This window comes from Centruroides vittatus, unplaced genomic scaffold (assembly GCF_030686945.1).
Source record: "Centruroides vittatus isolate TY-2023 unplaced genomic scaffold, ASM3068694v2 contig_620, whole genome shotgun sequence".
NCBI lineage: Eukaryota > Metazoa > Arthropoda > Arachnida > Scorpiones > Buthidae > Centruroides > Centruroides vittatus.
Window position 1 is genome coordinate 2302345 of NW_027122381.1, and position 117495 is coordinate 2419839.

At 35.8% G+C, this 117495-nt stretch overlaps 3 protein-coding genes across 4 annotated transcripts; all 3 read right to left on the reverse strand.

Moving 5' to 3' along the window:
* Positions 1–15856: 15856 nt before the first annotated feature.
* LOC136979388 (uncharacterized) lies at positions 15857–16829 on the reverse strand. The gene is made up of 2 exons (XM_067275330.1): positions 16650–16829; positions 15857–16325 (listed from the first exon to the last, which is right to left on the reverse strand). The coding sequence occupies exons 1-2, from the start codon at positions 16827–16829 to the stop codon at positions 15954–15956; spliced, it is 552 nt and encodes a 183-aa protein (XP_067131431.1). The 3' UTR covers positions 15857–15953.
* A 1470-nt stretch (positions 16830–18299) lies between these two features.
* On the reverse strand, positions 18300–19034 carry LOC136979389 (nucleolar protein 58-like). Its single transcript, XM_067275331.1, has one exon. It carries the CDS (start codon positions 19032–19034, stop codon positions 18300–18302), a length of 735 nt encoding a protein of 244 aa, XP_067131432.1.
* Positions 19035–24654: 5620 nt separating this feature from the next.
* Positions 24655–104664, reverse strand: LOC136979443 (protein transport protein Sec24C-like). 2 transcript variants are annotated; one of them, XM_067275446.1, is made up of 21 exons: positions 104464–104664; positions 89837–89907; positions 89001–89762; positions 86967–87075; positions 70640–70767; positions 70372–70510; positions 69008–69123; positions 65868–65992; positions 56278–56356; positions 51374–51486; positions 46842–46935; positions 44599–44715; positions 43094–43264; positions 41737–41833; positions 37725–38009; positions 36015–36209; positions 33052–33155; positions 29269–29353; positions 28598–28701; positions 27017–27106; positions 24655–25232 (listed from the first exon to the last, which is right to left on the reverse strand). In XM_067275446.1, exons 2-21 carry the CDS (start codon positions 89903–89905, stop codon positions 25089–25091), a joined length of 3126 nt encoding a protein of 1041 aa, XP_067131547.1. In that variant the 5' UTR covers positions 89906–89907; positions 104464–104664; the 3' UTR covers positions 24655–25088. The 2 variants fall into 2 exon arrangements, with proteins under 2 accessions (XP_067131547.1, XP_067131548.1); XM_067275447.1 differs by having other exon boundaries at positions 104509–104663.
* Between the last annotated feature and the right edge of the window lie 12831 nt (positions 104665–117495).

A 117495-nucleotide genomic window follows, 5' to 3' on the forward strand; every position in this document is an offset into this window, starting at 1 on the left:
AATACAATACAATAAAAGAGTTAGAAGTACGAAATTACCTTATCTTAATGTTTGTTCTTATTTTTTGCCCGGGAAACGCCGGGCTCACCTTCTAGTAAAATATAATATATTATACTAGCAGACGAGCAGCCGGCTTACTTTTTGCTTTGAGCAACCGTTACTTTTTGACCGAGCAGCTGGCGTTGCTCGGTCAAAAAGTAACGGTAGCAAAAATTCAGGTTATTAGATTATAGCCGATCTTACCCGTTTTCACCGGGTGCAGGAATTAAGTTCACTCCATTCCGAAGATATTTAGAGGATTTTTAGATGGGTCTAAAACTATGTTCGATTTTCCGCATAAATGCAAAAAAGGCATTTAAAATAGTACAATAGAAGCCGAGTTCTTCGCGGGTAATCCTTAACCCTCTCCCTCTCCCCCGCGGAGGATTTCGGAAAATTTCTTTTTAGTGTATGTTTTCATGACGTACCATAACTGTGTACCAAACTTCAACTTTCAATTCCTAACCGTTTGGGCTCTGTGATTATTATTATGTTGGGTTAAGTGAGATATACTCGGTTAACACCGGTGGCTGTGTACTATGCCGGACCAAAGTCAAGGCATAGTAACCAAAACAGAAATTAAAGAAGTGTATCAGTGTGTGTTTCTGTATTCAGGAATTTTCTCACAATATGACATCTATTCAATATAGTGGCCTTCTGTAGTGTGATGTATGTGTTTTTATTCAATTCTAATGTGCCCAGGCTTTTGTGTAGTGTGTGTGGTATGACACCTGTAGAGGAGAGAACAACAGGTACAATAAGCACCCTATCCATCCTCTACAGATGCCTTATTTCCTGGGCGAGTTCTGTGTACTTGCTAATTTTTTCAGTGCATGCGTTTTGTACATTGTGAGTGTTTGGAATGGATATGTCTATAATGTATTTGATTTTATTGTGTTTGGCAATGAGTGTGATATCTGATCTGTTGTGGTAAATTGTTTTATCTGTGATTATGGCTCTACCGTAGTACATTTGTACGTGTTGTTTTCCAATACTAGAGAGATTGAGGCCGACGTTTTTAACGCGAAAACGTGTACGTCGGACGTTCAGCGCCGCCTTTCTGTAAGCCTAGAAGTTTGACAATGGCGTTCGGAACATCAGTGGAATCATGCTCGACGTTCCAAACGCCATTGTCAAACTTCCAGGCTTACAGAAAGGCGGCGCTGATCGTCCGACGTACACGTTTTCGCGTTGAAAACGTCGACCGCAACCTCTCTACTGTCTGTGGAATATATTTGTGGTATGGTTCGTGGATGTCTAATAATTTGTGTTTCTTTTGCAAGCTCTTGGTATATTATATTTGCTACTTGATTGTGTCTATGTAAATAATAGCGAGGTTGCGGCCGACGTTTTCGCGATGAAAACGTCGGCCGCAACCTCTCTATTCTGTCTGTGTCAGGAACTTGCAACCAAAATTGATGAGTTGTATAGTTTCTGGCATAATGCGATATTTTCTGCATCTGTCATTTGTGTTATATCTTTGAGTATGTGTTTTCTGTAGTTTTTAGTATTTATGATATGAATCCTTCCGTCTCACGAAAGAGGATCCCCGATCTAATCAGCTGTTTGACGCAGTTTTGTCAACAAAATCCTGGGCTAGATCGTAGGGATGCCTGCCATGGAATGCCTTTTGAACCCACGACTTAATGGTCTCTATGCTTTTCATATGTTGTGTCATGTGTATACGTTGTGAGTATAAATTTTAATGGTGTGTTATTTGAGTCTGCTAGAGATACTGCTTTATGTAACTGTGTTGTTTCTTGTTTTTGTAGAAAAACTCTCGCAGTGTCTGTATTTGTTTGTAGTGACGGTTAACTATGTCAATCTGGTCACGTCCGCCATCTTTATGTGGAAAGGTTAGTCTTTCTATGGCGGATTTAGGATGATGTTGTTTACTCACCCTCTTCCATGAATTCAATAACGTCCACACTTTCAAGTGGAAAATCTTCTTTTCTCAGGATTCCTTTTTCTATGTGAAGTGTTTTGTATTTGTTTAGACCAAACTCAATTTGTATGTCCTTGGTGTATGAATGGTGTGTGATTAGTAGGAGTTTATGAAGTTGTTTTTGTGTGGATGCATAAAGTTTTATGTCGTCCATGTACATGAGATGTGACAATGTAAACTGTGTTGTTTTTCATGTCTGATATTGTAACCATATGTTGTGTTGTTTAACATGTTGGATAATGGGTTCAGGGCTAAGCAGAACCAGAGAGGACTCAAGGAATCTCCTTGAAAAATTCCTCGCCTGATGAATATTTGGTTTGTTTGTATGGAAGTGTTATGAATCCTGAGATGTAGTGTTGTTCTCCAGTGCCGCATAGTGTTTTGGAAGAATGCACTGAGTGATTGATGTATTTTGTACATGCGTAGAATATGTAGCAGCCAACTGTGTGGAACACTGTCGAATGCTTTTGTGTAGTCTACATATGCCATGTGTATGTTTCTGTGTTGTTTGTGTGCTTGCCGTAAAGTGACTGAATCCATGAGTAACTGTTCTTTCTATCCTCTGTGATTTTTAAATCAACGTTTTTTGTTGTTCCGTAAGAATTTTGTGTTCTTCAATATGTGTTTGTATATTTTGTTTGCGATACAGGATGTCAATAATTTGTAGAGTGTTGGAAGACATGTAATTGGTCTGTATTGTGTGGGGTCGTGGTATTGTTGTTTTTGGGTTTCATGTAGGTGATGCCCTGAGGTCCGGTGAGACCTCTGCAATCCAAGAAACGAGAGAGGTACTATGCTGTCCAATTGGGAAACGCACCCTAATTTTCTCCAGAAATGTTTCCTTGGAATATAACCCGGCAACCCGGCTGTTCTGCTCATAAATGGCATCTAAGAGCTGGTCCCTCTCAATAGATTTAGGTACCGAGATAATCTTGATCAGTGGGCGTCTCTTTTTCGGAATAACTGAACGTAAACCGGAAATCTCAGAAACAGCATTACATAAAATTCCCACATCTGCTCTACATCCCAAATCAACAGCAATCCCGCCTTTTTGAATATGGCGTATTTTCTAAACACCTATTTTTAAGCTATGCGGATTGATTCCAGAAGTTAGGACCTTTCTGGTAAGCTCAGAGTCGTTAGACTCAGGGTTACTGTACACCAGTACAGTGTGACAAGATTTGGAAGGCACTGAAACTGAATCCAAGGGTAGAGCAGGAAGCTTAACAGCGTCACTATAAAGCCCGGGTGCCCTGGATACCACCGGCCCTGAAGCCGGCACAACCTGCTGCACTCCACGAACGGTCTCCAGCACCTCAGAGATAACTGCGTCCGTTCTCTCTGCATGTGCAGCAAATGCATCAGTGAGATCACCAACTGCTGACCCCGACGCTGGAACAACCCGCTGCAATCCACGAACGGCCTCTAAGACCTCAGAGAAAACCGCCCCAGTTCTCTCAGCATGTGCAGTAAACGCGCCATCAAGATCACCCTTGGTGATAAGCGAATCCAACCGAGTATCAATGGAATCAAGAACAGAACAAGTTGACACTGTGGAACTCGCTAGATCAATCAATCGCTGGAACTGAACAGTTATAAACCGCGAATGGGCTCCTGAGCCCAACTTCCTATTTCTATTTCTAGCAAGATAACCCTTAAGCTCATCGAGGAGCTTGAGCGCCTCGTCAAGAAACTTCGATGAGCTGCCTGTCGCCATCAAACACTCACAAAAGTACTAAGCTACGCAAGCTATCCTGATTCCAATCAGGACTGTAGTCTTGCGACGAAAGCACGACAACACAAATGAAAACTTAACTAATAAGTTACAAAAATGTACCCTTAAGTGCAAAACTAGCTTAACTTAACTAAATAATTAAAAAAAAGAAAGAAAGAAAGAAAAATCGAAGGAAAGATAAATACGGCAATGAGAATAAAAACGTTAGAAAATCGTTAAGATTTAAAGCGGACCGTTAGAAAGAACGTTAAACGGCTCTAACGATCGTTTTAGATTTGAAAATTTCCCATAAAAGCTTATATAAAAGTCTAAAAATCGCCATAACTCGATATATAATTAATCTATCCTAATCCAACCTTAGGGGCTACTAAAGGAAGCATAGCCGAGAAACCCCCCCCCGGTGCCATCTCCCCAAAAAAAAATTCTTCCCACAACTTAGAAACTATCGAAAACCAAGAACTTAGAAATTAATCTACTTCCCCTAATTAAGATATTGAGACAAAAAGTATATTGAACGAACCGGGTTGACGTACTGGACGCGATGGTAATCCACAAGTCCATGGTAATCCAAAATAATCTGGCGGAACTAACGATTAAAACGAGAGCTTGCACAGACACAACCTTACTTCCAGGAAGCCATCTTGAGTAAAAACGTTAACGGATAGGTCAGAAATCAGATACTTGGTAGCCAAACAACCCAAGATTATCCTGGGTGATGCTGTCACTAGTGCCTTCATTGAAGACATCCAGAAGACTGCAGTAAATACTACCCACACACTTTTTCAAGACTATTGCAGTTTGCAGTGTTCTAATCAAAATAAACCGCAACACGACAGACACAACATCTAAATTACACGTTGCCCTTAAGGTAATTCCTAGTATCAGGAACACGCTAATTCAACAGTTTGTTAGTATGCAATGGGTAACGATAGCTGTAGACGATTTCATCCCTTTCACATGGTGCTACAAATGCTGTGGCTATGGCCATCTAGCTGAGAAATGTACAGAAAATCACTATACTCAGGGCACCTTATACCAGGTTGTCACCAGGCTTACAAATACAATCACTAACTCTTACGTTATTGCCTCCAAGGTCAAACATTGTAAACACAAAAAGGTTTCTTGGTAGGCCACTGAGCTAGAAAACAAGAAAAAATATGATTCTCAAACACAAATTGTGCTACTATTTAAACACTTGGCGTTTTTTCATCTTTATTTAGTTTAGTTTTATGTTTATATAGTAGCACAATTTGTGTTTGAGAATCATAAGAAATTAGAAAACAGGGTTTCAGAAAATTGAGAAAGAAAAAAATAGGAGATTAAGGAGGCAACTTAGAAATGAACAGGACCTGGACATTAAAATCACACTTAGAGATCAGTACAGGCACGAACACAACGTTTACAAAACTCATAAATAAATCAAGGGCAAACACTTGTAAAAATTTCTGTACACTTGCGGTCGCAAATCCCTGGTCAGAACCATACTATTTAGCTTGTAAGGAAAACAACCAGCTCCAAACCCCCTCCACTATCCAGCTACCCGATAGTCACTACGCTAACAACACAAAGAAAACGCACATTCTCACTAGTCTATCCTTCGGATAACCTGCAGCAGAATGACAGTACACAAGTGGTCATCAGAAGTTTTACACTCACTCCGCCTAACACAGACAATGACCACAACTTCACCTACATTGAGGTTGCGAATGCCATCCTATTGCTGACCAATAACAAAGCCCCAGGCCTTGATGGCATAACCACTAGGGTGATTAAACACGTGTTTGAGGCCAATCCTACAGCGTTTGTTATTCTCTTTAATATCTGCTTGAACATTGGCCTTTTTCCTACTTGGTGGAAAAAGGATAGTGTTAAATTGATTCCAAAACCCACCAGCGCTAACACTTACAAAAAATACAGGCCGATCTGCTTTCTCCCAACTTTGGGAAAAGTGTTAGATGGTCTATTGATTAATAGCATCACTTGGCATCTATGCAAGCCCTGCATCAGAATCAGTTCAGCTTCTCTAAAAACAGAGATACTGTAGATGCCATCCACCAGGTTGTTAATTGCATTCACCAGGCTAAGCTTAATAATCAGCATACGGCAATAATCACTATGGACTTTAAGAGGCACCTTTGATCATGTCTGGTGGCCTTATATCTTGCACACAGTACACGACCATCACTGCCTTCAAAATCTTTACAAGCTTCTTCAATCCTACCTTACCGACAGGAGGTTGTCCTCAGGAATCACTCGAGGCTGTCATCAGGAATCCAGGTCTGGTTCTGGTCTTTGGAACATAGCCTATAACTCTGTCTTGCACTTAAACGACACCCTACCTCCTGGCTGCTGCATACAGAACTACGTGGACGACACAATTATCCTAGCTTCACGCAGGAACAGTGAATGCTTATAGGACATATGCAACAACATTCTCAATAACATTCACCAGTGGAGTATTAATTAAACATAGGCAACCCATTAACACAGACAAATGCAAAAGCATGATAGTTAGTAGGAAAGCACCACTCGTCAGGAAGCTTAACCTTCGAATAGGTTCTCGCAGAATAAAGAAACAACGGAAATTAAATATTTAGGCGTTATTCTTAACGAGCAACTTAACTTCACACCCCACATCAAATATATCACAGACAAAGCTAAAAATACAGCGAACACCCTCATTAATATTGCTAGGAACACATGGGAAGCCTAGTAGATGTAAATAAGCCTAATAATTCTACTAGGCTTATTTACAGGGGTGCAATTCTGTCAGCACTCGTCTATGCTGTACAGATCTGGGGCCACGTGGCCGCGAATGTCCTTAACCATAAAAAATTGTTATCTATTCAAAGGATTTCAGCTTTCTGCATTTGTAAGGCTTATAGGACCGCACCCACTAGTGTCCTTTTGGTAATGTTAGGGTTGACCTCTATTGACTTAGAAATTAAACGCATTACTTGGCAGGAAAATCTCGTCGCCTTACCCTGGCGAGATTACAGCGACAAAATGATTAGAGTAGGAAAGATTCTGCCCAGTCTGACCTTGATCAATGATATCAAAAAATTTAGCATCGACAAAAATACTCTCCCGACTTACAATTACCACCACTCTCACCAGCTTGCCCCTAACGTTTACTTCGAAGATCCAGGTGATCATCCATGTTTAAAATTTACACTGACGGTTCCAAGATGGGTGACGAAGTGGGTGCCGCTTTTGTAGTTTACTCCGACTTAGGCCGCGTGCATCACAACGCTTGCTTTCGTCTAGATACACACTGCTCAATAACACAGGCAGAAACTTTAGCTATTTATGGGCTTAACTCACATTAGGCGTAGGAAGGACAAAAGACACACTATTGCATCTATTCTGGGTTTTTCATTTTCCGGTCTTTTGCTAGATCTGATTACTACCATGGTAAATATCTCCACAGAACGTGGGTGTGATCACTCTTAGTTTCATTTCTCCCCATAGACCTTACTGGCATGGTGTTTCTACTAGGAGCTTGTGCTCTAACCTGCATTGCCGTATGGATCAGTAAAATCACTGGGCATTGCCGTATGGATCAGTAAAATCAAGTGGTCACCACCACGTCCAGGTGGTGACCACGAAAGAGTTGTTATTATTATTATCATCATCAACCCATCGCGATTATATATAATACTAGCAAATGAGCCCGGCGTTGTCAGGCAAACGATTTGAATGATTTGGTAAATATTGTACGTTTGGAAATTAATTTATTAGTATCAAAAACAAAAAATCGCATCTAAAATAGCGTAGTTCTTCAGGAGAAGCCGTTCTTCAGGTTAAGCCTTAATTCTCTCCCTGTTCCCCCGTAGGGGGAATTTCCAAAAATCTCTCCTTAATGTGCATTTTCATGACGTACCCTAAATGTGTACCAAATTTCACCTTTGGGTTCAGCGGTTTGTTCTGGGTGATGATGAATCAGTCAGTCAGTCAGTCAGGACATGTAATTTTCTATATAGATTACATTGCATTTGTAGGCATTTTTATGAATGAAATACAACTAAAAAGATAAAAGAAGGGTTTGTTTAGGACCATGGTTTCCAATTAGTGGTAAGCGTACCCCTGGGGGTACGCGAAGTTACACGAAGGGGTACGCGCGGCAATCTAAAATCGATCGATTTAAAATTTAAATGCACGAGATGAAGCAATCAAAAAAATAATGGGTGAACCTTCAAAATTCGGCAATTTACAAAATGTGTCGAATGCACAAATTCGTTTATTTATAACTAAAAATATTTTCGAAATTTCATCAAAAAATGCATTTGTGACAATACCTAAATGAAATTCTTACGCTAGAAACAAAAATTGTACAATTAACACTATTTGTGTGCGCGAAATTACCGACTTCAACTCGAAGATGACTCGAGACTGAAGCTGACCAAAACGCAACCAGATTTTACACAAAGTTGTGCAAAGAAAATCGTACACATTTGTCACATTACAATTAAATAACCTTATGTTATTTTCATTATTATTAGAATCGTATTTTAAAGGTAATAAATGTAAAAAAACTTATTCTGTTTATCACTAGCTGTCTACCCACAGCTTCGTCCGCATTATATCGAATTTTCTCGTGGGAGTAAGATATTTTCTCGCAGTAAAATGTAGCCTATGTCCATCTCCAACATGTAAGCTATCTCTGTGCCAAATTTTATTAAAACCTGTTCAGCGGTTTAGACGTGAAAAGGTAACAGACAGACAGTTACCTTCGAATTTATAATATTAATATGGATTAATATGAATTTTTGCTATAAGGGGTACTCGAGTTTGAGCTCTTTCTTGAAGTGGTACGCAGGAAAACCTAACTGGGAACCACTGGATTAGGGAGTCAGGAAAGGATCAATCCATTTTATATTGTTTGTTGTGAGAAAATTTCTTTCGGCTTTCGAACACTTTTAGGAACGAATTATGTTGGAAAACCGAGGTTTTACTGTACTCTAACAGATAAATTCGTCGTCTACGTGACTAGGTGCCCGGCTCTGTTCTCGACCAGAGAGGGAAGCCGGACATTATCTTCCAGCACGGAGAATACTTAAAGGTCGGTAGTGGTTCCTCCCCCTGTAAACTTAACATTATTTTTACTAACAGGAAATAAAATCTTTAAGACCGCTTTTTATTAATAAAGAGGCATTCTACCTATTTAGTTTGTTGCGAAACAAAGACGGCCGAAGGGGCCCGCTCTAATCCCGCCCCGTACGAGCTCTGGAAGATCCTGTTCGCGCGACCGTTTTAATTCTGATAACTGCTCGATATATTTAATTATTTATTACTTCGATATTTTTCCTTACTCCGCGATTTCTTAGATTGTAAATTGTAATAATAATGGGCAAATTAAAGTAAATTTTCATTTTTCTTTCGACTGTTTGAATTGAGATTTTTTGAACAAATCCGATTATTTCCAAGCCTCGCTTTATTGGTAGTAAAGTTACCGATAATTTAACTTAACCTTTCACGAGTGCCAATGGGTTCGAATCTTCAATCGGTGTTAGAAATACAGTTTAAGGGTTTCGTTGCCGTCTTACAACCTACAATACCTGTTATTTTAATAACGAATTAAACGTCTGGTCGACACGTCTTAAACTGTCGCTCGGTTTTGTTCTTTCAATAAAGATTTGGAATTGCACGCTTGGATTTAAGAGATTGGGGAGAAATTTCGAGATTGCGTTGTTTAAGAAAATTTTTTCTAGGGAATTTTAAGAAATTGTCGGATAAGTTTAGAAATTTAAATAAATAATTAAAATCGCACGTATATAATTCGAACGAGAGAATTTAGAGGAGGCGTGAGTGAGGGTGGCGGTGCAAATGGTAGCAATAAGTTCGTTGCCGTCGAACGGCGAACCTATTCGTGAGAATGAGTTCGATCAATAACTTCGCTAATATAAAATGTTCTGTAATTTCCGAAGGAAACGAAACGTTAATGGACAAATGGGAGATTGTTTATCGGAGAATTATAAGAAAATTCCAAATTTTCTCTTTCGAACACCCTATCCGTTGACATTTGCTAAATTTCCAGTTCGATTTTTCTACACGTTATATCGAACTTTATTATTTGAAATTCTTATTACGTACCACGGTATTTGGTAATTTGTATTACAAAGCTACGCACCAACCAATGCCGATAATATTCCGCATTGGTTGGTGCGTAGCTTTATGATATACCGGGTTTAGCGATGAGGTTTGTTTATATATAATTTGTGTTACATTCGTATTCGGTTTACTAGCGGATTTCGTTGTTTTTCTAACAACAATAATGGAATTTGGGATGTTTCGTCTGTTTCTACAACGAAGTGTTCATTTATACGAGATATACAGTGGCCAACATAAGTTTTTGTAACAACGAATGTTTATTTTATATCTTTATCTTGAACTGGATTATTGTAAAACTAGCGGGTGGTACCGGCGTTGCTCGGGCAATATTAACGATAGCGAAGATTAAGATTACATTATAGTCAACCTTACCCGTTTTCGCAGAATGCGAGAATTGGGTTCCTGTGTTTCCAGACTAACTAGAGAATTTTTAGATGGGTCTAAAAATATGTTCGATTTTCCGCAAAAACGAAAAAACTGCATCCGCGTCTTGCGCGTCGCTTTCTCTTAACAATTCCATTGTTACGTAACACTTCCATCGTTGATGGAAGTGTTAAGCCTTATTCCTGTCCCTCTCTCCCGTGGGGAGGAATTTCGAAAAATCCCTTCTTAGTGTGCATTCTCGTGACGTACCCTAACTGTGTACCAAATTTCAACTTTCAACTCCTAACCGTTTGGGCTCTGCGCTGATTATTATTATTATCAACTCGTCTCGATTATATATATAGATATTTAAAAACAGCTGTGTAGCTATCATTAGGATCGAACACTCGAATAAATTGTTTAAAGTTTAAATATTATGCTCTAAACAAGAATTATTTAAATATCTTCTCAATGCAGTGAACTGTGGTACGAGACTAAAAAAAAAAAAAAAAAAAAAAAAAAAAAAAAAAAAAAAGTTTATATTGGCATTTATTCACTTTATTTCTATTTTTATTTATTTTATTCTGCATACTTTAAAGAATTCTATTCAAAAGTGTTCTCTCCTGATGATGGCTACACAGATACTCGAGAATAGATGCTGGAATAGGTTTCTGTCTTTAAATAATATTTATAAATGTGAGATCGTCGGACATATCTTATATCGAAGTTGTTCCGTTCGACGATTCGAACATCAAAACACTGGTTCAGTTTTTTAAACTCGCAATTTCTATTATTTTCGCGATAAAAAGATCAAATTATACTCGAAAAAGAAATGTAATTAAGGTCGAAAATGTTTCTACTTCCTTTAAAACATATAAATGAACAATTTTGCTATATTATAAAAAAATACTTTGTAATTAGTGAATAATTATTTAAACCGTCGAAAATATTTTACCTTTCCGATTGTCACTCGTCGATTCTTTTATATTAAATAAGCTTTGTAATTTTGACAAAATGTTTAAAAAAGCTCCGAGAAACGAAACATTCTTTTAAGAGTCGACCGTCCATTGATCCGTTTTATTTAAAGTCGACGTAACGCGACCCTGCATTGTTGTCGTTGTTGTATTGTAGAACGCATCGAATGAGTGACTGGAACCGGTTTCGCGTGTTTTAATATAACGACGACGTGTCGGATCGAAGGTAAATCGTGGTGTGCCTGCCGCCATCTTTTCCGAACCGTCGACGAAGGTGGTTTTATCTCGCTCGAACGAATTTTTCGTCTTCGAAACTCGGTTGTCTTCTTAAATACTACGTAATCCGTTGTTTTCATTTATTTTATTTTATTTTCTGCCATTTATGAATTGTGTTTTTGTATGCTTGTTCTTATCGAAACTTTTCTTCTTCGATACAATTCTTAGCGTAGATATCGCAGAGATGTATTTAAATGAAATGAGACGAAATGTCCGTGGTGTTGTATAATATCTAAAAGAAATATCCGGGATAAAGTAAAAGTAGAGTTTAATCGTTTTCTTTATGAAATGTACACGTTCTTAAAAATATATCGAACATTTTACCGCGTATGTAATTATACACATCGTTATAATTTGGCCACATATTTAATCCCGGACGAAAGCTTATTTTGTTAATTTCTCTTTATTTGTGTCCGTGTGAACTGTGACCTCCGCATAGTTTGAATCCGTCTTTCCACCCTTTCATCCAACCGTCCCAATAACTCCCGTGGCCAATACTACCGTGGTGTCCGTGACCTCCGTGATCGTGGTGTCCGTGCAACTCGTGACCGTGGCCGTGTCCGTGCAGCTCGTGGCCGTGACCGTGGTGCCCATGCAATCCGTGTCCGTGGTGTCCGTGCAGCTCGTGGCCGTGTCCGTGGTGTCCGTGCAGCTCGTGGCCGTGTCCGTGGTGTCCGTGCAACTCGTGGCCGTGCCCGTGTCCGTGCAACTCGTGGCCGTGGCCGTGGTGTCCGTGATGTCCGTGCAACTCGTGTCCGTGATGCCCGTGCAATCCGTGGCCGTGACCGTGTCCGTGCAACTCGTGTCCGTGATGCCGTGCAATCCGTGGCCGTGGCCGTGGCCGTGCCCGTGCAACTCGTGTCCGTGGTGCCCGTGCAATCCGTGGCCGTGGCCGTGCCCGTGATGTCCGTGGGAATGGCTTAAAAGATGGCTGTGATGACCCGTCTCCGCAGCTACTCTTTCCACCTTGGCATCGCTCTTAGAAAACTGCTTGACGGATGTATTCTCCGCGGCAACGATACAGCAAAGAGTAGTGTATATCCATGTTCTAATGTTCATCTGCAATGGAATTAAACGTTTCTCTATTAAACAATAATAAATGATTATTAATTATCGAAAACATTGGCGTAAAAGTAAATTCGTATCGATAAATTTTGGATGCGAAGAATTTTGTTCTTTCGTGAACCGTATCTAAATTACGAACGACTTTATCACCGTGTCGTTATAGGCACACGGTGTATATAAATCGGGATATTTGGATAGGTTAAAATATTTTGGATACTTTAAAGCATAAAATAACTTACTAAAGTCGATAGCAAACATAATCATTTATAAAAAAAATTGAAAACTAGTTAGTTCGTCTGGCTTACCGTTTGCTCGGAGAAGCGGCTTTAACAGAAGACGTTACTTAAAATTGTCGCAGTCCCTTTATATATCTTTGCATCTGTAAAACGATTCTTCCTCCCATTAACGTCTTTTTCTGACAGTTTTTTCATTATATTTTACAAATTCGGTCGTTCCAGGCATTGACGTTTTGTCAAATCGACGTTGGAATTTACGATGCGTGACGATCGGGTGCGTATTGGTTATACCCGGTTTCGGATTCTCCGACAACGTAACAAACAAATTTCTGTAATTTGAGGGCGTAAAAAATTGGTCGAACGAATGGGTTTGACCAAAAATGCCGCGAGGGTAGACGTCATTCTATTTGTTTTCTTTATAAAAAAAACCCGGACAATATAGTCGCGATGGATACGGTAGCCGATTGTTTGTCACAGATAATCACGTATAAGAGGAAAATTGTAATCATTTTTAGAGAAAATCGATTTTTCTCCAGAAAAATCCATAAAGGATAATGCTCGATTGATTACAGAAAGTAGAGAAACGTCTTGTCACGAATTCGTATTCGCATCGTTTCGCCAGCAAATTCAATCAACTAATCCGTTATTAATCGCCACGACAATTCCCTTCCGGGATCTAAATTAATTCGAATCTATTCTTATTCCATTTATTTACGTCCACCGACGATCGTCGGTCCGTCCGAGTATTTGTTTTACTCTCGGAATTTCGACCGACCGAGTACAAAAGGGCCGGAAGGTGATTTAAGTTTTATTAACTTCACTCGGTGTCGTCGTAATAAACGGTTTTGATTAGATTTCTGTTAACCAATTATTAAATATTATTTTTATTCGGATTTTATTTTGTACGAGATATTTCCCGTCATTTTAGTTAGTCTACGGAGAGACGGTCGGATCGCCCGGGCGATTACGGCATCGCCCGAATCTATAGAAAAGTTTTAATAAGAAAACGAAACTTGTCGTATATCCGTAGCGTAAAACGAAAATTGCCGTCTATATAAGATAACTCTAATTAATAATAATATCAAACCGTAATCGAGGTTCGGTGCGTGCCACACTATAACGTAATACTAGCGAACCGTAGACCGCATTTGTTACATCGTAACGTTGTTTTACCTTCATTTACGCAACGATAGCGCCGTTTTTTGTTTTTCCACGCACCCGTCGTTTAGGTTATCTTTACAAATAAGATATACGTTGGGTTTTCGTATTAGTCGTAAATGTTACTCTCGGGATCCTCGGTGGTTCGGGGGTGGAAGATGGAAAATACTTGGAAATTACGCAAACGAATTCGGGTGTTCCGGGGTGTGGCCTACGCGGTATTAGGCAGAAAGAAATACAGTAGATAGTCGTTAATCGGAACCCCGGTAATTCGAATCGCCGGTAATCGGAACGATTTTCAGTCGGACTGCGTCGTGCCGAATCGAACGTTTTTGATACTAGATTTACTTCTAAAGTATAATTTTCATGTTTTTTATATTCTTCAATATATTTATTTTGTTTGTACAAAATGCAGAAATAATTTTTAACGATACGATAGCCTCGATTATTATTCTAAAAATTTTCGTTAGGCTTAAAATCGACGAAAATTCGACGCGAAGCGACACGCAACGGACAAAAATTTGAACGTCGGACGGGTTAATATATTTTTTCGTACAAATCAGTTATCCGAACAACCCCAGTCCCCAATTGATTCCGATTTACGACTCTCTACTGTAATCGACGTTTTATTTACTCGTCGTCGTTTGTAAGACCCGTTAGACGGAGATTTATCTGTTTATTTTTCGGACGTTTTTCCTCCTCTGCCAGACCCGCTCTAATTTCTCCCGTTTAAAATGTAGTTTATGTCTCCGTTAAACGAAACGCGACCGACTGAAAAATGGGGATTTGATAGGAAACTTCTGCTTATCTCGTCCTAATATAATGACAAATTCGTTTGGAGACAATATCTTCGAACTCCGAGAATAATTAAAACGAACTCGAAAACATTAGCTTAATTATATTCGGAAAGCGATGGCCGGAGGTTTTTCGGTATTGTTTCGGACCTTCGCGTGGGGGAAGAGAGGGGGAAACGACGGTGGGCGTCACCGCTCGGAACTCCCCCGCCGCCCCATTCCTTTCCGCGTTTAACGGCCGGACCGGAATCCGTTAGGTCCCTTACTCCCCGGCGCGTTCCGAGTGCCGTTACGTTACGACCGAAGCCTAACCGTAACGTATTTCCGTCGTCCTTCGAATCTTCGTAACTCTATAACGAGGCGGTAGACGTTCGTAACGGTAAATACTGGTCAGACCCGGGCATTTACGCCGAAACGACTTTCTCTTTTCCGTCGGGACGATCGATTGGGAAATAAAACGTTCTCCTTTATAAAAAAGTAAAACGACCGTAAAATCAAACGGGCTTTTGCTTCGCCGAGCCCGGGAAAATTTAAATGTATATTTTCAAATTTTGTAATTTTAACGGTGGGTTTTTAAAGGTTTAACTCGGAAGTTACCGACGATTGTTTTATAAACCGCCGTGGCGACTTACGCGTTACGTCTTTATATCCTTTGCGGGGCGCTCCTCTCGTACGAGTAAAAAGTACTTCGATTACGAATAAAAGTTCGACGGCCAACGGATGCAGTTTCGGCGTCTCGATTTTCTACACACGTTTCCAAGTAAGTCGTGTCCGTAATAGGTATTGCGCGGGCCTTTGACCGTCCGCGTAATTTTACGGGATAATTCTAAAAGAGAAATTCCGCTCTCGTTCCTCATAAAAGCCGTGGGACGGCGCCTTAAAAATGCCAAGAGGGGAGACGGAATACGATCCGTTCTTTTGTATCGTTCCTTCGGGGCAAAAATCTCGGCTTCTCCGTCCTACTGTTTCGGACGTCGATGCCGGTTAACGTATTCTCGAATGGCTATTTGCGTAAATAAAAGTTTTAAAATGTATTGTTTTATCGAAGGCGAAAAAATGACCGACGGCGAATCGGCGGATACAATTATTTCGCGTTGTAAGATAATTTCGCCGGGAGCTACGAAAAGTTTTAAGACGAAATCGCAATAAACGGACAGAAAAAATGAAAAAATATTTTTATTGAATAAAATTAAATACGACGGAAGATAGGCGATAACATTCGTCGACTACGTAAATAGGGGAGGGACGGGAGTGGGGTCAGTGCCATTTTTTGCCCCAACTTTTGTAACTCTTGTGGGCTCCGTGCTCTTGTTTGACGTAGTGGTGGACGGGAGTGGCGTCGGCGTGCCCTATTTTTAAGGGGCCCGAATAGCCGTAACCGGAACCGCCTCCTCCGAACCCGTGTTTCTCGCTGCAGAGTTTGAGTCCGTCGAACCATCCTTTCATCCATCCGTCCCAGAAAGTGCCGTGTTTGTGCGACAGACCCCCGAAAGTGTGGGCGAAAGACGAACTCTCCTCCGTCAAGAAGTCGCCGTCCTGGGGGGTGGATTTGGAGTGGAAGTATTCGGCGGAAGAGGGGGGAAGCAGGGAGAGCTGGAAGAGCGTCACCAGGAGGGTAATTACTCCGATCTGAAATAAAAAGTTATAAGAAAAATATTTCTTTTTTACCATTTATCGGTAGACAATCGACCATTGTTTTCGAACTGACCCGAATCTCCAGCCATTAAAAGAGGCATTGGAACGTCTTAGCATTTTTCGCGCGGCGTTTCCTCTATCGCCGAGAATAGTCGCCGTGGCGTTTTTTATCCGCTTTAGACGTTTACTCGGAGTTTTTGGGTTCCGACTCGAATTTGGCCGATAAAGAATTTAATAATCAAATAGAAACGGCCGAGGGGGAGAAGAGTCGGCCGAGGAGGGAACCGACGGAGGCGAGAAAGGCAAAAGGATGCTTACCATCGTCGTCTGCGGATCCGGATGTCGACGGAGACGCTCCAGATCCGGCCACTTTATATGTCGACCGTCGCGGAAGGCGGAGTTAACGGTCGGAATTCGTAAATACGTCACGAAATCGACAAAGCCTTCTCCGCCTCTCCGACGGCAAAGATAAATTACACAAATGAACTTTCCGTTCATTTATGTAATTTATCGCTTAATTTTGCGGAGATTTTTAAACGACGGTCCCCGTTTACTCGGAAAAAGTTAACGGCGGATGCCGCGGAGTTTTATAGGCCAAGGTCCGATTAGCGTACGTATGAGCTCGTACACGTTTCCCGGATATTTTTCCTCTGGAAGTTAAACGGCAATAAATTATTTTCGGAAAATCTCCGTCCTTCGCCCGCAATTACGCATCCGCCTTTTGTCCGTTTCCGTCCGTTTACCTAAAGGGCCGGGTCGGTGTCTTCTTTCGGTTCGTACCGACTACCGGTCGACCGCCGACGTCCCCCGATAATCGGAGTAATTCCGTTTATTTATTTATTTTTCTCTACCTCGTCCGACGTCGGACGAAAAAGTACAAACTGTACAAGTGGATTTTATTGCCGTAAAAATTCTCCGAGATTCTCGTTTCCGCCACGAAAAATCCGTTTTTATAGGAGTTTTTCGTGGAAAGACCAATTACGTAAACCGTCCGGCATCTAAAAGTTTCTTGGAAATATTAATAATCGCGGCCGTAAATCGTAGCGATTTTTCGTTAAAAATAATTCCTATTAATTGGAATGGGTCTTTAATATTTGGGCCCGAGAAAAGAAACGGTCGGGCACCGCGGCGCGTAAAAAGGACGAAACTTTTCTCCGGCCGTAAATTTTGCCGAATTAGACTCGTCGACCGATTCTTTTTTCCTCTTGTCTTTCGAAATAGAGCAATTTTAAATAGATTAAAACCGTTATTTTTCGTTAACGAACGGGAACCGGCCTCGGGTTACGGTGCGTGGCTTTAATTAGGGACGATATTTAACATTGAAAATTGTTGGGGGACGACGGAACGGGTTGCGCAATACCCAGACCTAAATACGGCGCCGAATGTAGATCACTCGAATAAAGAGGAAATAAATCTCTAGATCAAGAAAGTAGGCTAAAAATACTCTTCTACACTACTTTAATTCTTAAGTTTTTGGCTTTACTTCGCTTCCTTAAAATATTCGGTGGGTAATTAGCGGAAAGAATCAAACGAATTTCGTTTGTGAAATTAATTAAAGCTTCTGCCGGTTAAAATAATTTTATTTCCTGCCGTTTCGTTACATTTAAGTCGGCGGATAATAAGTTTAATGCGGCTTCGTTCCCTTTCTACTCCGTTGTCAAAATGTACGACTCCGAAATTCCGCAAAGAAAGAAAGAAGGAATTACAACCACCTTCCGGATATTAAGTTATTTGTATTTTACTAACGACCTACAAAAGAATACCGACTAAAAATAACTCGTTTATAAAAAAAAGTTCTTCGCTCGGTTGATTCTTCTTTATCCCCCGGGTTTATAGTCCAATAATTCCTTCTGGAAAGTCGTAAGGATACGAAGATGGCCGGCCGCCTCCTCGGCCACCGAGGGATATCTCTACGAGTTTTACCGATGGAAAATGCCCTTTTCCTATTTCTACCGTCGAAAAAAAGTATCAGTCGCGATAATGTTCGGATTCTTGCCAAATGTCGCGTGGGAGGGGAGGATGCCACAACCATCCCACGCCACGACGGTCTCGGTGCCAGTGCCATCCCCGTCGACCGCCGCGCTTTCTCTCTCTTTTCTCCTTTTCTTCCTCGCTAGAGCCGTGTTTCTCGCCGCTTTCTGCCTCCGGACGACGACGTCTCTTTCTCCCCCGCTCTCTTTTGCCTTCCTCCTCTTCCGAACTTCTTTCTTCTTCCGACTCCCGAGATCCTTCCGGTTCTCTTCGCCCGGACTTTCTGAATTTCCTTTCCTCTTTGCCGCGGATTTCCCTCTTTTCCTGCCAACTTTCTTCGTCTTTCTCTTTTTCGGAGCTCTCCTCCTTTCGGTAAAAGTTCCTTTCCCGGCCATTCTCCTCTTTCAGCTTCCAAAATCGACGGTTTTTAAGGTAAACGATGCCAGGGAAGAACTCTTCTCGGCTTTTCGAGTTTTTCCCGTACTTCGGCCGGGCGTAGTATTCTTTGTTTTCGCCCTTTCCGGATAATTTCCACCGCCTTTTCCGGAGGTAATCGAGAAGTCGGGGGGATTCGGGTTCTCCGGATTTCCACAGGCACGTTCTCGTCCGGGAACAAGATTTCCAACTCCTAGTTTCTTGCGGTACGAGGGAAAAGTGGTTAGAGATTCCGTCGAGCGGGTGGGGCGCGGCTCCGCCCAAACCCGGCAGAAAGATCAAAAGTAGAAGCCGCATCTGTAAGAAAACGGAGAGATCGAAGGGAGTCGAGGAGGGCGATTCCGCCGGGACGAGGACTTACCCCGGACTTTACTTCCTTCTCTAACCTACTAACCGTCCCCATCGGTTTTTATAGAAGTGGCGGAGACCGGAAATGTATTTTTATCGCGGATTCATACATGGCCGTGTCCATTCTTCTTTTACAAAAAATCTTTATTACGGCAAATTATTCTTTTCTATCGAATTAAATTTGTATTCGATGTCGTTATTGTGTTGGAAGTAAATATTATCTTTAAAATATCCCGACCTCAAAACGAATAATAATAAAACGAAAATCGTCGGTTATATATAGGCCTATATATATAATAGTATAACGATGTATTATGTGTATTTTAGGTTTAATTACGAACTTCGGACCCGGGCTTCCCCGGAAGCTTCTTTACCTACGCAGGGTGGAGAAAAGTTCCGGTTGAAATTACGTTTCCGTAAGAAAGGATAATTACCGAATTTCGATGGTTACCGGAGAGAAGGCGACGGAAGGACAATTTCCGGCGAAACTCGAAGAAATGTTCGGGAGGGGTCCGGTCGTCGTTGGTCTTTACCTCCGCCGGAATTGTTTTTTGTGGAGCGACGGAAAAAATTACGTAAAATAATTCTCTCCGCGACGTGGGCAAACGGATAATCGCCGCTCGGTCGATTTACCCCTCCGCGGCAGATCTATCTACCGTTAACGAGAGGAATAAGTGAACAAACTGCTACTTTTTACGGACGGGAAATAAAATATTTTATTAATTTGGTAGACGGACGAGCGAGAAATTCTAAGCCGGGTGACGGAGGAGGGAAGAGTTTGGCGCCGCCGCCCGCGCTTATAACGAAACGACTTCTTAGACCGGACGGTGGGAAACGGTAGATTTTTCCGTTAAAAAATGGCCGAACGACGGAAAATATTCCTTTTGGCGGAAATTTCCCGAGACTCGACGAAGTAGAAGCGGAGAAGCCGGCATCCCGCCACACGGCCTTTGGTAAACAAACGTTTAACCTCGGCCGAATATTTCTTGCGGGTTGCACCTTCTTTCCCGCAATTACAAACTGCGAAATCGATCTTTTTCAATTTTGCGGAGTTCTCGGTGGCTAAAATGGCGTCGGGCGCGAAGGACACGAAGAAGAAAGAGAGTTTTTCCCGACGAAAAAATCGGACGGAATCGCGTTTGGGTTTCCCACGCCCAATCCTCCAAACGGAAGTTTATTTTATTTTATTTATTTTTAGTATAGACACTACGGCCAATTGGTCGTTATCGAGTGTCTCTATAACAAAAAAAGGAACAATAACAGAAAAAATAAGTAAATAGCGTAAAGTTTAATCGCGTTTTCCTTATTTACGGCTGGTCCTTCGAGTTCGACACCCCACAATTTGTAATTCGATCGTTTGTCGATTGGCAGTAACATTTACGGCCCGAATACTTCGATTTCGATAGTTTTGCTTCCGTCTTTCTATTTACTTACGAAAATTCGACCCGGAGGATTTTTTCTCGCTGCGTTTCGAACTTGTTTCCTGCATTTCTTTGTCCAGCCAATTTCGATATTTTATGGTCTGGAAGACTGCGGCGTCTGTCCTATAGAAGGTTTTGTAAAGACTTTTAAGTAATTATAGTTTCTTCCGTGGCTGTATTTCTCCATCATATCGAGAAAACAGTGGCCGGTTTCGATCTTTATAAGTTTGAAACTAAAAAGTAGAGTTTGTTTCGCTTACGTTGTTTATTTTTTCTCGGCGGTAATCGGTGGAGATTGTTTCGTAACGGCTCGTATAAGTCGATTTTGCCGTACTCGCGGTCCGTTTACAGTCGGTCGCGGGTCCCCGCGTAACGACACCGTATTGGATTTTCGGTTCGATACGAGTGCGATACAGACGTTTTACAGTATTAATATTTAAAAAGTTTCCGAGTTTCCTTATTATGCCCGTCGACTTAGCCGCAGTCTCGGTTAAACTTTGTATATTCCGAGATATCTTGTATTGTTTACTCTATCTTCTTCGAATTTGTTCCTTATTTTTATTTACAAAACAAAGGTATTTCGTTTTATTTGTATTTACTTTTAACGTATTAGAACTGGTGTAAACAGTTAATCCGGATCCGTTGCGCAATAATACGTAGTGTACTTCCCGGTTAACGTAGATTTTACTCCGTGGCCGTCTCGTGATCGGCACATCCCAAATACCAACGCCGACGTTATTCGCTTCCTTCGTCCTTTAAACGTCTTTAAAATTACCGTCGGAAAGAAACCGCCGTTAACCTAGCGCGCGGCTACGTAATCGGTGACGTAGGATAGTGCCACGGTTTCCTGCCGGAAGCCGGATCTAAGTAAAAAAGAATCGGCCGAGACTTGCCCGGCAACGTTTAAAACCATCCGTTGCCATATTTTATCGAGAAATCTTTTATATCCTTAATTATTACAAAATGGCCAAAAGCTTAATTTCCGGGGTACGGACCAGATTTATAAAAAAAATTTGCGGATGCTAATAACCGGTAAATTCGTTAAGTCCCATCCCTCCGCGGATACGAAACGCCATCCCGTCACCTTTGTCCACCCTCAAAATTTAACAGCGTGGATTTCCCTAATACCCCAATCTCCCGGCAAAATTTTCGAAATTTTCCGCCGGAAAACACGGGAATTGTTAAGCTTGCCAGCGGGTGAAGGAAATCGTGCCTCCCGGGAGTACGGAAAAACCTCCGAATTCTTCCGCATTTCTCGCCGTTTTCGGATTGTCCCAGTCCAAAAATGTGGTTTACGTAGTAAGCGTTATCAAATTAGTATCCGGATGGCGGGTGAATTTGCCATCACCCAGACTCAAAAGTTGTTTAGCAGAATTCTCTGCGGATTGTCTGCCGATAGACGGACCCGGATCTAACGGGACGACTTTTTAACGCCATTCCGCAGTGACCGTTCCTTTAAAATATTCGGCAGGAAACCAACAATTGGCATTTATCGTTCTCGCCAACAGATGGCGCTACACGTAAAGGACGCGGAATCTACGTACCACTCTAATATTTTTGGGTAATATATAGCTTAGGGTCGATTCCGGGGTGTAAGTAATACCCGCACGAACTTTGGTCCCGATGGGTTTAAGAATAAAGATTCGTATAAAGGACAAACCAGCGAGAATTGAGTAGTGTCGTTGCCTCGTTGTCCTTAATATTATACAACAAATATAACATATAATAAAAATATAATATTAATATCAACGAGAATTGACTTTATATATTTATACTAGTAGACGAGCCCGGCGTTGCTCGGACAAAAAGTAACCGTAGCGAAGATTAAGGTTATTAGATTATAGCCGATTTTACCCGTTTTTACCGAATGCAAGAATGAGGTCCCGTCTTCCGATAGTAATTGGAAAATTTTTAGATTCCGCTTACCACACCGGGATAATAAGTTTTCGTAACTCTTTCTGGGTTCTTCGGGTTTACTAAATTCGGAAAATAAACTGGATCTTCCCGAATCATTCGTAAATATAAATTCGAATAAAGCGAACTTATTCGCGGGCGTAGGTTGGCTTTATTCACTAAATATCGTCGAGAATTTTTAGAAAGGTCTAAAACTATGTTCGATTTTCCACATAAATGCAAAAGAAGGCATCTGAAATAGTACAGTAGAAGCCGAGTTCTTCACGGTAAGCCTTAACCCCCTCTCTCTCCCGCGGTAGGAATTTCGACAAAATCCTTCTTAGTGTTCTGTACGTTCTCGTGACGTACCCTGTGTACCAAATTTCAACTCCTAACCGTTTGGGCTCTGCGCTGATTATTATTATCATTATTATTATCAACCCATCTCGATTACAGTAGAGAGTCGTTAATCGGAACACTGGTAATCGGCACGATTTCCAGTCGGACTGTGTCGTGCCGAATCGAACGTTTTTGATACTAGATTTACTTCTAAAGTATAATTTTCGTGTTTTTATATTCTTCGATATATTTATTTTGTTTGTACAAAATGCAGAAATAATTTTTAACGATACGATAGCCTCGATTATTATTATAAAAATTTTCGTTAGGCTTAAAATCGACGAAAATTCGACACGAAGCGACACGCAACGGAGAAAAATTTGAACATCGGACAGGTTAATGTATTTTTTCGTACATAATGGGTAATCGGAACAACCCGTCCCCAATTGATTCCGATTTTCGACTCTCTACTGTATATTATAAGATATATAATGATAAATGGGCATTTAAGGTGCGAGATTTACGATAACGGTAAAAATAAAATTTCCACTCGAATGATTATTCGAGTGGAAATTTTATTTTTACCGTTTTGTATTTTCCCGGCAAGTGTCTGCGGCCTTCGACGCTTTGAACTAACGTTATAAAACTGTAAAAGTCAAACAACGGATAATAATAATGGTAAAATTTACCAGGCGGGATCTTCGAGGGCGTCCGTCTTTTACGAAATTTCAGAAAAGACGAACTTTCCCGGACAAAGAATGGCCGGCAATTAGCGGAATCCGCGGAAGAGAAGGCATCGGAAACGAGAGTTCCAAAAGACGATTTGTCAAGGCGCGGGGCAAAAAATTTTCGCAACCGGAAGCGAGAGTCCAACCACCGTAGAAAAATTTAAAAGGGGCGTCCCGATTTGCAAAATGAGGTAAAAGTCGGATAAGAGACGAAGAGAGCCCGACGATTGGCGCTCTTCCGTGGTCTCGAGTCGGGGATTAATCCGGACGCGTGGAAACCGGAGTGCGGCGGTCCGCCGTTAAGGAGGAGGAACCGAAGAAACGGGGGACGTTACGACGGAAATAGCCCACCCCACTAATCCGATATTTTCCGTCCTTATTAAAGATCCCGGCATCCGGCGGGAAAGGTGGCTGGCGGCCACGCGGACCGAACTAAAAACGGATGTGCCCGGCCGAATTACCAGAATCTGCCGACAAACTTATAAAGGTGGGAGGGAGAAGAGAGGCTGTTTATTCGGAGCCCGTGACCACGGAGGTAACTCCGTTCTTCTCTTTCTTTCGTCCACTCCCGAATTTCCTATCTAAACCGAAACATTCTCTAATTTTGGCTAACGGCGTTACCAAAAAATAAGGTATACTCTCTATTACTTGTTGGGATGCTAATTGAAAAAACTCGGCCACCTATAAATTCCCACCGTCGTCCGTCTTTCCTTAATCTCCCGAACGTTATTACGTAAACGAAAGCCATTGCCGGATATGGAAAACCCGATTAACTATATACGAACTTCCGATCTACGTCGGAAGTGGCGAGAGTAGTATACTTCCGGCGTGGTTTTTCCGATAGAAATAACGACGAAAGAAAAGAACCGACAGCGTTTTATTAATTTTAATACGGCATAATTTGCTATTCTATTTTCGGGAACATTTTTTCTGGCGTGAGAGTTTCTACTTAAAATATGGCAGTGGGGGTGTTTCGAATGCCATTTTATCGCGGAAGAAAGCGACGAAAGGAGAATTGCTCCACAAGCAGTTTATTGTAAATGTCAATATATTATGGTACAGTACATCAAATATGTTTGGAAGACATTTTATTTAAAAAAATAACACAAATTTTATTTAAATAAAATATATTCTCTCTGAAATAAAAAGAATTAACAAAATGCATTAATAATTCTCCAGTTCTCGATATCGTATTAAAATATTTTAATTCCGCTTTTTAATATACAAAATATTTATATGCATAGAGAATGTTTCAAAAATAATTCTGCCAGCTTTTACCCAACACTTTGTACACAATCCTTCCAAATGTACTTCGCGAGGGGGTCTACTGGATTTTTTGAATTTATTACAATCGATATCGCTTCCTCGAATAATATATAACGTTCGAGAAAGATTTTGTAATATCGATTATTATTATTTTAACGTGTTCGAAAATTGCACTTTTCGTCACGGATTATTTTTCTATTTCTAACGACTAGTTACGAAACATCCCACGTATATATTTGTATCAAAATATTTCGAATTGGAGGCGCCGCGGGCGGAGCCTGCGGCAAATATACAAAATAAGCTTAAAATTCGAGTGCTTTTCTCCCCGGCGTTGGCCCGGAAGTAAATTTGATTCTCTAAGACTTGCCGGAAGCTTGGCTCACCTCCCCCTGCAACTGGTTAAAATATTCCGGGTAGGACGTTCCTCGGTTCCCTCGGTCCTCCACCAGGTGTCTTCTGAAGACCGCGTCCAGCCGGTCTCCCTGGCGGACCACGAACAGCTGCAAAATGCAAAAGGTCGGCCGGTTTTTAATCGAACGAAATTATTACAAATTAATAGTTAATAATCTTAGTAGATTTGGATCATTTCATTCTAATATTTGTAAATGTTCTCTCTTATATTTAACTTCGATGTCTACGACGTTTTCGTTTAGGGTGCGAAAATAATTCCGTTTATAAATACTTGGGAATAATCGAAGAAGGTACTAATCGTCATTTGTTTATTCAAATGACACGGAATGCGGAACAGTTATTAGTGACGAACTGTATCTAAAAGACAATAATTACTTTGGTTCTAAAATGACTATTATAGATCGACATTAAAATCACGTTTAATTACTTTTTTAAAACTACTTCGTACGGGCTGATCCGGAAATTATTTAGCTCCGTCAGATTTAAATAGTTTGTTCTTTTTCTAATTATGTGCGTAAACGAGACTACGGGAAAGCTTTTCGTCTGCGTAGTTTTAAAGAGAAAATGTGCACCGTAGCCTCGACGCAGCGAGTAGATGTATTTGTAATGACGGGAGAGCGTCTACCGAGTAATAATGCTCGTAAATACGTTTTTTCCTTTTGGTCACAAAATATTGACGGTCGACGCGGACAATAAGCTGGATCCCCCCACTTGTAGATAATTGATGCTTACGGAGATCGTTTAATTTGCATTGTTTATGGCAATTGCACCGACTACGATGCAATGTATTTAAAATGTAGTATTGCGTTTTTTTTCCAACTTGGCTTAAGTCGTCGTATCCGATAACTCGACACATTTTCATTTCCCCTCGGGGTGTCGACTAATGCGGACTCGACTGTAATTTCCCCGGATGAATTCGGGCCCCGATGAACAAAATCATTTTTCATCTTTCGACACACAAAGAATAAATATTTCTAAAGTTTTCCCAGCAAAAACCGAAGTGCGCGATATATTCGTTTCTTTTACAGGTTATTACAAAAGAAATAATTTTTAAGTTTAATTACCCGTATTTTCCGGCGTATAAGACGACTTTTTAACCCAGAGGTCGCCTTATAGGGCGAGTATATCCCAAACTCTATACAGTCAAACCTGTTTTTATGCGGGGGATAGGGACCGCATTAAAAACGATAATCTCACGAAACTTCACGAATGGCTGTAAATAATAGTTTTCGCGACACAATTAAAAAATATTTTTATTATGCGGTCAACAGGGACCGCATAAAAAAAGTCTCACGTAGAAAATAACTCAAAACCGTACGAAATAGAATTTATTGACAACAGATGTCAGCACTTGACTGCATCGTCTGGTCTATCGTCTGTTTTACATATTTTTGTCCAGGTGGTGTTTTGTTGACTTAAAAAGTAAATTATTTCATTTTTCGCATATTCATGCAATAATATTACTATAATAAGTGCATTTATGCTATAATAAGCTTATAATAATGTGCATATATATAGCATTTATATATGCTATATAATAATTTAGCTATAATAAGTCAACGTAAGACATGACGAATCGCACGAGACTAGTCGCCAACTATACCGCACAAATTAAAAATTCGCATTAAAAAAATCGCACATAAAAAGAGCGCATAAAAACAGGTTTGACTGTATTTTAACTGTAAAAGTCGGGAGTCGTCTTATACGCCGGAAAATACGGTAGTATTGTCTCTTAAATTTGCAAAATTATGAACACAGAATGCGGGATGATATCTGAATATTGTATTACTATAATTTACGCAATCTCTTATCAGATTACTGTAATGATTTTTTTCAGTTTTACTAGATTATAATACGCTAATAAAATTCTTACCTGTAAATGTTTACCACTTTCTTTTCTTATTCTTTCAATCAGCGATCTAATACTCCGAGAAAGGGGATTGTTGTTCTCCGGAATAATTGGCTGAAAATAGACAAATTACAATATTGGAAGAGTTATTTATTAATATATTGCCACTAGCCAAAAACAAGTAGATGGCATAAAACAAAAGTTACAAAATATTAAACAATAAATTACAATTTTACAATATTCTGTGAGCCAGTTAATATAAATCTACTAAACTAAACTATTCTAATTAGACATAATTGGAAGAAACTGGCCTATTACTGCGTACAATGTATGATCATATACCGAGTTAATCTCGTCGATTAACCTATATTGGATTATAACACGATAAATGTAACTGCAAAATATCAACCTGATACGAAATGAATAAATGGGATGACTGCTCGGTCGAGGAAACCAAATGCTTTTAATACCGCGAGATACGATATTGGCGGATCAAACTTAATGGGAAAGAATACAAATTAGAATTGGATTTGTACACGTTTGAAGCCTTTATTTTACATTTAATTCTTTGAATTTGGCTGAATGTATGAGATTTTTCTTTCAAATTTACATTATAATGTTCTACAAAAATTAGCGAGTTAATTGTAACCGAGACGCGTTTAAGTAATTGTTCGTAATTTCGTGGTGCCGAACGTGAAAATGACATTGGTTTGTATTCGGAAGTTAGAGAGAAAAAGTAAAATTCCTGCTTAAAAAAATGGCAAATTGTGGTATTTTTGGAGTTTATACTACTTCTCTCCCCATATTCGTTACAATTTTTTACTGCATATCGGCATATATACAACTGTAATGGTATAATTCCCGGCATCTTATGTTAGATGTCGATCATCAATCGTCGAGTCGTATCTTTTTGTTCTTCTCGACGTAGTACGGGGGTCGCCAAAGTGGTCGATATAACATTATTAGGGGGTCGATTATCGAGCTTAGGCTAAGGATAAGGGGGAGCTAAGGATCGAGCTTATCTCTCTCACTGATTGTCAGTTACAAAAATTATTATTAACAAGTATACAATAAATTAAAAGAAATGTATTAAAATAGTAAGTGCTTTGTTTTGCTCGTAACACAAACTTTTTGATGGGGGTCGATGCGAGATTTCGAAAACTTGTAGGGGGTCGACGATCAAAAAAGTTTGGCGACCCTCGATGTAGTAAATCCGCGAATGTTCCAGTCCACCGGAGGACGGTAAAATTGCAAAAAGTTGTGGTAAGACCGATTCCAAAAACGGAAAATAAAACCACACGTGTATCGCGCGGACTATTCTGCCACGCCGTAGCTTTTTGAACCGCACGAATTACATTTTCTCGACGAACGCAAAACAGAATTTAGAACAAATATATTTCTCATCCACCGCCATTCTATACTTGTGGATAACTCGTTAACGTCAAACGTACCGACTGTATGTATGAAAACAAATTAAAATTTTATAAAAACTTTTCTACTTTCTAGTCATAAATCTAGATGATAATTTTAATTAGGAACAGAATATTTTCCATAAACAAGTATCTACCAGAGAAATATTTTAAATATATTCTTTTATTTACTTACTTCGGCAGGATTAATGTCTCCAATATACTGAACGCTAAAAACATCCTGGATCCAATTTGCATCGATAGCTTGTCCAACCCAAATAAATATACACGTGCCATTCTCTGAAACAATCAATTAAAGAATTTATTATTCTAAAAACGAACAAAGATTAATAAATATAATTTTATTCTCATTTTGCATTACATTTCTTTTTTTACTCTTCGTTCTGTTAATTAACAATCTTTTTATACTGTTTGTGTAAAGCGGGGATGTAGGGATATTTCCAGACTTAAAATTTTAAAGACAGACGAATGCTATCCGGTAATCCTAATGAGAACGAGGACGCATCGATTAAGCTACTGTAGTTAAGAGAAGAGTATTTTTAATAAATCTACTTTTGTACAAACTTTACTAAGTATTTGAATATTCAAATTCGAGAAAAGTGTTATTCGTCCATCTTTTCAAGATCAAATAAAATTAATAAAGTTCCTGGTATGCGCTACCAGTTAGAAGGTAATAATATTAATTGAATAATCTTACATTAATATATTAGGAATTATTCATTTATTTTATATCTAAATTTTAAAAAAATTTTTATACGGATAGAAAGGTTTGTATAAATTCCTAAGTCAGTCTTTGTGTCAAATATCTGACAGGATATTCGAGAATATTTAACAAAAATATCTTACCTAGTAAATAGGCTCCGTTTTCTTTAATATTAGATGCCGAACAACGTAGTAAAGGAATATCGGTTGGCTTTATATCCAAATTAGTCTAGGGAGAAAAATTATTGAAACATATTTTTAAAACTGCATAACATATTTCATTATCAATATTTGAACTTTGAAATTGTTTTATTCTATTATAGTCAACTAAGACCTACCTTATTAATAGGACATTTACACTGGTGCGATAGTTATTAGCAATAAATGAGTTCTTAATCAGAAAAATCACAATCTTTATTTTTCACGGGAACAACAGGTGAAAAATAGATTGTGGTTTTTCTGATTAAGAACTCATTTATTGCTAATAACTATCGCACCAGTGTAAATGTCCTATTAATAAGGTAGGTCTTAGTTGACTATAATAGAATAAAACAAGAGATAAGGACAAACAATTTCAAATTAATTTAGTTGCCTTTATTTATTTATTATACGTTATAAAATTATTTTAAAGGATTTTCCATAACTTAAAATTTCTTAGCAATAAAATACAATTTTAAAACTTACTGTAAATACATATTCCAATCCCAATTGGAATAAGTATTTACAGAAAGTTTTAAAATTGTATTTTATTGCTAAGAAATTTTAAGTTATACAGTAACTTATTTGTTTTGTTATTGTTACTTTTTAGTGTTTGGTAGTAATACTGCTGATGAGGGGCATGCTAGCCCGAAACACGTATAATATGTGTACAGAAATTATTACTACAGGTGATATAATAAAGAAATTTTGTTCTTTCCTGAACTAACTCTCATTACTGTGCCAATCTTTAAACACCAGTATAAAGTCCTATTAATAAGTAAAGTCCAAGTAGACAATTAACAATGATATTAGAATTTAAGAATAGTAAGGCTTCTACAATTACTCCTAGTAGCAGTATGAGAAATATTGGTGGGACGGTGGTACTTTCGGGAAATCGTGTACCCTAATGCGGCGGTTATCTATCTTTTTGAAGTCGGGGAATGCTAAACTTTCGAATCTTTTTCCGCAGAACGCTTACGATACGTAAGCTTTAAAGCGGGGGTGGGAAACCTTTTTGAAACCGAGCACATTCCATCTAGTAGATGATGACATTGGTGTTTGCTGATTATATTCCCATACAAAAATTATTTTACATTATATTAATTTTTCTTTTGCAACAACTTTTAATTGTATATTTCATTTTTTTGCAGAACGCTTGAAGTGGCTTCGCGGAGCACCCGTGTTCCGCGGACCGTGGCCTTAATGCATTGCTTTTCGCGACGGAGTCGAAGACGGTCATTTTTCCATCAAAATTATGCTCGGTCGCTCTCTCTTATTGCCGACTTTTCGGTCTGCCTTATCTCTACATTTATCATCCATTGAGCATTTGTGGAACTGAATGTCGTCTCAGTTTGACCATCTATCAATACAATTACAAGGGATTTAGATTGGCAGTTACAAAAAACATATGATGAGACAGATTGCATGTATCCAACCAAGAGGAGATCTTTTGCTAAAGGTTGTTTTTAAATTGTACTGTTGTTTTGTGAGAAATTGTCCAGAGAAAATGTAATGCTACAAGGATTAAGGCATCCACTTTTTATTAAAATTTAAATCTAACATGATATTATTCTATTATTTTGTTGATATTCATTTATGTATAATAGCCATCTTCTGTTATGTCAACAATCTGATAAACTTTTTGAGTGTTCTACAAGTTTGTGGACAACATTAATCAACACAACATACCACTCATTACAGGTAGATCAGAAACATCAAAAATCTGGCCACTTCTAGGACATTTCTAACCAATTGGAAGAAAGTGCCATCAAAACAGTGATTCAGAGATGCAGAATCTTACACACATTTCAAGTCCAACAATGTATTCAAATATACAGTAAGTAGCAGTTTTGTTCTTTTGCCTTGAGCCTATCTACACTTGCTACTTGCTGACAACCACTGACCTAAAAAAAAGAAAGGCTCATCTGGCTTTCTCAGTCATCTGAGTCAACATCATTTCGTGCTATTATTTGGCTCGGCTGGCTTGTCCAAGAACAAACCAGATGAGCCAAAAGTGATCGAGAATATCAGTTACAGAAATGAATTCCACCCAGTTGATTATAAAGAACCAAACAATTAAGATCGTCATACCGTATTCGATCTCGTCGGAAATGAAAAACCCAAGGACCTATTGGTCTAACTTGTAACAAGATTTCAACGATGCAGAACAACAAAGAGCCCATTTTTACATTGGTAACACATAACGAACACTAAAAAGTTACACAGAGCATAAGGAAGTCTTCGAGAAAGAAAAGTTGTTCGTGATCCTAGCAGAGAGGTTGATCCTCAACAAAAATACGTACCAGTTTGGAAAGATGCAGAGATGATAATACCCATTGCCAAAAATCTACCAATCAAAACAGCAAAAAAGCTTGTTAAGTCAGTCCTAAACAAAAAGAAAGAAAAATCTAATCTGGATTCATGGATATGGATAAATGGATAAATTGGAAATGATTTCAAAAATCTATTGTCACAGAACTCCCAAACAAATGTTCAAAATTTTCAAACAATCAAAAAACAAAACACAAATGTTAGCAACACATTCTAAAATTTTTGTGTGAATTCTAATGATGGAATGTGCAGTCTCAAAAAACATTTTAAGGAGTCCACTTTCATTCACATTTATCCTTTCTAACATTACATTTTCTCAAATCTTCTCACAAAGTCATCTAATTTGCATAAGAAACAGTAATTAAAATATTATAGCAAAAGGACAAATGCAAATGTAACAATGTCGGTAATAAGTAAAGCTTCATTCTATTCCAATGCTATCTACTCGGAGCATAACTTTTTTGGGTCGACAAATGTTGCTAGTATGTTTCGTTGTTATATTGTCCAACTTGTGTTTATACATACACTAGCTGTAAAAGTTAGGTTTAATGTTGTTTGTAATGACAATAGAAGAAATTTATTTTTTACTAGTTAATGCAGTGCACTTATGTTCTTTCTTCATGGTTTTCTTTGCTCTTTTAAAACCATTCTGAAAAAAGAATCATGCTTTTCCAGACTTACTTCAAATTTTAACATATGTAAAATAAAAAGTAATCATTTGTCATCAGTGGCTCAAAACTTTTTAATTAAAATTAATTTGTGTCTAAAGTACCTAATAGTTTATTGTTCTTCCATCATTTTTAATGAAATTTTAAATACAATTAGACATTCGTTTGATCAACTTTTAGCATAGCACCAATGCTTTTTTAAAAGCTGTGAAACATTTTGCAAATTTGCAGAGTTCCATCCCAGTCTTAAACTAAATTTTACAATGATGTATTTTTCATATTGCAAATTTTTCTAAAATTTACAACATATCTTTATCTTTAAGACATGTAGTATAGAGGTGAACATACTTATTAAAAATACATATATTCACCGGTAAAATTTTTCTACTTAGTGCACCGAATGGCACTTAGCCATTCGGTGCACTAAGTGATTGAAAAGTACGTATTCAAATTTTTATTCTGTAGCCGACCTACGAGGGGCATATGCCCAAACGTGTATCGTCACGTAAGATATTTTTGAATAAAGAGTGATGTTAAAGATGCCCAGTGTCTACCTATTCACCCAGTTGTGAATAACAGAATAATAAATCAAAGAAGAAATAGTTTTGGAATAAGTCAATATTTGATCATTTAAAAAAATATAGAAATGCACGAAGAACAATAATGATTTGTAACATTATTTGAATTAAATAAAACTACGTGCAAGTAAATTTAAATAACTATAACTTACCAGAGAGACGAGTCTCGGATACAAATAGCAAACGGTTCCGTAAAGATCGATGCCGTTTGCATTCGACATTGCCAGACTTCGTTCGTCGGCCGTCAAATCGGGGCCTAAACGAAAAGATTTAACATTTCAACATATGACCAAATTAATAATCATTTCTACTTCTTTGTGAATAAGTAAAAAAACGCTAAAAGATAGATAAATAGTTGTTAATATATCCATGCAAAATAATTTTTAAAATGTGGACAATAGAAATAGCAAAAAATCCTGATAAAACATCATCTATAATTGATAACCATCAACACTTAATTATGTAAATAATCTTAATAAACAATTTTTGTGGAATTCAATTTTTAATGTTAGTGTATAATGTAAAATTATAACTATTTGTTCATGAATTCATAAAGTAATAAGGTAGTAGGTCTAAATACTGTCCCCCAAGGGATTCTCCCTTACAGTGTTGTTATTATTTGCTTCACAAATATGCAAAACATGTTTTCCAGCATATTCATCTAAGTAGATGTGTGAAAGAAATTTCTCGATAGTGTATAAATGACAAGGAGGAAAAAAGGTAATCAAAATATGTTTGTTTTATTGGAAAAAAAGTCATTCTCAACACTGTGCTCCCTTGAACAATATTAGGAATGTAACTCACTCTAATGTTTTCAGGTCAGAAAATAAATATTGTAAAAAACAGGAAAGTCATAAGAAATGAGGTTGGGGTTGTTTAGCAGTTGTTGTACATAACTAATTATTTTGGACTAGATATAATATCATGACATTGTAGAAAATGAGCAGAACTCGTGTGGCTAATGTAATCTCTCAAAGTTGAGATATGATTATATTCTGTGCTGAGAGCATTAGCGAAATTGATTTTTTTCTTTGTAGCTAGAAAATCTTGAAGTAATAAAGGTTGCTTCTTTTTTATCACTTTCAAGTTAGTTAGTATCTAATTTTCTTTACTTTAGTTACATCACTAATGCATTAAAATTTAAATAAGTTTTGAAAGTTTTGTGGAAGATTACCGATACAACACTGACAATTTATTGTATCTGAGTGGGAGTCTCGCAGAGCGCATAACTCCGAAAATTGCCAAATGTTCTCAGCAGGCAATATGAAAATTTGTTTAGGCCGATTGCAGCCGGGGCCATGCAGGCGAGGGTTTTGGGCGTACGGTTCCTTCAGTTTGTCGATTGCGATAGTTGTACCGATGCCAGTTTGTTATAAAATTTGCACACACTTCCGAGCTGCTTTCTTTGATAACGGAGGCTGTGGCGGAAGGCAAGTTTCTGTTATCAAAGAAAGTAGCCTAATGGAGACTCCCAAGGTCACTGCAGGAGACAGTGCACTTTTACAGTAGTCTTCCCTGTAGTATTTCACAAATTTTTAAGGCAGTTTTTCTTAGAAAAAACAGAATTTTATGACCATCCCTCTTGTATCACTTCCATTTTCTCTAAGGCAAAATGCAAACTACATTTACTGCAAAGAGCAATTTGCCATACAAAGGCTCTTATAATGCTACCATTTGACAATATTATGTAGGAAGACTTACTCTTTTCAAAGCAGACCTATAAAAGTCACAGAGTAATACATTTAATAAATTTTTACAAATAAAACCAATTTCAGTCTTTACTGATCAACCCTTGTATAACATTAAATTTTTAAACTAAACATATAGAATAAATTCACCCATGTTGGGAAGCACAAGAGAAAGTTCACATAATATAAAAAGGATTATAATGATCAATAAAAATAACATTTGAACTTGGTATCATATTCAAAAAGGTAAAGGAAAAAATGCTTGATTCAGGAAACCAAATTAAGGTTTTTACTCAAACATTTTTGTTCTTTTATAAGATCATCATCAGCTGTGTTAGAACAAATACATTTGAAAGAGAGAATGTCTCTTTCAAATGTATTTGTTCATCCAAACTTTTTCAAATTTAAAAATTATAACCTAATTTATAATTATTTATTTAGTATACATAATTTAAAAATTAATGAATAAAGTAAGCCCGAAATAAATTAAAACAGGAAAATAAACAAACTGAATTAAATATATAACAGTGAAATGTTAAATGCAGACTTGCAGCCACCTACAATATGTGGCCTTTGACAAACACAACCCGCATATTGGTGCTTGTAGATAAAGCCGAAAGGACTTTTTGAATAAAAAGTTACAATCATACGAGTCTTAGATTGTCTAAAGTAACATTCCATCTACTAAGTTTGTCTTAAAACATAGCCCATTTCATTTAAAATGAACTGCTGGCAGTTTGCTTGTCCCACTATATTACGGCTGTCTTATTGGATGACGTGCCAAAAAGATCCACAAAATTTAATAGGTGGGTCGGCACACATCAAGTTCGATCGGTTTGACTTAAGGAGGAATGATGTCGAGATACACAAACTTTTGTTTTCCTTAAAGAGAACAAAAACACATTATATTATATAATGTGTTTGGCAGGACTGACAATCCAGTTTGATTTAAGAATTTCCCTCATATCAAACAACGAATGCAAATTTTTAGGTTTCTTGAGATATTTTGCAATGTTTGCACAGAGACCTCGATACAAACAACCAGACGTGTACTGCATGTACCGCAACGATTTTCTGCATCTAACAACATCGCAACTATCCTCTGCCGTCGGTAGACTTGGCTTTCGTCAGTTTATTCCTCTTCCTCGAAATGAAAATGTAGTTCAACAGAGATTTGAAGCAATCGAGATGGAGTTGCAAGTGGCATTAAACGGACAGACAAAGAAAGATTTCCGGAGCCGCTTTCGCCTACGGCAAAAACATTGGGATCGTTGGGTAACTTCACAACAAGATTCATCCTTGTTATCTCCTCAAAGTATAACAAAAATAATCATTACAGTTTGAAAATATTTAGATACAGACAGAAGTTATAAGATGCTATCTATTTTAATTATCAAATCATAGTAGGAAAAATATATTATACATACCACCACTAATTGCATCACTCTTCAAAAGGCAATTTACATAAAGTGGCAATAATTTCAAGTTTTCTGGCAAAAGTAGTTGACTGTAGGACAACTGAGACGTGCACGCCTTCTTGAATGCAGCCAGCATGCCGACCACAGAATGTCTGATACTTTCCTTAACCTGTTGCGGAGGTTCTTCTAACAAGAGTTTCAAAGCTACAAAATAATAAAACAGAATATAAACAACTTTAGTTTAAAAAAAACTCATTTATTATTACTTTCATAAAATACACTGTTAGCAAAAAACATAAGCTTTATACAATATCTAAAATAAAAAAACACACAAACTTTTATATAGAAGACATATGTATATGTAAAAATTAAAAATAAAGTTATTATCTTGTAAAAAATTTATTTACTACTGTTATTTCAAACCACATAAAATATGATTGTGTACTTTAATATAATTTTAATGAAAATCTGTATAATGAGTAAATAGTATGGGCAACCCTGTCATTCACATCATCAGTATTTGTGATTTTGCTTATTCACGACAGAAAAATTACAATCGACCACAAGACTATTCATAAATTGCTTTCACAACATTCTCATTACAGTACAGTTCTTGTAAAAAATGTACTGTTGTTTCCAATTTTTACATTTTTTATAAAAAGTACAACTGCTGTACACACATTACAGCAACAATGCTTTTTGTCAAATTATGCCTGACAAAATTTATGTAAATAGAGCATATACATTAATTAGTAGTCATCTTTTATACTATTATACAGAACTAATAGATAGTCACCAAGGGGCGAGAGCACATAGGCAGATGTCAAGAACATATTCTCTGTAGTAGATAGTTGCAGAACCGAACAGGACGGTTACAGAAAATTTGCACGACGGCAAAGAGGAAGACGACAAACAAAAAAAATTGACAGAGCGGTCGACGACAGTCTCGGAGCTTTTGGAAATATATGGCATTATTGAATCGATTCCTGCAACTCCTTGCACAAACTGACCTTATTTCTGGGCTCAATCTCAACTTTAAGTGGAAAGTGGCCAAGTGTCCCGTATGCCGAAGTCTTGGAAAATGCAAATAAAAGTCAGTCGGGCAACATTAACTTGGTTTTTCCAAAACGCCTTAAAATGTACAAATAACGTTTTTAATATAAACTTTAGTTGCTATTATTTGCTTATTGAAATCATTTGAAAGGGTTAAATATTCCCAAAACGTCAATGTGCTTTAGCTCTACCACGTTGGCTCGACCCGCAGAAACCTAACTCTTTTTTTTATATTTGGTATTTGTAAGATTTCTAAGGAACCTATAAATCGAAAATCCCAAGAGTTACCCAAACATCAACATTTTAAAACTCCGACAAAAGAAAATGTCGGTCACGACAATAAAATTACTACATTTTTAGAACTGGAACATCGAAAGGAATGAGACAGTTTAAAATTAACACACAGGCCCATATTATATGTAGATTACATTCTTAAAAAATTAAGTATCTTGGATGTGTTTTTCACTTTTTTAAATTTTGAATTTTACTGTCAAAATTAAAGATGTTCAAACATTTGAGAAATTTCTTTGGTTTTAAGGAAAATGACTTAAAGAACAGAAAAGTCTTTAAAAAAAAAAAAAAAAAAAAAAAAAAGAAGAAGGAAATATTATATATAATTCTAACTTACAATAGTTGTATTATAATAATGCTTTTTAATATACTCACCTCTTTTAATAAAGAAATGAATAATTGCATCTCCAGAAGCACCCCGAAATAGATCCATCATCTGGGAGCAGGTGTTCAAACTTAAGTTGTGTAAGCGAATTCGACGCTGTCCGCTACAGCTCGTGTATAGGGTGGCAACTTGAAGGTAAGTTCCGGCCTCCTCTTGCAGTTTGTCGTCATATTTAATTTCTGCGGTGATACTTTTTTTATCGTCTAGCGAAGCAATTTCTAAATCCGTAGTATTTGCCATGTAGAAGTCACCGTAAAAATTTGTGGCTCTAATACCTAAAAATAACAAACCTCAAATTATAATGAAATAAATATTATAATTAATATACAATTTTTGCTTCATAATTTTAGCAATATTACAGTATATTTCAATTTTGGCAAGTGCAGATTTTATGGAAAATGACCAACTTGTTATTTTCTAATTTCAAAGTCAAAACTCTTATTGTAAAAACTAAATAAATTAATGATTTGAATTTTTTTAGCATTGCAAAATCCACTATAAATCTTGCCATATCAATAAAAAATTTTTAATTCAAATTAAAAAATAAAATTATTACTATTATTTCAATACTAAGCTAATGTAATTATGATATAGCATGTGTATGTTCAAAGTCAAAAACTTCACAGCATTAGAAAAAAAATAAAAGTTAATTTCACTCTAAATTCAATTGTGTTATTGCTACCAAAGACAATAACCATAGGATTTATAGTTATTGTCTTATTTACCTTGTAGAATTTTTGGTTATAATGTTTGTGACACTTTAATGTTCCTTGAAGATGCAGATATGAGTAACAGAGTTACAAAAAAAAGGTAAAGATTTTGATCCTAAGAAAATGGAAAAACACAAATCCTCAATAAAAATACAAACGTAACATAAAATACCAAAGTAAAGAATACACAGCAGCAAAAGTATGACATAAAACTTCTTAAAATACAAGGGGAGTCCGATATTAAAGGTACAGGCCAAAATTACACTAACATTTATAATTAAAGGAAATATTTAATGCATTCCACAAAAACTACATACTTTTGTTTATTTCTTGACATAATTGCCGTAAACGTCGAGACATTTATCCTGGCGTGACAGTAGTTTGAACAGCCCTTCACGGTACTGTTGCTCGAAGTAGTCCAGAACTGTATCTTCCAGATCCTCCCGATCCACAAAGCGTTTCCCCACCAAAAATTTCTTTAAAGATCCAAATAAATGAAAATCCGACAGGGACTATATCTGGACTATACTCCAGGCATCAAATGAAACAAAACTGTGGTTGGCATGGCGGAATTGGAAAGTCTAAAATCCTCCATATAGCCTCCGTCAGATTTTCATTTATTTGGACCTTTAAAAAAATTTTTGGTGGGGAAACGCTTTGCGGATCAGGAAGAATTGGAAGACACCGTTCTGGACTACTTCGAGCAACTTGACAAGCAACAGTACCGTGAAGGGATGTTCAAACTAGTATCATAATGGGATAAATGTGTCAACGTTTACGGCAATTATGTCGAGAAACAAACGTATGTAGTTTTTGTGGAATGTCTTAAATATTTTCGTTAATTATAAATGTTAGTGTAATTTTGGCCAGTACCTTTAATATTGGACTCCACTTATATAGAATGATAAGAACAAAATGATAAAAAAGGAGTAAAAATTGTATATAAAGTGTAAAATTAAACTTGTGCTCACATATACCAGAAAATAAAATGTTAAATGTTGCATACAGATAAGTTTAAAATATCTAAAATTGGTAAAAAGTGAGTCTCCTAACTGACCTATTGACTAAACCAATATATAAAGAAAAATGAACATTGTAATGAAAGCTTAAGCGAGTTTTCTCTCAGAGGTAAAACAAGTTTTAATTAAATATTACATTACAGTACTCTAATATTAAAGGTATAGGGCTATGAAGACCATTAAAATATTTATAGTATAAAAAGTGATCAAAATACTTTACATGATCAAAAAAATTTCAAAGACCAAGATGAATATGGTCATATAGGTGCATATTTTCTCTTTAATATGTCAATGAACTTAAATAAGGTTTATTTTCTTCTTGATAAGGTGTGCACAACTTTATAAATTAGAATAGGAGAAGTGGCTGCCCAGAGATCCCCCAACTACGGGATCTTGGACTTTTTTCCGTGAAGGGCCATGGAGTTGTAACAGACAAATCCGAGGACCAGATACAAAAATATAGTCAAAGATTTAAAAAATTTTTTCTGTGTAACAATGAACATCATGCAATATGAAATTTGCAACTGCTTTTTCAAACATTTTAAAAATTGCAGATATGAGGCATGTTTTTTAAGTAAGTACCATTTTGATATTACAAAAACACAAGTGCAATTTTTTTAACAATTTTATTCTTACACGAAAGCCTGTACCTTAATCTACAAAATTTCCTTCAATATTAAGGCACTTATAATATTGTACAATCAGCTTCTGAAACCCATCCTCATAGAAACCTGGCGCCTGATTTGCCAACCACTGCAGCATGGCCGTTTTGACATTTTCATCATAGTGCTGACTGCTTAGATGCTTTTTCAAGTGGAGGAACAAGTGATAGTTACTAGGTGCTAGATCGAAGCTATACGGAGAGTGATCGAGTTGTTCCCAGCCACATGATGCGATAAGGCCTCGGATTTGTCCGGCCACGTGTGGACGAGCATCGTCACGAAGCAAAACAATCCCCTTACCTAGCTTGCCACGCCTTTTGTTTTGGATGACAAAATCATAAAGCGTCTGTTTTCTCGAACTTTTGCATCAACTTTTTGCACCAAGTCTTCGGTAATGACAGACGGTCGCCCACTACAGTCCTCGTCACGGACATTAATACGGCCATCTTTAAATGTACTAACCCATTTTCTTACCATTCCATTGATCGTAATGTTTTTTCCATACACCTCACTAATCTGCCGACGAATGTCGACCACTTTCACGTCTTTTGCATTAAGAAAACGAATCACCGTGTGTACCTCACAATCAGTGGAATATTCAATTGTCTGAGGCATTTTAAACACACAAACAAATGTAAAACAAACAAATGATTGTGTGATTGCGTCTGAGGCTAGAATACAGATGTAGGTACTTGGCACACATTCATGGAATACCAACCGCAGCAACGCAGCTGTTGGTGTTTTTAAAACAGTTCTTACTTAAAAAATGCCTCATAAATTTTTGGTGCCCAATTTTAAAATCTCCTTTAGATATTTGTGGGCCGGTATTGTTCAATATTTTGATTACATATATTTCATTTTTGAAAGGTTTATGCAAAGGTACAAAGAAGAAAAATATAAAAATATCTTCTGTGCATACTTCTTACAACATAAAACTCTCTTTTGGTAGAGATTTGTGAAAAATTAACAAACTCCCTTCTTTAAATTGCTCTTTCAAAAAGTCATTTGTGCAATGTCTATTAATTCTAGTTGATTTTTCAAAAATTTATATGCTTTGAACAAGCTTGAATGTCAATGATGAAAATGAGCCATGTTAGTCAGATAAATGTGCTTTGGACAGCATTCGGCAGTGGACCGTTGGTCGGAGACCCGTGCCGTAGTTACAGGTCTCCAACCAACAAACCAAAGAACGCCAAGACATCATGCAAATCCATTAATAACCTTAAAAATATTACAAAGGGCATTTAGGATCAAATATTATGCTAGAACATACATGGTTAATATTGCAACCACTTATTTTGAGGCAAGGCAAAGATGAATGCTGGATTGACAAAAAGCACATTGCCACGGTCTCATCATTTGTTGTCTGATTGTGCCTAAGAATCCATCAAAAAAGCAAATTAATGGTTACAAAATGTACTAATTGCTATTTATTATTTTATTTATATTAAAAACTACTAATAAAAGTAAATACTTTTTCATTACAAAATGAAAAGAAAATGCAACACAAAATGAAAGCATAATCATTTAAGTTAGTTTTACTTGAATTGCAACAATTTGTTGAAAATAGAGATTGTAAAAAATTAAATCTATTGAACAAATTATAATTACCTGCACTGGTCCTCACTCTCATCACGGCATCAAACACGGTCGACCGTCTAATGACATTTTTTACGTCATCTATTAGTCTTTCCCCGTCAACAGGAGCCTAAAACATAATTTTATGAACTCATAAAAATTCAAGTATAAATTTAAATTACTAATATTATGTATCAAGGATTATCTGATTATATCAAATAGGAAATATATCTGACGCTTCTTTAATTTTGCTTTTTACTAGAATTCCGTCGGCATTATTTTACTTTGGACAACATCAGTTATATCCCATCCAGCTCCAAGATTTTATCAACCAGCAACTGGCAAATTTTTTGCAAAACCAAAGTCAGAGATCAATTAAGAGTGTAAACCTCTCTCTATTCTATGTCTAAAACACCATCTATTTTACTGTTTTTATGTATTTTATTGTTTAAACTATTTTTGTAAAATAAACAAAATCATTAAAATGTAGAACTAATTTTTTATTTATTTGAAAAATATGAATTTTAAAACAAAATGAAATCTTTACAATTTGAAAAGAATATTTTTATTGTTTGTATTATGTTAGGGAATACTAAACTAAAGCAAGTGTCAATATCACGAACTGTCTACGAACTGGCAACACCTGCGCAAGACCGCTCGAAACAAGAAGAAACCTGTTTTCAGTTGCCTGCCAAGTTATGGATGAGTGAACAAGTGTAGTCTTAGATTAGAATAAAATTTAATTCTAAGTTAGAACAATAATGAGGCAGTCCTTTAACATATTATCTGATAAGAGAATAATTTTATGGTAATACAAATAAACTGGATCTAATTGTAATAAAAAATGTTCACAAAACCTCTGTACTGCCAGTTGAAAAATCTTTTATTAGCGACTAATGTTTTCCATCTTAAACAGATCTCAGATATTTTCATTCTAATTCAGTTGTGTATTCAGACCTGAAGATCTGTCTAAGATTGAAAACATTAGTCAGTAATAAAAAAATTTAAACTGGAGATAAAGGTTTTACAGACATTTTTTATTACTGATAGGAAAATGAATTAATATATAAAGTAACTACACTTCAGTGTTGTGGCATTACCAATAGCAACTTTTACAGTATAAAGGTGTTTGTAGCTTTATGCTATTGAAAGTGCTAGCAAACACCTTTATACTCTAAAAGTTGCTATTGGTAATGCCACAACACTCGAGTACAGTTACTTTATATATTTAAAAAGTTGGCATAAAATGTAGTTTACTTTTATTATGAAATGAATTAATTTTATTAATTATGCATTTTGTTATTTTAATGGCTTACGGATGATAGTGGTAAATCGACATTACTTTACCAAACTACGCTTTGCATTTTTAAAAAAATAATTTTTATTATACCTGAAAAAACGAATATTTACGAATCTGTCCTCCCGTCACGCGACACAATTCTCCAATGGTGGCGACATCCACGTACGAATTCGGAAATAAAAATAGATCGACGGAACAACCGGCGGCGACGCATTCTTCGCCCAACTTAGTATAATAAGGTATCTGTGGATTTGTAATCATCTGAAATTTGAAACATTGATAATTCGAATATTTAATATAATAAACTCAATTTATCTCAATTCAATATAAGTATAATATAAATTGCCTATTTTTGTGTAAAATTTTAAAAGTTAAGACTCTAATCTTAATAATTATTTTAAAATCTGGTAATTAATTTGGTTCATTTCTGCATTTTCAAGCTTATATTTGTTGTATACATTCAATATGTACTACACCAAGACAAAAGTTACAGCTGGCTTCACAAATATAGAAAACATTCAGTGTTTAAACCTATCTTATTTTAAATTTTAAACTAATGTATAAACAAACATTTCTTTAAAATTTAAATATTTTAATCGCTTGTTTTTAACATCAATCTATCACATAAAATGGTAAACAATGAATAATAATTCTACTTTTTAGCACTATGTACTCTGACTTCCAATAAAGTACTATAGATGTTTAATAAAAGTTAAATATAATCTCTCAAAATCATTTTAAAACATGAGAATTTTATATTAAAAAGAAAATAAATACTATTCTCTTTTCTACCCTCTGATATTGTTTCACATTGTAAATGAAACAATGTTGGCATCGTGATGAAATTTAAAACAAGAGCAAATTGCCCAGTTTACGAAACAAAATCATTCTATTGCCTCAAAACAGTTACGCTCGTCACAAAATATCGTCGAGAAGGAAAGATTTTACTATACGACGTGACCCCGACATCTACATCGTACAGTTTCTACTAATCGGATGTCTCAGAAATGCGAAACTGTCACACATATTTGGTAGAGTATGACAAATTTTTTAAATTGTTGTTTAATTAATGACTGCTGTCTGCTCTTATACTATTAATTTTTCTATAAAACTATTTGAAATGTATCTACACTAACAAATATAGGTGTCTGAAAATTGTTATAGAATTTCATTAATTTCGTTAATTTTTTAACAAACATTTATTTAAAATCAGTAAAAAAGTCACTTCTGTTTATTATTATTATGTTAGATCTGTAGGATATTTTATTTATTATCACTTGATTTTAATCTTTTGTACAGATACTAATTTATGTTAAATTGCAGATGTGCTAAATATAAAAAAATTGGTTGTTTATCAAAATTATTAAAGTTATATAAACGACAGAAAAGCAATATTTCATCAAATCTCACAACAAAGTATTAGTTTATTCCAAAATTTGGTTTAGACAATGTTTATTAACGTTGAGAATGCTGTTACGAGATTAATAAAAACATAATGTTTATAACAATATATTAGATGTTTAAAAATTATAAAAGTTTGTAATAGACTTAATTTAAAGTATGTTATAATATTTTTTTAATTTGAAAACCACCACCTTTTCTTTCTCGGTTCCCAGTAGTGCGCGATCTTCTCTATTTCTGAGTTTTCCCGGTGCTTCCGCAGTAGGCAGAGTAGAGTGGAAAACAAATAGTTTCCCACTACGGTCGGCTGCCTGAAATTTAGAAAACAATTTAAATATTACAAAAGTTAAATAAAACATTGTTATTATCACATCAAATGTATGTATGAAATACAAATCAAACAAATAATCTCAAATGATTGATCAATTTATTACAAATAAGAACCAAAGGATGATTTTCATAAAAACTCAAAAGATTAAATGGTTCCTTCACCATGAAATGATAATGTTGTCAATAAAAATTGTTACACCAAGGAATTACATTTACTAAGCCCTCTTTTCAATGTAAGTTGTTAAGATTATTATTACTATAGTACAATTTGGTGAATTTTGTGTATGCAAATGTATCCACATAAAAGCATCAAATGTACCTATGCCAAATACTGTTCGATTTCTTGAACTATAATTACGTACATTTTCAGATCTAACGTATAGTAATTTCTTACAAATAATCCACGATTCATCTGTTTTAAACAAGTTTGAAAGTGCACGAGTTATGCACTATTGCAAATTATCAGATGATTTTAAATTGTAATACAAACCCATCCTTCAGCTTTTCCTTTGTCTAAACTTACCAAGAGTGTCTTTAAAACATTGCACATATTCATTTTTATTTTTCCCAAAACCAGCAAAAACAGATGTACATATGCCTCATCTGTAGTTATCTCCTGTTTTTTCATATGTCACATTTATCATCATCATCATCAAAGTATTATTAGACTCTCCTGCTTAAATTTATCATCTCTAAGACCTATGTCTCTGTTAATTCCTTAATTTCTATATAATGCTTCTGAACAGCTTTTTGAGAGTCAAACCATCAAGTTTAGCATTTGCTAATTCTCTACAGTAAATAAAAGCGAGGCAATCGATTCCAAATTCACACAGATATCGTAAAGTCCACGTAAACTTTCTTATCTATTGTCGTCGTCATTAACAGATATTACTTTATTTACCACTTATTTACTTTACATCTAATATGGAAATCATTCCTGCCAAGAGCCTTACTAGCACACTGCCATCCTAACTCAACTTAATTCAAATATACTATAACATTATATACATTAAAATCTTTTTCTATTTAATTATTTTAGAACTTTATATATATTTATAGTTTGTCTAACAAAAAACGAACTTTTCAAAATAATTTTTTTTATCGGTGATCGGTCAGTCTCGTCAACAATTAAGACGTGCGACTCGATAATTATAATGTTAGGAGGCTAGCAATTCTTACTCATTACTGCTATAAAGTGAGTTTTGACAATTCTTATTACCTGCCTATTGCATGGCAATAATAATAAATTTTGAATCCTTTCAATTTTTCACTGCATTGCATTAAAAAGTATACAACATTAAATCAAGTAAATAAGCTTTGCAATTTGCATTTAGTTTTAAATTTGATTGAGTATTTTTATTAATAAAATTCTTAAATCCAACATTGTAATTTGACACTTGGTTTACATAATTTGATATTTTAATAAAAAAAATAAATTTTTGTTATCATAATTAATACTATGTGTTTTCACTTATATAAACAAGCTTTACAAATATATTAATTTAGGGAAATTAATAATAATGTTAAGAAAATATTCAAAGCTGACTTTTATCTAATTATTTTCTTGTCTTTAATATGTTGCTAAATTTGACAAGGTAATCCTAGGTATTTAATTTCTGTTTAGTCAATTTACAAGTCAAACAAAAACATCCGAACTGATTCATATGCCAATTACAAAAAAATGATAAAGTGTGAATGAAATGTCCACCATTCTGTTCAAAACCTAATTGGCCATAAAATTGTAAAAATGAAACTGAGAAGCTTTGTGCTACAACAGTATAACAACAATAAAAACATTTCTTAATTACGTAGGCAAAACAAATAACTGCATTTTAAACAAGAAGAGTGCTGCAAATGCATTGCTTATGAGGACTTTCCTGGAAGGTTATATACAAATAATACAAGTCGTAATTTAAATGACTGTTAAACTACATAGAACTAAAACTATTTAAATTTAAATAGTTCTAAATTATATTAGAATTTTGAAACATGCTTTATAACAAATAATTTATCCAATTTTAAAAAATAAAATTAAGACATTTTTATTTTAAAGACACTTTATAATTCTAAAGTTTGTAACTTTAAAATATCATTAATATTCACTTACTTTCAAGGCTTCTAAACCGGCTTGAATGGCGGGAGCCAAAACTATTTCGGTCTGTATCGAATCGGCAAAAATTATCGGAATCTGTTCCATTAAACTGAAATAACCAAATGAATATAATTTTATATTAATTTAATAAACAAATTTAATATTTATATACAATAATTTTCACAAATTTTAAATTCTTCATTAACAATTTAAATTTTCAAATTATTTTGGCAATATAATTCATTTATAAATTAAATTAATAAATATACAAAGAAAGATTCTTAACTGGTTTATTATCTTACAGTAGTTAAAACCACATTTTTATTGAAATTAAATTAAAAACAATACGAAAAACAAAACAAGCACCTGATCATTCGCTGAGAGATATTTATTCTTAACACAAACGTTTTCAATCCAATCAATGGATCATCATCAGGCGAAATTCGAACATTACAAAAATAGAACAACAAGTTCAAAATACAAAAATATATAACGGCTAACCAAAACGTAACTAACAGCACAATATCATTTCTAAATATCAACAAATTAATAAAAATGCTGCTAAAATTAAAAATAAAATATTAATATATAACAAACAAAAAGTGTATACAAAATATTAATACCTCTGCCTTAAAAAACAGATAAATAACACTAAATAATACCACTGCTTAATAAGCTGTACAGAGTTTTTCATTAAACTGAGTTTAATGAAAAACTCTGTACAGCTTATTAAGCAGTGGTATTATTTAGTGTTATTTATCTGTTTTTTAAGGCAGAGGTATTAATATTTTGTATACACTTTTTGTTTGTTATATATTAATATTTTATTTTTAATTTTAGCAGCATTTTTATTAATTTGTTGATATTTAGAAATGATATTGTGCTGTTAGTTACGTTTTGGTTAGCCGTTATATATTTTTGTATTTTGAACTTGTTGTTCTATTTTTGTAATGTTCGAATTTCGCCTGATGATGATCCATTGATTGGATTGAAAACGTTTGTGTTAAGAATAAATATCTCTCAGCGAATGATCAGGTGCTTGTTTTGTTTTTCGTATTATTTTCTGCTGAGCACACTGTATGTTGTTTATATTAAAAACAATATTTTTAATTTCTAGTACTTTTGGCCTTAAAAGACCATCTTCGGGTTATGCGCAAGGTCAAAAGAATTAGAAGTTAAAAATATTTTTGCTGGTCTGAAAGGTGGTTCTATGTACTGTAGAGTAATAAATATTAATGAAATTGAAAGGTTACATTATAAATTTTTATCAATGAATGATTAAAAATATATATATAATAATAATAAATATTCAAAGAGTTATGTTTCTTCAGTGTCTATTCTAAAAAAATATCAGGTTAAATTTTGTAACAATTATGATGGAAAAACCACAGACAATAGTTTATTTGCAGTTATATATAGACTTAGTGGAAAATACACATAGTATAACTTTACTTATACTTGTAATAACTGTTTAGTAATTATGTGGTCCAGACTGTAACAAGTAATACAAATAATACAAACAGAATTCATACCTTACTTGCTTTTCAAGCAGTTTGGAATGGATTTTTCCAAACATTTACAGCTTTGAGAAATTTTCTTTAGGTATCTTCTAGTTAGAATGTTGATGTTTTAATTTTTAAAATTTATTTCCAGATTCTATTTTAAGAATGTTCATGGAATGTTTTTTTAACTTTTTTTGGGGTGGCACTGGAGCACATGCACTAAGTCTCATTTTGCTGGAAAAACAAGTAAGTTGTGTGTTCTGTCTGTAGTAACTGTTACTTTTGAAGGAAAATTAGAGAAAAAGCAGTTTCAAGTTCAAAACAGAAAATAATAAAAAACAGAGATCAGCATATTTCAAAAAAGATCTATATGGTCATGCAGAGACAACTACAGTGAAAATGCAATTCTCCAAAGCAGTTCAAAAAACCAGAACATAGAGCATCGTACACACACAGAGACAAAATTCTCCATGTTACTAGAAATCATGACATCATTTATTGATCCTAATACCACAAAACTTGGTCACAAACATGCACAGTCAGTGTTTTGAAATTCCTGTTGCAAACTTATAGAACAAATTCTCTAAGAACAACTAAGATAAAAATGTTCAGTAACATTTTCCAATTAAAACCTTTATTAAGGAGTTATAGATTTTTTAAGGGGTCTATAACTCCTTAATAAAGAGTTTATTTAATAAGTTCAGTGATGTCACTTCTGGAACTTGATGCTTCTGAAAATAAAAAAATATAATAAACTTTAAAAAGTGTGTGTAAAATCATGATCTTTTAAACTTTTACTTTTGTTCTAATTTTTCCTTTGGGCCAAGCAAAGAGACCCCCCCCATAGAGTTGGAGAAAAATCTGCTTGTACAAATTATGGCTGCCCATAAGAAATTCAAAACACACCAGATACATTCATTGCCTTAAAAATTAGCACACCAAGAAGGAGTTGTCGTATTGCTGCAAAATGTGGCATGCAGATAAGTTTCAAGCAGATATGGAAATGATTAGAATTATAGCATGATGATTCATTGTGTAATGCCAGCAGAGGCCATTATAGTGCATTCCTTTGGCCTACTAAAAAGTGCACAAAGATGACCTGTCTGTATTATTAACAAAGTTCCAAGGATTAATTTTGTTGATTAAGTTAAATCAATATTATGACCATACAAATAATCAATAATTTAATTTAATCAACAAAATTAATCCTTGGAACTTTGTTAATAATGTATATATGCAAATTAAGAAGCTGTTTCAGAGTTCCACCAGAGGTCAGCAGATGGATATATTTACATCTGTTTTTTATCTAAGTGATATTGTGAAGAATTGTGATACTGTGTTTGCGGCGTCGAATCCTCTAAGAAAAGATCGGCATCAATTGTATTGTTTGTATTTTTTAATGTCTTTTGTCGGTTTAAGTTGTTACCGTCTGTCTCTAGTTGGACAATTAAAAAGGATAATTCTGCATAGACCCAAAATTATTTGTATAGTCAAAATATGACCTGTCTGTAGTTTACCTGTTGCAGAGGATCACTAGAAATTACGTCATAATCCAAGACAGTATGAACAACTAACAAAGTGAGAAGAAAATGATCATTGGGTGAGAGAAGCCGGATGTTTGTCTTACCAAATAGCCTGCCATCTAAGCCATTCTCACAACACTGTGGTGTTGGGAACAGTGGACGAGCGAGAGCTCACACACGATGCCCAGGCTCGAGAGGCCCTCGACATACCACTAGCCCGAGAGGAGCACTGCTCCTCCAACAAGCACTCGCACGGCCAACTGTTTCATTGTCTGCCACCCGGACACAAGTGGTACTATTAGTACAGGACCCCACGTCTGTCCATACCATTTCGAGGTGCCTAAGTGAGGAACATTTGATATTGCAGCAGCCATTACATGTGCTGCCATTGACACCACCCACCGTTGCCTCTGTTTGGAGTGGTGTCAATCCCAATGGGATTGGACTGCAACAGAACAGAACTGGATCATCTATAGCGACAAATCCAGATTCATTTTGGACACCAACAGAGGCTGTGTTCGTGTCTGGAGGCCCATGGTGAACACCTCAATCCTGCTTACACTTTGGAGTGGCACTCCACCCCCACAGCTAGTGTGACAGTCTGGGGTATCATCATATACGACAGCCCAATGGTATGTAAGTGACCTTATTGTATCATCTTATAGAGAAACTGCTACAATTTCAGCAGCCTGGAAAGTGTTGCTTGATAAAAACCTAAGAGTGAGCTAATTATGAGGATACTGCAGTATAAATAGTGTCAAGATTACATGTTAGTGATTAATTTGCTAGAGTAGAGATTATAAATACTGGAGTAAAGTTTGTAAAGTATGAATTAGAGTTTTTCTGCTTTGTTTATATCATGATAAAAACACAAAAACAATATATATACATGTAGTTTGGGTTTTTATTTTCTAGCATTTATCATGATATTCTATTCAATACACAAAAGTCCAATAAGTGTGCTTTCAAAATTTGTCTTGTTCCAAAAATGAAAACTTATTCTAAAATAGTTTACATTGTAAGTGGCAGCATTGTTCTTTTTAGAATGCAAAATTCAGATATCTTCTGAAGAAGTTCAATTAAGAAGACTGAAATATTAGAATAAGAAATGTTCACAGCATGACAAATGGTTGTGTACTATGGTTAATGCTGATGCAGTCACTTCTAAGAATTTACATTTAACTTTTGTTTTGAAAATAGCCAATTTTTTTCACATTGCTTTATAATTGTGTATTGTATATCTTACATAAGCATGAATTGATTTAGGTTCTATTTTTTTAAAAAATGCACCTATAAATGTATTAGCAATACTAGTTAGAAAAATTCTGAGATGCTTTTATAATTTTAAAAAATTGTATAAATTGTAACTATTCCAAAAAACTCATTTTTGAATGTGATAAACTGATCAAGTTTTAAAACAAATGACATATCGATTCCTTGATTCGTAAACATTAGACTAACCTCACTAGTTAATTATTTAAGCAAATATTAAATATATTACATTATGTACAAAAAATAATACCTATCTATTACTGATTCTGCTTCTTCTAGAGAAACAAAAAATCCATCTATAAGAGGAACAAACATATCTTCGATATCTGAAACAGTAAGCATTTGAGGTTGGGTCAATTTTTCCTATAAAAGAAAACAATTATTTTAGAATTCTTCTTTAAATATAGTAGAAATTGTAATTATAAATTTTGAATACAATAATAAAAGGCAAGTTTCCATCATAACTTTTCAAAATTTGATCAAATTTTTTATAATACTAACCTTTAAAATAAAAATTATGTAATGTAAATCAAATTTAATTACCAATAGGAAAAAAATTTACAGAAGTTATATAAAGTAATCCAGGAAAACTGCTTGAACTCTCTTGGGATAAAACGTGTGTTAAAGCAGTAACAAGTATGTTTATACTACTTTGTCAGTTCTCGTTAAAACTGTATCTATTACTTTTAGAAATACAGGCGTGTTCGATTAAAAATGGAACATCTGGGCTAATTGACACTCGACTCAATTTGGACTGCGTTATAAATAAACAACTACTAGCCCGTTATAGATAACGATCAACCAATGCCGAATTATCGGGCTAGCAAATGGCCGGTTGAGTGCCTTTACAAATTTACGGTTGAGTGCCTTTGGGAGGACGTGGGCAATTAATGTGTCCCCAGTCGGCATTGTAATGACCGCCGGTCGTGTGGTAATCTTATATCAACTGGAAGAGGAGAGCGGTCGGAGGTCCGGGTAGCGTAACTGGTAACGTGTCTGCACGGATAGCAGAAGTTGCGGGTTCGAGTCCCGCTTCGGGCCATTTCTTTTCTTCCAGTTAGGCCTAAATTTATTTAAATTATTTAATTAAAATTCTAATTATTAAATTTAGCAAGAGATGGCGCCTAACACCTAACTCTAGTACCAAATTATTTTAAATTATTATTACTACTATAGCCATTTGCTAGCCCGATAATTCGGCATTAATTGATCGTTTGGACTGCGTTACCAAAAATGACGAGTTTTATGGACTCCTGTGTTAACAGTAAGGTGAGAGAAATGGTGTTTGAAATCCTTGAGAGATACAGATTTGGATTCTTAGGTATAAAAACTTCTTTCCAGCTGAAACTTCCATATAAATTGATAATAGACTGTCCTTTTTGCACGTTTACTTCATATATACATCAGAATTGCTGGAAACGTTTTTGGCCTCTTTCGGGGGCCAGCATGGGAAATTTATAAAACCTCGCAATAGGGAAGGCGCACAAACTGTAAGGATGCTGAAGTGATTTCCAATGCATGGAAAGTGCTTGTAGACAATCCTATACAAGGAGACATGTTTTAGGAACATACATTCACAAACAGTTATAAAGTTAACAATATTTTAGATTTATTATGTACCAGCCATAATTAATAATTTTCTCTAATAATTTATTGAGAGGTGTGAAATTTGTTAAGTGCTTGGATGTTAATGATGTTGGTTAATGACATTATTGAAAAAATGGGCAGTTAATTAATTTAAATAGAACTTGTTCCAGAACCTTTTTTTGTCAAAAACTGTTCCAAATTGAAAAGATTGGCTAAAAACAAAAATTTTTGATAAAAAGCCCGAGTCTGGCCCCCGAAAAAAGGCAAAAACATTTGCTTCAAATATATATCAGAACTGCTAAAAATGTGCAAAAAAGGTCAGTCTAGTATCAATTCTTAGGTGAAAAATTCTAGACAAAACAAGTTTGAAGAAATATTATTAATCATTTTCTACATCATAATAAAAAAATATAAATCATGACATTTGACTGATTTGAAAAAAAGAATACTTTTTCGTTCTAAAAACTGGAGGCTATTCTGTTTAATTTGATGAAAAAAATCTGAAAGCTTTATATGCAAATCAAATAAAAACTGTTTTTTTTTTCAATATAAAGCTAAAATTAGCAATATTTGAAGCAGAGCGTTTGCGAAGCTTCTATTAGGCTTACAGTATTGTGTTCATTTTCAAAATCCATTCGATAAATTTTGATTAAACTTTGCCATTTTCCATTCGTTTCGATGCAAAATCCAAAAATGCAATTAAAAAATGTGGGTCTGTGACTTCGTTTGAGATGTAAGGTGGTTTCACGAGCCCACGCGACAAATCAATAGTATACAAATTGTATGACTTTGTCGTGCAAAGTTTCACGGTCGCTAGCATGTCTTGTATGGGCTTATAAAATTGAGTTTGTTCTCAAAATTTAATAGATCGAATTTGATAAAACTTTGCCATTTTCCTTTAATTGAGACAAGGAATACAGAAATGTAATGAGAGTCCATTTAAACGTAAAAAAATCAGGCAATGAATCGCTTTACTTTCCCAGCAACATTTAAAATTCTGGTGGTGCTATCTGTTATGATATTTCATTTAAAAAACCTGTTTACATTTTTAATTATTATATAATGTCAAAAAGCTTAATTTTGAGAGTAGGAATGGTTTTATAAAAAATTTTAAATACTAATAATAAGTAAAATTGTCATTAAGTCCAACTCTATGCAAGATATGACACATGACCACTCTATCTCCCCACCCTATCGACCTTAAACCGCCAAAATTTAATAGCACGAATCTTTCTAATACATAAACTTTCCTGCAAAATTTCTGAAATTTTCAAAAGCATAGGAGTTATTAATCTTTGAAGACAGTAAACAAAATTGTGCAACACACAAACACACATCCATCCATACATAAAAAAACTAAACGTTTTGCATTTCTTGATGTTTCAAGGTCCCAAATACAAAAGTAAAATCTTGGGGAGTCATTTTTTGACCGACTGCCATATTTTTGCTCTGTTATATATAAGAGAGCCAAGAAACAGGAGTCCATAACTTCATTTTCAATATACAAAGATATTATAATGACTGTGCTCTCTGCTACAAGTGCAGCTAATGGAAGGCCTAGCAGTCAAAAATAAAACAGTATTGTGTGCACCTAATGGAAAATAGGCATGAAAAACAAACAAAACACAAGAACAAAGCAATTGTCATCGATTGCTTTGTTTCCTTGAATTGTCTCTCCATACCTGGCCAATGCACAGATCATGTCTCCCAAGGGGGTGCAGGTAAGAGGATAGCTTCTTTTGTGGTGGCAAGTGTAAAGTTAACCTGTCCGTGTCCATCAGATATCATATGAAAATTGCCTCTTCTGTGCCTAACAGGTACAGGGATCACTTCTTTCCTTCTGGCTCTACTTCAATTGTATCGCGATACAAGAAAGTTGCACGATGTACTAGTTGTCAGATACAATCACCTATCTTGGTAACCACTAAAAAGGGTTTATAGACAAATAAACAAATATGTTATGTCCTTCTGTGATTTCGGGTGTGTGGTTACCAACATAAATATTTATTCCAATTAATTTGAATGTGTAGGTACAATTCATTTTGAAATGGATGTGAACTATGTTTACATTATAGAATCCTTACTTTGGATTAGATAGACAAAGGCATATATTTTATCGAAATTTTTTGTTATAAATAGTTTAGCCTATTGATAAAAATAGTAAAAAAACCATGGCCGACGGTTATTTACATTTAACATACAATAAAATATAAATATATTAAATGTAAATAACTGTCAGCCATGTTTTTTTTTACTATTTTTACTGAAATGTATTACAGTGGTACCTCGTATAATGTACTTAATCTGTTCCAGGTGCATGTCCGTTAAGCGAAACGTCCGTTATACTAAATGCATTTTCCCATAGAAATACATGTTAAAACATCTAATTCGTTCCGCAGCATAAAATAACCATACTGTATCATAAAAAAATAAACATGGGTGCGTTCTTTTATTCCTCCGCGTAACTCCACGCGAGCAACATCCGTTAAAAAATTCCCGCGGAACGCGTTCCTAAATTCCGGTGGGAGTGCGCGCCATCGAATGGCAAAAATGGCCGCTCGTAGCAGTAGTTTACGGTGGAGAGCAACATGGCGTCCTCCATGGCTAAGCTAGTTTCGTTTCCGGGTCCATTATGTGGTTTTATGAATGAGAATTTAGAAATTGTGAAAGCGTGAGTTAGCGCACGCGGTGATGTAAGTGTCTTTACGAATTTTTTTCGAGGCTATTTTGAATGCTCTTTCAACAAATAATCCATTTTATGGTTAAATTGGGACCCTTCTTTTACCTTTTAAAGCTCATAGTTTAGAATTATAGCTTCCTCCTTCATGATACTATCGATAGTGCAAGCGCCGCCATCTTTCTTTCTTTCACCATCGTTCCTAAATGCCTACAAACGGCAGCGCACTCCCGTAGTAGCGGAGACGCAGAGCGACCGCTATTAAAGAACGCACCCACGGAGCAGTCACCAATTATGCCGGAAAGTCCGTTGTTTGCAGCCAGTCCGTCACTCGAGTCACGTAACGGCCAAACAGAAAGTCGTCGTTCGCAGCGTCCGTTATACGAGGTACCACTGTATTATGATAGTGGCAGGAACACCAGAGGATGCTTTACCATATTTTACTGTGAAGGCAGTAGCCTCAAAAGAAAGGTCGTCTCCACATCTTTGTAAATTTTGATGGACTGCTGATGGAGAAAAACGATGGAAGAAGAACAAAAGCAAAGGTTTTACTTTGTGAAAAAGTTATATTTATATTTTATTGTATATTAAATAGTTTAGCCTATATTGGAAACAAGTAGGGAAAGCAGGAGGAGTTGGACCACTATAGGTGGTCAGGGACAAAGCTCTCCTAGTTTATTAATAAAAATATTAATCAAAGTATTTCATCTTTACACAATTTAACTCTGACATTTAAAATTTGGTTTTAACTAAACATAAAGTAAACTAAATGCAATATATATTTCATTAAGGTGGCAAATGAACACTTATTTATTCATTTAGATAAACAACTGAAATAAAGAAAATTAAATAGTTATGAAATTTACTTGGAAGTGAAAAATGTTACTAACCTTGATATTAAAAAAATGGACTGCATTACTGTAAGTCACAAAACCTACTTTAATTGCACTGACTTCGGCATCACCTTCCCTGAAAAAAAAATTCAATTTTCGTTGATATGTAATTTTAAAAATTTTAATTAAATAAAAAAAATTCAAGCTTATACAATAAATTTTATAATTATTTTAATTAAATTTATAAAACCAAAACTTTACACATTTTCTTCAAGACAAACTAATTTAATTTTATTCATTTAAATATGTAAATCTTTTTCTATAAATTCAAATTACCTTTAGTAAAATTATAGATATATCTCCAAAAACACCTGTACACCTTACAGGTACAGAAACTGCCATCAAGCATGCATAGGTCAGTTGTTTTCAAATTATCATTTTTGTACAGCAGTTTCTGTACCTGTAAGATTTACAGATATGTTTTTGAAGATATCACTGGTTTCTTCCATTTCTTGTGGTTCATAAACTGTTAAATACATTGTAGATAAGTGAATTAATGTATCTGTGGAAGGCAATAAGATGAAAAATGTTGCATATGGATTCTCCACAGTAAAAAAATAAATGAAAGATAAATTTGAAAATAATTTTTGAAATAAATTTCAAATTATTATTCAGAGCAAGTTGCAAGGGTTTAATTTTTTCAATACCTTTAAATGGTATCTGTGGAAAATGCTCTAATTTAGACAAATTACATATTTTCAACAAACAAGAATGCATTTATCTATGATTGTATCAAATTGTTTTGGGTTTGACACTAAATGCTAAGAAGACAGCGATTCCACAAACACTGCAGTTGACTCTACTTAATTGTTGCCATACTCTCGGAAAGTTCGGCGATGTCAATATTAATACGAGGTTGCAATTTTCGTAAACAATACTTTCGGTTCCAGATATTCTACCGTAATTTATAGAATCAGATATACGAATATGTTTTGTGTCGTAATAAGTGCAAATCCGATAATTACTATGCAGAATTTGTATGTGATTAATAGCGGTTCCAACAGGAAAAATAATTGCAGGATTTTTTGATATAATTTGGTGATTACATTGAATAACAAATACAATTTTGTAGAATATGCAAGTCGTGCAAATCCTCTAATTTTCCATTAAGGGCTGTTGTAATCCCCTCCCTCCCTTCCAGGGTGGACAGCCCACCATATAGTGGTTTTATCACTAACAGCCAGTTTGGTAAACAAATGAATTATTATTTAATAAACTGGAATAATGAAATCAATCTCATTAAATTTTTTCAAAATTTGAATACATATCCAATAAAAGACAAATATGCAGTGGTACCTTCTAATTTCAAACAATCCAGAGTTAGAGCTAGATAGTTCCAGTCAGAACCACTCTGGACTCGGAACTACTAGAAACAATTCCAGAGTGTCGAGACAGTTCCAGAACTACCAACACATTCTTCATTTTATACTTTTATAAATACATTTTTTAATGGAACAGTGAACTCTGGATTTGAACATAAAACTAATTGTTGTTGTTCCACGACTTTTAACCTACTGTTGTTATGGTTATCATAAAGTGACAAGTAGATCGAATTGGGATGAGAGTGGAACATTCAGATTTCATGTAAGTCTATGTTTTCTTCTAAATCCCAGCGAATAAGTATAAAAAATTTAGTACAGATCAGGCAAAAGATTTAGTAGTTAATAAAGGGGGATAAAATTGTCGTGGTTTTAATTTGGCTCTTTTATAATATGGAATAAAGTTGTACACATTGTTAGAGGCCTAGATCAATTGTGTATATACAAACCTGTCATATATACTGGGCTAATTCCAGATCAAAAATCAAGGAGTGGGATGTCCAGGTTTAATGGTAGTCTATATTTCCCTCAGAGTCTCAGAGAATATGCAAGAAAAATGTAATGAAGATCAGCAAAAAAGCTAAAAACAGAGATACAAATATTGCTTTTATCTATATATATAACCGATGAGAAACTGTCGAGTGCAACAGCAATTCTGACAGAACATAATGATTCCATAGAACAGTCTAGTCCAATAGACTAAGCAGTTCCAAAAACCTTTCCATTTAAATAATTTCACACTTAAATCAGTTCCAACAGTTCTAGTTCCAGAAGCAGAACTAGATTTTTTCCACTTCTAATTCAAAGTTCAAACATTAAATTACTATAGATTAGTATAATTTAAAAATAAGTTCAATATTCTGTTATTTAAAAATTTAAATTTTGTCAAAAAAAATTAGAATTAAAATGTACATAATGATAATGCCCCAAGAGGACATTTTGCAAAATGTAATGTTTTCGACTGAAGGAGAAAAGAATTTTTAAGTGTAATAAAATATATCAATAAAAATCAATATCTCAAGAATGAATGGCTGGAACTCAGTGAAATTTGATACAGAGATAAAAAATTCACAGACAACAACAATAATATTTTTTCCAGATGATTCATATATCTTTAGTTTTTTAATAAAATGCAAATCTGAATAGACAGAAAATGTTCTAATTCCAGTGTAATAAGATTTGCTTGTTGAATTGTTTGCTCACTTAACAGCTTGTTTCTACCAAGCCTTATGATATGAAAATATTATCTGTCTTCTTCATAAATTCACAATTTTACTAGGAAGCTTTGTTCCATGATCACTATGCATCCAAACCCCCCCAAGTCATTTACTCACTTCCCATCAGCTTCACACACTTATAAATTGTTCACAATACAAATTGCAATGGTAATAATTTTAATCAAATCCATCCAATGAACAAAGCGATAATAAATACAAATATGTTGTACTAACCTTGTATAGCTTTGCAGATGATACTATACTGCAGATGATGATAGCAAAAAAACCAACTTAAAGACCAAGTAAATAGGATTCCAGAAAAGAATCCACAACAAGATGCATCTCCCTACCATATAGCTATAACATATGAGCGCTGCGTGCAGTCCCTGTATCGAGAAATTGAGGTTTACACTAATGCAAAAATAGCTTACGGATGTAAGCAAGATACATTCGCCATGTTAAGAAACGAGAAGGATTGGTGGAAAATGAAAGAACACCGAGAGTATACAAAATTCCGCCAAGAGATATATGAGGTCTCTATCGAATCTGCTGTCAGATCTACAAAAAAAAAAAAAAAATCGCTCAAACAATGCCTCCGCAAGCACAAAACAGACATTGAAAAAAAGAAAAGCAATACAGTCTTAGCAATATACGTCAATGAAAACGGCATTACACGTAATCTACAACAAGCGGCAATGATCCAACAAACCCGGCATATAAACCAACTGCGAAGTCTGGAGGCGTTAGAAATTCTTAAAGCGGACTGCAAAGGCTTGTTGATCAATTTTAAAAAAGAAAAACAACAATCGAGAGCATGGTAGGCTATTTATGACGCTACAACATCAGGTACAGGCGCACATCTTTTGGAGTTTTAAATTTTCAAATTTAAAAAAATAAATTTTGAAGATAGAAGCATTGGAGACTGGAATGTCTAAAAATTGGAATCAAACTCTTATTGCACCAGAAAAATTTTATAGAACACCTGAAGAAGACCCTAGAAATGAGTTGAAAACATTAGTGCTATGTTCTAAGTATCATCTGCAAAGCTATACAAGGTTAGTATGACGTATCTATATATATATATATATATCGAGACGAGTTCACGATGAATGATGATGATAATTTCTCCCGGGGTCACCACCTGGTCGTGATGGGAGAGCCCAGTAATTTTACTGATCCATAGGGCAATGCAGGCTGGAGCACAAGCTCCTGGTAGGGACACCCATGCCAGTAAGGTCTATGGGGAGAAATGAAGCTAAGAGTGACCACACCCACATTCTGTGGAGATATTTATTATGGTAATAACTAGATCAAAGTGTGATACCGGCTCGGACGTCGCCCGGGTTAACAAGGTCTGCGTTCGTGGGTTAGGCAGAGGCTCACGTTTGAAAAATAGGCCACAGTCTCCCTTGGTTACCAGTGGCGAAAGCAGCACTGGCCCAAGCATGGCTACTGCAATGCCCTCAACAGATATGAGGAACCAACCCAGCCTTGGTGTTTCAGTGGCAATGCATCCACAGACCACAAAGGCTGGAAAACCACGCCAACGGATGAAATGGACAGTAGAAATGAACGAGTTTATCATCCGTACTTACTACACCATCACAAAACTCGAAACAAACATGACAGCATACAGACAACAACTACACCATAGATTCACACAACAGTATCCTCATCTCACTGTCACCGAACAAAGGGTTGTTGATCAAAAAAGAATAATTATACACAACAACCTTATTCCACAAACAACACTTGAACTTATCAAACAACAGGTTGCTGATCAAATACATCAACAGAGAGAAACATCTAACATTAATGAAGATCATGTAACCTGTCAGGATAATCCAGTAACAAGCATTGATAATAACACACATACAACAATTACCACTAATGATACTACAGACACTTCCTCATCCATCACTGATAACATAGACATAGATTTAGTTAATACGCTCTCACTTATATTTCAGGAAACACTCACTAAATATACAGGCACAGATCCCACACAACGACCACGAATACCAAAAATCAACACGTCAAAGGAAGTAGGAAAAACACTAAATTATGTAAACACTCACTTACTACCACACTACATTCATTCAATTTCTACACTCGCAGACATTCATACATTAGTTTATGCTGGGGCAGTCACAGTAGTGACACACCATGGACTGAAAGTACAATCACAGACAAATACACAGAAAACACAATTCTATCACAAGCCTGCCTGGCAGAGAAGAATAGAAACACAAATAAATGACATTAGACAGCAATTAGGCAGGCTAACACAATACACTAAAAACAACATAACACCCAAATTAAGGAAACAGCTCAAAAACATTTTCAAGAAAATAAAAACACACACAAAACACGAACATCACAACACACGCATTACAGAATACATTGATACACTAAAACAAAAACTTGCTGCCAAAGCACGTAGACTCAAACGATACAAAACATGTACACTACGAAAACAACAAAATAAATTATTTACAAACAATGAAAAACTCTTTTACAGACAAATTAATAACAAAGCAAACACTGATACACAGCACAGTGGCACACCAACAGAAGAAGAACTCACAACATATTGGTCTTCTCTTTGGTCCAGTGCTGTCACGCACAATGCTGAAGCAGGCTGGATCGAGGAGGAGAACAGAAACTTGCACAACATACCAACTATGCCCTGTGTTGAAATAAGCATACATGATTTCCAATACACTGTTAACAGAACACACAACTGGAAGACACCTGGTGTAGACAACATTCACAATTTCTGGTACAAAAAGTTCACATCACTGCACCAGGAACTAGCTAAACACCTAACACACATCATCATCAATCCACAAGACATGCCAAATTTTCTTACTCAGGGCATCACCTACATGAAACCTAAAAACAACAATACCACAGACCCCACACAATACAGACCAATTACATGTCTTCCAACACTCTACAAATTATTGACATCCTGTATTCGCAAACAAAATATACAAAACATATTGAAGAACACGACATTCTAACTGAACAACAAAAAGGTTGCTGTAGAAATCACAGGGGATGCAAAGAACAGTTACTCATAGATTCAGTCATTTTACGGCAAGCACACAAACAACACAGAAACATACACATGGCATATATAGACTACAGAAAAGCATTCGACAGTGTTCCACACAGTTGGCTGCTACATATTCTACACATGTACAAAATACATCCATCACTCATTGCATTCTTTCAAAACACTATGCAGCACTGGAGAACAACACTATATCTCAGGGTTAGTAACACTTCCATACAAACAAACCAAATTTTTATTAGGCGAGGAATTTTTCAAGGAGATTCCTTGAGTCCTCTCTGGTTCTGCCTAGCCTTAAACCCATTATCCAACATGTTAAACAACACACAATATGGCTACAATATCAGGCATGAAAAAACAACACAGTTTACACTGTCACATCTCATGTACATGGATGACATAAAACTTTATGCATCCACACAAAAACAACTTCATCAACTCCTACAAATCACACATTCATACACCAAGGACATACAAATGGAATTTGGCCTAGATAAATGCAAAACAGTTCACATAGAAAAAGGAATCCTGAAGAAAGAAGATTTTGCACTTGGAAATGGAGACATTATTGAATCCATGGAAGAGGGCGAGTTCTACAAGTATTTAGGATTCCAACAGGCCAAACTAACAGAACATACACAAATAAAGCAAAGATTAATTAAAGAATACCAAAGTAGGTTAAATGCTATTCTCAGAACACAGTTAAATGCAAAACACACAGTTAAAGCAATAAACACATATGTCATCCCAGTACTCACATATTCTTTTGGAGTTATACATTGGACTCACACAGATCTTGACCCAACTCCAAACGAAAACAAGAACAACACTTAATAAGCATAAACAACATCATCCTAAATCTGCCAGAGAAAGATTAACCCTTCCACGTAAAGATGGCGGACGTGGCCTGATTGACATAGTTAACCTTCACTACAAACAAATACAGTCACTGCGAGAGTTTTTCTACAAAAACAAGAAACATCACAATTACATAAAGCAGTAACTCTAGCAGACTCGAATAACACACCATTAAACTTACACTCACATCATATGGACACAACACAACATATAAAAAGCATAGACACCATTAAGCAATCGTGGGCTCGAAAGGCACTCCATGGCAGGCATCCTTATGATCTGGCCCAGGATTTTGTTGACAAAACTGCGTCAAACAGCTGGTTAGCTCGGGGATGCCTCTTTGGGGAGACGGAAGGATTCATGATTGCCATACAGGATCAGGTCATAAATACTAAAAACTACAGAAAACACATACTCAAAGATGCAACACTCACAAATGACACATGCAGAAAATGTCACATCATGCCAGAAACTATACAACACATCACCTCTTGTTGCAAGCTCTTGGCACAGACAGATTATTTACACAGACATAATCAAGTAGCAAACATAATACACCAAGAGCTTGCGAAGAAACACAAATTAGTAGACATCCACGAACCATACTACAAATACATTCCACAGACAGTATTGGAAAACATGTACAAAATGTACTACGACAGAGCCATAATCACAGATAAGACAATTTACCACAACAGATCAGATATCACACTCATTGCCAAACACAATAAAATCAAATACATTATAGACATATCCATTCCAAACACTCACAATGTACAAAACGCATGCACTGAAAAAATTATCAAGTACACAGAACTCGCCCAGGAAATAAGGCATCTGTGGAAGATGGATAGGGTGCTTATTTACCTGTTGTTCTCTCCTGTACAGGTGTCATACCACACACACTACACAAAAGCCTGGGCACATTACAATTGAATAGAAACACATACATCACACTACAGAAGGCCACTATATTGAATACATGTCATATTGTGAGAAAATTCCTGAATACAGACACACACACTGATACACTTCTTTAATTTCTGTTTTGTTTACTATGCCTTGACTTTGGTCCGGCATAGTACACAGCCACCGGTGATAACCAGTATATGTCACTTAACCCAACATAATAATAATCAGTGCAGAGCCCAAACGGTTAGGAGTTGAAAGTTGAAATTTGGTACACAGTTAGGGTACGTCACGAGAACGCACACTAAGAAGGGATTTTTCGAAATTCCTCTTGACAGGGGGAGAGGGACAGGATTAAGTCTTAACACTTCCATCAACAATGGAAGTGTTAAGTAACAATGTAAGTGTTAAGTAACAATGGAAGTGTTATGTAACAATGGAGAACAAGAGAAAGAGACGTGCAAGATTTACCAGCGCTGGAGAAAAAAAAGAAAGAAAGAAAAAGAGTAATATGTTAGAACATATTCAATTTTAAAATTTAAACACATTAGTTCGATTTTTCTCGACCTTTCTTTAGAACATTCGATGAAAATTGAACAATATAATCAGAACACGTCGTGAAAATCAAACAATATTAGAACATTCGATTTTCAAATTTGACCTTTCTTTAGAAATACTTAGTTTGTTGATGAAACTACACTTTTTCTTTTGTGACTATAAAGTAATAATCTTAATTATCGCTATCGTTACTTTTTGCCCGAGCAACGCCTGGCCTACCTGCCAGTTGGTAATAATTTTAATGGAAACAAAAAAAAACCTTTTCTATAAAACTTCTTTCTAACAGACATTTTTTATTTCACTTTTGTTATAGACCTTTGACCTACATCTTGATAGCACTAAGTACTGTATGATTCTCCATGACTAAAGAATGGCCTATCTATATTTATTCCAACATGAACTCTTGATGTTGTGATCTCTGTTCTTGTAATATTTTTATACTCCTCTTTCAAGCATTCTATAGATGTTTTTGCTGATGATAAATGCCTATAAATATCAAAGTCATCATTTAATCTATAATTTTGTTTCTTCCATTTTTATGTGAAGACATTAGTAAAATTTGATCCTCACTCTAAGTGAGGATTCCGTAATGTAACAAACAATTGTGTTTCAAGACAAAGATTTGATCAAGTTATTTATAAACAAACTTTTTGACCAAATAATATTCCAATTTATAGAATATTAATGGCATGTTTTAAATTATTTGAATGAAAAATTCACATATTTCAGTAATAATGATGAATAAGTAAGAAGACTATAAATAATGATATAAAGGCAATGTAAATTTTAATATTAGCAAAGCCATAAAGAGGAAACACTAAATACATTGTCTATGTTTCCATTAATATTTAACATTTATATACTTGATTCATTATTCAGAGTATAAACTAATTTGAAAATAGTGAGTATTCAATAGCTAATTCCAATATATGTGACAGGTGATAAAGGAGAAGAATTGATGTTAGATTATATAGTCAGCTGTAATAAATATAAATAACTCTACTCATACTCTAGTTACCAGTTACTCAAAATAAAATTCTGGGAAGTTTAGAAGCCATATCTACATTTAATTTTATAAAACGTTTTGGAAATAAAAAAATCCAATCCTTGGATCAAGACCAAAAGTCAATAGAGAGAAAGAAATTAAATGAAATTTACATTATATCATAATATTCCAGTGCCAGTTTATCAATATTCGTACTAATCTATAATATTACACAAGACAATTCTTCATTGTAATATTTTTTCATTTAATTTTAATTTCTTTACAATTCAAATTATTTATTTAAAGACGAAAACTTCTATAATATTGCAAGCACCATAAAAATTTTTGCATTTTAAAATTGCATTGTTTATATTCTAATGTTATAATGTTTTTTCCATATAAAAATGAAGCTGAAGTTTGATTCTAGTTCAAAAACATTTATTTTATAATTAAACTATTCATTACATACTTATGCCAATTTGTATGCCAATGTTACATTATTATTCTTTCTTTAAGTGATCACACAGAAAATTAAGCTTGTCATATCAAAATATTTTTCTTTGTACTTAATTTTAATACAAAAGATATTTTAACTTATCTATTTTTCTAGATTTTATTTATAATTACTCTAATTGTTGAAATTATAATCTTTTTATACTTACTTTGGCAATTCTTTTAGCAACAATTTCATATTTTGGCACAATAACTGGACAATTCCATTCTTTATATTGTTGTAAGATACATCAATTATAAATATAAAAGCAGGAGGATTTGGAAATTTTTCATTCTGTTGATTAAAATAAATTATAAATTCAAAATTGTTTTTACACACAACACACACACACACACACACACACACACACACACACATATATATATATAATTATGTTTACGTTACAGAAAATGCAATTTTCAAAATTAAAAAAGTTGCAAAATCAACTTTAACTTCATAAAACTTAACAGTTTTTGAAACTACTGCACATTTGTGCATCCTGCAGAAAATTGCTAGAACAAAAATAAAACCTTTGCAAAACATGCCCCATAATATACCCTGCAACTGTGAAGCAACCATTGCTTCACAGATACAAGCTCATACAGTAGAGCGTCGATAAGTGGAACGTCGGTAAGTGGAATGGCCGGAAAGTGGAACGATTTTCAGTCGGACTGTGTCGTGCCGAATCGAATGTTTTTGATACTAAATTTACTTCTAAAGTATAATTTTCATGTTTTTTATATTTTTTAATATATTTATTTTGTTTGTACAAAATGCAGAAATAATTTTTAACGATACGATAGCCTCGATGATTATTATAAAAATTTTCGTTAGGCTTAAAATCAACGAAAATTCAACACGAAGCGACACGCAATGGAGAAAAATTCAACAGGAAGCGATACGCAATGGAGAAAAATTCAACAGGAAGCGATATGCAACGGAGAAAAATTTGAACATCGGACAGGTTAATGTATTTTTTCGTACAAAGTCGGAATCTGGAACAAATCATTAATTGGAAGGACCCCAGTCCCCAATTGGTTCCACTTATCGACGCTCTACTGTAATTGCAATTTAAAAATTAGTATATATTCCCATTGCACAAGTTGCATCATCTTTTCAATTTCCTTTTTTAAACACACATGTAACTAATGGGTTATATGCAAGAAAACACAATATACATAACTTTATATTCCTTGAGCTTTTCAATATTAACTCAGTTTGCATCATTTTTAATATTAGTTCTTCATATTTTTTTGCCATTATTGCTTTGGTATCTTCCATTCCAATTTTTAAAACTGTATTTAAATGCTTTATATTTTTTAAATTCACACAAAAACCTTTGTTTGAAGTCAAACCAATTTAATTACTAACATTTTTGGCCCTTTTTAGACTCTTCGGGTAAAATCCAGAATCAAACAAAATGAAAGGATAGAATGCAACAAACATTTTCAAAAAGTGGATATCAGTTTATTTAAATTTAAAAAATAAAAATAAAATATAATATATACAAATATAAAGATATAAATAACAAAATTAAATGAAAAATTCATAATAAATATTACATAAGAAATATAAAAATACATAAAAGTGAGAATATAAAATAAACTAAATAGACAATCAAGTAAAAGGGAAAGGGATATTATCCCATGAATGAAAAGGAAAAAGGAATACATGGGTAAAAGATTGAAAAGAAGTGAATGTTTTGGGATATAAGCTATTCTACTCAGAGCATACATTGCATATAAAATAGTTTCCATGTACTGAAAATTAAGATCTTAAGATTTGCATATTGGATAACCTTGACACTCTTTTCTCTCTTTGTTCACAGGATATTCTCCCCCTTTTTACTTGCATTGTTTATTTAGTTTATTTTATATTTTCACTTATGTATTCTTTTTATTTAATTTTGTTATTTATTTCTTCATTTATATTTGTATTTATCATTATTTATCATATTTTATTTTTATTATTTTGTTTTAATTTCTTAAATTTAATTTAAGCACTTTGAAACAGCAAATGCTGGTTATGTTATTCTATTCTTTCATCAGTTGATCTTGTTTTTACTTATTTATCTTGTATTTTAATTCTTGTATTTGACTCTGTATTTTACTTGAATATGTTCAAGTAAAATACAGAATCAAATACATTCATAATTAAACTGTTTTTGCTGCAGACAAAGATGTTTGTGTGAATTTTGAATAACTACAGTTGCAGTTCATTCACTATTTTATATTTTTTACCATTCATTTTGGGAATTAATATAAGTTTAATAATAAACTGAGATTTAAAAAAAGTTGCTGTGTAAACAGTATATGCACAATTTTTTTATAGAATAAGTAATTAAGATTTTAATTATTTAAATTAAATGGTGGCTAAATATCAATAATTTATTACATTAGTTTAATAATAAAATAAATTAGCATTGCATATATTATAAAAACAAAAACTGTTTATAAATAATATTTTCTACTTTCCTAGTTATATAGAATATAATGGAAAATATGAAAATTGGTCAAATTTTGACACCCCTTTTTTCATTTCTCGACATTTTGATGCTCCAGGATGAAGGAAAAGAAATTCTCTGTGTATTTATGCATTTATATGCATCTATTTTGAATTATATATTAGAACTGGACAAACAAAAAATTTTGAAATTTGGCATGATTATTTCTAATATACTGCATATGGGGAATCAATGCTATTAAATTCTGATGGTTAAAAGGAGAGAATGGGTAGAGGGTGTCATATCTTACATAGAGTCTGACTCAATAAAAACTTCTCATTGTTGGCATTTAGAATTTTTTTAAAAATGCATCCCTACTATAAAAATTAAGCATTATGCTTTTTTTTTTATAATAAATAATATAAAAATTACTTTTGTAATAAAAATCACCATACACAATTTTATCTTTGCCCTAATCTGTCTCAGTGTTTTTAAACTTAAATATTCTTTTAAAGAGAATGATTTCTCACAATTTAACATGTTTATTCCTCTTAAGCATTTGTTATTTAAATTTTATATCATAATATAATTGAAAACTATTGGACCTCCTTCTTAGTCCCCTTAACCTGCTGTTTAAGTGCTGGAAAACGAAAACTTGAACAAGAGCTCTTGCCAGCTTTTCTATTTTGTTAATAATTGAAAAACAAAAACCAGATCAAAAACATTTATATTTACAATTAAATGATAATGATTTTAAAGTATTATCAGAAGAAAGTTTGGTTTTGTAAATGATATTTAAAATGCAGATAAGAAATATTAAAAATTTTATCTCTTGTCCTATAAAACTTTAATAAAATTAAACATACCTTGCAATAATCTGTGGTTGCAATAAATTCATAAGAACCTAAACATAGTTCTGGTCTTTGATATTTATCAGTACGTTGACCCATATTATCCAAATATGCAAAATATTCTTGAGGTACTGTAAATAAATAACTTGTAAAATTATTTTAGTTCTTTACTTAAAAAGATGAATTTAAATATTATGATTATTCAACTGTTACACTGTTATTGGTTATCTATACTAAATACTTCATCTTATATAAAAAATTATTTTAATTATTATTATTATACAAACATGTAATGCACTAGAATTTAAGGAAAATGGCAGTAATATTAATAAAATGTTTTATTATGATGCAATAAAATAAATATTTATTAATTTAAATAAAAAAACTGCAATTTCTTTAATAATTTAAAATTACCAAAACAGAACATTATTTATATTGTGTAAATGGAAAATATTACAATACTTAAATTTAACTGTATCTTAACAGTTTCCAATTTATAGGAATTTTATCATTATCAATTGAAAACTGAATGCATCTCCATTTGAATGGAGATGCAGACGTTCGTTTTGATAGAGCTCGCCTTCTACGTCGAAACTCGTTACCGTCACGTCTAAAATATCTCGAGATTATCGAGATATACACTGCTATCTCGAGAGGAACGCTATCGATAGCAGGGACGCGCCTCGTGCGTTGCATGCCCGGAGGGCAGTATTTGAATGCATTTAGCAACCGTGTTGACTTTTATAAGCACTTTGATTTTAGTACATTTATTGGTTTTTATTATTTTTTATTATCTATAGTTATTTAAATTTTTTTTGTATATGTTATTTTTCTTCTGTTTTCGTTTTTATTTATAATATATTACTACTCTCCCTGTGCATTCAAACTTCTTATGCAAGGAACATTTTTAAATACAGGGGCAATTCAAAAAGTCACAAAAATTTAAAAAAAAAAAAAGAAAATCAATAACTCACAAACTATTTAAAGTAAGATGATGCGATTTTCACAGAAATGCTTAGGAAAAAAACGGGATATTTTTAGGTGTAATAAAAATTTTAGTACCAAAATAGTTACATTACACACAAAAAAATCCCAATTCTTTCTAAGCATTTCTGTGAAAATTGCATCATCTTACTGTAAATAGTTTAAGAGTTATTGATTTTTTAAAATTTCTGTAACTTTTGAATCATCCTGTATATGTTGTTGTTTGATTTTTCTGTTCTACCAGTTGAACCTGAGGATGGCCTTTATGAAAGTTGAAAATGTTTTGTTTTTTAATAAATGTTTTTGTTCTTTTAACTGGATTATGATTTTGAAGTGTTCTTATAGAGTAAATGAGAACATAAAAACCGATTAGTTAAAATAAACAACAAAACTACCTTCCGTATAACCATCGCAAAAAGCACATTGAAATCGTCTTCCACCGTCTATAAATTTCATATATGGACACATGTAAGCTTTACATCGATTACATCTTGTAGGTCCAAAACCTCCCAAGTCAGAAATTGGAGGTGGAATCTATAAACAATATAATTTTATTTTAAAAATAAGAATACAAAATATATTTTAATTTTATAGAAATAAAGCAAATTAAATAACTGATATCATCAACATTTATTAATTAATGTAACAGAAAATTTCACTAACCTCTTGGTCGTGCAGTTTTGAAAATGGTGTAATAACTATTGCAAAAGGTAAGTATGACTGTTTCAGCAGCTCATATTGACATGGTACATTATAAATTGTAGAACAAAGAAACTTTGGGCTGCTATTACCTAAATTATGACAATTATAATTTCAATATTAAAACGTTTTTTATTATATTCTAAAATATAAATAAATACTATATGCATTGTTATCAATTAAAATTTAAATGTTACATTCAGAATTATCAATATATGTCAGATCTTTAACTTTTTCTTTCTAAAATCATAAAAATATAAAAACAAAAGTAATTATGAATGAAAATACATTCAATTACAGGTGCTCCCCTAGTTATGAACAGGTCAGGTTTCCAAGGTTTTGTTTTAAGTCGAAAACTAACCTAGAAAGTACTGTACATTTGAACACAGAATAATCAAGTATTGTTAGTGTTTGATCCTTCAATATACTTAATAGAATACATTATGTTCATTTAACTGCTTGCTACTGCTTATTACAGGTGTTTCAAATGCAGGTTTTTATACCCAATGCACTTAGTTTCATAATGTCAAGTTTAGTTTCCATGAAAGAAGTAAGAATCTGGTGTGAAAAATTAATTATCAGATAAAAGTTTCCATGATAATAAAGCCATAGTTCTCGCATTTATCTCCACTGCTAGATTTACTATTACATTTTGATCGCATTTTTGCAACCCTAATCATAAAACTTTATAAAAATTGCAAACATTAGCAAAAAACTCCATTACTCCAAAATTACCGATTTTGATACCAGCTCACGAACCGCATTGAAACATCAGAATTTGCACGAAAAGAAAAAAATGACAACACACAATAGAAATAAATCCACAATAAATTTTTAATAAAGAATTAGTATTTATTAATGCAGGGATACACAACCTGCAGCCCAGGGGCCACGTACGGCCCTCTTTCAATACGGTCTTTTGTGTGGGGATGGACGGTACGGGCCAAATCCCTTCTTTCGAAGTTTCTAAGTGTAGAACCTCTTCCCTTTCACAAAGTCATTAGCACCTAACTGTTTTATGACTTTCCCCGAGGTGAGAAATGAGAGGTTGAAGTTCTATTTCTAGCTAACACACTTTCTGGTTTAGATTTCGAATATTTTAAGTCAAATACATAGTATTATATGATTTTTAGAAGAATCAAATAGAATAAAATGATGTTAGAACGTCATTTCCAACACTATCGAGAAGTTTCTATTTTGGTAAGAAATTTTCAATTTTATGCTTCGGAAAATTTGCTTATTCGTCTAAATAATGTGAAATAACATAAAAATAAGTGAAAATAGTGCCGAAAACCACAAAAATAATGACTTTTTAGCATTTGTTTACATTATAGATTTTGATTGGTATAATCAAATTTGAGTCATCTTTTCTGAAAAGTTGCTTATTCATCAACCTAATGTCATTCAAACTAGAAAATACCAATCAGAGTTGTAAAAGGAATGTACAAAAGCTATAACAACCAATTATTTACAACAAAGTCTCTCCATAGACTAACAATAGAAAAAATTTTTAATTATTACGTCGGACCAAGAAAATTAATAGCCGGAATAGAGTCGTACGACTAAAAGGAAGCCGACTGCACTAAAAAGTTTTGGATTTAATAATTATTTCAAACCCCGTCGAGTCGTAAACTTCCCGCGATTATCGACACTGTCGGCGGCTAGAGTAATTAGACTCCTTGTGTCGACAAAGAGGGTTGTAAAATGGTCCGGCCCTCCCAGTCGGTAAACTTAATCCTAACCCGGCCCTTCTTCAGAAAAGGTTGTGCATCCCTGATTAATGGCTAAAGACTGACTTCAACACCACTCCACAATCAGTAAGAGAACTTCAGAATTCATGCAAAATTTAAATTTTAGACATAGTCAAATTGTAAGACTGACAGTTCATAAGTAGGGGGGCTCCTGTAATCAAATCGAGTAAATGTGTGTATTTTCATATATAAACATCCCTAAGCCTGATAATTATATGAAAGCTAAATAATTGCTGGATTAATCAGACAAAAATTACACTTAATAGTATATAATATTCATTATATTCATTTAACAAATCTGTTAATAATTCTGTTAATAGTTAAATTTAAAATCTATTAAAAATGTTGAGACAATTTTTCTTTTAAATGCCTTTTCTTGGTTAAAGGATTATAAATAATAAAATTCTTCAAATCAATCAATCATTAAAATGACATTTTCTTTATTTTCTTCCATTACTGATGATAAAATATCAATGTGCAAAATTTCAATGTGTTTTCAATTCATGACATGTTGGAGACTAAAATTAATTTGTATATTAGAATATAGAAGTCATATGTTTTCAACTGATATTAGATATATTGTTATTTTCTTCAGAATTATCACAGTAACTGGAGATAAACAGAAAGACAGTTGCAAAAAGTAGTGTTTTCTGTAAGCTTCATCTAGTTGTCAAAAACTCAATAATTATGCATTCTGTGACTGCTAGTTTCAAACAGAGATGGGATTAAAAAACCCTGAGTAGACTAGAAAAACATTGTGATAGTAGTAGAAAGCTGGTTTGGGTTGACTAGAAGTACAATTGGACAATAAAGATGTAAAGCCTAAAGTATGCCCTCAATACCAACGTTGACCAAAAGAAAAAGAATATCAATCAAACTATGAAAAGTATAATGCTTGACATCAAATATATGACGAAAAGGCAAAAGCCTTCACTAGAAACAAACCCAGGTCAAAAATAAAAGCAATGGCAGCAATCTCTGTCCAATCACTTCAAAAGATAACAGACAGGCTTCTTTCACACTTGATTTAATCATGGACAACTACTACCTACATGCAGTGGTGATATTCGAAATATTTAACAAGGGGTTCGCTAGCAGAAAATTTTTCCCTGACAATCACCGACAAACGAAATGGAAGTTTTGAATAGAAATATATACAATACCTTTTCTTGCAACCATATATCTAACAATCAGTGGGCAGGTACCGTTAACGTAACTGTGAGGACCGAATTGAGCCGGTCCGATTTTAAATTTTCATTATTTGAAATCCCCTCGGGAGATAACGATCGAGATTTGCGATAACGATCAAGTTTCGAAGGATGTACAGTCTTCCGCCGTCAAACCCGCTTCCCTCCTTCTCCGGATCCCACCTGAGTCATGGAACTCAAGTCACCACCCTCCATCGCGATTGGTGATCGTTACGGAAGGGACCGGGGGTATATAAAGGGGAAGATATCTAAGAAAGAGGTCGGAAGAAGGGGAACGACCCGCTGACCCGAGTCCTATACGAAGGCCATTCCAGACGCCGGAGCCTCCGCCTCGAAGCCGATCCTGCCGCTTACCGCCAGGGAAGACGCTAGAAGACCCTTCAGCCGACCCGAAGAACCTTCTCGATCATAAGCGATAACCGAGAGGTATGAATCCCCTAACAATTGTGAGCTCTCTCTCTCCCGCGATTAGGAACGGAATGCGTCACATCGACGTACTCGATCCTCTGTTCTAATAAATCTTATCTGTGTTGTCCTGCTACTACGGATATTGCCGTTTTTCTTATCGACGACCCCACACTTCCTCCACTCGACCTGACAATTAAATTACCGATCCCGATAAAACGGGATATTGCAATAAATTTAGCCATCCTTGACAGTGGGGTGGGTCTTGCCGACCTGTTCGCCGACAAAAAGGGGTACGACTTCGTCTTCCCCCCGGCGTTCCCACATAACGAGCCATGGGTGTAGGACAGATAACGTTAATATTTTAGGGCTGTCGACCCCCCTCTTTTTTTTTTAGGCAGGGGTAATCTTTACCGCGAAATGGCGCTTCTAAAAATACACGTGTCATCATCTCTCGAGATACATTATACTTTTTCTTTCGCTGTCCATAGCCCCGACACGTGTTCGACAGCCATCTTGTATTATCTCGCGCACATGGCATTCTGGGCTCTCTCTTATCACTGGATCTACTTTCAAGAACTCTCTTGAATCGATCGCGATTAAACCTCGATTGAAACGGTCAAGAGAGATTGCACCAAGACATACTCCCTGACCTTGCTCACAATCTAGATTGAAATGCTCGGTATGAACGGGATATAAGGCTCTAGTTTAGTAGTATTACAGAGTATAATACGCATATTTTAATATATTTTTTTAAAAAAACAAACCCACTGAGAAATGTTCCGTGTGTTTAACAAGGTTCAGGAAACTGAAAATTTTAACAACGGGTTCGGCCGAACCTGTGCGAACCCGCCGAATATCACCACTGCCTACATGGAGTATTAATAATCTTTCCCACCTCTTCATTCTTTCTACAACTAACTTTATAAACAAGAAGAAATATGAAAGGACAAGAAAAGATTGCACAATAAGGCAAAATTTGGAGAAAGTTTCTGGCCTGCCTGGTTTATACTTTGACCCAAAGGTCCATCAAAGGTATTTTGCAATGGAGTCAAAAGGAGCCATAAACTAAAACACTAACTGTATTTATTCAAATATAAAACACCATGGAGTCTAAGATGCACTTTAATTTCTTCATGCTTATCCATAATTTTTTTAAAAGAAATAGACAAGACAAATTTAAAAATTTTTAAGTTATATATCACTGTCTTCTTTGGCATCAAAGTTGGAAATATATTCACTTTTCATTCTTTTTCATCTTTCCACATGCAATCAACCTTAGGACATTTAAAACATCAGAAATATAACATTTCCTGGAAAGAGTGTCGAACAACATTTTCTACAATTTTTATCCACGTAGATACGACGTTACTGGGACAGATCAACAAGACAGTTAAATTGACCTCTAAAAACATTTCATATGGCAATATTAAATGAATAAAATCATTAAAATAATGCAATAAAATTAGTGTCAGAGAAATAAGACTATGTTGCTAATTATAACGTAATTCATCAAATCTAAGATGCACCATTTTTCAGAGATACTAAAACCTGAAAAAGGGGCAAATTGGAGTAAATATGTGTTATTAACTGAATGAATTGAGAAGAGCACTATACAAACAATGAAGGATATGTTTTTGGGCCAATCTGACCACTGCTCATTATTGCATATCAGACTTATGCAAAACTGAGCAACTCTATTTTTGCCTAAAAAAAATAACCTGCTAAATATACCCTAACTTCAACCAATTAAGCAATTTTGGACAAATAAAAGATCTAGGCCAATGGATGGCATATTAAAAAAAAAAACCAAACCAGGAATTGATACACAAGCTGATGAAAAGCTGGCTAATGTTCCAAACAGCAATTAGTCAAACTTCATGTTGGATATCACTCAAACCTCAAGTTCATTCTAGAGTCCACCATAATGCTAAACAAGAGCTCCTAAGTACTATTTAGTCTTGCAGATTTGTTACCAATATATTATGCAATACACACATTGTTATTTTTCATAAAGTTTTGAATAAATCATACTCTATAATAAATATGCATGTTTCTTTCCAAATACTTTATATTTATAACTAATAATTACAACTTTATGATGCAAGGATGTGTAATGCATTTTGCTATTTTTATAAATTTGTAAATAATTGTTACAAAATATGATCTAACATATACGGCCTATGTAACTGGTTGACAGATAACAACTAACACATACACAGTACATAAAAAGCATAATAGTAAAAATACAACAAATGTGTATTATTGCTCTTTTTTTCTACTATATGATTTCATAACTATATTCATATGAAATCATGCAATAGTTTCACTGACAATAAATTCAAATAATTGCATATCTTGGAATACTGGAAATCACCTTCAACACAAAAATAGCAAATTCTCAACAGCTAATCTGCTGAGAAAAACTATTTTTACCAGCAAATAAGGTATTAAGAATTTGCATAAATCATACATTTGAATCAGAAGTATAGATGATCATTACATCAAAAACAGATTTTTTGATTATTTTTGATAAATGGAAAGTTCCAGGAGTAACCTAATTTTCTTTTTTTGTTTCAGACAAAAAAAGAGATAAACATTCCAGTAGCATTACTGTAGACTCTGCAGTCATTTAATGTTATCAGAATTAGCATGTTCCAAAACTTGTAATTATAATAATTATTACTGTAACTGACAATTATAATAAAAACATTATAATTTTATAAATTTTCATTAATTATTATTAAGTTATACATCTCTTAAATTGCTTTAAACATGCCTTTTAATGTCAGACTTAATAAAACCAGAATTTTCACTAAATATAATATTGAATAAAATTAATAAGACTATCAGTTTTGTGAAGTCCCAAAAACGGGTTAACATTAATTATTTATATTAGAAGATTGTTAAAACGAATGTAGAAAATCGTCCATTGTTAAAAGGGACAAAAGCCGATCAAAGATCGTATTTGACGCGTTAGTCATTTGAAACCGCGACGCATGAAAAAAAAGGAGAAAGATGTCGAAAGACAAAAAGGCCTAATGTAAAATAAAACGCAATAATTGTAATGAGTAATGATTGTAGACGAATGTCCTCCAGTATAGATGGACCTTTGACAAGTCGCTCGTATACGAAATTTAGATCATTAAAATTAGGAAAAAGGGAAAAGTTAATTATAAAAAGGAACTTCATATCAAAGCATTGAATTTCAAAAATCTCTCAGACTAGACAACAATGGGGAAAATATGAGCGCAAGTTTCAAAGTTCCATCAATTCTTTCCATCCTGAGTAAACGGAGGGTGTCAAGTAGATTTGTCGAGGCGGTTCTTTCTCGTGACTCGAACAGGGGTCGTTTTTCGCTTGGAAACAAGCGAGGGACCAATCGAGAAGAGAGAAAGGAAGGACGTGGAGCCAATCAACATGAACAATACGAAAAAGAGAGATTGAAGTAATCGCCGAATTGGAAGGACAAGAGACTTTTCCGAGAGGTTTCAAGGGAGACAAGAGGTGTTCCAAGGTGTCCATCGAAAGGTCCGCCGACGCCAACCGACGAGTCGCTGCACCTGCCGCTGCCCCGGGGCCTTCTATCGAGCGACGATAGGAAACACATCGGCACAAAAACGTTCGAACGTTCACCTTTGTAACGATCTGTGTATAGTGTGAGTTGTTTTATATTTAAATAAACGGGTTTCTTTGTGAGACACTTATTGTCTGTGTCATCCTCCCTCACACCCACACGCGAACGACCCTAGACCATCCTGTCGCGGGATTAACGATCCCCCCCTAAAGGTCGGCGAACTTACACTGGTGTCAGAAGCTTGGGATATTTTAATCCCACCAAAATTTCCGTAAGTTACGCTGACAAGAGAAATTTTTTTTCAAAGTGGGTTGAAAAATGGAGGCAGACGCAAGTGTCCCCACGCGACCTCGGGACGGTGGCAATAGCGGTTCTCTTTCCTCCTTTTCCGCGTTCGGAGGAATGATCCCGACCTTCGCGGGTGAAACAGGACGTGTCACGGACTTTTTCGACACGCTAGAAGAGATCGCGAGTCTAGCAGGATGGACGCCTAGACAGTGCTTGAGTATTGCGAAATGCAAGCTCGCAGGCATAGCTCGAGATTTTGCGTGGCACGATCTCAATATGAAGTGCGTGACCGACTTCGGGCAGTTCAAACGCTCGATGATCACTCGATTTGATCAAGAGCCTTACTCGATTAGGGTCCAGAAATTTCATGCGTGCGCGCAGGGAAGAGACGAAAGGGTACAAGAATTCGCGGTCCGATTGCAAAGTCTGGCCAGCACAACAATGATAGAGCATGCAGGCGCAAATGAACAGGAAAACGCAGTTATCAAGCGCTGTCAGCAACAGGAACTGGATGAAAAATTGCGTGTCCAATTCCTGCATGGACTGTCCGATAAACTAAAGAGGAAGGTGATGACCCATGACCCTCCGACCTTTGCGGAAGCGCTGAGAGTAGCAATTCGCGAGGAAACAATAGATCAGCTAGTGGGAAAAACGCGAAATGTAGTCGCCAGCATAGACGATGCAGTAGAGAGTCACGACGCACAGACAGAAGATGTCAATTCGCGGAGAGAATCGGCTCTCGATGCAAAAATCGCGCAACTGTCGACGCAATTAGAAACCTTAGGAAAAAGACTCGATCAACCGTCAGCGCCCAAGCCTACAAATAAGTCCCCAAGAGAGGAACCCTCACGCGTTAACCGGACACAAGGAACTGAAAGGACAAATAATGAGACGAGAAATCCGCGTTATCCCCCGAGCCTCCCGCGCCGCGAAGCATATCGATTTCCCCCGCGATCACAGCCCGCTGCCCAGCAAGGACAACCCCGCGCGCGATATCCTTGCTACAGCTTCCCTTCTAATCGGAACTGGGGACAAAGTTTGATGTCCCCTTGGCGAGGAGGTGGGAGTAGATTTGTGAACTATCACTCAAGGAACCCTAGTTGGGCAAGACACGGGGAGTCCATGCCAACACCCCTCGAGTGGTACGGAGGAAAGGTTCCTCCTCAATATCACGGGAGGTGGAGAGAGAGTCGAGAAGCACCCGAATGGCAAAACCCCGTTAGAAATCTGCCGAACCCTTTTAGAATGAATCGGTCCGAACCGACACCCTTTTTCCCTACACAATTTAGACAATTTGCATACGAAAACAATGGACAAGGTGTTCCGTTACCCTTTTACCCCCCTTGTTATGGTCTGGGTTGGTCCGGAAGCAGCTTCGAGATGGAGCGCGCGCCGAATAACGTGGCTATCCCTCGATTTTTAGCGCTGCCCGCATCGGAAAATAGTCCAGTAGACAATAGGCAAACTCGAGACTCGGACAGAGTCACGTCGGTTACGTTTAGAGAACAAAATTTCGAAACAAATCAACCATCGGTAGGTCCGAATGCAACCCAATTAGTAGGAATCAATAAATCAAGGAGTACAGAATTGCCTCCTTGTACAATGGTTTGCAAGGTAGAAGGTAGAGAGCTTCAGCTGACCATAGACACAGGCGCAGCTGTCACTTTAATTTCTAGAGCCCTATTTCCCGATATAACACAATTACCGCGCGCTGAAAGTAGAGCAGTAGAGTTAATTAGCGTTACCGGTCATGTTATCGAGACATTCGGAAAGTTCAGGTTAAAGCTCCAAATCGGGCGTTTGATCTTCTTCCACGATTGTTATGTAGTGAACCCCGAGATTACTAAGCCTAATGATGGAATCTTAGGTAGAGATGTTCTCGAAAAATACGATGTTACAATCTCGGTTAAGAACGCGAAGCTTAGTTTCCCGTCAGGAGACACGGTGACCTTTTCGGGTTTAACCGAAATAAAAGAAACCGACGACAGTTCCAAACCAAAGGAAAGCGTTGAAGTTAATAGCGAGCAGGCTAACTCAAAGACACGAGCATCGTCAGAAAATGATGAAAATTTAGCTAGTAATAAAGACAATAAAATTAGAAAAAACGCGGAAATGAAAAAGAAAAACAAACGGGTGCAAAAGAATAAGCGAAATTTAAGACGGGAAAAACAAAAACAAACAGCAGTTAATAGCATAGAGCAGAGAGAGGACATCCCAAAGGAAGTGACGTTAACAGACGATTACGTCGTTCCTCCGCGATCAGAGGTTATTGTAGAGGGAAAAGTCCATCCACACGCGACAAATCAGATAGGAGTAGTTGAACCTACACCCTTTGAAAGAGAAGGAGTTTTTGTTGCGAGTACATTAGTAAATACCCGGAAGCAAGGTAGAATACCTGTTAGAATTTTAAATACAAAAACGCGGCCTGTAAAAATCAATAAGGGAAGTAAAGTAGGAACTTTTGTCTTAGCGGAACAAGAAACACAGCAAGAGGCCGAGCGAAATGAAATGATGCGATCAAATGAAAATGAATTAACTAGAGCTCAGTTTGCAAATCTGTTTAACCTTAACGAAATAGGAAAAGACAAACTAACCCCTTTATTGGACCTACTATACAAATATAAACACGTGTTTGCGAAAGATGATTTCGACTTGGGCTATTGTGATTTAATAGAACATAAAATAGATACAGGGAATAACCCTCCTATTTGTCGTGCCCCATACAGAATCCCTTACGCGCAAAGAGAAATAATGGACGATTTAGTAGAAAATATGATTAAAAGTGGGGTGGTTGAACCGTCTACCTCCCCTTGGTCAGCACCGGCCTTATTGGTCGCTAAGAGGCCGCAAGGCTATAGATTGGTTGTAGATTACCGTCAATTGAATAAAATTACAAAAATAGATCCTTATCCTTTGCCCCTTGTTCAAGAGTCATTAAGTTTACTAGGAAAGGCAAGATATTTTTCCACGATGGACACCCTAAGTGGATATTGGCAGTTACCATTAGACCCAGACTCAAAAGAAAAGACAGGATTCAGTACCCCGTCAGGGCATTACCAGTTTAACCGCATGGCTATGGGACTTTGCAATGCAGCTGCAACCTTCCAACGTCTTGCAGATTTGATACTAACGGGCTTAAAACACAAAATCTGTCTGGTTTATATGGATGACATCCTAGTGTTTAGTTCTGACGTCAAATCGCACTTAGAGCGCTTAGAATTGGTCTTTCAACGTCTGGCAAGTGCAGGGATAAAACTTAAACCCAAAAAATGCAGTTTCTTGAAACGACAGATAAAATTCTTGGGACACGAAGTGTCGGAAGAAGGCATCCGACCCGACCCAACGAAAATAGAGTGCGTTAAAAATTTTCCCCGACCACAAAGTGAGAAGGACGTTAGAGCATTTTTAGGATTGACAGGTTACTATAGGCGACATATTTCTCAATATGCAAGGATTTCGAAACCCCTTTCCGATTTACTGAAGAAGGATGAGAAATTCCATTGGACCGAGAACCATGAAGCAGTATTCGAAAGGTTAAAAGAAACATTAATATCAGCCCCATTACTACGATCACCAGACTTCGATAGCCCCTTCATATTGGCAACCGATGCATCTAACACTGCGATAGGTGCGGTGTTGTCGCAGGAAGATGCGCGTGGAGAACTTCCGGTGGCTTACGCAAGCAGGTTGCTCAAACCAGCCGAGAGGAATTATAGTACCACAGAGAAAGAATGTCTAGCTGTAATTTGGTCAATCAAACATTTTAGACCCTATTTGTATGGAAAAAAGTTTAAAATTATCACAGATCATAGACCCCTTAAATGGCTCATTAATGTTAGAGATGAAAGTTCTAGACTAAGTCGTTGGAACCTAGCGCTCCAGGAATATCAGTTTGAGATCATACACAAACCAGGCAAAGCGCATACGAATGCTGACGCGCTGAGCCGCTTGCCCATAACGAAAATAGACGAAATACAACCGATATACAGTAAAGCACAAATAAAAGAGCAGCAATTAAAGGACCCCTTTTGTGAACAGATTAGACAACAACTGAAGGGAGACCCGTTCTCCCAGGGAACAAATTCAGACATTAGGAATTATTATTTAGACGCGGATGATACGCTCTATCATAGGAAAGAAAATCTCGAGAGAAACGAAAAATGGGATAGATTGGTCATACCCAAAATCATGATCGACTATGTTTTAAAATTATTTCATGATATCCCAAGTGCGGGACATTTAGGCGCGAAAAAAATGAAAAAAAAATTGCAGACACAATTCTTTTGGCCTGAGATGAACAAAAACATTACGCATTACTGTGATAGTTGCCAGGAATGTGCAATGAGGAGAAGGCCCCAACATGGACATCAAGCCCCGCTGCAGACGTTCCCTCGAGTATCGAGACTCTTCGAACGCACTGCGCTGGATATCCAGGGTCCCCTTCCTAATACTTACAACGGCAACAAGTATCTATTAGTCTTCATTGATCATTTTTCTAGATGGGCAGAAGCCATCCCTTTGCCTGATATCACCGCAAAAACCGTGGCGAAAGCGTTCGTCACCCAAGTTATTCTTAGACATTCAGTCCCAAAGCAATTGCTCACAGATAGAGGATCAAATTTTGTCTCTAAAGTCATGAAGGAGGTCTGCGAATTACTACGCGTGGAAAGGCTTCTTACTACAGCTTATCACCCCCAATGTAACGGAATGGTCGAGCGATTGAACAAAACATTGATCGACATTCTAACGCACTATGTTGACGCGGATCAGAGAAATTGGGATGAGATGATCCCCTATGCTCTCTTTGCGTACAACACAACGGTACACTCGAGCACCAATGAAACACCCTTCTTCCTTTTATATGGACGCGATCCGACTTATCCTTTTGACATAGTGACAGAACCCAATAGACCCCGATATGATATAAGCGAAAATTATGCGAGCGAATTACAAGCGAGGATGACCTCAGCTCACAAGTTAGCTCAAGAGCAAGCGGAGAAAGCGGCGAATGATAGGAACACATATCATCAGCGCAAAAATAAGCCTTATAAATTTTCAATCGGAGATAGAGTTTTCGTGAACGAAGTAGTTGTTCCCTCCGGTTTAAAGCGGAAATTAGCCCCTAGGTGGCACGGTCCATACAGAATAATTGCAGAGACGAGTCCCGTAGATTTCATAGTACAACACATCCAATCTGGAAAGAAATTGCACACACATGCTAACAGATTGAAACCAGCGATCGCTAGGCTAGAATTTGCGCCACCAGAGGCGAGAGAAGACAAAACAAACGCGCAAGACATAAATTTGTCACCCCAAATCGTAGCCCAACCACAGATAGAACCAGTCGACCCCTGGGATGAGATTATCTTCGAATCATTGCAGCAGAGACAGACAAATATCGCGAGCTCCACCAGAGAAGCAGAGGCTGATCAGCCCCCGACCCTGTCGCCACCTGCACACCACTATGCACTCCGAAGTCAAGGACCAGTGAGTGATTATCCCTGGGTCCTCCCTAAATCATCGGGAATTGTTCAGCCGAAAGTGACGATGGTGCAAGACGCGGACGAGTCCGAAATGCCACAAACTGAAAGTCTCCCGCGTTTGCCACCTAACACTCCAATCGGATTATTCACCAGTTGTAAATGGTAGCTTCTCTTTCTTATGAAAGAGAGGATATCATCGTCCAGATGGAGTGAGGTCCAATGTAAAAACGCGTGCGCATTTAGACAAATTGTCGCGTAAACGGAACTTTAGTAATGTGAACCTTTTTGATAGATAATGGAGAAAAGACTGTAAAAATTTACTCGTTCTTGTTGATATGTGTCGCCAACGAAATTTTGAATTTTGTACCTTTGTCGAGAAAAGGAATTATGTTTTGTTGGAAAGAATGAGATGTGAAATCAAGATTCACACACGTGGATCAAAACCGAAAAAATTGAAACCGAATCTGAAACAAAACTTCAGCAGGAAAAACATTGTCGTGAAAAACAATCAAGCAAAATCCCTCAGGAAAATGTCCCCTCAGGACTACGTGACCTTGATTTGCGGTAATCTGCATCGGAAACCGATAGCAGAAACTGTCATGTATTCACCCGGAAAAAGCGCTGCCTGCAGAGGATGACCAGGTTGTTAGACACCCACCGTCCTTGCAGACATCCTTTCATTCCTTGTCTAGTACAAAATGGAGAACAGTCGCTCCAAAGTACTTGACGAGATTCTGTTGGAAACCGGAAACTTCCAAAGAAAAAAAAAGAAATGCACCTCGGAAGACACGTGACCATCGGACATGAAGTCAACACGTCCACGTGTCCCGGAAGTAGCAAAGAAACTTATTTTCTGAGTGACAGACCGACCAGACAAACCCCTTTTCGGCCTTCTGAAAGAAAATTGGAACCATAGGGATTGATATGGATTGCTCAAACGCCAAATGAAAAAAAAATATATAATAATTTTATGTTGTCAAAATAATCCGTACCTTGACAGAAGTCAAGAGATGTTACACGAACTCATCAATCAATTGAAATTTTGTACGATCAAATGAGAATGAGATGTTGAAAAAAAAAACACACACACACACACACACCCGATTTCAATGTAACGTGAGATCAGACACGTGCGAAAGGACAACAAAACTGTAGACCATTGTTGATGTTATGTCACTTCCGGAAAGACGGAAGCGTGGACTGACAGCTTCTAGAGCCGCCAGGAAAAATGTCGCTAGCCTCGAAGCCACATTTTTAAATGGCGGGGAGCCCTGTGAAGTCCCAAAAACGGGTTAACATTAATTATTTATATTAGAAGATTGTTAAAACGAATGTAGAAAATCGTCCATTGTTAAAAGGAACAAAAGCCGATCAAAGATCGTATTAGACGCGTTAGTCATTTGAAACCGCGACGCATGAAAAAAAAGGAGAAAGATGTCGAAAGACAAAAAGGCCTAATGTAAAATAAAACGCAATAATTGTAATGAGTAATGATTGTAGACGAATGTCCTCCAGTATAGATGGACCTTTGACAAATCGCTTGTATACGAAATTTAGATCATTAAAATTAGGAAAAAGGGAAAAGTTAATTATAAAAAGGAACTTCATATCAAAGCATTGAATTTCAAAAATCTCTCAGACTAGACAACAATGGGGAAAATATGAGCGCAAGTTTCAAAGTTCCATCAATTCTTTCCATCCTGAGTAAACGGAGGGTGTCAAGTAGATTTGTCGAGGTGGTTCTTTCTCGTGACTCGAACAGGGGTCGTTTTTTGCTTGGTAACAAGCGAGGAACCAATCGAGAAGAGAGAAAGGAAGGACGTGGAGCCAATCAACATGAACAATACGAAAAAGAGAGATTGAAGTAATCGCCGAATTGGAAGGACAAGAGACTTTTCCGAGAGGTTTCAAGGGAGACGAGGTGTTCCAAGGTGTCCATCGAAAGGTCCGCCGACGCCAACCGACGAGTCACTGCCCCGGGACCTTCTATCGAGCGACGATAGGAAACACATCGACACAAAAACGTTCGAACGTTCACCTTTGTAACGATCTGTGTATAGTGTGAGTTGTTTTATATTTAAATAAACGGGTTTCTTTGTGAGACACTTATTGTCTGTGTCATCCTCCCTCACACCCACACGCGAACGACCCTAGACCATCCTGTCGCGGGATTAACGATCCCACCCCCTAAAGGTCGGCGAACTTACAGTTTTTTACCAGAATAGGTGAGTACCAAAATGATTACAATAAAAAGATTCTATTGCATTTATACAATACATGTAATAAACTGTATTACATCGTTGCTTCATTGTTTCGTTTATGTATTTTTAGCGTACGGTGATCCCGTAGCATTTCACAAATACAGATCTCACGTGTAGAATATTTAAATTTAATATCGAAATCAAAACATTAACAAATTGAAAAGCAATAGCTAATAAAAACAAATCAAATAATCGACGAATGTAAAGAACAAAAATCTATATTTTAATTTGACAAGCCTCAAATACTATCCAGCTTTGTTTCAGAAAACAGCTGAGGCTACAAGCATGGTTCAGGTATCAAGTTAAAACTTATCCCATAGATGAGTCCATTGCAATCAGAAATGAAAAAGGTGGCTGTGGTGGAGAAGCAAAAATACAATGTTAAATTTACAGGACAAACATGTCTGGCACTTGCACTTCATACAGGAACTTAGATTTTTTAACTGTTATAAAAACCGTCGCTCGCCCCATTCCAAATTCCGGCTTTTTTGCTAATTACACATTAAAAAATAATACAAACAGTATTTTAATTAACATTAATAAATTTGAACACTTACACTATCAACAGTATTTAAATAATAAAATTAATAATCATTTTATTTTTGAATTAGACTAACTTGATTTTTAGAATCTAAGAAAAAGTATCTATTAGTAACAAACTCGTGTACTTTTCAATTCCAGAAAATGCAACACAATTTTATAAATAAATAAGTTTGTCAATATTTTAGTACTAATCTTTGTTTTTATTTTACTGTTATTCCAAGAAGAGACCAAGATATGATTCTAACTGTCCAATTTGTTACTTATTGCAGATTGATGGATTTCTCAAACAAACCTATCAACAAAAAGAAGAGCAAACTTGAACATTTGACTGTTTCTACGTTCGAGAGTTTTTATTTACCAAGCCCGGGATAAAGCGATTGCTACGAGGTGGACCACCACTACCGTCGCCATTAATCCCCAGTCCGACCGATTAAAGTCGGTCGGCCTTAATAATGCTAAATCGACACCACAGAATTAAAAGAAGCCACGTGATACCGAAGGACGGATAGATGTGAATCGTCTCCGGACGGACCCGGAAACCACTCGTCGTACCGACGATTTTTGCGTAAAATGCAAAATTTTGAGAGAGCTCGTAGATTGTATCGTAACTAAATAAAACCGTCGATTTTGACAAGTTCCTGCTAATAACTTATAATTTTCAATACATATGTTAGATAAAAAGAAAAATCCAAATAACGTTTCTTAAATGAGAACATACAATAGTAAAGAACATAAAAATTACAAAATTTCATTTTCAAAACTATTCGGTTATTACCTTCGTCACGAACAATAAAATCCGTCGTAACAAGAGGAGGAACTTGGCCTCTAACATTAGTATGAAACGGCATATTTCGAAGCTTTCGATCTTCTTCCATTATGACAATCTAATAAATATCGAATTCATTTATTTACTAATAACTTTGTAATTTATATATATTAATAAATATGGATTTAAAACAACATTTTAAGAGTCTAAATTATCAGAAATGCAAATCATTATGAATTTTAATTATGCTCATCATAATGAAAAAATATTTAATTTAATCTAATCCATTAATGACTTTTTAACATAAGCAAATGCTTTGGATAATTTCGTCGACATCTTCGGATTTCCGAAGAACAAATTTTAAATAAATAATCATTTAAATTTAGGTGATTAAAATTTCTTAGAAAAGATGATATCTAGACAATTAGCCAGAAGTATCCTTAATATAAAAAGTTATTTAAAAAGATTAGAACATACTGGTATGGGTCCATAATATGTACACGAATTGTACTTATATATATGAATTCATATACTTATTATGAAACTTTAACTGTCTTGAAGTGTACAACACATCAAGACCCTTAAAGTTTCATATAATAAAGATATTAATGAATTAAAAAGTATTATTCAATTTGTTTAGTTTTCAATGAATAAATGATTATGATATACAACACAGGAACTGACATTATACTTCAATGGTTTATTTAATATTAATAAGAGTTAGAGTAAACTTTTAATTTCTTGTATAAATCTTTAATTGGAGATTAATGTTTAACTATTTTTAGTGGCCATTATCAGATTACAATTTCAAAATTCTATAAATGTACAATTACAGAATTTGAATTTTTAACCTAATGACAGCTACTAAAAATAGCTGTAAATGTTTGTTTTTCTATAAAATATTTGGATTTTGGGAGATGAATTAAAGGTTTAGTCATTTTATATTCTGTTCAGTTTAATGCATGTTTATTATTAATTAAAATCAACATCAAAAAATAGGTTTTAGAAATGCTTAAAAAAAAAAATTACTTCAAATATAATTACCTGAATTCTTTTAAACAAAAAAAAATCAGTTATAAAAATTTTTAAAACTGTTCCTACAACTTTACATTTATCTCTATTATCTTTTTAACCTTTATATCATCTGATTTCATTATGTTTGCCATTGAAATTCAATACAAACACTGCTTTAAACTAAAGCAATCACTCCAAAACTTTTTTTTATTGTAAAACTGAAAGTAGTGGGTTAATGTTATTTTGCTCCATCCTTTAAATATTAATACACAGATATACATTTCTATAACACAGATTGCATAACATATAACCTATGCTGTACAATATCAAATGCATTCCTACTATACTTTCTTATTTCTCAATGTGTTAGAAATCAAAAGATGGTGTACTAAATAAATACTCGCCAATACGGTAGAGCGTTGTTTGTCCCGAATCAATCGGGGACCGGGTTGTTCGGATAACTTATTTTTCGGATAACCGATTACGTACGAAAAAATATATTAACCTATCCCGTGTCGAAATTTTTCTCCGCCGCGTGTCGCTCCGTGTCGAATTTCCGTCAATTTTAAGCCAAACAAAAATTTTAACAATAATAATCGTGGCTATTGTATCGTTAAAAATTATTTCTTTATTTTGTACAAACAAAATAAATATATTGAAAAATATAAAAACATAAAAATTATACTTTAGAAGTTAATCTAGTATCGAAAACGTTCGATTCGGCACGACACGGTCCGACCGGAAAGCTTTCGGTTAACGGACGTTTCGGTCGATCAACTTTTGGATAAACGACGCTCTACCGTACTTGCTACCGTCGCATTTTCTCAATAACTTTTAAATCTTATAGATAAATTTAAATCATCAATTTATAAAATTAAATACTTTGAAACCATACTTTAAGTTAACATTTTTCTCAAATGCAAGATCATCACTTACAGATTGAGAAATCCTAATATAGTTCATATTTTTATATTTAAAATTACAAAGCAGCACTAAAAATTATTATTTATAAAATAAAATTCAACTTACAGGATCAGGAATCAAATTGGCATTTAACATTCCCTGAGAAGTCTGGAAGCCAGGTGGACTTTGAAAAGGTTGTGAATTAGTTGGATGTGGCTGTCTTTGAGGCATTCCAGGAAAAGAAGTTTGTTGAGCCATGTAGGGAGGTACAGTATTAGAAGTACTTTTTGATACATTTCTCAAATTAAACTGTTCCAAATTAGAGGGATATGTACTACCATTAATATTTCCCATAGGAGATTGATAAACATTAGATGGTGAATTAAATGAAGTTGTATTTTGAAGTGGAGGAAAAGCATTAGAAGAATTAATTGGAGGTAACTGATTCATTGCCGGAGGATTAAAAGATGGAAACGGAGCAAGTGGTGTTGGCTGCATCGATTGATTTAATTTAGGAAATGCATTCTGATTTGAAGGCTGAATATATTCTGACTGTTTTTGATTAGTATTTGAAAATGATTGAACTGAATTAGGAATTTCATTAGGTGAAGAAACTAAATTCATATTTGAATTTTTACTGTACACAGGATTTGTACATGTTTGGCTTCTACAATTTGTAAATTGACTGTTTTGTCCAGGAGCATTCAAATCAGATTTCTGAAAATTTATACTAGGTCTATTAACGAGTTGATTAAAATTTAAATTATTAGTAACCGGTTGACTATATCTGTTAGGTACGTTATTAATCGTGTTTGGAAATCTTGGCATGTTCGTTTCCATCCGAGGTTTAGACGAGGCAATACTCATATTTTCAAATCTTTTCGTTACCTAAAAATAATTTTAAAAAATAAGAAATTGAGATGACCCAAATCAATTTTAAATTATAAATTAAAATTTCTTACTTGATTGGGGGAAGACACATTTTCAGGAAAAGAATGAACATTTCTGGCAGGATAATTTTGTCCATTCATTGCTGTTTAAAAAACAATATATTTTACTTTTGTCTATATTACAATTAACTACAAGTTTAAATTTTTAGTTATATTTTAAATGCTTCTTATATTATATTAAATCGATATCTACCTATATATGATAAGTATATTATTGATAATATAAATTTAATATCTTGAAATTTTTTCATCATATCATATATATATTTATTTTATAATAATTAACATTCAAAATTGCTTGGAGATACAGTTCACATTTCACAATACAGTAGAGAGTCGTTAATCTGAATCAATTGGGGACTGGGGTTGTTCGGATTAGCGATTTGTTCGAATAACGGATTACGTACGAAAAAATATATTAACCCGTCCGACGTTCGAATTTTTCTCTGTCGAGTGTCGCTTGTGTTGAATTTTCATCGATTTTAAGCCTAACGAAAATTTTTATAATAATAATCGAGGCTATTGTATGATTGAAAATTATTTCTTTATTTTGTACAAACAAAATAAATATATTGAAGAATATAAAAACATGAAAATTATACTTTAGAAGTAAATCTAGTATCAAAAATGTTCGATTCGGCACGACCCGGTCCGACTGAAAATTGTTTGGATAACCGGCGATTCGGATTAACGACTCTACTGTATTACCAATTAATATCAAATTTAAACATTCCTTACAATTTAGTATTTTTGGAGTTTTCATCCATTCTCAAAGACTAGTTCAACATTGTAATCTTTAAAAATATATAATCAAACTATAATTGATTTCTATTAAATTTCTAAAGTGCTTGAACATTGTATAGTAGTTATCTCAAGGACAGTTTTACTCACATACAACATTAAAAATATTAAAATGAAACAAACACTAAAAATGAGTACTTTCATTCTTTCATTCAGAACTTTACAAATTCTAAAAGAAACAATAATTCTTTGTTTTACAAACTTATAGTAGTCATAATGAACAAACTTCTACAGTATTTTGCTTAACCAGACATTACTAATTAACCCCTTATCCACTACGCTTACTAATCACACAAAATGGATATAACTTAATACATAGATAACACTCTCTCACTCTCACATCATCTTTACATAGATGATATTAAAATATAGGATCCCACATACACAAAACTAAACCAACTCCTAAAGATTGTACAGAGACTTTCTCTCAGGATATCCAGATGGAATTTGGCCAAGATAAATGTAAAACATTGTATATGGAAAAAGATGATGATGATAATCCCTTCAGACTTGACAGCAGAGATTATATTACTACTATGAAAGGAGGATAAAACTATAGCTATCTGGTGTTTTACTATGCCAAACTAATTGAACACAAAAAATAAAAACAGAACTTACTAAACTATATGTAACAGACTAAAATCAATACTAAACACACACTTAAAACTTAATAAAAGCCATCAACACTTATGCTTTTCCACCACTCATCTACTCATTTAGCACCATTCAGTGGAACAACACAAATCTTGAAGACCTCAACAGTAAAACCTGAACAATACTCACTAAGTATAGATTTCACCATCCAGATTCTGCTAAAGAAACGCTTACCCCCACACTTGGGGGATTGTAGAAGTCTTATTGACACTAAAATTCTCCATTAGAAACAGATAAACTTACTACAAATCTTACATACTAAACAACAATTATCATCACTACACTATACAATCATCCAGGCTGATGACAAATTATACAGCATTAATAACCTGAGGAATATTCAAAATATGAAAAACACAAAATGATCCTGTGAACACAAAACAGCAAGAACGAAAAAAATAATGCACAGTTGACACCCAACTGATCTTGTATAGCCATATGTTGATAAGGCAGCATCAAACCACTGGCTGAGAGATGGAATCTCTTTGGGGAAACAAAGTCCTGTATTGCAATCATAAAGCCAGGTCATTAGCACAAGGAACTACAGGAAACACATAATCAAAGATATCATGGCACATGCTGGAAATGTCATGTTGTACAACCAACTATATAGCATATCACAGGCAGCTGTAATTATTTGGCACAAAGATTATTTATACAGACAATCAAGCAGCTAAAATAATTCATCAGTATATAGAAAAAAAATATTTACTAGCCAAACACCATATTATAAGTGTAATCCACAAACTATCCTGGAGAACACAACACACAAACTATATTTTGACAGAGCAATTATAACTGATAAAACAATCAATCACAATAGACTGAATATTACCCTCATTGACAGAGTGCACAAAACTACCTGTCACCGAGATTGCTATACCAAATACACAATCTACAAAATACAAAAAAATAAATAAATATACTGAACTCTCTCAAGATGTAAAATGCCTATAGAAAATGAATAAAGTGCATACCATGACAATAGTTACCTCTATTACAAGAGTTATCCCCCCTCCGATTTGTTACATAAAAGCCTGAAGACAATAGACATTTAATAAAATTTTTATTTAAATCTTTACAAAAAAAAACTACCATTTTGGCAACTTGTTATATTGTCAAAAAATTTCTCCAAACTGTTTAAGGTTTCATACTGGTCTTACAGGATTGTCTCTTGGACCCACCTGTGAGATTGATACTGGACACAATCCAAAAATGATACACAGTAAAAATAATACTAATAAACGTGCACACTAGAATTGAGAAAACAAACACAGTATGTGAATATTGTAGAGAATAATATAGTAAATCAATACACTAGAACCTTTTTTTTATCCCAGTTAAGAATAAATTTTAGTTAAAACTAATGTTTTCCATCATATTAGTTTTAACTAAAATTTATTATTACTGGGATAAAAAAAAAAGGTTCTAGTGTGTTGATTATTCTTCCCAGTGATTTTGTGAAGAAGTTGTTTTAATATAGTAAAATTATCTTTGAAGCAGTTAGTTCTGCTCCAGATAATTGTTTCAATAACTTTGTAACATCTGTATGTTCTTATTATAAAGTGTAGGTGTCCAGAGCTCTCTGTAAAAAGAAATATTGGGCAAATCTACAATACATATACTGCCTTAAATATACAGTTTCAATTTTCAGAAAAAATTCAAAATTTAGCTACTAGGGCAGAATTTGGCACTGTTGTCCTCTTAATGTGCATATTATATATGTTTTCTAGCAAATTTCTAAATACAATCAATCACCAGTTCTACATTACATATTTGTAATCAAAATAAAATTATTGCACTTTGTTTCTTGACTTCAAGCTATGGCTCTATGTATCTGTCTTCACGCTCTAAAATCTGCATTTGCTGCACAATACTCTCAATGGCAGAAAGTATAACTCCACACGAGTTGGTTACAATTTGGATCTATCTTTTTAAGAAGTTAGATTGGAAACATTGTCTTGATAAACAAGGCTCTTTAGATAGCAACATAACCAAACGTTATAGGTGTTCAGATCTGATGATTATGACAGCCAAGACATTGGAAATGATTAACCAATCATTTGTACAAAACATATTGCAATACGGTTTACACATTCCAGCCAATATATGTCACTGGCTAGATATAGAATTTTCTTTAAAAAATAACAACCATAGTAAAGGATGCTGTAAAATCATACTTATACCATTGACTTTGGCGAGTACAATAAGATTTATCACCAAATTTGCAGATTCTTGTCAGACCAAATACAGCAATTGTAAATGTTCACATTGCCATGCAAATGAAACTAAATCTAATCACTCCACAGAATTTGCTAGGGTCATTTATCATCAACTATCATCAGAGCTACAAATGCTATGCAAATGTTTTCTGTTTATCATTATCAACAGAAACCAACTCTTGATTATATTAATTGCCATCTCATATGGATGAAAAACAAGAAAACGCGGCGCAAACCTGCGACCGAACTCCCAGTGTTTAGTGACAGAACCACTTGGCCACCAATAAAACTAAAAACACTTAAAAGCTTCAGAAATATAACTTTTTGGGTTTCTCATTTCCCAGTCTTTTGCTTGTCCTGGGATTTCGGGAAAAAAGTGAACCGTTTCCTGGGATCCCGGAATATAATTAATTATACTTAAAATATAAAAAATATCTTGAAATCGAATGATATAATTATTTTTCATTTTTTAAAAGTAATTTAATATCTTCTGCAACGACCAAAATCATAATATTAATAATGCTTTGTAAAATATATATATTAAAATTATCTTTGAATTACGTAGAAATTTCCAAATAGAAAAAATTTATTAATGTTTGTTGGAAACTGCTTACAAAAAAAATGCCTTTGAATCGTGTCGAAAATTTAAAGAAAATAATGAACTTAAATCAAACTTCTAACTTAGAAGGTAATTTTTGTTTTTAAATAAAGCATATAAAAATTTACAATAATATTTTGTACTAAGATTTTAAAAAGCAAAGATGGTCAATACTCCAATCACTCCATCTGGTTATTATTTTAATAATGAAAAGTCCCACTACTGAGAATGACCTTTCCAATTCAATGGATGTGAGTAGATCGTCTTTAACGCATTTAAGAGAAAACAAATGTTATGTGTTTTTTCATCCGTAGCATCGAAGATGATTTCAAGTTCGTTTTCGAGATGCGTTGCAATACTTCTTTTGCTCTCACGTATTCTCGATTTGTCTATAATAGTGGTAATAGTGGTATCGGGCTATAGCCCGATAATTCGGCAGTTTGTTTGGCTCTAATAATCGGGTTTATGAAGAAAAACTTCATACTTGCAGACTTTGTACTCGTTTGCATCCTGGCCCAATTTGCACAACCCGGCATAATGCAGCTATTGAAGCTACCGGGCATAGTTAATATTTAAGACGGCATCGGGGCAATTATTCCAGCTATCACAGGTTTTGACAAGTAAAAAATTTTCGGAGTCCTGCCACAAATATTGATTATTGACAATCTGTGAGAGGTCGTAACGAGCAAAAATTTAAAAAACTAATAAGAGGACTTAAAATTAATAAATACAAATGTATTCTGACAGTATAGAGCTAGTGGAAGGAACGGCAAAACTAGATTGAGGCGCCTCTAGTGGCGATGCCGGGTAACAGAATCGGAGCTACAAAGGCAGCACCAGTGTTGTTTCACCTAGTACTTTTGTACTAATCTAATACCTTTTTACTTGTTCCAGTACCAAGATACCCAACACCATTTTCCTAGTACTATTTATGAAATCCTAATATCTTTCCTTTCAATTTAGTACCTTTCAAAACATTCATTTTAATTCTATATTTCTATATTTTTCTACTTTACTTTGGCAGTAAATAGATGTTTTTATCGCTTCCTCATTCGAGTGCAGCAGTTGAACGTATTTTTTTGCAATTAAATTTAATAAAAATTAAACTACAAAATCGAGTTCTTAAAAGCAACAATGATAAAATGTTACACTTGGAAACCATCATCCGCTTCGACCATACAAAAACATTCTAGTGAGGAAGATTCTGATGACGACGATCTTACCAGTGATTTTTCAATGCGATAATTTTAAAGTTCAGTACTTCGTGTTCATTACTTTTGTTTCATCATTTTGTTCATTTGATTGTTGTTGAGGAATAATAGCATTCTCGCAACATACGAATTTATCCTGTATGAATTTTGTATGTTACGTGTAAAACTATTTATATTTTAATATATAGAAATTTGATAAATTCTAAATTTATATATTATTTATAAATATATATTTAATAATATATAATATATACATACATTCTGCAGTTTAAGGTCAAAGTAATGCCTGCATTAGTCAATACAGTCACTTATCGACTTACGACGGGGTTCGGTTCCGCAACTTCGGACGTAAGTCGAAATGGTCGTAAGTCAAGAAATGATTGTACTTCAACAAAACAGTTAGCCAAGCACACGTGAAGGGTAACTAACTACACAACAAAACTAAACATGACGTAATCAATCGCCAAAAGCGTGCAAGATATATATGCATATGATATATATTCCACGAAACCTATAAAAAATTGATACATTTTAAAAATTTTTTAATGAACTTTTTCATCATAAGTGCGAATGGTCGTAACTCGAGAAGTGACTGTAGATCATTGAGACTGAGCAGTATTAATATTCTGATATTTATTATACTCTTAATTTTGTACAATTTAAAGGGTGGTATGGAAGAAGTAAACTATATATCTATTTCATGGTAAATAATGAAATTTGTAACTAACCATATATATAAAGGAACTTCAATAAGGACCATAGCAATAGCTAATAGTATTCTATTAACAGGGAAATTCTTATCCTCATTTCCTCAAAATACTAATTTTGCTTCTTACTCCTTTCTTCCACAGATCTCTTAAATTCAAATATCACATCATATGTTAATTAATATCTGTCAGATTAACAAAATAACATAAAAAAAGAAAATTACTAAACTTTACATTAGAGAACTAAATTTAAAATAGAGCCAACTAAGGTTAACAGGAGATTGGAGATTGGTTAGAATGCAACACATCATTATGTAATTAACCTCGGGAATTAAATTGCAGTCGGCCATTTCTCTTTCGTCCCGGGGTAGGCCTATTATTCGTGCGGGAACGAATAAAACTTTGTACCTGGCGGCGCAGTAATATAGGTAACACTACAACCGACCTCACAACAGTTATTTTTTGAAGTTTTGTTGGCAGAAAACTGTTTTTCATTATCACAGGCAGAAAACAAGCACCGCGTCTCAGTACCTATCTAACCCAAAGACGCTCGTGTTTTCCCAAAAAAGTTTCCTTTGCCTGCGTACAGGTGGCGCTCAACGCAGTTCCACTAGCTCTATATGGGTTAATTATACTTTCTATTTGCAAAATTTCCTGAACTTTAATTCAAAATAATAAAAAAATGAACTTTTAAGAAATTTGGATGATTTCCCAGGATGAGAAGAATTTCTGTTTAAAAAAAACAGCTGGGATCCCGTTTGAGAAACCCTAATAGCTTTCTATATGAAATTAGAAGAGATTTTTTTTCAAGCTCTGATGGTCCACGAAACAAAACATGAAAAAAGTGTAAATAATAAAATGAATTTATTACCAAAAGTTAGGTATAAAAATGGTTACTTTTTGACATAACCACCGTGAAGGTCGAGGCATTTGTCATATCTGTGGACGAGCTTTTCCGTACCCTTGTCGTAGAATGTTGCCGCCAGAGAATTGAGATGGCCTTAACAACATTGTTTTGAAGATCTTCATTAGTTCATTAGTCTCAAACCTCTGCCCTGCTAACCACGTTTTCAGTTTGGAAAAGAGTGGAAGTCTTCACACATTAAAAAGTTTTTGGCTGGGTGGAAGTCTTTGCCACCTTTAAACACCCAGCATATAGCCCCAATTTAGTGCCGAGCAACTTCCACCTCTTTCCCGAACGGGAAAAGTGGTTAAAAGGACAGAGGTTTGAGACTAATGACAATCTTCAGAAAACGTTAGCGCCCATCTCAATTTACTGGTGACAACATTCTATGACAAGAAATTGGAAAAGCTCGTCCACAGACACGACAAATTCCTCATCTTCACAGTATTTATGTCGAAAAGTAACCATGTTTATACCTAACTTTTGGTAATACATTCATCTTGTTATTTACACTTGTCTTTCTTTTTATGGACCGTCGGAGCTTGAAAAAAAACCAACCTATATACATTAAAATTCTGCACAGCTAAATTTCTTTGAGTTTTCAAACTTGTTCTCCATTCTCAATCACCTCATTCTACTACTAAACAAGGTCCAATAAATCCTCCTGGCAATTACCTAGAAACTTAAAGAGAATTGCACAATATTAAATTTACTGTATTTACTCACATATAAGACATCTTGTCCTATAGGCTATGCAAGATTATGACTTTAAAGATCAAAATAAAGAAAATTAAATTTATTAATACAGTTCTAATTTTATTTTGTTTAATATTATCAAATGCATGTAAATGCACACATTGTCCTGAAAAAATTACTAACATTTTAAACTTTAAGGAAAAATCTTGTAAAATCAACAACATAATTTGTTCACATAAAGCTGGACAGTCGGGAACGTTTTTTGCCAGTTCTTAAGTCGAATCCACTCTCCGTCGAATCCACACTTATGGATTCTTCTGAATTCTAATATCTGAATAATTTTTAATCCATTCCCATATTTTCATGTGGGAATGGATTAAAACTTATATCGGGCTCCTGTGTGATTTTGGAACTCAATCCAAAAGCTTTGATTTTCCTATTGTTATTCATCTTTACTCTTGACAATACACAAAAACGATTTAAAAGACCCAGATAAAATACTTTCGTTTTTAAACACCAGAGGATGAGCATCCAATAAAAAATGCGAATACATGGTTTACAAAAATTATTGCAAAATTGCAAAGAATCTTTCGCTCACGCGTATAGGATGATCTAGGTTTTTGAAGCAGTGAAAAATGAGTAAAAATGCGAGTAAATACGGTATATCTTTTTGACAAGTTTGTAAATTAAAATCACCTTTACTGATTTTCTTTTTAAATAAAATTACACTGGACGACAAAAAAAATAATGCACCATGAAGGACTTGTTGGATTTGAATAAAAATTGGTATGTTGCATCATCATAGCTAGATATGTAAATGATTAGCTTTTGGGATCAGGTTCTTGTGTTGTATCGCCGCCAGAGGGTAGAAAAGTGCTTCCTCTGTCTGGTATAAAGGTGCACGCTGTGACGACTTGTGCATATGTCCTGCTGCTTGTGTTGATGGTTGTGACTTTGTTGAGTGACAGACATGCCTCTATGACACATTCGACGGCCTTACACTCAGTTAAGTGAGTTTGAGAGAGGTCGCATCGTTGGATTGAGAGGAAGAGAATGGTCATATCGCCGGATTGGCTGCCATCTGAACCATTCTGATGGAAATGTTAGGATGTGTTATGAGCAGTGGGGATGTAGGGGAACGCATGAATGGCAAACAGGCTCCGGACGCTATCGACAGACCACCAGGCGGGAGGATCATCTCATTGTACGTCAAGCACGGATAGCGCCTACAGCTTCGTCGTCTACCATTCATGCAGCAGTGGCACCTGCGTTACAAAACCGTGTATCCAGCTGCACCATTTCCAGGCGCTTAGTAGAAGGCGGATTGGTCTCCCGATGGCCAGTATGTGTTCTACCATTAACAGCCACTTACCAATGCCTCCATCTGCAGTGCTGTCGTGCACGACAATCATGGACAGCTACCGACTGGCAGCATATTGTCTTCAGCGACGAATCCCACTTTTGTTTGGGGGCTCACGATGGCTGTGTGAGGGTATGGTGGCCCGCTGGTCAAGGCGTCAACCAAGCCTATACTGTGGAGTGGCACACGGGCCCAACCCCTGGTGTTATGGTGTGGGGAGTTGTAACATATGACAGTAGGACACCTTTAGTTGTCATGCATACTACCCTCACAGCCCAACGATATGTGCAATACAACCTCCGGCCACATGTGTTGCCCCTCATGGCAGGGCTTCCGACAGGCATATTCCAGCAGAATAATGCCCAGCCACACACTGCAGCGGTCTCCCAAGCATGCCTACATAACATTGCCACACTTCCTTGGCCTGCACGGTCTCCAGATTTATCATTAATCGAACATGTGTGGGACTACCTGGGACGCCAGCTGTGACAGCCGCGGGATCTGACACATCTCGAGTCCCAGTTGCATCACATGTGGACAGATATGCCACAGAACATTATATGGAACCTTTATGCCTCCATGCCGAGGCGTATCACAGCTTATATCCGCACTAGAGGCGGCACAACGGGATATTAGTGCCTGCACTGTATTGAACATTACTGCACAATAAAGTATGTTTTTGCTTTATGGTTGCAATCATATACCTGTCTAGCTATGACAATGTCACATACCAATTTTTGTTCAAATCCAACAAGTCCTTCCTGGTGCGTTATTTTTTTTGTCGTCCAGTGTATATAAATCAGAATTTCCATACTATTGTGATTCTCAACCAAATACTGTAGTTATTTCAATTTTTCATGCAAACCACCTTTTTTATTTATTATCATTTAAGCCATATTCTGAACACTCTTCAGCATGTTGTGCTGTCTACTCATTGGGCTGCAATTGGAAATAACTATAGACCTATAAATTCCCATTGTCATCTGTCTGTCTTTCCTTAATCTCAAGGAGATAGATGAAAGATGAGATATGGAAAACTTAGGGGCTCATGGCCCTAATTTAACTATATAAAAACTTCTGATGAAAGCCAGAAGTCACATTATTTCAATTCAAAACTTTTCTCCTGAAAAAAGTTAATAGATGACCAGCACAACTCTATTGTTAAAGGAAAAGTATGATGTACAGTACAGGGGCAAGCCACTGCTAATTTGAGGCGGAGAGCATATATTTTAAATTAAAAAATATGATTAACAATTGCAGCCCAGCCCAGTCACAAATTATTGCTCATTTTCCTCTTTCTGCTATCATGTCTTCCATTCTATCACTAACTTTAGGTCTTTCCTCTCCATTCTTATATCAATGTACCATTTAATTCTTTCCTTTTATTTTGAAAACCTCTTTTAATTAAACATTCTTTTAATCTTCAAAAAACAAATCCCAGTACGCTATTTTCTACTGAGATGTTTTTAGTAATAATTTTAACTTTTTTTTATTCAAAGTCCATATTTTTATTTCCATTAATATATCAATTATCAAAATAAAAATTTAATTAATAATAATGAAATTAGAAAAAATACATTTCATAATACTATACATACTAGATGAGTCAATTTCATTCTGTCCCTTCACACGCTGTTGAGGCAATAACAATTCGACGGCGGAGTTGACCTTTTATTGTAGGCTACTCGTCCACCATACAATGCAAAAAAGTAAAAAATAGTCCTCTAGCAGTGGCATACAAATAAAATTTAAATAAGTCTTTAAAATGTATTTAAAATTTTATATATTTATAATCAATAAATAGATTTTTTAAAATGTATTTATTGATTTTATTTGACTCATCTACTGAAATTGACTCATCTATTATGTATAGTCTTAAAAATGTATTTTTTTTAAAAGTAAAGTTGTCCCAGTAAATTTTTAAAAATTTTAAGATTTATGAAAACACACAAATCAATTTCATTAAAAATTTCAATGAAATTGATTTGTGTGTTTTCATAAATCTTGGTTGCTTGTTGTTCTCTAGTATATGTATTTTCTTAGCACAATGTTGCCGTTGAGAACATATCACACAAGAAACACTTTCGGAGGAAAAAGGTTGGTTTAGGGTCGATTTACACACAACAGTGATGTGCCGGCACAGTGCAGTAAGCTTTGATAAATATCACACAGCCAATCAGAGTTTCGCGTACGACACTTGTACGATTGACAGAATACAGATCATGTGTCGTAGACGATTAATTGGCTACGTGCGATATTTATCTACGTTTATGCACCAAACGGTCACTGTGCCGGCACGTCACCGTCGTGCGTAAATCGACCCTTATCGGTGTGAACGGATACGCATTTCGGGCTTAACGCCCCTCTTCGGTCCTATTATTACATATTTATCGGCAAGTTGATGTCAGGTTTACAAATTTACAGAATGCATTGGAAAAATTAGGATACACGTACAATGGTTTATACAATAAAACTTAATTACCCGAGATAGTGACAGTTAAACCAACACGACTGGTAAGAAGATATACACGTAGTTGAAAAAAGGAAGGGAAAATGGAGCTGAAAATTCTTTTGGCTCCACAATTAGACACATTAGGACTGTATAATGTGTGCTAAAATAAAAAAGGGGTAAACTTAAATCTAAAATTAAGTAAATATTAAGAGGCAGAATTTTTATAAAAATTAATAACGGAATGCTTGTAGGGTGTGAAATAATTCCGACGAGATGCACAGAGAACAGACAAGATACGAGAGGTTAAAAAGAAGTGTGTATTCCCTGTATCATACACTGAAAGTTTGGCGTGACTTGAACAGATGTTCTACCATTCTCCCTCTATCATACCCCACTGTGCAAATTTTTCAGCTTAACATAAAAAATAATAATCCTTTTAAGATTTATTTTTAAAATAATGTGAATTTAAAATTCACTGGAATATACTTCATAATCTTTATAAATTTAAAATGCTCACAAAAAAATATAACTTTCAGTGTTTAGTGTAAAAGTTTAAGCAAAAGTAATTAAATAGAATGATATTTGTTTCAATTAAATTGTTTCATCTTTTTATTTTATATAGATTAGAATAAGATGAAAATCTTTTGTGATAACTTCACTAAAGTTTTTCCATTAATGGCACAACAAGTGGAACATATTCATGGGAATATCAATACTATATTCTTGTAATAAATTTTAAAAATGCAAATGTTGTAAGAAGTGAATTCAGGATCAAATTATCAGACAATGAGTCTAGGATATATACTTTACCTTTTATTTGTTTGATCCAGTTTATTTAACATCACCAACAGACAACACCAAGAATTTTAATAAATAACTAACATTTTCAACTATATTTAAGAGCCATCATCAGGTTTATTAAAATTTTTGCCGGATTTTATTGTTGTCGACTCTGTTTTTTACCACTGCGTCGAGTTTTTACATTTACAAGGTTTAATAAAATCCTCTTTCAAACGGGAATATCTAATTTACCAATAAGCGGAAACGGTCGACAATCGGCACAAACAAACACGATACGTATTTACTCCGGCAACATTTAATGGAAGTTACAAATGTTTTTGGCAGAAGTAAGATGCCTTCCCGAGGTAAAAAAGCCATTCACAGATAGAATAAAGAAGATTGTATTCAAAAATGGAGAAACATTCCAAACAGAATACGGTACAATTTTAAATTTACAACATAAATTAAACGACAAAAAATATTACAAGGTTTACATACGATAAATACACTAGAATAATATAATGCCGTGAAATGACTTGTACCTTAAGAAGACATCTTAATACTACCAAAATCATTTGTGATTTCCATTAAATGCTGTTGGAGTAAGTACATATGATGTTTGTATCAACTGAATGGAAATAGCAATACAAACATCTCCTGATATTCACCAACAAGATGAAAAGCAGTTAGTCTTAGGATTTATAGATGTTTTCTTAATAGAGCCAAGATTTAGAAGAATTATCATAAAGGTAAAAACGAAAAAAAGAAATCTACTTTTACATTACATTTTTGTTACAAAGAATCACTTTCTTAGTTTCCGGTAAACCACCGTTCACCGACTACAGACACTAGAGAAACACGATCGAAAGAAAGACAATTGGTAAATTTATATAAAAATATAACGACGATAATAAAAAACGAAAAATTAGGGATTCTCGAGATATCGGATTTCTTCGGCAGCAACGTGCACTCGTAAAAATCGAAGCAAAGAAGAAACCGGAAGGATCCGTCGTAACATAAACGATGTCATCCGAAAATTCCCAAAGTATAAATACTTACGGAAAATTAGTTTCGGTTACACCGGTACCTCTTCGTAAACCACGTCTGCGGTACCGCCTTTCGGGACTAAGACTCATTAAGCCTTAATCCTCTCCCTCTCCCCCGCGGGGGAATTTCCAAAAATCTCTTCTCGGCGTGCATTTTTACCACGTAGCCCAATCGAGTGCCAAATTTCGCCTCCCCGGGTTCGGCGGTTCGCTCCGAGCGACGACAAATCGGTCGGTCGGGACACGTAACCTCACGCACGCATAGATTACAAATACATTTTTCGGTATTTCGTATCGAGAAGAATTTATTAGAATAAATTACTATCGGAAAAACAAAGAATCGGCAACGTACTCGAGGTACAAGAAATAAAAAGTTCTTCTCTTTAATATACTTTTTACTTTGTTATAAAATATCATTTTTGTCGTTTACTTTAAACACAAAAATTACACGACTTTTATAATAAAAATTCCGGCTAAATTTTACTTTATAAAATGAATATCGTGTTTTTATTAGGTCAAATGACAAAGCAAAACCGTATGACATAATTATACAAAATTAACGATTCTAATTGTTTGTTTTAATAAAAATAAGACATTCGGTACGTAATCGATATATCGATACAAAATTACATAACGTGCCCAGGTCGGAGTATTCCGACTGCAAAAGAGAGAACTTACGAGTAATATTTACGAAATAGTTTCTCATTTATATCCACGCAAAAAATAGCCGATTAATTCTGCCATCAAATTAGAGCATTCGATATTTTCGACGTTTTTATCATTTGATATTTCATAGATTTGTTTATTTCCAAACTCGTGTCCTACATACGCGTTGTGTGTGTTTCCCATATTGTCGATACGTACAATTACAGATCATTTCCTTCTCGAGTGGTACACAACTAGACTTAACGAGTCTCGGCATCCGATAAAAGCTGGAAAATTTCAACTTTCACCCATTTTTAGTTAATCAAAACATGTTAGTACGGAAAAGATTGCCAGTCGAACGCTTAGGAAAAAGTTATCAAAAACTCATTCCAGATGTTTGATGGATGCACACGGATCAAAATCAGAAAAAATCGTCCGACGGGAGTCTTAGGGAGCGCATTAATTAATTATTCCGGTAATTTATACAAAAATACGGTTGAATATTCAATTTTTTTTTAAATTACGTAAACACTTAGAAGGAATAATTTAAGAAACAATCATACCAATTTATAGATTCGACGAGACGTTCTTACGACGCGTTTACCTACTTAACTTATATTTCTTTAAAAAGTTAATAGACACGAGACAGGTCTCTTCTTTTTAACCGTACGCCACGTCCACGTTGACATTCTGACGTCACCACCGACGAATACGCTAACTCGATTGGTCGATTCTTTTTTGTTTACTAGTGGAAACGTGTAACTGGGTTGACGTTCTCGTCATTGCATCGCTTTCCAAATTATTGTTTTTCTCTGTAATATTATAAATAGTACCGTTCGTTTTAGACGAACGACCGACCACCACTTCTCTGGCGGATATTCCGTTCTTAGTCTTATAAATTTTCCAATCGATCCTTTCGTCGCGCGTCATTTCCTTCCCTGTTTCGTTTTCGGTTTATTCCGAAATAATCTCTGGCTAATTAAACGAACTACGAAAAACAAAGCCTTAAAAAGATCGAAAAGAAGGAAGAAAACGACACGTGACTACCGTCCTTTTCCCTCAAAGCGACATCTACCGAAATTTCTCTTTAATATTACGATATGAATTTATAAATATTTATGAATTTCGAATAATGTTATATGATTTTTGAAACGGTGGACCAAATTCCAGCATAATAATTTATAATGGCCTTTGATGCTTTATAAATCTGCTATTATCGAGTAAATATTCCGAAGCGAATGGCCGTCCTCCACCGCGAATAACATCCTCCGGAAAGATCGAGTAAGATCGTAGCGCCAATTGCGGAGAAAACGGAAAGTCTGGTCGTTATTTTTGGACGGTTCGATACTAGAGTTTCTCATTTCCCGGTCCTTCGTTTGTCCCGGGGTTTCGCGAAAAAAAAAATGATCCGTTTCCCGGGATATAATTTATTATTTTTAAGATACAAAATCAATCTCGAAATCGAACGATATAATTATTTTTCATTTTTAAGTAATTTAATACCTCCTGCCACCTCCAAAATCATATTAATAATGCTGCGTAAAATATATATTAAGATTACCTTTGAATTACGTAGAAATTTTCACAAATAGAAAAAAATGTATTGAAGTTTGTTGGAAACTGCTTACAAAAAAAATGCCTTTGAATCGAGTCGAAAATTTAAAAATAAAATGAACTTTTAAATCAAACTTCTAACTTAAAAGGTAATTTTCGTTTTTTAAATAAAACATAAAACAAAATATTATTGTAAATTTTTATAATAAGATTTTAAAAAGCAAAGATGGTCGATACTCCGATCACTCCGTCTGGTTCTTATTTTAGTAATGAAAAGTCCCGCTACCGAAAATGTCTTTTCCGATTCGATGGATGTGGGCGGAACCGTCTTTAACGCATTCGAGGGAAGACGGATATTATGTGTTTTTTCACCCGTAGCCTGGAAGATTTCAAGTTCGTTTTTCAGATGCGTTGCAGTACGTCTTTTGCCGTCTAGTATTCTGGATTTGTCTACCTCCCCAGCTTTAATAGCGGTATCGAGCGTACAGCCCGATAATTCGGCAGTTCGTTTTGGCTTTAATAATCGGATTTATGAAGAAAAACTTCATACTTGCAGACTTTGTACTCGTTTGTATCCTGGCCCGGTTTGCACAACCCGGCATAATGCAGTTATCGAAGCTACAGGGCATAGTTAATATTTAAGACAGCATCGGCGAAAGGATTTCAGATATCACAGGTTCTGACAAGTAAAGAATTTTCGGAGTCCCGCCAAATATCGATTATCGACCATCTGTGTTAGGTGGTAACGAGCAAAAGTTTAAAAAACTAATAAGAGGGCTTAAAATTAATAAATACAAACGTATTCTGACAGTTTATGGGTTAATTATACTTTCTATTTGCAACTTTAACACAAAATAAGAAAAAGGTGAATTTTTAAGAAATTTGCGGAATTTTCCGGGTTAAAAACAACCGGATCCTGACTGATTTTAACCCTAAATTCGGTCTCTAAAGAAGCTACTCGGCCAGAGCCGGCCACAGATTAGCGAGACACGGACGGTAAACTCCCTGTTAAAGAAAGTCGATGGCCCGAACAATCGACGACGGGACCGACGATTCGGAAGTTAGCGGCGTCGTTAGACGTCACCGCACCAATCGTCGGCGACGTTGCTACTTAAATTAGATTTGCATGCGCGTGAGGGGAAAATACTACTTCCGTTCTTCGGTAGGCGCCGCAGTCGAACGTAATTCAAATTCAAATTAATTAATAAAAACTGCGTTAATCGACATTGGCGCGATATAAACGGCACGTAAGAATTCGTGTTTAAACGCAGCCGGAACTAAAGTTTACGCGCCCGGGACAGGAGACGCATCGGCGCCCCTTATCCCACGAAATGAAGAAAAGTTTGTTTCGAAATGTCATATTTCGTCCCGTCGATCGATATTCGACGTGCGCCAAGCAATACAATTAAAAATTAAAAAAAAAATTAAAAATAATGCGCCCGAAAATTTTGTACAAATCTATGAAAATTTGCCGCCCAGGCCAATGCCCAGTTGCCCGTACGGTAGCGCCGGCCCCGTGTTTAAATACGCTTAAGTTAAATTAAATAACAAAAATTTATTAATTCTGTTTCTTCATTGCGCGTGTTACCTGTGTAGTTTAACGTTTTGTAAAATAAACATTTTTCACCTGGTATTAGACTAATAAAATACGCTTAGTATTTGAAAAAAGCATTAATAATTCTTTCGTAAATTCTTTGTTAAATGATGGAAAAGTTCTAAACGTAATTTTTCCCATCAAATGTTTCTTAAGGCCGATAGGCCACACTTTAAGTAACATTTAATTTAACTCGGGTTTTTGAAGTGTGGTAGAAATGTCTCTAAAAATTAAATAAATATACACGATCACAAAGAGTGGAGTGTCCGATTCTTAACGTATCATCGTCGTCGACTAAAAATAATTGGAAGCTCCCGCATTTACCAAATACCAATGTTTATTTGTTTTTGTAATAAATAGCGATATAAGATGGGATTTGGAATTTTATTGGTTCGAGTAAACTGTCATTTTACAACTGTTAGAGCGATCTCTATTGTAAGAAGAAGAAAACTGGAAATTTGTACAAAAGTTGTACAAGTGTTTTAGGAGACTAAAACACTTGTACAACTTTTATCCGATCTTAAATTTACAAACAAAATATTGGTGGGAAGTGAATATTTCAATAAACTAGTTAAGTGACGCTGTATCGGCGCGTAGTCGGAGCGAGGCTGCTCGCACCTTCGTTTTCTAGTTTATAAGGGAAAAAAGAAACAAAGAATCATTCGTTCTCGACAATATGTTTGATTTCTATTGTATCATTTAAAGGTACAAATATAAAGTCGGAATAAGCCATTAATTAATTGCTATTCCAACTTATCACGAAATTCTGGCTATGGCTATGGGCCTCGGACTTACGGATTGACTCGTACCATCTTTATTGTAACTGTTTAAAAATATTACGTCAGTTATTTTTTTCACTCGACCGAATGCAACGTAGGTAAGACCGACAGCTATCTCTTTTTTACCTATATCTATTTTGATTTTTGGAAGAGTTAATCCCTGTGATTTACGTATAGTATGCTAAGGTAAGGGGAAACTGTCCACGAGATGGCAATATACTGCCATCGTTCGAAGAGCGTGTTATGGGGATTATTGGAAACAGATTACCACAGATGAAAGGTCCCGGATAGCTATCGAATTCCACTAAAATAAACAGAGGAAGAGCCGGAGGGCGAGCATTAGGAACGTATATAATGTAGCGTATACAGTGGTGCCTCGTATAACGTACTTAATCCGTTCCAGGTGCACGTCCGTTAAGTGAAACGTCCGTTATACGAAACGCATTTTCCCGTAGAAATACGTGTTAAAACATCTAATTCGTTCCGCAGCGTACAAAAATGAACTTAGGGTGCGTTCTTTTATTTCTCCGCGTAACTCCGCGCCAGCGACATCCGTTTAAAAGTTCCCGCGGAACGCGTTCCTAAATTCCGGTGGAAGTGCGCGCCGTCGAACGGCAAAAACGGCCGCTGGTAGCAGTAGTTTACGGTGGAAAGCGACACGGCGTCCTCCGTGGCTCAGATAGTTTCGTTTCCGGGCTCATTACGTGGTTTTACAAATGAGAATTTAGAAATTGTGAAAGCGCGAGTTAGCGCACGCGGTGATGTAAGTGTCTTTACGAATTTTTTTCGAGACTATTTCGAATGCTCTTTCAACAAATAATCCATTTCATGGTTAAATTTTACAATTGGGATCATTCTTTTGCCTTTTAAAGCTCATATTTTAGAATTATAGATTCCTCCATCGCGATACTATCGATAGCGCGGGCGCCGCCATCTTTCTTTCTTTCACCGTCGTTCCTAAATGCCTACAAACGGCAGCGCACTCCCGTAGTAGCGGAGACGCAGAGCGACCGCTATTAAAGAACGCACCCGTGGAGCAGTCACCAATTATGCCGGAAAGTCCGTTGTTCGCAGCTCGAGTAACGTAACGGCCAAACAGAAAGTCCGTTGTTCGCAGCGGCCGTTATTCGAGGCGTACGTTATACGAGGCACCGCTGTAGTTCCTAGCGAACCATTAACGAGACCTCCTCGCACCCATAAGTTGACTCTCGGCACGATTCTGGCATTAACTGAGCGATTAAAATACATGGAGAGACCGAGAGCCGAGTCGTCTTTGGACGAAGGCGGGGCAATATCTGGAGTGTTTTCGGATGCTATATAAGCGAGAGGGCACCCAGTTGACTGTAAGTAGTCTTCGTTGCTTCGTTTAACCTCGTTCGTTGGATATAGCTCTACTGTCGTTTGGAACTGATCGAGTTCGTCTCTGGATAAATAGGCACGATAAATAGACGCTGCCACGTAGGACGTAGCCTTAGTCAACTCATTTTGACCTCTAATACCGAAGAAAAACGCCATCTTCGCTTTGACCCCTATCTCCAGTTCTACAAAAATGGATCACTTTTGAGAGTTGAAATTTTAATCGGTTCATCCTCGAGTGATGATCGGTCGTCCTAGAAAATTTCAAGATCGGACAACTGGTTCTAGAGTTACGATGTTGACGAGGGATGCGTGAAGTCGAGCGTTAGTCGTCGCTCGGCTTCGCCTCGCTCCGACAATTAAGAACTACAGATACGTATAAACTGGCGGTTATTATTTTTATATTGTATTGTCAGTTTAAATTTCCTCAGCTATTGGACAACATTCTTAGCATTGGCTGTGAACTTCTAGGCGTATCAAACGCAAAGACTATCGATAATTAATTATCGTCGATTAGTAAAATAGTAATATGTATAACTTATAAAAGTAAAATAATAATATGTATAACTTACGTATAATGTTAGTCGAATATATCTCGAGCCATACTTTTTAGGTCAAAAGTGAGGCGCGACAAAATAAACAATATATCACGAAATTACTACTCGACGTGCCTTCGAAATGAAAAAGATAAATTTCTTAAAATCTCCAGGACGGAAAGTATTCGATATACCTGCAATTATTTATTGTGACGCGGTCACAATGCCGGGTTGCAATTTTTAATTTATTTAATTTAAATTACATGCCGTACGCCTCAAATTAGTAGTGGCTCGTTCCTGTACGTCATACTTTTCGTATTACCAATCGAGTCGTCTACGATATATAACTTCCGGTTTGCGTCAAAAGTTATATAGTTAATCGGGGCTTTCTTCCCCTAGGCTATTCGTATCTACTGGCGTCTTTCATCTATTCGACTCTGTTGTCGAGACTAAGAAAGGACGGAAAGACAAACGACAATGGGCATTTATAGGTCTACAGTTTTTCCAAACTGCGGACGAATATACGTGCCATCACGAAACTAGCTACGTATTATCACGAACTTACCCACCATATGACAAAATAACCACCCGTGCGCAAAATAAAAAGTATACTCCTAGAAAACTAAGATATAAATATATTCGTAATGACAAAAAGCCAGGCGGTTACCTCGAGAGTACGGTCCCTTTAATAGTAGAAGACAAGGTGGTATTACGGAACCTGTCCGTTTCGGACCGATAATAGATTCGAACTCTAGCAAATTGTGGCTGCGCCGCACTAGGCAGACATCCGTAGCGAGGGGAGAACGCCTCCCATTTTACTTACGCGGTTGAGCTCGACGAAACGGGGCATTTGTGTATTTTGCAATTCCAAACTTTCGAATGGTAAGTGAATTTAATTATTTTTAAAATATGAATCGTGTAGTTGTAGGTAACAGGCGCGTGTGTTCCGTTCTATAGGCCTAGAGAAACGCGTTAATCTCGTTTCAAGTTTGGTTTTGACAAAAATTAAGTTAACCCAAGATGGAGATGCGTGAAATACGGACCCCATTGGTGCTTTTAATACGGAACCCGACTCCTCTGGGGTTCGTAATACCCACAAATTGAAAGCGTGGAATATTTTTGTAAAAGTATGCGATAGACGAATGAAAAAATTAGAAATAGATACCTAAAATTGTAGATAAGTAGATATAGCTAAATTCTGAAGTTATTTTTGGTTTTGAAAAACTGTTCTGGATAGATAAGTGTTTTTTTTTTTTTTTTTTTTTTAACTGATTTTATAAAATACAGTAGAGAGTCGTTAATCGGAACGCCGGTAATCGGAACGATTTTCAGTCGGACTGCGTCGTGCCGAATCGAACGTTTTTGATACTAGATTTACTTCTAAAGTATAATTTTCGTGTTTTTTATATTCTTCAATATATTTATTTTGTTTGTACAAAATGCAGAAATAATTTTTAACGATACGATAGCCTCGATTATTATTATAAAAATTTTCGTTAGGCTTAAAATCGACGAAAATTCGACACGAAGCGACACGCAACGGAGAAAAATTCAACACGAAGCGACACGCAAGGGAGAAAAATTTGAACGTCGGACAGGTTAATATATTTTTTCGTACAAAGTCGGTAATCGGAACAAATGACTAATCTGAACAACCCCAGTCCCCAATTGATTCCGATTTTCGACGCTCTACTGTAACTTTATTTTAATTTTCAGATGCTTAGAGCCCAGCCGAACGAGCCGAAGAAAAACTCGAAGAGACAAACATGGAGCCAGGAAAAAATGCAGAGACAGCGAGTACGGTAAGGGACGGGAAAATGGGCCGAAGAAAGCTGCAAAATTTTATGAGGTGCCAAAAACTACTTCGCAAGCGGACGTTCGTCCGAAGCAATTCGTGAAGAAAGACACTAGGTAGAAAGCCAATTCTTCCCGAGAATATCGAAAAAGAAATGCGGGAATATATATCGTCGATGGAGGTCATATTTTTCTACTATTAAAGCATTTTTTCGATAAAATACATTGGAGTAAACGATTTTGTAATTAATTAACTTTTTGTACTTTTCTATTTGTTTTTGAATACATTAAAACATTTTTTGTAAACACAATAGGGTTCCCTATTACCACCCGGCTTCCCAAAAACAACCTTCTGACTTTTCTTACGGATGCCTTCAAAAACTATACTTATAGTTATGCTAGCGAAAAATCGGATTAAAAACATTTACCGGTAGTTTGATAGTTACCAGTACTTTTCGCACAAAAAAATGTGGGCGTAGTTATGATACCTTGTTTACAATTTCCTATAATGAAAATGGGGTTCCATAATACCACCCTTCTCCTATACGGTTAACATTACAGTGTCTATTTCCGATAATTAAAGAATAATTTGCACACCTCGTGACGCGTCTAAATATTCTGTAATACTGTACAGTCAAATTTCGGTTTTCCAACATACATCGTTCCTAAAAGTTGTTCGAAAACCCAAACGAATTTTCCCAATATAAAAGAGATTAAGAAGTATTCCAGATTAAAAGCCGAGTCTATCGGATGGCTAATCTTCGTTTTTTACATCTTTATTTATATCGAGATGTTTTCATAAAACCGTATAATAAAACCCCCGTAGAACCAGAAATATTTTAACGAGATCGATTGGAATTTTCTTTATTCGCGCGACCTCTCTAATAACACGGAAGATGCAATAAAGATGTTTGAAAGCAATTCGTTAAAAAAAGATCAAGTTAAATTATCGTTAAACAAAAAAATTATATATTTTCCAATTTCTCCCCGGAGAATATAAAATTCCTCGTTAATACCTCTCTCGTTTTGGGGAAAATCCCTCGATTTGGCAACCGTTTAATCGAGGAGAAGAAGCCGACCGGATTCGGAACGTGTTCGAATGCTTCTTTTCGCAGATAAACGTGCGCAGTTAGCGAAAGCCGGAACAACGCCCGGGAATAAAGGCGAGAGTGCCGACAAAAACTCGAAGACAAAATAAAAAGTTCCGAGTTTCATTTATCGCAATTTAGCGCACTGTTTTTCTTTTTACGGTTTCTTTTCCTTTATCGATTTATTAATACATAAAAACAAATAAATCCAGTTAAACAATAAATGTTATATATCTTATTTATTTATAATTTTATTTAAGGTAATTAAGTTGGCCAAATATTCCCAGGCCTTCGAGTATAGGAGATCCGGTTAATAACGGAATGGGAGGAAAATGACATTCTCCGATTTTTAAAGCCGACCCAACGATAGAAGTGCGTCCGAACAAAATGCGGCTTTTATTTACGGTTATATCGGCTTTGTGGGCGCTAACGAGGCCTTTTTCTATACCGGTGGCGTAGAGAACGTAACTGGCGCCCCTCTCCCCCTCCAGAAACACATATAGTTTGTGTCGGAGACCATTTGGGCGCCCCTCTACGAGAGGCGCCCGGTGCACGATACACCCCCTCGCTGCGCCACTGTTCTATACCAATGACGTTTCCCGGATTTCGGTTTGGTTTCTTTCCGAATTTAGTCATTTATCGAGGAAAGGTGGAATAGGAGCATCTTCCTCCATCCTCGGCGTCCACCGCTACGGGCACCCCACCCCTTTTTACGTTTACAAATTTAGTTTCGTCCACTCGCTTCCGAATTAGTCTTTATTTTCTTGCGGAAATTGTTTATTGTCGTTAATTCTAATAGAATCTCCAGTTCCGTACCGAAAAGAGTAAAAGACGTGGGTACGCCTTACGTTCGAATACACGCAAAGTTCACTCAAAAAGTTAGGTAGAAGTTTTTACGGCTACTCGGAAAAATACGATTCGATTTAACGGATAGAATAGTAAATACAGCGTACCGCTAGAGAATACGAGTATTCCCGGTACGGAACGGTTGGAAAATTCGAGGTATTCCCCTACAACGCCGTTTCCGGTTTCTCTCCAAAGCCGCGGTCACACCGCGCGATTTCCAGCCGTTCGGGCGACCGCGACCGAAACGAGCGCGAGCGGCGCGTCTTCCGACGGTCGCGCATTGTTCGCCGACGTCGCGATTCGGAAACATTCGACCCTAAAATAAACCAATAAAATTAGGTAGCTCGTTTTTGACTACTTTCGCGAGTTTACCGACATTTACGTTTTACTTCGCAGTATTACGGAATTTTACCACTTTTCTTATTAAAATGGCAAGCAGTTCCTTTTCCGCAACGAATAAAATAAAAAAGGCGTTTACTTCGATAGAGTCGGCGAGAATACGCGAAAAAATAAAATCTTCGATCGCACGAAGAATCAAAATCCCGCAGGTATTCGTCAGCCCGAATAAGCTCGATCGATCTCGATTCCGTAAAAGTATTAATCCTTTAACTATCGGCCACGAGGACGAACCGTTTTCGACGTCGTCACCGTATGGCGTGGCGCAAAGGCGTTTGCCGATCGGATGCGCGTTCGCAATCGGCGCGAGTAGAACAAACTTTTTGTTTCTAGTCCGGTCGCGGTCGACTGCGCGGTGACCGCGGCTTAACGCCATTTTGGAAATCCTCCCTACAAAATTTCGTAAATTTTAGGCGTAAACTTCGTTATTCAATTTTTTTGGCCAAAGCACGCCCGTCGTCTCAAACTCGCCCACGGAATTTACAATATTGAAATTTTCAAATTATTTCGCGCTTTTCGTCGGATCTGACGAAAACTGAAAGGACGAGGAAGAAACGATTCCACTAACTCTCCTATCGTCCGGGTGTCGTCGTCGTCGTCGTCGTCGCTTTCAAACTTTAGCCCCGGAGACAGTCGACGTGTTTTCTTTTTATAAGTTAATCTTCGTATTTAGTAAAGTTTATGTAAACATTTTAAACTATTTTTAAACTGTGGGCGAGTAATTATTCTTAAAACGACCGACGAAATAATCGTACAAACTCCACCCGCTACGACAAATTTACGATTAATAATTTTTACTTTATTTTTAAGCACGGATTGGCGTAGGACGACACTTTCTCGGAACGCGTTATGCCGAGGATACCCGTATATAACAAACCTCGGTGACGTAGCTAGGGTTCTCCGGGCCCGGTGCGCAACCGGATTTGTGGTTCCCCGAAAAAGATTTTTCGGCGGGGTGTCCTTTTTCCGTAACGGTAATCGGGAACAAAAACAAGTAATCTTTTCTGTAAATTTCGGCTTTTGAATTTATTCGTTCCGTTTTCTGCCAAGTAAGACAAATAATATTAGGATAGATTTAAGTTTTAAAAACTTACTTTACCGGCTTTCTGACTAGCAAAATCAGAAATGACAGAATCGAAATCGATGGAATCGGTAACTTGGCGTTCGACGGATGAAATGGCGAGGTTCGTCGATCTCGGGTAGTTTTTAATTGGCTTCGGCTTGGAAAAGCTTTTCTCGCGAGTCGCGACACTAACTCCGATCTGAAGAAGGTTCGGAGACCGATTTCCATATTGGATTCCGAATCGATCGATTCGTATCGACGAATAAAATCCAAAAGTTCCGTTGGTCCTCGACAAATCGGGTTAAGTTCCGAAGATACGGCCACCGAGTCTCGAAGCCGTTTTTGTTCGAGAGTAAATTCTTTTTTGTCCATTTCTTCCGGATTGTTTTCGAGGTCCACTTCCGAAACAGGATCCAGAAAAATTGCGGGCTTTAAGAAGGAGTATTGTTCCGCTAACTCTCGAATCTGTCGAAATCTTGTGCCAATTTCCCGAACGAATCTGTCGCGTTATTCTCGCGTGCTAGGATATCTGTATTGGCAATTAATCTAAGCCTTTAACAACGTAACAACTTTATCGTTAACTACAAAGGTTTCGCAAGCCGTACTGTACGTGGAAGGTAAGCTCACCTCGTGCTCCGAAGCTGCCGAGACGCCCTCTCGGCAGAGATGTATCCGCGATGTATCCGCGCCCTCCCGTAGCCAAATTATAGCCGCGACAGATTCGACCGCGATAGAGTAAGCGACGTAACTTTAGTCTTGTCAAAAGGCATTACGTAAGAGTTAGAAAGAGCTGCGAAAGCCCGCTTGTTTTGTTTAAATTATTGTAGGTACTTACAGAAATTTAAAAACATCGCGTTTAGGCGTTTACTTTCTTTCGTTTGACGAACGATGCGTTAGATATTTTTTTGTTTCGTTTACGTAAACGGACTAAAATATTTTTGTGTAGCGGTTTATATAGTGTATAACTAGTTACGGTCGAGTCGCCGGTTTTCCCGTGTAATAGGGGCCCCGGCAGCTCGAGCAGCCGAATGCCAAAATTTGCTTCGTTCCGATTGCGGTGAAAAATTTTCGGGTCTTTTTTCCCCGTGATTTTGGGGCCCCCGCGGGCCTATGGCTTTCCGGGGGTCGGGTGCGGACCGCGCCTACCGCACCCCTAGTTACGCCACTGACAAACCTTTCTTTTTTCGAGCGGATGGGGCTCTCGACGAAGCGAAATTATCTTAAACTCTTCCCGAATACCCGATACGAATGAAGAAGGCCCGAAGAGAATCTATATCCGAGTCTCGGCTACCCGACCCTCTACGCCGTATCGGCCACGTTAACTACGTTAATCGGCGGCAGAGGAAACGGCCCGCGACTTCGGAAGACCCGAATGAAATCCGGACGAATAGAAAAAACCCCCGGAAATTTTTCGAGACTCCCTTCCGGACGTGTCGGACCCCGTTCGTCTCCGGACCGGGCCCGACCGGTAAAGAGCCGGCTAAAAAGGCCCTTTGCCCACCCAGCGGAGAAAATTAAAAAGAATCGCGTTAACGGATACGAACAATAACTCAATCCCGGGGTTTACTAAGACGAAAGGAAACGACCCGGCCTTTAATTTTTGGCAGTATTTCCAGTCGTCCCTGGGAGAGAAACGAAGCGCGCTACGGCCGGTAGCGTACGTAGGAAGGGGCGCGGAGTCCGGATCCAATTACCTTTCTAAATAAATAAGTCGAACGTTGGAATGCGTCGGAAGCACTTACACACGCGCGCAGTACAAGTAATACCTAAGAGCTTACTCTTCGTCCAACGGCACCGGAGCAATGTAGGTTTTCGCGTCGTAATATCGGTTTAGTTACTCTACCGCTAAGACCGGAAGTGCCGGGATTATTTTCGACGGGCTCCTCCTTTCTCTCCACCGACGGTCGGATCACGGCCCAATTTCTCGTTTCTTTTCGAGACGGTCGTTTTCGTCCCCGGACGGATCCGCCGTAACGGGGAAAATGGAAGTTGCCGCGGCGATCCGATCCGACGCTTTTCGAGAATAGAAAAATGCCAAGGATTGGCACCTACGCACGGAAATTTCTTTCTTTTACTATAAACGACTCGATAATATTTCGCATACGGTTGTTTCGGAAAACCCGGACGGGCAAATACAAATTACGAAAATAATCCGGAAATCCCCGTCCATCGGTTCTTTTAGGGGACGAATGCATTTTATACGCAAACACGTTTTTCGGACCGGACGTTTCGTCTACCGATTTACCGATCGGGCGGCCAATTGTTTATAATTTAACCCAATTCCTTTTGGCGTTTCCGGGCTTTAAACGATTTATTTGGTCTTCTACGTAAGATTCCGACGGACTCCGACGAAGAGGCAAACCGTCAATTTTCTGTCGGTGTCGATTCGTTAACGATGGATGTGGCGTGGGGAGAACGGGACCGGATCCGACTTAAAAATCGAAAGGGTCGGGACAGGAATCGAACTCGGTCCTTCCCGAATGGTGAGATACGACGATATCGCTCTCGCAAAATTAAAAAATCTATCTTTTTTTCGTCCACGTCGGAAACTCGTCTCGGTTTTGTATCAAATATTTCTAAATCGTAGAA

Bases quoted from the DNA above. Each gene is read 5' to 3' on its own strand.
- LOC136979443 (XM_067275446.1), bottom strand. From the start codon at position 89,905: ATGAATGGACAAAATTATCCTGCCAGAAATGTTCATTCTTTTCCTGAA. The intron at 56,357-65,867 runs GTAAGTATAAAA...TTTTTTTTTCAG, and splicing joins TTGCTAAAAGAATTGCCAAA to GGAAGGTGATGCCGAAGTCA. The intron at 51,487-56,277 runs GTTAGTAACATT...TTTCTTTTATAG, and splicing joins TCCATTTTTTTAATATCAAG to GAAAAATTGACCCAACCTCA.
- LOC136979389 (XM_067275331.1), bottom strand. From the start codon at position 19,034: ATGCGGCTTCTACTTTTGATCTTTCTGCCGGGTTTGGGCGGAGCCGCG.
- LOC136979388 (XM_067275330.1), bottom strand. From the start codon at position 16,829: ATGAACGGAAAGTTCATTTGTGTAATTTATCTTTGCCGTCGGAGAGGC. The intron at 16,326-16,649 runs GTAAGCATCCTT...TTTTTATTTCAG, and splicing joins CGGATCCGCAGACGACGATG to ATCGGAGTAATTACCCTCCT.